The following is a 144,179-nucleotide window of genomic DNA, read 5'->3' on the forward strand; positions in this document are numbered from 1 at the left end:
TTCCTTTACAAATTGAATCAGCTGGGCAAGGGTCAGTATATTTCATGTTCCGTTTCATGTCCGTCTTTTCATGCTAAAGGTCGTTGTCAATAATCCAGATCGATTACCTCTTTCATTTTCTGAAACTTTCGGGTTTCGGTTATAGGAGGAAGTCCCTATCCCGCTGTAACTTTGCGTTCGCTTTGATGTAAATCTGGTCATCCATCACGACTCATCTTGGTTTCGTCAGCCGCTTTCGATACAGCTTCCTGCCGCGGGTTTTGGCCACCGTGTTTTGTTTGTCGTTCCGGTTCTTTCGGACTTTACAGAAGCGGAGGTTGGCACGTTATATCGTGTCTCAGACACGCCAGATGACATCATCTGTAGTATTGCGAATTGAAAGTTTCGATCCACGCTTGAACAGACTCAAGTTCTTTCTGGCCTTCACAAGATTAGCCGTCTTTGACATTCTGCCGTTGCTTTACCGCCGCTGGATCATCTGGGTTTCTTTGAGTGACTTCACCACACGGGACTTCGTACAGGTAAAAGCAAAGCCAATGTACTATATATCGTTTTCAAAACTTTACCTTCTGGTTTTGTTTAACAGGCTAAAAATGCGAGCGTCGCCAAAAACGGCTAGATTTCGAACAGGTAAGTAACTCCATGACCAATTGACCCATTTTCAATATTTTTGTATCAATCGATCGACTGTAATACGAAAAAAAAATACTGATGCTTAGGTACGCGATACTGATGGCGCGCGACATGTGTAGGGCCTGAAAGGAGAAGTTGAGTTCGAATCTGACTATAATTGGCTCCAATTATAGTTTGGGTAGATCAGCAGATCAAAACAGAGAGAGATACAGAGAGACTAGAGCTGCGGAAAAAAGAATCCATCGTCTAAAGAAACGCGAGTACGAGAAGCACGTGCTCGCCGGCGCAGAGGAGCGATACGCCAGCAACGACACATGGAGTTTCTATAAAACGGTGAGATGTAGGAATTTTGCCATGCCTGAAATGTGCAATGATTGTGCTGGCAACCTGCTTACCGACAAAACGGCTGTAGCAGCCAGGTGGAAGGAGCACTTTCAGACACTATTGAATGGAGAGGTAAATGCGGAGATCAGCAAGGACAGGATAGAAATTGTAAGCGATGGTCAAGCTGTGGAGCCACCAACACAGGAGGAGGTTAAGAAGGCAATCAGTGAGCTGAAAAACGGTAAGGCTGCTGGGAAGGATGGTATCCCGGCTGAACTTCTAAAAGCGGGGAGCGAGCGGCTGTACGAAGCAATCCACCGGATCATTGTCAGGATCTGGGAGGAAGAACAAATGCCGGAGGAGTGGTTGGATGGCCTCATTTGCCAAATTTTCAAAAAGGGACATCGAATGGAGTGTAAAAACTATCGAGGAATTACATTGCTCAACTCTGCCTACAAGGTGCTTTCCCGTATCCAGTTCTGCAGACTGAGACTGTTAGCGGAGTCCTTCGTCGGCGAGTACCAAGCTGGTTTTCGTGAGGGTCGCTCCACGACGGATCAGATGTTTACCCTGCGTCAGTTGCTAGACAAGTTCCGGGAATACAACTTACAGACACCATCTGTTTGTGGACTTTAAAGTGGCGTACGATTCAGTTAAACGAAATGAGCTGTGGCCGATAAAGCTAGAACATGGTTTTCCGACGAAACTAGTTACGCTGATTCGTGCGACGCTGGACGGATCCAAATCATGCGTTAGAATAGCGGGTGAGACCGCAGCTGCTTTCGTGACGTTGGATGGACTGAAGCAAGGGGATGCACTCTCTAACCTGCTATTCAACGTTGCCTTAGAAGGTGCATTACGAAGGGCAAACGTGGAAAGGAATGGAGCTATCATCACGGAATCTCACATGCTTCTTGGTTTTGCGGATGACGTCGATATCATCGGAATCAACCGTAGAGCAGTGGAAGAGGCCTTCAGGCCCTTTAAAAGGGAAGCGGCGAGATTGGGAGCCCAAGTGGTGTTGGTGCCGAGGTGGAGTTAGAGGGGAACGATATGAAGTAGTGGAGGAATTAATATACCTTGGTACACTCGTGACATGTGACAACGATGTAAGCCGCGAAGTGAAACGACGAGTTGCAGCCGCGAATCGGGCTTTCTACGGATTACGTAGCCAGCTGAAGTCCCGTAGTTTGTAAATTCGCACAAAACTGGCACTCTACAGAACACTAATTCGCCCGGTGGCCCTTTACGGACTCGAATCATGGACGCTAAAGGAAGCTGATCGGCGAGTGCTTGGGGTTTTTGGGCGTTAAATTCTGCGATCTATACTTGGTGGCAAATGGAAAATGGATTGTGGCGCAGACGCTTGAATCACGAGCTATACCAAGTATACAAATATGCTGATATAGTAAAGGTAGTGCAATGTGGCAGGCTGCGGTGGGCTGGACACGTGGCCAGAATGCCCGATGAAAGAGTAGCCAAAACTATTTTCAGCAGAGAACCAGGAAGAGGCCGTAGACTCCGAGGCAGACCCCGCACCCGCTGGGTGTGTACTGTCGAAGACGATGCACGTTCAGCTGGTGTTCGTGGGGATTGGAGAACGGCAGCCCAGGACCGACGGTACTGGAGGACCATAATGCGTTCGGCGCAGGATCGGTAACGGACCGTTGCCACTAAAGTAAAGTAAGTAAGATCAGCAGATCCCCCAGTAATTTTTTCCATGATTTCTCAGCTTTCCAAGCACGGACGATACAACTGTATACAGTCTCCCAAAATTATTATTGCCATTAATATTTTGTTTGGAAAATTTCAATTTTCTAATACTTTTTGGCAAAGTTCATTTATGCAAGGGAAGGAATCAAATGGAGTGAGAATAAAATTTCAAATTTGGCATTCTCCGATTTTGTCTCTAACAAAAGTATTTGTGTTTACTGTTTAGCAATAACTTGCCTACCAGAGATATGGTAAAATGCCAACCACTTTCAATATAAGCACAGACAAACAGACGAGACACTCGCGATAATTCTATCGTCCAATCAAAAACCACTCATTTTTCAAAAAAGCATGTTTCGCAACATGGCCACACCGCGGCGCGCGAGTGTTGCTTTGAGTTTTCAGTATAAAACCATTCAAATGTACAAAACCCTACAGCATAAAACCCTGCTAATGCAAGCTACTCCGCAATATGCATAACAGAGGGTGCTAGTGTGCAAGCAAAATGTGCAGGACGATAGTTTTTAAAGGATTTTCTTCTAAGTGTCATGTCAGTTCGTCAGTGATATAAGTGTTCTAAAACACCTCATGATTTTTGGATTAGCATGAACAATAAATAAAAGTCTTAACTCTTTAGGAAGAATGCAATGTTATTTTTATGTTTTTTGTTTTTACGTTATATTGACTACATGAATCATGCTGTCGTATTAAAAACCAACCCTTCTGAATTTTTCAAATTCTACCAGCGATCATATAAAGAGGTTCAAATTGGTTCAATTTTTCGTAAGTTTTTAAATACAACGTTGAGTGGTAAAGACTCAATGCGAAATGCGAATCTCAATGCGAAATACGCTAAAAAACCCTAAAAACACACACAAACTGTAATGTTATAAACCCGTTTAAATTCTACAAGCGTGAAGTCGTCGCTTCTTATCAATCTAGGAAAAACTATATACTTCTAAATTTCACATTGACGAAAGCTAAAGAGAACACCATATTCCTCAATCACACAAGCTGAAGAACAAGTAATTAGACAATAATCACGTAACGCTCGTGTGACTAGCCGATGGGAAAAGCACATTCCAAGCGGGCTGCATTTTCCACTATTTTGTTTTACTATGTCTTCTTTGGAAGTGACCCCGTTCCCTGTGCTTCCTCCCTCGGTGCGCAGCCGGGTCGATCGGTTTCTTCAAATCCTTATACCTACCACGCTACCACGGGACACACCAACCGATTAGGAGAATTGCATGTCTCCGTCCCCTTCCAGCAGGACCCATATCAGGCTGCAGGCTGTTGAAGGCTGCCGTGCGGCCTCAACGCGAGCATATCATATTTCTCGTTGGCTTTCTTTTATTTTATTTTCGGAATGGGATTTGAAGAATAACTGTAGGTAGTTGATGTTCCCCTCGGCGCGGCAAACATCCTCAGGGGAACAGGTGATTTTCTAATGATATGGAAACGACTGTCAATCGATATTCTTTGGTTCGAAGGAATAGGTAAAAGCGGATGGAGAGGGGGTCTACTCACGAAAATATATTGTTGGTCATTGGCCTTTGAAATGAACTGAATATGTCCCACAAAAGATTGTTTGATATCACGTGCTTCGCTGGATCTGGACTGTCGAATTAGGTTACAAACAAAACAACTGTTTATGGAAAACGTTTCAAATGTCAAACATAAGAGTTGAAATCAATACTAGGGCCTGCTGCGTTAAGGATCAGTAAAAAGGGGATCTTTATTAATCTTTTGATGCCAAAATCGGTGTCATTATAGAGTGGCTACGTCCTTTGTGATTTATTTGCTCGGTAAACCACAAACGCTAAACGTCAAACAAAACAAGACAGGACATTTAACTGTCAGCATAGCTAATATCGATATTAAATTAAGGGTTTGAACACACAGTACTTAAACCCCACCACGTGTAAGTTTTTCCCGACAGAGAAGTCTCATTTTCACCAAGTTCCCCTTTCCACTGAACATCTTCGGCCCCGGCAGGCAAGCAAGTCTCGTGCATCATACCCATAGACAAGTCGCTGCTTGCTTGCTTGGATCGTATTATCAGGCCTAGGCGGGCATCAACGGAACCTTCAGTGTAGGTTTTCGTTACGCGCATTTCATCCCCGTCGTCGTCGTCGTCGTCGTCATTGTAGGCGGCTTTTGGGAGGCTTCCTTTACCTGAATCTACTTCGATAAAGGTGCGCGTCCCGGGTGTAGGAGGAAGAAAAAAGGGGCACACATGGTCATTAGTTGCAGAGGACACTTTGGTTGGTGGTGCGTTCCTAGCTGGGTATTCCAGCACATGCTTTTCTATGTTTTCCCTGCATGCAATTATAAAAAGAAGGAACCACGGTTTTTCAATACCCAGTGGACGTTTGAACGTTTTCGCGTGATAACCGGACTCTCTGGACTGTTTGGAGTACTAGCAGTAGGAAGGATACTGTTCTGTGAAGTTATTCACTTGAAAGCCGGTGAAGTGAAAGGATCGTTTTAAGGCAAGCGCCCATCATCGAAACGGTGTGACTTCGTGCCGCCATCATTAAACTTTCAACAAGAACCGATTGTGAGTGTGTGAACAAAGTGTTGCATCGGGCATTTTGCATATTTAAATAATACCACCCGGAAGGTGGTTATCGAGAAAAAGTTTGTGTTTCCCGCGTGTGGATCGATTTTAATACGCTACAATAGCCGAGATCCAGATGTCGTTTCTTACAGCATTAATTATTCAATTATGACGAAGCTGAAGCTCGGCTGTTTGAGGTTAGAAAATGATACGTGTAGTCACTATCGAAGTACTTTCTTTGCAGCCGTGCTCTTCTACCCAGTGTTTCTTTTCTAAACAATCATCAATAGATATCAGCGAATACAACGATGAATTTGATCTAAGTATGAACAGCTCATTCCGTGTAGTGAAGAAGTGCAGCAAAGGTGCAGGGTGCCGTGACTCTGAACGATGAAAAAAAAACGTTTTTCAACTAAAACTAAATACAGTGCTTGTTCTTATTTACGCAACGTGGTTGAACCTGAATCTCATTGCAGCTGCTGACCACTGCACAAGATTAGATTATGACTCTTGTGCGTGTGACAACGGCTATTGTGGGCATTCCTTGTCATCCGTCTGTTTGAACAATAGATAACGTTCAACCCTTTGTATTGAGATAATAGAATAGACAAAAAGAAAATTTAACTATGACCACTGTAACATCGATCTATTATTGTGATATTATCCGGATATGTTTCCGTATTCCACACTTCGTTTTTTTTCTCTGCAGTATCGCCTTTCTGTGATCCATTCTTGCTTACTTTAGTGGCAACGGTCCGTTACCTATCCTGCGCCGAACGAATTATGGTCCTCCAGTACCGTCGGTCCTGGGCTGCCGTTCTCCAATCCCCACGAACACCAGCTGAACGTGCATCGTCTTCGACAGCACACACCCACCGGGTGCGGGGTCTGCCTCGAAGTCTACGGCCTCTTCCTGGTTCTCTGCTGAAAATAGTTTTGGCTACACTTTCGTCGGGCATTCTGACCACGTGTCCAGCCCACCGCAACCTGCCACATTGCACTACCTTCACTATATCAGCATATTTGTATACTTGGTACAGCTCGTGATTCATGCGTCTGAGTCACACTCCATTTTCCATTTTGCCACCAAGTATAGATCGCAGAATTTAACGCTCAAAAACTCCAAGCACTCGCCGATCAGCTTCCTTTAGCGTCCATGATTCGAGTCCGTAAAGGGCCACCGGGAAGATGAGTGTTCTGTAGAGCGCCAGTTTTGTGCGAATTTGCTAACCACGGGACTTCAACTGGCCACGTACTCCGTAGAAAAACCGATTCGCGGCTGCAACTCGTCGTTTCACTTCGCGGCTTACATCGTTGTCACATGTCACGAGTGTACCAAGGTATATAAATTCGTCCACTCCCATCTAACTCCACCTCGGCACCAACATCACTTGGACTCCCACGTTCCCTACCAGCAACCATGTACTTCGTTTTGGCGGTATTAATGGTAAGTCCCAATCTCGCCGCTTCCCTTTTAAAAGGCCTGAAGGCCAGATGTCTCCCCTGCTATTCTAACGCATGATTTGGATCCGTCCAGCGTCGCACGAATCAGCGTAACTAGTTTCGTCGGAAAACTATGTTCTGGCATTATCTGCCACAGCTCATTTCGTTTAACTGAATCGTACGCCGCTTTAAAGTCCACAAACAGATGGTGTGTCTGCATGTTGTACTCCCGGAACTTGTCTAGCAACTGACGCAGGGTAAACATCTAATCCGTCGTGGAGCGACCCTCACGAAAACCAGCTTGGTACTCGCCGACGAAGGACTCCGTTAACGGTCTCAGTCTGCAGAACAGGATACGGGAAAGTACCTTGTAGGCAGAATGTAGGCTTGTACAAGGAAATGGAAACTAGAATTAATACTCTGGTATCTAAAATTTGCTTCAGATTGAAAACCATGGTACACTAATCTATTTTCATGCGTAATATTTTCAACTGGTACAAATTTGGTATGATGCTTGATTTCAAGCAGAACAATTTGTGCTATCATTTTTTTATTTTATTTTATTTTATAAGTCGACCAAAAGCAATCGCACCATGCAATCAAAATGTGCAATCTCGAAATGTCAATTTTTGTTTTCAATTTGCTCTTGTGAATTTCACTCGGGGACCTTATGAAGCCCGCCTAAAGGATGCGCTGAGCGCTCGAGCAGCTGTTCTCAACCTTTATATTTTGTCTGCGAGCCTCCTGATGAAAATGTACCCCCTTGCAAAAAAATCAATTCGTATGACTTTATGTGTACCATTTTGTTGACGAACATTGACCAAAGTAGATTAGTAGAAATTCCGTCTTTAAAAATCCTAAACAAATGTTGTTGTCGACTTCGTCAGCATAGAGCCGGGGTGACTAGAGCTGTGTCAAATAATCGTGTACACTCAACTCGATTTTGGGCCTCTCCACACCAATTTCCCAAGCGTCCTAGAAGTCGCAAGTCGCTTTCTGGTCAAACAATGTGATAGACTGGGTCCCTCTGTTCCTGATGCCGTTTTCGTAGCATTGTCGTCCGACATCCCAACGACGTGTCCGGCCCACCGTAGTCCATCGAGAGTAACTCGCCACTCTCCGCTTCCAGTTTGTACTCCGTCAAATATCGTCCGCTACACCTTTCACTCGAACACGGCAAGGGCGCGTAGGTCCTCCATGAGTAGCGTCACAGTAAGTCCGTAAGTTCTTGATCGTAGCGTTTTGCGAACAGCAAAGTAGGCCCAACTTCTTGCTTTAATGCGAAGCTGGATTTTTTTCTTGTTGTCTCGCTGGCCCCAGTCATCAGCGATCCCAAATACACGAACGCATCTACCACTTCTAGTTCGCCGCCGTCAACGGTTATCGTCCATGGGAGATGCACATTTGTCTCTTACGAGTCTGCTCCTTTCATGTATTTGGTCTTCGATGCATTTATTTTGTGGCCAATGCTCTTAGCCTCCTCTCAAAGTTTAGCATAGATTGCCTCCGCCGGGACAAAGTACCTGGCTATGATATCAAAATCATCTGCAAAGCCTAGAAGTTACCCAGCTAGCACCAAATCGTACATCAATGTCCGTAAATTATCGTTAATAACACGTAACAAATTCGGAATAGGGGTCAAGCCCGGTGTAGTGGTTAGCATTCACGGCTCTCAGTCCATGGGCTTGGGTTCAATTCCAAACCCCGCAGAAGTCACGAATGACCCAAGTTATTAAAGTGATTATAATCAAACAAAAAAAATAAAATTCGGAATCGTAACTATAGCTTAATAAAGTAGGCTCAAGTTGATTTTCAGTCGTATATAATGATAATAGCTGACATACATACGATACTCAGCACAGAATCGTATAGCAGTATCACAGACTAACAGACGTAACACGCGAACAAATTTTCTAATAAAACGTCGTTCAATTGAATATTCTAAATCTCGCAAAAAACAATCTTCGCACTATGCAAAATGGCTTGCTGTAAATTTAGCTATAAATTTACTCGAATTTTATCTGATAGCAGCGCCAGTGCAGGCGAACGACGTTCTCGCGCAGCGACTGTTTTTTGAGTCTTGGCGAGAGTGGAAATTGGAAATGATCGGTTTTGTTAGCGATGGAACTACGCTCCAGTGTTACGTCTGTTAGTCTGTGGCAGTACAGAGTGAGTCGGGCTTAATCGGATATTATTGTATATAATTACTTACACCTGTGTGCAAAATAATAGCAGTGAAAATCTCATATTTTTTAAAAATCATTTATATTTTTCTACTTTATCATGTACACTACCTATATGACGTTGTATGCTAGTAGCATACGATCTCTAACTAAATGTACTCGACTGTCGTACTGCCTTCATTGAGCATATGGATCATTTTGTTTGTCTACCTGTTTTTCCTGAGTTGTGCTAAAATAATAGCAGTGCTCACAATTTCATTAGAATTTTCAAAAGAAATATAAAATAACCGTTGAAACAAACCATTTAAGGTATAAATATTATCTATTCACATTTAACAAAAGTATGTTCATTTTTAGTATTCACGTATAATCAGCCAAAATGGATCGTCTAAACGTTGCTGAGAGGAATTGTGGACTAAAACATATTCATAATTAAATAACAAATAATTATCAAATACATAAATTCCCACATTGCAATTTTTTTATAAACTCTAATGCTAAACTCACCACTGCTGTTATTTTGCACACAGGTATACATAGATGTAACGCGTATAGGGTGTTGTCGTTATCGTAGGGCCACTGTTATGGTCGGGCCATCACTATTTTACAGTTTTAGTAACTCATGATATCTATGATACAACCATTGTAAAACTTCTTACTGTGATAGCTAACTTTTCACAATATTGAGAGTTTCAATCGTGTATTCAAAAGACCCGTACTGAATTCAGTAACTAAATCTTACAAAAAAAGTTTTCCAGGCACAATGAACTTTTCTTCAAAAAATGATTCATGAAATGCAATTATCGAGATAAATTTTGAAAATGTATGAAGTGTGTTGTGCTGCACACGAAGACTATAGAAAAATCCCCTCCAGTAAGGTGTTTGGGAAGGCTAAGATGAAATACTAGAAAAGCACTATTTGTAAAGGTCGGGCCACTTGAATAGTCATGGCTGGGCCACCATAATTTTAGGCGCAGAAGCGCAATAATCGCTAGAGAATGTCAGTTACGTAAAATGTGATGAAATAAAGCAAAATAAATACGATAACAACGTTGATGAAATACTAGAAAAGCGCTATTTGTAAAGGTCGGGCCACTTGAATAGTCATGGCTGGGCCACCATAATTTTAGGCGCAGAAGCGCAATAATCGCTAGAGAATGTCAGTTACGTAAAATGTGATGAAATAAAGCAAAATAAATACGATAACAACGTACGTTATTTTTTTCATTGTAGTTGTACACTTCGGAAAAGGCGATTGTAGTAATATTGATTTTACAAGATCGTCAAAATTTCGTAAAAATGCAATTAAAAATAGGGCATTTGTACCTATATGAGCCGTTGGTCACGGAATTCATTGTTTTCATGTCTCTATATAGAATTCAATACGTATGTTTTAGATTTTCTGCGGTGGCCCAACCTGTACAACATGGCCCGACTATGACAACATTTTTTGTCTTCGCGAAAATGCCTATAACTTTTTTATTTTTCAAGCAATCAGCTTTCCGGAAATATACCTTATTCTTAGACCTTTGCAACGATGCATTTAGATTTCCAAAAATCCTTTTGAAACTAAAGTTATGGGTTAATTTCAAAACGTGGCCCAACCACGACGACACTCCCCTATTTATTCATCATCACGTATATCGCCTCCAAAATAGTACGGATAAGCTGATTTTGTGCATTAAATACGATTTATTAGCCTGTATATATGTATATAGTGCTAATTTTTAACTTTTATATACGTATAAAAATGCCAGCAGGGTAACTGCCTCTTGGGATCAAACACTCAACAGCGATGTTAAAAAGCATACAAGAAAAGTCGTCATCTTGTGGCAACCCTCGCTGTGTCTCGAAGGGACTCACGAGTGTCCCCGAGATGTGCGTGTTTGGTGCACTCTGCACTGGTGCATCACTCAATTCAATGATCAGTCGCATCCGGAAAACCTCGTCCGTGCATGATCTTCCCTAACCGGTCTCGATCGACTATATCGTATGCTGCTTTGAAGTTGATAAATATTTGATACCTGGGCACGCTGTACTCCCGACATTTCTACAAGTACTGTCGGATGGTAAGCATGTGGTCCGTTCCTATAGCAATATATGGCCGATTTTTATAACCAACTTTGTAAATATTACGGATATTACAGATTTCATGTTGAATTGAGAATTCGTGTTTTGTTCAGTGAAATGATCTGATTTGAGCGTGTAAAAAACTGTCGAAATCTTCGTTATGTAAAATATGATTATTCCTAAGTAATGTTGCAAGTTACCCCATTTACCGGTATTTAAATGTAGGATATCACAACATATAATTGTAGCCACATAAAATTCACTAGGAAAGAGATGGTGTTTTATTTCATCACTAGCTGAGTGTTCGATCTTACCCGAGGCCCCTTTGCCTTTCGGCCGCTTGTAATCCTGTCTTCATTTCGGGAATGCCTATAAAGAGACGAAACCTTTTTTGATTATTCAATCCTCTTCCTCGTCAAAGGCAACCCCACCACTGTCCTGTCATTTTTAGACTTGACCTCCTCAACCTCTTTTTGTATTCCAGCCGCTTGTGTATCTCGGAAATATCCATAATACAACAAACGAAGCTTTTATCTCTCATTTGCACGTTATCTTTGACGACGAAACAGTTCAAATCATCACCAGAAGTAACCAGAGCCGACATTATGACGTGCGAGACCCTGTGTAGATTACGCAGCGAGTCTTTTTTTGTATGCCAGAAGGGCATTGGGTTAAAAGGCCACTGTAACACTCTTAATGGTAATCTTTTGGGACAGGCTTTGATTTTGGGCTTCAAATGGTGAGTTGACAACCTGGAAGAAGCGTCAAACACAGCTCTGGTCCTCACAAGCTCCCGCCTCACGCCTCCACGAGTCATATGATACCAAATGCGGCGTAGCCTGGGCAATGTTGTCAATCTGACAATAGCGAAGTGAGGAGGTGCGACGCGAATACTGGCGCGGTAACCATAGCATGGCGGTAGAGGAAATGCTTCGTCAAACACGAGCGTCTGTCCACCAAGGAGGTGCGGCTCAAACAGCGTCTGTTCTCCATGTTAGGGGCGGCTGATTATTATACTCGTCCTTATGCCAGCAGGGACTCTAAACAGTGCTGTGCACGATGGTCCTCCGGCGAGACAGGGGGTTAGGGGCAGGCCCAACAAGCCGCCCTGGAAAACTAAAAGTTACCAACAACGAAGAAGAAAATAGGGATCGGAACAATCGGCGTCGACCCACGCGACGAAATAAGGACTACGATTGGAAACTCGGGACATGGAATTGCAAATCGCTCGGCTTCCCGGGTTGCGATAGGATAATATATGATGAATTACATCCCCGAAACTTCGAAGTCGTAGCACTGCAGGAACTTTGCTGGACAGGACAGAAGGTATGGAAAAGCGGGCATCGAGCGGCTACTTTCTACCAGAGCTGTGGCACCACCAACGAGCTGGGAACCGGCTTTATAGTACTGGGAAAGATGCGCCAGCGTGTGATCGGTTGGCAACCGATCAACGCAAGGATGTGCAAGTTGAGGATTAAGGGCCGTTTCTTCAATTACAGTATCATCAATGTGCATTGCCCACACGAAGGGAGACCCGATGATGAGAAGGAGGCGTTCTATGCGCAGCTGGAGCAGGTGTATGATGGCTGTCCGCGACGGGACGTGAAAATCGTCATCGGTGACATGAACGCGCAGGTAGGACGGGAAGCTATATATAGACCGGTAATCGGGCCAAACAGCCTGCATGCCGCAACGAACGACAACGGCCAACGATGCGTAAATTTTGCAGTCTCCCGCGGAATGGTAGTCCGAAGTACCTTCTTCCCCCGCAAAGATATCCACAAGGCCACCTGGAGATCACCAGACCAACGAATAGAAAACCAAATTGACCATATTCTAATCGACGGTAAATTCTTCTCTGATGTTATAAACGTTCGCACCTACCGCAGTGCGAATATAGATTCGGATCATTTCCTAGTTGCAGTTTGCATGCGCTCAAAACTCTCGACGGTGCATAACACGCGTCGAAGTCGTACGCCACGACCCAACATCGAGCAGCTACGAGTCACCGGAGTTGCCCAGGAATACGCGCGGCAGCTGGAAGCAGCGCTACCAACGGAAGAGCAACTTGGCGCAGCAACTCTTGAAGATGGTTGGAAAGGCATTAAGACCGCCATCGGTAGCACTGCACTAGCCGCACTAGGTACAATGAATCCGAACCGAAGAAACGATTGGTTCGACGGCGAATGCGAGCAATTAGTGCAGGAGAAGAATGCAGCACGTGCGAGGATGCTGCAACACCGTACGAGGGCGAATGTGGATCGATATAAACAAGCACGGAACAGGCAAAACTCGGTCTTCCGGAGGAAAAAGCGCCAACAGGAAGATCGGGATCGCGAGGCGATGGAAGAACTGTACCGTGCTAACGATAAACGGAGGTTCTACGAGAAGTTAAACGCACCGCTCGCGCAAAAGCCATGTGCCGCAGGCCGATATGTGTCGAGACTCAGACGGTAATCTTCTCACGAACGAACGTGAGGTGATCGAGAGGTGGAAGCAGTATTATGACGAGCACCTTAACAGCGATGTAGCTGAACATGGAGGTGACGATATGGCAATAGATCTTGGTGCACGTGCAGAAGACGACAGAATACCAGCCCCTGACCTCCAGGAGGTAGCAGAAGAGATCGGTCGGCTGAAGAACAATAAAGCTGCTGGGGCTGATCAGCTACCCGGCGAGCTGCTGAAATACGGTGGTGACGCACTGGCTAGAGCGCTGCACTGGGTCATTGTCAAGATTTTGGAGGATGAGCTACTACCGGAGGAGTGGACGGAAGGCATCGTGTGTCCGATCTACAAAAAGGGCGACAAGTTGGATTGTTGCAATTACTGCGCAATCACACTGTTGAACGCCGCCTACAAGGTACTCTCCCAACTTTTATGTCGTCGACTATCACCATTTGCAAAGGAGTTCGTGGGGCAATATCAAGCGGGATTCATGGGTGCCCGTGCCCCCACGGACCAGATTTTCGCGCTTCGGCAAGTGTTGCAGAAATGTCGCGAATACAACGTGCTCACGCATCATTTATTCATCGACTTCAAATCGGCGTACGACACGATCGATCGAGATCAGCTATGGCAGATTATGCACTACTACGGATTTCCGGATAAACTAACGTGATTGGTCAAGGCGACGATGGATCGAGTAATGTGTGTTGTTCGAGTATCAGGGGCAGTCTCGAGTCCCTTTGGATCTCGAAGAGGGTTACGGCAAGGTGATGGGCTTTCATGTTTGCTGTTTAACATCGCTTTGGAGGGTGTGATAAGAAGAGCGGGTATAGACACGAGTGGCACGATATTCACGAAGTCCGTCCAGCTTCTTGGTTTCGCTGACGACGTTGACATCATTACACGTACCTTTGAGAGGATGGCGGAAACGTACATCGGACTGAAAGCTGAAGCCAAACGGATAGGACTTGTCATTAATGTATCGAAAACAAAATACATGAAAGGAAGAGGTTCTAAAGAAGTGAATGCTGACCTCCCTCCCCGGATTCATTTAGACGGTGATGAAATCGAGGTGGTAGAAGAGTTCGTGTATCTGGGCTCACTGGTTACCGCAGACAACGACACCAGCAGAGAAATACAAAGACGCATTATGGCAGGAAATCGTGCCTACTTTGGACTCCGTAGGACGCTGCGATCGAACAAAATTCGCCACCGCACGAAGTTAACAATCTACAAGACGCTGATTAGACCGGTAGTCCTTTACGGCCATGCGACATGGACTATGCTCGTGGAGGACCAACGCGCCCTTAGTGTTTTCGAACGGAAGGTGTTGCGCACCATCTACGGCGGAGTGCAGATGGAAGACGGAACGTGGAGGAGGCGAATGAACCATGAATTGCATCAGCTGCTTAGGGAACCACCCATCGCTGCCACCGCAAAAATCGGTCGCCTGCGATGGGCTGGACATGTCGTGAGGATGTCGGACGACTGCCCGGTTAAAAAAGTTCTCAATAACGATCCGACTGGAACGAGACGGCGGGGCGCGCAGCGAGCAAGATGGATCGATCAAGTGGAAGGCGACCTGCGGACCCTACGTAGACTACGTGGCTGGCGAATTGCGGCCATGGACCGAGTAGAATGGAGACGACTTCTTCGTACAGCAGAGGAAACCACGGCCTGGAGCTGATTAAGTAAGTAAGTTGGGACAGGCTCCGATTGCTCCACATAGTTTATGGACTGCTCAAACCCACTGATGAAGTTTAGCTAGATAATAAAGCTAGTTAATAAAATCAATGACCTATGGGATTTGCGCTCTCTACTTGATATGGAGTAGGAAGGAAACATACGGCGAATTACGTCTAGGTAAAGTAAGATCGCGACGTTGTTGCAGAGTAGATGCGCTGAAATTCCAAGTTTAGAGTTACAAAAGCGGCAGATTTTGGATATTCTTAAAATGATAGTGAGCAGGACAGTGTCCAGTTAGGAGTCCCGTGTTAAGTTGAGTAGTTTTAGGTAATGTAGGGTATGGGTAGATACACTGTTTAACTGTTTAGTCTACAACCCTGTATTTGATTCTAACGCCCTGTTTTTAAACAGCATAATCTAGGCGGGCAGCCCAAGGTCCGGTTTTTTTCCAGAATTATTCCGAAGAGTTTGACTCCATTGTTGAAGCTTAGCTTGACCCCAATCAGTATAGGGTAGTAATAGTATGTTTTCTTCACCTAGTGGATAGTATAACAACTGTTTTTGTGGGGTGTATATTAAGCCCCTCTTGCAAGCATGGTGGTGTTTAGAGCTCCTAACATACGACTTGACACTACTGCGTCAAATTTTCGTCTGACTATAAGTTCTATGTCGACCTAGACAATAGTTTCATAACCAAGCTGCGGTAGCTTGCCATAATAATTGAAACGAAGCACGTGTAACCGAATGCTCTTTCAATATCAAGAAAAGCACAAAAACCCTCTCCTGATATTTGAGTGATTTACTAATTAACGTGGGTACACAGTGCAGTGCGATTTCCTTATATGTACCGTGTTGGTTTGCATGCTGATTTCCATGCAAAGGAGAGTTCTTTAAAAACTCGTTGTGGATATAGTTTTCTGTGAGTTTCCCCATCAACTTGAGAAGCATAAGTCAGAAATCCTTATGCATTTTGTCGCCCTTAGGTATGAACACCACCTCTACTTTCCGCCAATACTCCGGGATATGTCCCAAAGTGGAACGGGTTCGTAAAAAGTTGATGAGCTCGGACAGTATAACGCCATCCATTTTCAGTAAGATAATCACCTCTATTCTACATACCGATCGGAGCCGGATCCGATAAGAAATTGCGCTTCGATCGGAATACATCGTATGCTATGACACCCGTCGATCGGGACGTTTCTGATCGGAACAAGCCCGATCGGAATAGGGTAGAATACCATCCGGATCCGGACCTGGAGATTTCATTGGTTCAAAACAGTGATCGAAGCCTCCGTAAGCATCATCAGTTTACAAGCAGAGCCGAGTCGTTCGCCACATTATGAATGACCCATTCCGGACCAGCGAGGTCTAATTTAATCGGTTTTGAAATTCGAAACAATGGAAATCATGCAAATATTTCTGAACAGCCAATTGTGTTGTGCACAGCCAAGGATTATCCACTAGAATTTTTAATATTTTTCTCTAGTCATCACCAAGCGCGAGACACTGTGCGACACTGTGCACGGGTTTGCCGGCCTAGACGCAGGCTCTGAATATAACCCTCCAGTTCTTTTTTCTGAAGCCTTCAAGCAACTGTAGATGACTGAATACGAATTTCGAAACGTGATTATACGGTTTACAAAACATCTGAATGCGATTGATGGCGAAGCGAAACGAAGAAGGCTATTGGTTCTAGGTTAAGCAGAAGTCATCTAAGCAGGTCGACAAACCAAAGTCCAAGAACACCGTCAAAGCCAAAGCTATTTCTATGGATAAGCGAGATGACCTCTTAACGATACGAAAATTCATAAAACTGGATCTCAACACTTTTCCAGTTCAGTTACAACTGGACTGTGCGGGGGGTATTATGATCATCCCCGTCACAGGGTCCTATTCCGTAAGCCACGTCGAGCAAGTCGACTCGACTCAGGCGCTGTCGAGTATTGAGTACGGGGAGAACGAACACCATAGCGGCTCGACAAATAGCCAAAACAAAGCAAACTGAGGCATCACTTGCTGACAGTTGAGTCACTAGCTTTTTAGCGGTCGACTCAGTCGAGCTACTCAATAAAATCGTGTCGCATGTGACTTACTTAATACCAAAACTGTGCTAATCGAGCAAAGTGAGAATCAACGTGACTTACAAAATAGGGCCCATAATCTTAACAAAACAATTGGTAAACTCAGGAGACAGAAGCCGTACCTGTCAGTGTTTCAGTAGACGAGATTGATAAAAAGCTTTGAGCTTAAATGTCTTTCTAAGACTTACTTACTTACTTAGGAGGCTTGCCGTCCTAAGACAAAGCCTGTTGAACAAAGTTTCTCCATGTAACTCGGTTGAGGGCTACCGCTCTCCAATTCCTCGGACACCGAGTACTCTCCGCCAGATCTCGCTCCACCTGATCTAACCATCTTGCTCGCTGCGCTCCTGGTCGTCTTATTCCTACCGGATTTGAGGCGAACACCATCTTTGCAGGGTAATTAACCGGTATTCTTGCAACATGCCCTGCCCATCGTATCCGTCCAGCTTTAGCTACCTTCTGGATACTGGGCTCGCCATAGAGCTGTGCAAGTTCATGGTTCATCCTCCGCCTCCATACTCCGTTCTCCTGTACGGCGCCGAAGATCGTTCTTAGCGCTCGTCATTCGAAAACTCCGAGCACTCACAGGTCCTCCTCGAGCATTGTCCATGTTTCATGCCCGTAGAGAACAACCGGTCTGATAAGCGTTTTGTACAGGGTGCACTTTGTACGGGGACTTAGTCTGCTCGACCGCAATTACTTGCGAAGCCCATAGTAAGCAGAACTTCCGCTGATAATACGCCTCCGAATCTCGCGGCTGGTATCATTGCTCGCTGTTACCAGTGAGCCAAGGTAGACAAATTCATCGACTACCTCAAACTCATCGCCGTCGATCAATATACTACTGCCCAAGCGGTGTCGTTCGGCCTCGGTTCCATTGGTCAGCATGTGCTTTGTTTTAGACGTATTTACCTTTAACCCAATCTTTTCTGCTTTGCGCTTTAGTCTGGTGTACTGTAATATCCATGTCATCGGCAAAGCAGACGAATTGACTAGATTTGTTGAATATCGTGCCCCGCGTGTTGATATCCGCTCGGTTCATAACACCTTGTAGCGCTATGTTGAACAGCAGGCATGAAAGACCATCACTTTGACGAAGCCCTCTGTGTGATTCGAATGGACTTGACAATCCACCCGAAATCCGAACACAGCAATGTGTACCATCCATCGTAGATTTAATCAGTTTGATGAGCTTCCAGGGGAAGCTGTTCTCGTCCATGATTTTCCATAGCTCTTTCCGGTCGATGGTATCATATGCGGCTTTGAAGTCAACGAATAAATGATGCGTGGGAACTCTGTATTCATGGCCCTTTTGGAGGATTTGCCGGAGTGTAAATATTTGATCCACCTCTTCCTCGTTTGTAGCACCTCTTCCTCGTTTGTAGCACCGTCAAAATCGCTTTCCCTGCCGCCATGGTTCTCCGCCTGGGCGCCATTCAGGTGTTCGTCGAAGTGCTGCTTCTACCTATCGGTCACCTCACGATCGTCCGTCAGAATACTGTCAGTCTTATTCCGACACATTTCGGCTCGCGGCACAAAGCCTTTGCGGGATCCGTTCAGTTTCTGGTAGAACTTTCGCGTTTCCTGAGAACGATGCAGCCGCTCCAACTCTGCATATTCCTGCTCTTCCAAGTAGCGCTTTTTCTCCCGAAAGATTTGGTTTCGCTGCACCTTCTTCTGTTTGTGTCTTTCCACGTTCTGACGTGAGGCGCTGCGCATGTTGGCCGCCCGCGCACCATTCTTCTCACCCATCACCCTCCTACATTCATCGTCAAACCAATCGTTCCGTTGATTCCGGCCCACATGCCCGATGGAGCTCTCCGCTACACTGCTGATGGCTGTTTTGATAGTGTTCCAACAGTCCTCGATAGGGGCTTTGTCCAGCTCGTCCTCTTCCGGCAGCGCAGCTTCGGGTGAATGCGCGTAGTTTGTGGCGACGTCTGGCTGCTTCAGCCACGCGAGATCTAACCGAGGCTGGCGTCGGTACCGAATGTTATTCACAACGGAGAGTCTTGGGCGCATCTTAACCATCACTAGGTAGTGGTCCAAGTCAACGTTAGCGCTTCGATAGGATCTGACGTCGATAATGTCTAAGAAGTGCCGACTGTCGATCAAAACGCGGTCGATCTGTGATTCTGTCTGATCTTTCTAAGACTTGATCCTTCTTTATCGACAGATTCCGCGGAAGGACAATTACGCTTCTAGCGCAATGGTCCTACTGATTCTATCTAGCAAGTCTATATGGGTCATTCCACGTCAAGTGACCGAGAAAAAGTACAAACTTGTAATCGACCTTCTCGGATTTTCACCAAACTCAGCCAGATTGTTCGTTTTGAGTCAAGAAGCAAAAATCACAAGTGCCACAGGTGCCGATTGGACTTTCCTTCGATTTTTGGGAACCCCCGCTTTTATTAGAAAAAGCATCATTTTCGACAAATTCGCTTATTTTCTTTTGCTTATATCTTCGTAAATATTCAATGTAGAAAAAAACTTTGTTCTACATTTTCATGAGAAATCATCTGAGGAATCCGACAAAAATATTAGTTTCTGCGGCAGTGCTGCCAAATATTTAATTTATTTTTAAATTTAAATTATTTTCGATCTGAAAACAAAATTTGTATTTTTCTCTCAATGAGTACAATTTGATCTCAAAAATTTCACCACCATCGTGTTTCTCAGACTTTTTTACACTAGAATCACTCAATACCACGAGGTGTCCCGTCCCGTTCTCGAGATAAGAGTCGCAGGGATGGCTTTCACTAGGGCTAGGATGGAAAACGCAGTGAGATCCTTTCAACCTTATAAATCGGCAGGTGCAGATGGGATTTTCCCAGCGCAAATTCAAAATGGAGAATCAGCGCTAATTCCATCTCTAATCGAGATTTTTAAGGCAAGTCTGATACTAAATCATATTCCGTCTACATGGAGATTGGTATTGTTAAAAATTATGGAAAAGGTATTATATGAATACATTAAGTCTGAATACATGATTAGATATCCATTATCGAAACACCAGTTTGCTTACCAAGTTGGGAAATCTACAATCACCCGCTCGTGACAAAAATTGAAAAGTCTCTTTCATCAAAAGAAACAGCATTAGGCGCGTTTCTCGACATCGAAGGGGCCTTTGATAATGCTTCTTATTTATCAATGGCAAATGCGATGAAGAAAAGACAGTTTGATAACTGTATAGTCGAGTGGATCCACAGTATGCTCACACATAGGCAAATCACCTCGGAGCTAGGAGGGCTGTCAACAACGGTGACTGCAACCAAAGGTTGCCCACAAGGAGGGGTTCTTTCACCCCTGCTTTGAGTTCTTTCCCCTTCTTCTTCTGAGAAGCTTAGAGGTAAAAGGTTTCGAAGGTGTGGGTTTTGCTGATGATTTAGTCATCATGGTTCGTGGAAAATTCGACGACGTGATATCGTATAGAATGCAAAGGGCCTTAAACCTCACACTATCTTGGTGTAGTAAAAAAGGCCTGGGCATTAATCCTTCAAAACCAACAATTATTCCTTTCACTAGGAAGAGGAATCTGAAGTGACAGTCTCTGCACCTTGGGGAAGAAGAAATTAAATGGAGCGTCTCAGTTAAATATCAGGGAGGAATTCTAGATGCTAAATTATCCTGGAACGCACACTTAGATTCAATAATCAGCAAGGCAAACACTGCCCTATGGGTATGTTTGAACAAACTTCGATTTGCATGCATGGCCATAACCGGAGCAATGAAAAGCGCACCTTCAAAGGCTCTAGAAGCTATGCTCCACCTGCTACCTCTGAATCAACGCGTTCAGTTAGAGGCTAAGAAAAGCGCCCTAACACTTAAACGATGGAAAACAATACTCGACGGGGATAAAATCGGACACTTGAATATCCTGAAACTTCTACCTGTTGGCCCAGTTGCGGAAATGATTGGAAGGAAGCTAGAACCAACTACGACATCCCATACACGGTAAACGAACCATCACGTTCGGTCTGGGATGAGGGGGGACCTAGCGTCCGCAGTGGTTCAATCAAGTTCTATACCGACGGGTCAAAGGTGGGAGCCAAAACGGGTGCTGGAGTGTACGGCCCCAGAACTAGAATATCTATAGCAATTGGAGATTGGCCAACAGTTTTCCAGGCTGAGATAGCTGCTATAATAGAATGTGCAAATGTCTGTCTCAAAAGGAAATACAGACATGCTAATATCTGCATTTTCTCTGACAGCCAAGCGCTTTTTTACTAAAAGCGCTTAAAGCTTTTAAGTGTTTCTAAAAACTTGTCTGGGATTGCATTTGTCTCTTACGGCAACTGAGCCAGGTAAACTCAGTAAACCTGTACTGAGTCCCTGGTCATTGCGGAATAGATGGAAATGCACTCGCAAACGAACTAGCCAGATGTGGTTCTAACTCTCCATTCACAGGTCCAGATCCATTCTGCTGTATCTCGGACTGTGTGATGAAGAGTGGGCTGAAACAATGGGAGAGTCCAATGGTTATGGCCAATTGGATGACCGCACAGTCGGTCAAACAATCAAAGAAATTTATAATGCCTAGTACTAAGGTTACTCAGAAGCTACTGAGTCTCAACAAGAGAGATCTTAGCACGTTTACCGGTCTGGTGACAGGACATTGCCCGAGTAAATATCATCTTCGGAATCTCGGTTTCGTGCAAGATGATATTTGTCGCCTGTGTAATACCGAGAGCGAAGCCTCGGAACACTTACTCTGCAATTGTGGAGCACTAATAGGACGCAGTATCTCTAAAAGGCCCTACTAGAGCCTAGGGAGATCTGGGGTAACATTGCGATTCTCGTTTCGAGTGATTTTGGTTCGTTTCGCCCAGTTGTTTAACATGGTCGAAACGAACCAAAATCACTCGAAACGAGAATCGCAATGTTACATTAACATTAAAATGACACAGTCTAGTATAATGTTGTGTAATTGTAAACAGAGCAAAAGTAGTGTCTTTCTGGCTCTTGAACCGTCATGTTGCTTATGTTGTTCAACTGAAAAAAAATCGGTAAATAGAAAAAAATCATAAAATAAGCGCTAAATGAAATGAAAATAGTCACCATTTCTCTTTTCTACTTTATGATATAGGGGGAAGTCCCCCACTTCTGGACACCTAAGGATTTTGACATATATAAAATCAACACTTAGCATTACTTCAATTTATATTAACTGGAAGAATAATTTAGAAGACTATTTTCCAATAAAAATAGGTTACACGTACTTGCATCACTAATAAACCATTTTAGAAGCCAAATGAGAAATCGATAAAAATGATTACTTAGAAATTGTGTCTCCCAGTACCGGACACTTAATAGAAATCAGAAAATAAACCAATTCAGGGCTTATAGTTCTGAAAAATACATGTCAAAATGTTTAAAAACTCTTATTGTTTCCATACTTGTGGACTAAAGATGTTTGAAAAATTGCTTTGCGTAAAAGTCAATGGTTTTTACGCACTACAGTGAAGCCCTTCTGTTTTCTTCGAAAAATTGATCATCAACTGGGTTTCATTCACATATGTTAATTTTTTGTCCTTTTTATTGATTTTATCATATTAGCCACTAAGGTGCACCATATGATCTATGAAAGTCAGAAGTGTACGGTATTGGGCGCCGTCCGGCGCTGAGGGACTTCCTCCTACTCTTTTATGTTATTTTCTAGTAAAAACTGGCTAAAATAGTAACTTTAACTAAAATGCCCATATTGCCCCAATGCCCCGTATGGTTTTCGATCGTAGCAAAACGTAGCACCTTTTAAACATTTAAATTTGATGGCTGTTCATAGTCAAGTAATATTCTAATATTGTTAATTTATCAAAGACATGTCAAATCGCAAGTTTATGGCAACTATTACTATTTCGATTACGCGCTACATGTTTTCCCAATAAACATTTTCGTTGAATAACAGCTTATCAAGCGCTTGTTTCCCGGTAATAGGCTATACAACGGTCGAAAAAGCTACTATTCAACAATAATTTTTGTTGGATTATGACGCGTTTTGCTAAGGCGGCCCATATTGCCCCTACCCCTATGCATTGCCAGCTCAAAATTGGAGGAAGAGCCGATAAAATTGGAGCGAAACAAAGTTAATACTACAATGATATGCAATGTTTCCTAGAATAGAGAAGATTCGGAAAACCTAAATCCCCAAAAGCCAAAACTGAATTTAAATAACATAGTTACATAATCCAATGCTAAACATCCCAGCATGTACCAATAGGCCAATAAAGGGAATCCCGCCAAGCACTTTCCATTCGCTGTTCCTAGCGCCGGCTGGCTTCCAACCTCAACCCATACCCATAAAGCGGTTACGCGAAGAATTCCAAATCAGTCCCACAAACGGAGTCACGAGACACTAAGCAGCAGCTCGTTGAGTAACTTCGATGCATTTAAGCGGCGTAGGGTTTCCGAAAGCAACAAGAGAAGAATCACCACAAGTTGCCGTGCACGAAACCCCTCAAGGACAGCGCAGGTGCCAGCAGGGACTAATCTCATTAGGAACGACTCGCAATCGATTGATTGTGCTTTACACCGTCAGATTCTGTTATATTTTCATGTTTTGTACGAACCATTGCAGTTAGATTCATTTTTAAAAGAATAACGAAACAATAGTTTAACTATCCTATAAACAAAGTAATGTTTAATAAAGACTGACTCGCTTAATCAATTAAAAGTGTTCGACGAAAATCTTCTTGTAAATACCAAGCGAGTTGATTTTGTACGTATTGATGAGTTCCTTCTTTAGGTCTACGTAGTTGTTCAGTATTTCAACGGCGAAATCCTCCATCAACATTTGCACATCGGAAATAAAGTCACAACTGAGAATCGGTTCACTCTTCTCCTTCGTCATCCGTGTTGTGCAAATCTGGCTTCGCTGGATCAGAAAATCGACCTGCTTGCTGTACGCCTCGTCAAATACGCGCGTCTTGAGGGGGGCCTGTGAGAAATCGAACGTCCGGTTTAGTATCGGTTTTTATTTTAACTAAAGGGAAAACGATTACCTGCTCTCGGTCTAGCTTTTCGTGGTACTCGTCAAACTCCTTCTGGAGAGAGCCGTATCGCTCTAGACCTGGGATTATATCCTGCAACAATCTGTAAACGGTATGAATTGTTAGATTTCAAACAGATTTGTTTTCTCTGTAGGGGCTTTTTGCTTGGTATTTTCGAGTATTGGTATTTATTATACATATTTTCATATTTGTGAGGCCGTTTCTTAAACATATTTTTTTCTTGATGCCCAATCCAATTATAATTCATTTTTTTCGATTTTTCGCTGGGCTGACTTTCCTCAGCACTAGTTATAAGCTTCTTCATAGTGCTTTGCTTTACAATTTTTACCACTTTGGCAAATCTTTTTTGACCGTTTTTATCACTGTCCGTGGTTTTTTATATAATTCCTAAGCTTTTTTGTATTCAAAGACCATAAATAGATTTATTCTTGACGTATTCGCTTTATACAAGCTTAGATCATAAAATTATTCCGATCTTAGGATTGCGCGACTCTCAAACTATCATGTTTGTACATGATGCCTCACATAACCGAACTTTCCGTAGTAATATTATATTTACGACAAGGCGAAACTATCCCTATACTAGACATTCGAATGAGTTATTAAGAAGCAGAGTATCTACCAACTTGGGTCTACAACGTATTACTAATTATGGTCCATCAAAGTACAATTTGCTTCCAAATGAAATGAAATCAATAAGAAATAATCCTTATTAAAAACAAGCTAAAACAGTATATAATAAGGAAGGTAAATGAGTATATTATTTAACGTGTCATCCATTTATACATGTAGATTTTTTTCCGGCTTCTGCTAGTTTTTTCCCCTGCATCTCGATTATATAGTAGTTGAAGTAACTTATCTATGCCACAAACGACTTCACTATAAAGCTATATGTTTTTTTCTCGTTTTACTGTTTTACGTGAATCCCTTCGAAGGAACTAAGTTCCATTGGGATCTCATTTTGTTTTTTGTTTAGGTATTGGGTGCTTTGCCCAAAGTTAAACGCGGTCTAAAGGAAACACCGCGCTTGAAGCAAACACCGCGCTAGAACTGTTGCCAGAATGCTGTAAACAGGCATGTTGTTCACCTAACTGGGTCGTCAAAAGTAACTTAAACTTTATGATTTCTGTGTGATTTCTTCCAATAATATCAAAATCGACCCAGCAACTATGAAAGAGCATTTCATTTTTGAGTTTCGCGGTGGATAATTTTCAATGAAACTCACAATAAATACTCCCCGTTGTTGTTTTCTTATATTTTATTTTTTTGCATGTGTCCACTACCAGGGGGTTCTCATTATGAGCTCTTTGGCGTGGGGGTCAGAGGAGGGTATTAAAAAAATAGAGTAACTCGATTAAGAGAATGGCCAATGAGTACTTGTCATCGCTAAACCACACTTTGATTACAATTTTGCACTCAATCTTCTATAGCGGTCAAACAGGTGATAGCGAAATCTAACAAATTCGTAGGGACAGATTTGCTGGAAATGAAACCACGCTGGTCAGATGAAATATAAGACTTCATGGCTTGTAGAATGCGCTCGCTGACGATGGTCTCGAACAACTTCAACGCGGTTAAGAGGGTGGTTATCCCACGGTAGTTATTCACGTCATAACGATCACCAATTTGTTTACGAGAAACCTGTATGACAGGTCGTAGGAAATTTTCCTCTTTCGAATGACCGGTTGCAAATTAAGGGGAATAGTTCAGCAACTGCATTAGCACAGCGACGGAAGACACCAGCAGGAATGTCATCCGATTCAGGAGCATAAGATCTAGTTATTTTCTTTGACGCTACAACTAGAATTGCGAGCAAGATTTTGAAGGTATCCATGTCTACCAAATCCAACGGAACATTTGACGTACTGAGCTCAGTAACTTCATTACACGATTGTTCGGATTGAAAAACAGAAGCAAAATGCATAGCAAAGAAATCGCACACTTATGCTTCACTTCTTCATTCTTTCTTCTCTGTTATATTTATTTATTTGCTGATTTCAATTTTTCATCTGACCTAAAAAAGGTCTCAATGAAATTTGGGGATTATAAATCACATCTGTCGGGATTCACTGAGTTTTTAGTTTAGCTTAGTTTATTTTTATTATCTGGTAGTGTAAGGTAATCCTTTTAAAATACTACCTCTGTAAGTTATGAGCGTTATATACACAATTCACATATGTCGAATTTGTTTATTCAATCCGGGTTGAAACTGGATGAATTTTATCTGTCAGATAGGAGCAAATGAGCACAAAAAGTTCATCTAGTTCCAATCCGGATTGAATAAACAAATTCGACAATAAATATTAAAACTATCACTTGGGGTCAGTCCCGGTGTATTGGTTAGCATTCACGCCTCTCACGCTGAGGACCCGGGTTCAAATCCCAACCCCGCAGAAGTCACGAATGACCTAAAGGTGTTAAAGTGACTATAATCTAGAACAAAAAAAAACTATCACTCATTTAACTACAATTATTATCAATTTTATCTAGAGTTCCAAAATTCGAGGCAGCCCCTCTAGAAATTTGCTTCCGAAGTCAAACGCTTATGCTTGTTGTTGACATCATATTCCAATTTACCCTGCCGTGGTGGAATGATAAAGTTCTGCAAACGACAATTTTGAAACGGAGTCAATCTTTGGAAAAGCGCTGGAGGCGTCTGCGTTTTGGCAAGTTTCTATAAGAAGACACAGGCCCTGTATGCGTATAAGTTATTCAACGGACATCCTATTAGGTTATTTTCTTTTAGCATTTACCAAATTTACCATTTTACCAGGATTTCGGATCCCGGCGCAAGACGAACTGTACTTTAAGAACGTATGAATGCTATAGCATTTATCCTTCTTTAGCGGTCGAGAGAGGATGATTAAGACCTATAGGCAGCAGGAAATTCTCGGTAGTATGGACGACAGCACGGCTACTCTCAGAAACAAAAATTAAATCTAGAAAACAACGAAGGAAGTCCATACCATCGATGCATGCAGTACTAGCAAGAGATAAATGTGACGAATCATCAATACGAATCCCTTTTTCGTCATTCCACCGTACAAGGCGGGCCTGATTGTAACAAGGGTGTGAAACGAACGTCAAATGCATATGATTGCAGTGTAACCGTTTTTTCTGACGTTTCGGTCCGAGTGACGGCTAACGCTTTATTCAATGGAAATTCTAATTGCCAGCGAACTAGTTGAAGGATGCTCTCTTTACTCCTACATGAGAAAGAGATAGCATGGTTACATACCCTTGGATTGTAATCGCCACACACAAGGACAATGTCACCTCGAGAAGCGCTGTCGCAAAGTTCATGGTCGTTGCTTATGGGCTGCTTTATAAAATCAACTGACCGACTTTTGTCGGGTAGAATGTAGATATTACCTTCAATTCGAGCATAATTGCGACGTAGTTACAGTCGAAAGATGCTAGAAAGATGTCATCAAGTTTAGTCCTCAGTCTTCTCACATTCCAGACGGCGATGATTCTCGCCGTCAAGATTAACCCATTATGACCTGGGTATATCTAAATTTGGACCAAATAAAGTGGAACTGTGTAATCCATCATATTATGGCTCGAATTTGGGAAACTCGAAATCGCCATTTGTATTGGTTTCAAGGTAAAAATATCGCAGGTTTCATAGGCTCAGTTTCAAACAAACAAACTACAAAGTTGTTTACATATTTACATACACCTTCCAGCATTGGACAAAAGGTAGGAATCAACACGACTACTTGTTAAGCGTAGCTACCAATACCCACCCTCCTCCTCACCTTTCCGCTCCTTCACCAAACAATTTTTATTTCTTTCCCCTACCGTTCCTTCATCAATTGTAGAACCACCGTTTCAAAAAAATATTAATGTACTAACAGCTTGTTTTTTTGTTTTTACTTACTATTATATTATTAATTTGTACATTAATTTAATCATTTGTATCTATTTCCTTCATTATGTTTTCCTTGACCTGATAAAAAGTTGTAAACTAAAAGGTTACCGTGATAAATAAACAGACAAATTACAAATTATGCAGCAGGCAATATAGACGCATCCCAAGGAGGTCAAATCTGAGGAAGACATGAAGAAAAAGTGGGTTTCCGAACAGAAGAAGCTGCAGCCAGATGTTGGAAAAATTTTTTTGGAGTTGAGTTAAGCGTAAAGTGCGAGCATACGGTTATGGTATTGAATTTAAAAGAAATAAATATGCCCAAAGCTTACTAATGGATTATATTTTCTTGTCTGAAAGTTTGAAAAGGATCGGTCAATTAGGTAATTTTCTACAGCGTTTCTTTTGTGATGCAATTTGATGTGGAGGGTGTCTTACAAGCTGGAGGGACTACTTGGAGAGATCATACCCACCATACCTACCGAAAATTAGGAGACTATGGTGGGCCGGCCACGTCGCAAGGATGCCGGACTCTGCAGTGAAATCCGTTCTTTTCAAGAATCCCATTTGCACCATGAATAGAAGGGCCTTATGTGCTAGATGGCTCGACCATGGTAAAGCCGGCTTGCGTGTGTCGAGACGTTCAGCAAATTAGCGACGAGTAGACGAGTACAGTGGGGAGAAATTCTTGATACGGCAAGAGTTAGCCGGTTCTTTGTTACTAAAGAATACTAAAAATAACTTTTGATTAGTTATGTTTATGAGTGGCGTCGAAGACGAGGTGCGGGCAGTCGGTTATGAAGAGAAGAATAAAGCAATGAAGTAGAAGCCCAACCGCTTGATGAAAATCTGACTTAAAATGAATTTTTGGTGACCATTTTTGTATGTCTTACTTTTTTTATATTCATCTTTACATATTCGCAGTAATATGAACCACTGCCTGAGTTCACTTCTTTAAGACTTAACAATGTCCAGAAATTTAAAACGGAAAAACGACAAATTACCATGAAAAGAATTTTGCAAATTTACTTTAGATATAATTTAATGTCGATAAATGAGACACAGCTCAAACAAAACAAAATGTTACTAATTTACGAGAGTTGTAGGAGTAAGCGCATTAATTTTCTGGAACTTGGCACTTAACTTTGGAATATTATGAGATTACAACATTGAATTGTACAATCAATTAATTATCGAAATTTCTGTTTCTGTTTCTGTTTGCAGCACAAGGTGGGGCAGTTAGAGCCAAGTCTGTCCAGGGCTGAGATAAGGTGGTTGTGATAATGTTAAAAGAATCCGTGCGGATTACGCTAGCTCCATAATGTATTGGTGATTATGGATTAATGGGCGGAAGAAGAGTGACAGAACTTGGCTTGATATAATTGTGTGCTTGGTCAATATAGCATAAGATGGCTTGTACTTATCTTGTTTTCTCCTTCCTTTATTTGTTTCCTCATCTTGTTCGTAGTCAATCTTGATTAAACCTGAAGCAGGCTCCACGCCGGCCGTCCTCTCCATCGTTGTCACCAGTGTGGTCATCTGTGGCTGGTCTCTTGCCTCCCCTCACAGCAACATTATTGTTGCCGTGAGAAGAAGCGATAGAGATCAGGCAGAAAAGAAAAGAAAAGAAAAGAAAAGAGGAATTTTTTAGTCAACATGTTGATTGCAATTTTCAAGTTAGTAATATCACGAGAATTCTATGTCTGTCCATCACCTATGCTACTACCGACTAACTACTCGCTAGGCTGGACGCTACTCATCTCCCAAATACCCATGTCATCACGATTGACCCAGCGCTGTTCCACAACCTATGCTCATTAAAAACCACAGCCGCCTCTTTATCTCCCATCTTTGCAGTATTGTAGCTGATGGCGTAAATTTTCGAATATTTTGTGCGGAATATTATTCAAGAGCAATATTATCGCTCAGAACTATCGAAAAACTACTTGAACTTCCGAAAAATAGAGCAGATGCGATGTAATGGGGACTGGTACTCGCTCGTATTATTCCCGGTGGCATTAATTGCATATTTGTAGCGGTAGTCAACCGATTTGTCGGTATGCTCTTCAGACCGTGGTCAATTGAAATGATTCTGTAACTAAGAAGGGATGAGGTGGATCAAAAAGAACTTCGCTTGGAGATATGTATATATGCCGTGTTAGGTCTTAAGTGCAAGCTGTCACTAAAGCAAGACTTAATAAGATGTTAACGACGTTGATAATTCTGTGAGGATGGTATTGAATCGAAAAATAAATCCTCATACCACGGCCATATATTATGTACTATGACCCCATTTTAGGAAGTGGAAATGATTGAGGACAGCCCTTCGCTATCACTTGAATCAACCAGAGAATCGAATACCTGTTTTTACTTGAAGAAGTTTTAACTCTAAAAAGATTTAGTTAGAAATGGAATTTCAGTTGAAGTCTGCCAGCATTGGGCAATGGACAGAACAAGATATATATCGAGGCTATAAATCTTTTCGAGTGATCCACTAAGTCCGACCGCGACGACAGCCGCAAGAATGGAGAGGAGCAGGCCGCCGGTGAGTTGCCACCGTTCGACTTGATGGACTCTCCGACAGAGGCTCATCAGCATTAGGAAGGCCCTTGGGAGACAAACAGCGTCATACATGATCATTTTATGTTGTTAGTTGAATACCGTTAACGCGGTTAGTCACAAGACATGCAAATCATTCTAATAAAGGAGGGAAATAAGAAAAAAAAAAAAAAAAAAAAAAATTATAATTACATCCAAAACAATACAATAGAGGTGACAGTAACAGCAACGATAGCAATATTAGTAATAATAGTAATAGCATAGGAAACTGATACAGGAAACACAGCTACTGACTATAACTTCCTGCCCATTAATAATTGTAATTTGGCAGCATAGGTATAAGAATTTCCGACTCATCATAGAACACTCAAACATATATTCATTCGTACCTATACACCCATGCACACTCATACATGCATACACATGTATACATGTACGTGTGTGTATATTTTTCAGTGCTGTGCTGTCCATAATCGCATAACAGCCACAAATTCTATGGCAATCTCATAGAAAATGTCTCGATTACGCAAATAAAGACATCACATCATTTTTGAACACTCGTTCGTTCTAACTAGCGATACATTTTAATTTTCATGAGTAAGTCAAAATCTCATGAATGGTGGGTAGGATTTGGTTTCAGTTTTCTAGAGAAATTTCTGTGCATACCAGCAATTCATCTAGGGAACCGAGTAAGCCCTCCCGGTGCTTCGGCCCAAACGGATTGAATTTAAAATCAAATCCGTTCGATTTCGCTCCATTCCGCTTTACGAGACACATGCTACACATAAAGCTAAATTATGCAATACTACATACTACACATATATCCAACTTAAACTATAAACATTCTACATGCGGAACTAAGAATTTTTAGGTCGTTTGGCCGAAGTACGCGTCAAACCACCTACCCATGGGAGGGACAATCAATTAATTATCGAAATTGAACAATTTTAACATGCAGACAGAATGTCTATATTATTTCGCTTGTAAGCCTACATAATTTCAAGAAAATAAGCTTTTTGTTTGTAGTACGAAATAGATTACCATAGAATCGCAGAACAGAAGTGGAAGTCTGAAAGATTCGGCGATCAAAACTGGTAACAGATTCTTTTTTGTTTTTATTTTTCTTTGGGAAGGTTTTCGCATAGAAGCGAATAACAGCAATATAAGCAGAATGCTCGCTGCCAATCGTATAGCTGCTTTCACATGCTTTCGTGTGTATTCGTATGCGTTCGTGTGTTTTCGCGGAAAAAAGTGACTCGCTACCGCCAGGTTCGCTAGTATCTGTAGAAAGCAGCATGCACGTGTTTGGATTTCTACTTCCACTTCTGTTCTGTGATAGAATGCTTGCGCTTATGCTTGCCACAAATATTTTACATACATGTTATATTGACCACTCCGCTTATGCTTCTTCCGCTGTAATTAGATTATATTTAAGTGTGCAGAACGAAAGCTCGGCAATAAGATTTTTTAAAGCTGTTGTATGTCCTCATTGAGGACTATCTGCTTCACTACTAGGGAGCACTATTTTCTAACATGTTTCAAGGAATCTGCTAATGATCACTGTTCTCTGTCTACCGTGTCTATTGGACATTTCGATACTCATCGTCGAATTATCGGTCACCTAGTTTCAGCATTCCCATTTTTTCAACGCTCTGTAAAACTGAGTCTACGACTGAGACCCGTACTGAAGCTATCATAACGCCTGCTGTCATGCTATAAATGCTGAAAACATCATAACAAGATTTGGGACAGTAAATACTTTGTAAGCTGAGTTGACCGACCATCGTTAAGTCATCATAATTTAAGCAGTGGGGCCAATCGCCCTTTTCACAAATGGGACAAATTATTCCTTGTATTCATTCTTCCATTTAGTACCGTTAATATTTCATCTTAATACAACCGCAAAAATTTGACTGTCAAAAATTTTATTTGGATAAAAATAAGAGATACCCTGTTTGCGCTTAAACACATGTTCAGTTTAAACATTATGAAAAAGGTGAGTAATAATTTTTTATATTTGTTTGCAATTCCCGATTATGATATCTTGAACAAACCCCCACGATGGAAATAAAGTAATTGTTCTGGCTTGATGCCCTTCAATTAAAAGAGCACCATCTTGTCGATACGCTTCTCGATCAATGCAATTATTCTTAACCCTCTCTGTCCCAAGTGTTTAAGTGGTTTACAGTTTCTGGTCATGTTAAAAAACTATCAATAAGCAATTCGTCAAGTACAACTACACAACTTGTTAAACAATGTTCTGAATATCCATTTTTAAGGCATTTATGCCTTATAAATTTATTCAATTGATTTTAGTATCGAAAGTCATGGATCGCCTGTGCTATCATGGGACGGAGAGAGCTAACGATTATCTAGCTTATGAAGGCCAACTATTTTAAACGAAGAAGTTCCGTTCAAGCGCATTTGCATTATCGTGATAAGCGCAAGAGGTGAAACACGAAGAAAGTCTCCCATTTGCAGATTCAAATCTATCGCTAGTGCAAGACCTCTACATAATATCAGACAATGAATCTTTTAAACACTTACCTCTCCATTGTAAGCAGGTTAATTTTGAGATCTTTGAAACAATTGATCGACTTCTTGATGTAGTCGTTGTGCTCGGCATACACCGAGTCTAAGCTTTCCGCCGCCCGGTACGCCTCGAAGGAGCGGTTAAACTCGGACAACAACATGTAGGTATTGCCGAGGGCCATTTGATTTTCCGGCTCGTTCGGTTCGTGATCGACGGCTGCTCGCAAAACTACTAGCGAATCGTTAACATGCTGTGAACGCTGCAAAACCGTTCCCATACTGAGCAGCGGGATGTCCTTGTACTTACGCGGTGCCAGTGCAATCGCTCGCCGGGCACATTCGATAGCTTCTCTTGCGTTACCTTTTTTGCGCCAATAGTAGGAAGCAATCGTGTGGTACTTCCAGGAGTGCGGATTTTTTCGCAAATCGTCAGCTAAGACCTGCGGTGATTTCACGGAGGGAATGTAATATTCCAGGGATTTAAACATGTCCTCCGGAGCCATTTTGAGCTGCGTTCGATTGAAGACTCCGTCTAGATGATCGAAACTACCCAGACTAAAATCTAACTTCATATAATCGCCGCATTTCGGTGAGGGCGATTTTCCTTTAACTGCAACCGCACGGGAACTAATAGCAGCACCGGCCGCAGCCGATCCTCGGTCTGGAATCGTAATCCTGTTGATGTAGTTCATATTGATGATCGTACTGAGAATGTCCGACTCGTCTAGATAGAAGTTTGGTATACATCCGATCTTATTCGTCAAATCATTCGTGTACGCATCCAGATTATTCATCTTGGCGGTAAGATTGGACTTAATCGTCAGAAGTTCGTTTATAATCAGATCTATTTTCTGCTTGTACACATTCTGGTTGAGAAAGGCAATCAAATCGTAAGACCGGCGTAAGTAGAAAGGCGAGGTGAGCTGAAAAACGTTCGAAGCAAAACGTGTTCTAATTATAGCCAGCCGTAGCAATTGGTATTTGGCTTTCGGTTTAGGATATCTACCTGTGGTATAATTTGTCCATCGTTATTCAGCAACCAATGCGTACTAGCTTCAGTGTTATGAAAGCAAATGCTGTGAGCAACCAGAAGCATCAGCAAGTTTAGGAGTAGCCTTGATATCATGATTTCCAGCCAGCCGTCGAAAATGTCCTACAAAGTTTTGATCATTTAGGTAGGGTGTGACAAATTGTCTTCTAAGACGAACACGATAAAAGTATTACACTTTTTAACAAACGTTCGAATCTGATACACTATACTCTCAGTCCTAATTAAATTGCGTTCACTGTGCAATAGTTCTATTTTGAATAAGTCTCAGGCAAGTCTCACTTTCCTTTTTTTTTTTTTTTTTTTTGAACGTAGTTTCCCTCGGCTAAGACCAGAATCGATCCATCTCGCCGTCAGTTTTGATGTTGTCTTCTGTGTACCTTTCTCGGTCTTGTATTTTTGTTTTCCGCCTATTTGTATTTAACCATTGGTGTTATATATTGTGTCGTCTTTATATTGATATTTCTGCTTCCCTTAGAAAGCCCGTGATTTGCTTTAGTTCTTCTGTTTTGTTTTTCTTAAGGATATCAGCCAAAGGTATTTTTTTACTTAATACTTTGTAGTATGATCTCGTTACTATCCATTTAGCGCAGTCGTACAAGATGTGTTCTAAATCCTCGGTTACGTTGCAGACATCACAAGAGTCGTTCGGCTCCCAGCCCCATTTGAATTTTCGATCTTTTGTTGCACAGTGATTAGAACGAATTCTATTCAGTATTATTTTTTCTTCCGTTGTTAATTGGTTTATTGATAATTCCTTGTACCACACTTTTTTATACGGCTCCTTGGCAAAAATGAAATGATTTTTACCTTTGATTTGTGATATTTCCTGATATTCTTTAAGCCAACTATTCCATACGTCCTCTTTGGCCAATCTGATGGTATCTCCTAGTGTTAAGGTTTCAAAATTATTCTGAGGGCCTACTGTTGCCTGTACCGCCAATGCATCCGCAGCTTCATTTCCTTTAATGCCTACGTGACTGGGCACCCACTGAATAATGATGTCCTTGCCTTGTTTGTGTGCCACATTTAATATTTTAAATATTTGTAGTACTAAGTGATTCGTCTTAGCTTTGGAGCTATTCTTGAGCGTCTCACACGCGCTTTTGGAATCCGTGATGATGACTGCTTTTTTGTAGTTATTCTCGTTGCACAACGATATTGCTTCTCGAATCGCCATTAATTCTGCATTTGTGATGCTCGTGTTGGAATTTATTTTGCTTGTTTTGATATGTTTGTTTTGCATTACTATCGCTGCCGTAGCGACGCCGTCTTTGTTTTTTGAAGCATCCGTATATATTTTTTCATAACATGCAAATTTCTTACCTATCGTTTCAATTGCGCTTGCTCTCAATTGTACTGTAGAAATTTTTGTTTTCTTTTCATTGATATTTGGAAGATTTGAATTCACTTTGTCTTTTAGCCTTGTTTTTTCTGCTTCTTGGCATATTTTACTCCAGTCCTCGTCTTGTATTTTCAGCTGATAGAAGATATCAATGTGTTTGACCGCTATTTCCGTCATGTACGTACCATTTCCTTTTTCTTTATCCAACGCGTCATTTATGAATTTTCGATTTGGGTTTTTTTCGTGTTTGCATTTGATCGATTCCTTTAACGCTCTCCATTCTACTCGTTTCTCAATTGGTATCTGCCCACTTTCCGCTAGCATTACGTTTATTGGAGTCGATCTAAGGTATCTCATCGATAATCTTACATATGCGTTATGTATAGTTTCTAATTTCCGTTTGTTTGTCTTGCTCGCTGTTCCGTAGATGATGGCTCCGTATTCGAGCTTCGAGCGAATCATAGCGTTGCCGATTTTAAGTAAGGTTTCCGGATTGGCCTTGCTTTTTTTGTTTGCTATCATTTTTAGTAGGTTTAGGCTATTTTTGCTTTTGTTTGATATATCCTCAATGTGTTTCCTATGTGTCAATCCACGATCAACAGTGTATCCCAAGTATTTATGTGTATTTTGCAGCTGTATAATATCGGTCCTTATCCGTAATGTAATATTCGCGTCTGCTAACTTACTGAAGTTGATTGCTACACACTTAGCCGGATTTACCGCTAGATTCAGGTCTCCTAGCCCTTTCCTTATCCTTTCCATAACTCGATTGGCTATGCCTATCACTTCAGGCCCTTCCGATGAAACTACGATAGCGAAGTCGTCAGCGAATTGCGTTAGAGTGACACCTGTTTCAACTAAATTGTGCAAGTCTGCGGTGTAAAGGTTAAATAATATGGGCGATAGAGGACAACCCTGCGGCAGACCAACATTAACCTGCGTTGTAAATGTTTTTTCTGAGGATTGCAGCGTAATTACTCTTTTCTTGAGGTATTCATATAACCACTCGATCACTTGTGGTGGAATTCCTTTATTTTGGAGTTTATCTAAGAGTGTTTGGCAGTTAACAGAATCGAACGCGCGTTCTATGTCCAGGAAGATTACGACAGTATACTTTTTTGCATTTTTTGAATCTTTTATAGTGTTTATCACGTGGTTTACACAGCTGATCGCTGAATGGCCCTTCCTGAAACCAAATGAAAGTGTTGGAAGGAGCCTGTTGTCTTCTGCTAGGTTGTATAGACGATCTTTTAGTATCGAGTTTATGATTTTTAAAAACACATTCATTAGTGATATTCCTCTTCTCCCTGAGGGCTCTGTTGGGTCTTTGTTAGGTTTTGGAATTAAGATTAGTTTAGTTTGCCTCCATTTTTCTGGTATTTTTTTTACCATCCACACTTCATTCAGCTGACATGAGATTTCGCTTAGGATATTCAGTTTTAGGCTTTTGAGAATTTTAAACGAGATGCCATCGATTCCAGGGGCCGAGTGGTCCTTTTTGCGCTTGAGAATTCTAGCGAATTCATCAAAATTTAGGGCTCCTTCGATTCTGTTATTTTCTTGAGTTATATACGTTCCACTGGGGTAAGCAATTGCAGTGTGTATTTCAGCGTAATTTATTTCCATGAATTTCTGCGCCAGCTCCTGAGGAGGGAAATATTCAGAATATTTCTTCTTTCCCGAGATTGCTGTATCCAGTCCTCTTATAATATTCCATATTTGTCTCGGGGGAGTGGATTCATCGATTTTCTCTTTTAGGTCCTGGTCGTGTTGCCTTTTAGCTTTTCTCACCATCCTTTTAAATATTGCTCTGGCTTTTTGTAGTTCCAATTGATTGGTTAGATTTTTTCCTTTGTTAAATTTTTTCAGTTTTTGGCGTTTGTTTTCGTAGGCTTTCTGTATTTCTGTATTCCACCATCGTTTAAGGTAATTTGGTTTTTTATTTTTTATAACGTAAGATGCCTCTTTTATTTTCTCTTCAAACAGCTCTTGCAATTCGATAGGGTTATAAATAAACTGGGGTTGTATACTGTTAATTTTTTCAATTGCCTTTTTGATATTTATTTTTGAAATTGACCCCTCTACTACTGGCTCCTCTGCCAAGAGTTCTATTACTACACACATATGGTTACTCCCGAATTCCTGTTGTAGAACATCCCAACTTGCCACGGATGCCAACCCGTTCGTAGCAAAAGATAAGTCTATCGCAGTTGCGGTGCAGTTTAGTCGAGGGATAGTGGTTTTTTTGCCATTGTTCATTAGAACCAGTTTAGAGTTATCTAATTGTTGCACTATTGACTTTGCTTTTACACATGGCCTAGCTCCTTCTTCCCACATTGGGTGTCTTGCGTTGAAGTCTCCTGTCAATAAAATTTCTCCGTCTAAACCTTCAATGTGATTGAATAACTCCTTAATCCTTTCTGCGCATGTTTTCGTCAAATTTGAGTCAGGTGGAACGTACAATGAGATAATTGTAAAGTTTACTGTTAGATTTTTGGTTTTAACGGCGACTAGCTCCAGAGGTTGAAAGTTTTGTAAGCTGATTTCTTCGAAGTGGATGTCGTTTCTAACAAGTAGTCCTACTCCGCCGAAGCCTTGCTCTCGGCATTTCGTTACTATATTGAATCCCTTAATGATTAGCATATCTTTTGGTTTTAACCAAGTCTCTTGCAAACTGGCAATTGCGATTGACTCACTGTTCAGAAAGACCAAGAGTTCTTCTCTCGTTTCTACCGGCTTAATCGACTGAATATTATTTTGTAATATTTTAATGTTTTTATGCATTTTTGTTGGTGTGTACTTCTTCTGATTCCTCATTTCTGTTTTCATATGTGAGTTCCTGGTCAGTGAGATCGTTTATCATTTCTAATAATGTAGTGCTTGTCCTTATCAGCAATTCCTCGTGCGAGATGCTTGATGACTCTTTCAGCAATTCTTCGTTAATAGCCGCTTGGAGTCTCACAATTTTGCCGACCATTTTAAGGTTTTTCCAGTACCGCTCGAATTTATAAATCGTTTTCTCTAGTTCATCCGCTTTATACGGGTTATCCCATACTCTATCCTGTTCTTCTTTTCTGCTTTCAAGACGCTCTTCTGGTTCATACCTGGGACGAGTGATTGAATGCTTCCAAATCGACCGGCGCTGAGGGTTCTGTCTGTTATATGTACTTCTATCCTGTGGGTCCAGTGCAGGGAATTCTTCCTCTTGCAGAATGTCATATCGGTTTGAAGTTTGGCATTGGAGTCTAGCTTCAGCGTATGTGACTTTATTTTTTTGCATGGTGTCAGATATGAGCTTTTGTTTCTGTTTCATCGGGCAGTTTCGGTCTGTTGCTCTGTGGTCTCCGCTGCAGTTTATGCATGTTACTCCTTCGCAGTCCCCTTCGTGGTGTTTTCCACAGTTCACGCATTTCTTTTGTCTCTTACAATTCACACTTTTGTGGCCGAATCCCCAGCAATTGTTGCATTGACGAACCGGAAACAGATACAGTTCAATTCGGAAATTGCATCCGTACAGCTCGACTTTATCTGGTAGTTTGCTCCCACGGAATGTTATTTTGATGTTCCAGGTATCTATCAGCTCGTTGTCCTTTCGTCTCTTCATTCGTTCTACTTTCAAGATTTCTGTATCTGCTCTCAGATGTGTTTTTAATTCACCTTCGCTATAATCCAGAGGTATGCCTTTTGCCAGGCCGATCGATTCTTTCCACATACCGGGAACAAAAACTTTTAGGTTATATTTCCTTAGATCTGCTGTGCTTGCTTTCTTAGCCTCTCCTGTTGATGGGAAAGTGACCTTGAATCTGAATTTTCCAATCGCTTGGATATCCTGAAATCCTTTTATTCCTGCTTCTGTCAGCGCTTTTCCAGCGTCGACTGGATGTTTCATCGTGGGTTGGTCGTAGTTTTGTGGTTCCAAAAACAGATATTCTCCTGTGTTCCAATCTGTGGACATTGTTGGGTTCTTGATGGTTTTAGATGACTCTTTGTTAGTACAAGTACCACTTGCAGCAGGTTTTTCTGCTGCCTTGTACTGTTTCCTTGTTTGTATTTGAGACCTGGAACTCATTTTCCTTCATGTAGGCAGTTCACACTTTGACTGGTTTAAGCACAATATTTACTTTTGACCCGGCGAATTGAACGGTTCACGATCACCCGGCGAGTCAACTACTTCCGATCTATTAGGCAGGCTGGAGTCGCCACGCGTGCTCCGCCAAACCTAACCTCAAATTTCTCTCAATTCTCACCGAATCACTGATTAGACACACGCGTTAACAATTTAGGCGTTGCGAAACTTAAGGATTTTCTTTTCCTTAATACCGCTCTAATTGACCCAAATTAAACTTTGAAAATTTCTCCCAAAGCCCAATTTATTCCTGTATTACGCAAAAAAAAATGACCCGACTCCGACGACGTCTTTTCGCGAATGTCGGCTTCTCTTTCGAGGGCTTTCTGAATCGGAACGGAGGACAAAGTTCATTCACTATTGGAAAACATAATCTTGGACAAAAATCAATATCCTGCCACACAAAGAGACCAAAATGACGTTCACTGAGATTATAATAAATCTACGATTGCTCTTTAGGCTTTCTATTTGTCTCACTTTCCTTTATCAAGTTTATCAATTATTTTGACAGCAACAGGAGGCAGGCTGACACTGACAGCACAACGGTGCTCACAGCATTTTGGTTTGTTTTGTTCGTGTTGTTTAATAACCCACAGTTACACTCTATCAGAAAATTACCCAATAAAAACATGAATATCACACTAAACTGATATTTCTAGATAGAATTAACCAAAGGGCGAATGTCGCAAATGTAAACAAAACAGGTGAGAGTTATTTTTTGCAGGACTACTGTTTTACCTGGCTCATTGCGAATATGCGTATTATTGAAATAAAACGCAACCATACGTTTTATTCGTTTATAACGCATATGCAGTTAATATCGATAACAAACGATTTTTTATAAGTTGTGCTTTTGTTATTGCATTTAATTTGTAAAAAGTTGCATAAATAACAATTCAGTTTCACAATACAGCCTGAATTCGTTAATTGGGCCACGACTGCACTCCAGCTGATTCGCTAATTGGGCCGACTGACAGTTGTTAGAAAATTCTAAACTCGAAAATTCCATACAATTTTGACATTCAATCTGTCACATAGCCCAATTAGCGGACGCCCAATTAACGAACCGCCCAATTAACGAACCACCAATTAACGAAACTTTGCTGTACAATTATTGCGTACTACTGGCACATGAAATATAACGTTTAAGTACGTTATTTTTAGTGATCAATATTAACGATATTTTCGATACAAGGGCGATATTTTTCGAAACCTTTCGAACCAACGATCCCGCGGACACAACGCATATTCGCAGTGAGTCAGGTAACACAGTAGCATAGGAAAATCAACCCTCACTCGGTTTGTTTACGCTTGCGACATTCGCCCTTTTGTTAATTCTCTCTTCATTTGTTGGAGCTGCGAGAGTGCACATTTGGTTTTTTGTATCCAGCTTTTTACGAGCCATAATGGCGGACGTGTTCGTAATATTTAAACAGCATTTTTGACATTTCCCTAATACATCGCACGTTTTCTTTCCGCGCGTTCACGGTAAAACTAATGGAATGTACGGTCAAAAACGTGCGATGTATTACCCAAGCAACCAAAAGTTCGAATATTACTTAACACGCAAACTCGAAAGTTCATAATTAGTTCAGATTCAGTTCCGTGGAACTTTCTTGCTGATTAGTAGTGTATATCAAGTATACGTGGAACTTAATTCTTTAAGAAGTGCTGCGAGTACTTCATAGATACTTCAAAACTATTAGGATGCTACATGAAGTTCTGAAGTAACATTAGTTGCTAACAAGTTCTGCGTGCTGCTTTTTTGTTTATATTTCTGGTGATCAAACTAGCAGAACCTGAAACTATTGGAGATTAATTATTTTTATGTCACTTGAATAAATTTAATCCTCGCACATTTCTAATTACAAATATAAATTAGAATGTAATGCTCTTCATTATTGTGTTGTGTTGTGTAGCATATGCTGTCGGTATCTCACTACTATAGTTAATTGGGTCCTAAAGCCCTATGTCGTTTTTAGCTTGAATCGATGAGGTTAGGGTTAGGAACAAATATTTTGATATTCAATTTTATATTTTTAGGCTATTGCCGTTAAAAACCTTTTTTTTTAATTTTGTGAAATTTTGAACAAAAAATAAACATTTGGACAACCTTATATAGACAAACTATAGTTGTGCATGGTTGTGTCAAGCGGTGTTTAGACAACACGAATTATAAAAAGAAACCATAGTATGTCTTGAAATGTCACGGAAAACTTTTTGTTTACCTTCACGCTCATGTGATAGTGTGTCAAAAAGTCAAAAGTTGCAAAGTCAGGAAATGGCTTGGCAATCGCGACCTAAAACATTTTCTGAGTTTACAGCTCATTTTCCGGTTCCGGTCATCTCAGTTTAATTAAGGCCTTTGTCAAAATCAGCAATAAGCGTAGTGACTGCACTTGGTCACAGCGTGGATGGCTTCAGTTTTCGGATGCAACACTCGCCATCGAGATGCGACCGTGTTTGGTTAGAAACGCACAGAAATTTTTGGTCTGCCGTTCGCCCTACTGCTGATTCACATCGGAGTAGCAGAACATACCAATCTGATTGATAATACGGTGCCAGTTTCGGTTGGCGTTTTTTTTTTCATACTGTTCTGCGGGGTCGATTGTACCGAGATTATACTGTTGACCATCAGTTTGACATCGTTTAGTCATTAGCGCAAACTAGATTTGGGCAAAGTCTAGCACCGTGAATCGATGGATTGAAATACATTGCCCGAATCAAAACTTTTATCAGATAACTAGTACAAATTTGATGTTCCACTTCCTCACGACCAGCAAAACGCAGACAAGAACAAGAGACAACTGCGAAGCTGTAACTGTCAAAACGATCAGCTGCTCTAATGTCAAACCAGAGTTGCCAGTGAGAAAAAGTTATCATTGTTGCCAGAAACGTGTTATTTTCGTTATGTCAAGGAAGATCTATAATGTCAAGGGAGAATAAATTACAATATTTTTGTTTTTTAATTTTTTAGTGCTCTGCATCTTTTTAAAAAAGAAAAAACTATACTCTGGTAGTCATAATGGGAAGCTTTATCGTTCCTTCTAAAAAAATCATCTTTTTATCACAAATTTTAGGACCCAATTGCCTGGTTCCAAACTTTATGTTCTATAATTATAGTGATGAATTTTAATTGCGCAGAAATCTCAGTATTTAGTGTAAGTTATGCCCCAAAAAGTAATAGAACCTATAGAATGCAATGTTTAGTGCTTCGGGTTGCAAGATATGATTACGGCTAGCAGGTTAGTTGAACTAATTTCATTTTTTTGTGATGGTTTCCCGAGTCTATGGGAGCATGTTGATATACTGAAGAAAGGAAGGGAAGGGTGATATTCGGTGCCATACTGACTACCATAAATGGACTCTGACGACCTTGTCCTTAATATGTTTCGCATTCCGTTTTCCTAACGATTTTGATAGAAATTCGATCGGAGCATGAAATATTCGCTGCATGCAGAACTTGCAAGCTGCTGCAAATATTAACGGTACTTTATTACCCAAGTAACCAGTAAGCACTAAACACTACTCCTTTGACAACATTGTATAAGCATACAGAACTATGATTAAAAGCTTTTCCTTAAGGAAAAGCTTTTAATCATAGTTCTGTATGCTTATACAGTTATTAAAATGCTACGCCACAAGCATTCAATAAACATTATTAGTGTTTGTTTGAGGCCTAATCAAAACGTCACTTTGTCTACATTGTCGACGTATCGAAAAAGTATCGACGGCATATCGTTTGCTTGTTATGGAAAATAAAAATAGATTCGATCGGGATTTAAAAAACTAAAAAAGCAATCGATTTTTTTGCAGCATCTCAAGGGGAGCAGGATAAACATAACCATTTTTTAAAATGCTGAATAATGTTACCACCTAGACAGGGGCTCGAACCGGGAGTTAGTCATGCAACCTGATTCGTTTCCTTGCAGCTTTGCTATCTAAACCATAGCGGACGTGATTGAGTGAGTTGAAATTAGTCGTATTTAAATCTTGGTGATATTCCCTCTCATAACAAAGCTACTTGTCCTGCATTACCAATAGGGTAGAAAAAGACGGCATCCGTTAAGTAGAAGAGGGCATGAATAGTGGCCGAAGAATAGCAAAATAGGAAGTCAAGTACAAGCCGTTAAGCCGTATTAAGTAGAAATACTCAGAGGTGAGAGATACGCGGAAGCAGCCATCTTGGGAGCCAATCGAGCAGCGAGAATTGTCAAAAGGGAGCCAATCGAACACGCATACTGTTTGCTTAAATGTTTGATTAACAAGTATTGAAATAGTTATGAAATCTACTTAAGCTATTGTCACGCACCTTGAATATTATACTCGGCCACAGTGTGTATAAAGCTTTGCGATGCATTTCACATTGATTAAGTTGAAAGATATATCGCTCTATTGTACAAAATTGATGTAAATAAAACTGAAACTGAATGATGTTGAAAACAATCAAGTCACACTTCTACAGCATATTGCTCCGTAGCAAGTGCTGGCAGTTTTTGTACACTGATGCCAAATCGTTTTAACAGCTTGGGTCGTTCGTGAATTTTGCGGGGTTGGGATTTGAACCCGGGTCTTCGGCGTGAGAGGCGTGAATGCCAACCATTACAATCATACTTGTTGTTAACTGCTATTATCTTCAATCTTTGTCCATTCTTATTATGATGTTATGTTAAACTAAAACTAAGTAATGTTCAGCAATGTTATAGATTTTGACAAAATCTGAAAGTTGGCTTGCATGAATTTGCGAATCGTCCTTACAAGTTGATCCTGGAACACTTTGCGGAAGAAAAGAAAAGGGGCCAATCGGTGATTTTAACAAAAAAAAAACAGTCATGCGGCATTTCAAAATTTATAGTAGCTATTGAACTATAAATAAAACATAGTTCTCATTAAAACAAAATAGGGTTTAAAAACTAATAGAGCAGAGCAGAAATATATATTGGAATCATTGTTATCTAAATTTCCGTCGAGGTTTCCCATGACGAAATGTAACAACTTGTTGTACCTACCTAAAAAACAATCTAAATCCAAAAGTAAATATTTACCACGTCAGAAAGTACATTTAATAGGCATAATTTAACACCTAGGGTACGGGAGGGTATTTTCAGCAGGTTTCCAAATTCAGCCTATTTGCCTCTTCTTTCGCCAATAAAAATACTTTGCCGACATACAATTTTAATATATTATAACTATTTTCTCAGGACTAAGTAATCTACTATTTTTTATTCAAAGAACGTCAAAACTACCTGTTCTTCCACTAGAACTAGGTCATAGGCCGTGCCCTATTTAATAACTTTTAATTAGTTTATCTACAGATAAAGCTCTACCGCCTTCCCAAAAATTTGATCCCTTCTATTTCACCAAAATCTGCTGAATTCAACCGGTTTGCCGGTAAACCCTTGCTAACAGGTACGATCAGCGCAGTTCACATTGCTTTGTAACGCCCCGTAACTGACTGAGGAATACCTTACTTTCTTGGTGTGGGTGTGAACGATTCGTACAGCTCGGCCTACTGCCCACAAAGGGGAGTGGTATGCGTGGAAAATTCACCCATCGCGTGTGTGAATGATTTTTTTTCTTTTGTTTGACATTTTCCATTTTTCCTTATTTTGGCAGTCGTCTCCCGTGTTCTGTTCCGTTCGCTACTGCCTTCTGTGCAAAATTACCTATACCGTCGGTGCTACGGTCGAATTCTCAAGGCATTGGGGTTACGCTTCGTGCTCCTCTCACGCGATCACGGTTTTGGCATTGAGAACGATCAATTCTCGCATGAAGTTTCAGCTTCGCGAAACGTGAAATAAAAGAAAGCTGCGTTTTTTTACCAGCACGCTGGGCTGAAGAAAAAATATCACGAACAATTGCAAATTTTCGCGTGAGTGAGCGTATGTCGTCTTCGTTTTCGTCGTCGTTGTCGTCGTCGTCGTCGCCGCCGCCGCCGCTGTCGAGTGGCCTGTGTTTGGTAACCATTCAGTCGCCTTCCCCAACGAAGCGGGTGCAGGTTGTGTGAATCACGAGAGTGAAAAATAGTAGTCGACTTTTTTTCAAGTTCAAATTTTCATTTGCTAGTCGCGATAGCAGCAGTCAGTGAGTGAATTGCGTCAGAAAGGGATCAATTGTACACGGGAACAAAGTTAGGGCGCTTGGACCAACATTGGTCCGTCAAGGCCTACGACCAAATAAGTGGAGCAACGCCCCACCCACCCATTTCTATCACCTCACACTACCGCCAGGCGAGAAGCAGCAGCTGTGTGTACTATGATCGTTCTAAATTCAGACAGGTTGGTCGTGTGTGAACTACCTACCACGATGTATTGTCCGAAAATTTTCTACGCTTTTCGGTACAGGTGCAAAAAACTGAACAATTTATCGGAGGAACTGTGAACTACCTCGATTTATGTGTAGTGAATAAGCTTTTTCGTGAATTTCATATTGGTTTTGTCTTTCTCACGATTAACGCCGTGTCACCAACATTATGTTGTACAAAGAAAAACAAGCACCAGCACTGCAGCACAGCAGGCGAAATAGTTTCGTCTCTCTAATTTTATATCGATTTTCGCGTAACCGTGTGTAAGAAGACGTCGAAACTGTCACGTGCAGGGGCGTGAACAAGGGGCGGGTAAACGTGTTCAAAGCAAGTGGTTATGAAACACTCAACCGAAATACTGCATTTGGTTGGCTCACATCAGCAGAGACAAAGGAGTACTTCCTCTTGAATAATTGGAAAATACCTGTTCACGTGCTAACTTTAAACATAAAGAATTTCGTGTGTAATAATCCTATTAGACGTCTTGTTGAAGTGGGTGCATGTACAGCGGTTGCCAACTGGGGTTTCAGTAGCACGAGGCTCCAGACTCAAGGGAAATCGCACAGTCAATACAGGTCACAATCAATGGAAGAGACCTTGCGATTCCTAAAGCCGTAATGAAATAAAATAGGGCTTCAGCTTCAAAGTTAAAGATTGCTTGTTTGCAACATGATGTACCAGGACTTAATAATAGGTATCAAGTTGAACAATTCCGTACATGAACGCTAATGTCGAATGAAAGTTTAAAAAACTTTTAAGTTGGGGATGGCCGTGTTCGACAACTACAGATCGGCGTTCTTCTGTGAAAAGTTTGATACACACATATCACTGACAAACCGACGCAGCTTTTGTCTTAATTCTATCATCCATCCATTCATGCAAAAAGCAATCAATTTGAAGAAAACCATGTTTTGAAATATGGCCACATGGCGGCGCGCTCGCTTGTTGCAGCTTTGACGTTTTATCTCATCCGTTCGACATTCATGTTGTTTGTTTTGTTTTGGTTGTTGACTATAAAATAATAAACAAATGCAAAGTTGTCTCTACGCAATCAGAAAAACACCCGGAACTTGAAAATCGATATTGAAAATGACACGGTCAAGCGTTGGCGGCACAGAACGTACCGGCTGTTTGTTTTGACTTTAACAGGCAACAGACGCGCAGGCGCGAATGGAGGAAAAGTAGTCAGTGGAAAGTTTTTCTGCATGAGAGATCCTCCAGTTGAAAAAGATTGCTTTAAGGTGAAATTAGTCGTCATCGATTCTGCCAATTTCAAAAGCAGTTTTTTTGTTTGAAACAAAAGTTCTGTTCATGAAAATGTATTCGCTGTGTTCAGATTGGCAAGAAGAATGCAGTATTTACATTTTTATAAACAGAACCCCGCTTATGGGCCCAAAAACTGCTTCCGAAATTGGGCTGTACGACGAAAAGTTGATGACTGCTAGTTTCCCGTGAAAATAGGCAAAACACGGGGTGTTTGGGTCTAAAAAATATTTCTGACCATATTTTTTTTAAGGTTTTTCTTCTATGATATATATCCGTTTGTCTCTGCACCTATATTATTTGAAGAATATTTAAATGACGAGCTAAAACATTCTGCATTAGAAAAAAATATGCTCGATTTATAGGAATAGCGGATGTGAAAACAATAAAATATACCACACTATTTTTATTCAGCAGTGTGGTGTGATTTTTTGGATTCGTAAATTTAGGTCCAAATCAGCAAGTAAACATTTCGTTAACGCGCTAATAAACAACTTTCAATTTTGCAATTAAAATATTTATTTATGTATTTATCTGCTTATTTATTTATTCATATCTCGTTCAACATTGTTATATGTAACACTTGAACGGGACACTAACCAGATTAATACGGAACAATGTTACGCTATAATGATGTAGTTACGTAACTTGAGAGTTAGTAGAAGGTTATTGTAATTTCCCACAACATATAGAAACAGGCAATGTTTCTATAACACTGCTATTGCTTACTTACTTTTTCGGCGATAATCCGCTTATCGAATCCATGCTGAATTCAGGAGCCTTCCGAAGGTCTTCACATTTCTCGGTCTTTGGCCGCCGCTCTCCAGTCGCCTCTAACTTCTGCTGTTCTAGGGTCTGCCTCGAAGTCGTCAGTCTCTATCTGGTTCTCTGCTAAATATTATTTTGGTGATCTCTCAACCGGCATCCTTACTACATGGCAAGCCAATTGTAGTCTGCCGTAGTCTAGTCGCTTCACAATATCCGCTTCTTTGTTACTTGGTATATTTCATGACCAATGCGCCTGCACCACACTCCTTCGTCTAATATGCCGCCAAGAATTGATCTTAGGATTTTACGCTCAAAAACGCCAAAGGCTCGTCAGTCGCTCTCTTTCAAGGTCCTCGCTTCGTGGCCATAGAGTACTACCACCGGGAGAATTAGCTTCTTATAGAGCGCGAGTTTTGTACAAAGTTGCAGGCTACGGGACCTCAGTTGGCTGCGTAATCCGTAGAAGGCCCTGTTGGCAGCCGGCTCACATCGTTGTTACATGTCACTAACGTACCAAGGTAAACAAATTCGTCAACCACTTCAAAAGTATCCCATCTATCACCACCGCAGTTCCAATACTCGAAGGGCTACCACGCTCTCTATCAGCCACCATATACTTTGTTTTGGTAGAATTTATGATAAGCCCTATCCTCGCAGTTAAGATGCGTGTACGCTTTTCCGATGATATCGGTGTCGTCCGCGAACCCTACACTGAGAAAACTTTTCGTATAGTTTCTATGTGTTCCATATATGGATTTTTACAATGTGCCCAGTAAATGATTTTTATGTGCCAAACAGTTATCATTTATGTGCACGCGAAAAATTTGCACATACTATTCATACGCGTATAGTTTTTATGTGTATTTCTGGGAGGATTGTGTTTATATGCGACTTATGATAATCATATCGAATTTCATATGGAAATTTACTATTAGTTATGTGCAGAATATTTTGAGTGTAGGAACATATGAGATTTCGTGATGATGGTACCGCTTCTCTGCACGCCTTCTCTTCGAATAGCACCTTCCAATGCACTGTTGAACAGCAAGTTCGATAGTCCATCACCTTGCTTCAAACCATTTAACGTCACAAACGAGTCCGATGTCTAACGCTTGCTATTGGAACATCGATGGTAGCACGTATCAGCCTAATCAGTTTAGTTGGAAAACGTTGTTCAAGCATAATATGCTACAGCACAGCTCATTTCGTTTAACTGAATCGTACGCCGTCTAACAAATGGTGAGTCTGCAAGTTAAATTCCCGAATTTTATCGAGAATTTGTCGCAAGGTGCACATGTGGTCCGTCGTGGAGCATTCACCAACAAAGGTTTCCTGCAACGGCCTCAGTCTAAGAAACAGAATGTGGAAGAGAATTCTATAAGCAAAATTGAGAAGAGTAATGCTTCGATAATTGCTGCATTCGGGTCGATGGCCCTTTTTGTAAATAGCGCATATGAGATCTTCCAACCAATCAGTCCATAGGTAGCTCCTCCTCAATCCATACCTTTAGTATAACCTGATGGTTTTACAGCCGTTCGCTCCCGACTTTCAAAAGCTCGGCGGGAATGTTGTCCTTTCCAGCTGCTTTGCCGTTTTTCGGATCTTTCGCTGCTTTTCTAACCTCGACCAAAGATGGTGGATCCACAACTTATCCATCGTCTTCAATCGTTATCCTATTTCTGTTGACCGCTCCATCTTGTTCACCATTCAAAAATGCATCGAAATGTGGTTTCCAACTAATCGCGTTGTGGGTGTGGCTCCACTGTTCATTCAGGTTCTCTCCAAGTTGCTCACCGATCCGTTCATCAGTCCTTCGAGACTCTGCTTCGAGCAACTCCTTCCGCTGATAACTGCCGAATGCTCAGTCGTATCTACCACGTAGATTTCGATTTGAATACGTTGAACGACCGGGCGCGGATCTTGCTTACAACGAGATAGTGGTCCGGGCCAACGTTTGGAAGGATTGCACGTCTGCGACATTAGAAAAGTGAAGGCCATCATTCAGAACGTGGTCGATCTGAGAGCAGGGCTCTCCATTAGGGTGTTTGCAGGTGTGCTTCCGAACGTTCCATCGTGCAAAATAGGTACTACAGATTGCCATTTTTCTGGCGGTAGCGAAGTTGATTAGCCTCAGGCCATTGTCGTTTGTGGTAGGATGGAAGCTTACTCTACCAATAACAAGACGAAAGAACTCTTCGCGTCCGACCTGTGTATTTGTATCCTCGATGACTATCTTTATGTCATGTCCTGGGTACTCTCCATATGTCCTTTCGATAAGATCATAGAGCTACTCTTTGTGTCATCCGGTTTGTCATTCGTTTGTGCATACACAATTATCAGGCTGTAGTCAATGAATTAGCCCTTAATCCTCAACACGCATGGACGGTTATTGATGAGTCTCCAGTCTCCACCTAATAACATGCTTCATTTGTTTTCCATGTAATACGAACACTGTAATACACTGTAGTAGATGTGATACTTGAATTTCGTGCCCGCAATAGGATCTACTGAGCGGAATTCGCGTTCTCGTCTTCGTCCATCGCACTTCCTGGATGGCTGCAACCTCGATCTTCATCTTCTGCAGCTCTCTTGCTAGGATTCCCGCGCATGCCGGTTCAAGTATTGTACCAAGTTTCCAATAACCGTTGCCCTTTTTCTTTTGCCTGCAATTAGGGTTTATTTCTAATTCCCGCCGTAGCAAGTAAAGCCATTTTAATTTTCATCATTTGTTGGATGGATTCAATGAATACTCCAAAAGTTCTTGTGCTGATTTGACTAAAACACACTTACCTTCCGATCCGTAAACTTTGAAACTACTGAAAAGCGATTATTAAAGTATATTATTGAAATTACGCAACTGGCTTTATTTCTTAAATTCATCGTACCGTTTTAAAATCCGTCCATCAAAATTTTTCATCGTCCGAACTAAAAATCAGAACAATGTTTACGAAGCTAACGCGCATGTATTTGTGTAGGATGGCATGACAAATGTTATTCTGCAAAATTTCTACAGGTCAGGCAAGTTTTCCTGGCTGTAGAATGACGACAATGCCTTGCGTGAGTTATTTTCATTTATGAATGACGGAAATTAAAACGATTAGTCGACATTTTTTCTTCGTCGCACGAAAAAACGTAGGAAATTGGGCTGGTAGGACTTCTTTAATGGTAAAAGGTATTTAAATAGATCTCAACTCACTTTGATTGATCGCGTATGATAGACAATAAACTAAAATATTAGGCAATAACTAGTTTTGCATTGTGTCATAAAAATGCTGATATTTTTAATAATTTGTGTTGGATAGGACGGGAATAGGCAATTACGTCGAAGCAGCAACATACCCTACATTGAAATAATCCGCTGGACTCAACGTTACAGATTACGTCTAACTTTTTAGCTAGAGGTAATGTGGTATATTTGCGCTTTGTCGCTATTTTTCCCGCCGATATAGCCATTGCCTGTTTCAAAACAAACTAGTCATATCAACCGTCGATTATTAAGCATTAAACTTGAATGCAAAGACAGCATACTTACTCCAAGTTTACTTACTCCAATTTTAAACTTAACCGGCTTTTCAATATGTATTCCGAGTCACGAAAGTTTTCAAAATCAGAGATAAAAATAATTTGCGTACTCCTCAGGAAATTTCAATCAATTGTCAGTCAGCCCAATTTACGAACACGGCTCAATAGTCGTGGCCCAATTAACGAATTCCGGCTGTATATTTGCCTAATATATTAATTAATCTATATATATAAAAGTGAGCGTGAGTAAGTTTGTACGTTCCACCATAACACCAGAACGCCTTGACCGATCTCCGATCTCCACACACAAAAAAAATCGACACGTCAAGTTTACGTTACAGCATAGGTAATTCTCATCCATCACACTTTTTATGTAACATTCACATGAATTATTGGTAACTCGCACTCATACTAACCAGTTTACGTGCGATCCCGGTAAATTTGATCAACTTTCCCATTAACTAGTACATGAAGTTCATGTAAGTTGCTGTACAGAAGTTTACATAATTTTTCACGTGGATGCGACGTGTCGATTTTTTGAACACGCCAAACTTAGCACACATGTTCCATGATATAAGAGAGTCAGCACTGACAAATGGGGGGGGGGGGGGGGTGTTACTAACAGGGGGAGGCCATAACTTCGAAATGCCTGGACGGTTCTTGATCAAACTTGGCACACATGTTCCTTGATATAAGGGAATCAGAATTGAAGGGGTTGACAAAAGGAAGGGGGGAAGTTTCTTAATAGAGGGAGGGCGGGGTTCATAGCAGGGGGAGGCCCTAACTAGGAAACGCCTGGACGGTTCTTCATCAAACTTGGCACACATGTTTCTTGACATAAGGGAATCAGCACTAGGAGGTTGCCAAAAGGGGGAGCGCTAACAAGGGGCTCAGTAAAACGGGATGCGTTTCTCTTGCATTTAAACCTATTGCGGTTGTGCAAGTGACTTTGAGAAAAGAGGGGCGTTTCACCGAAGAGGAATATATGGTAAAAGAGACCTATGTTTCGTTTCCATTATAGGAATTTCCATAGAGCAATTAATGCATAATTAGCTACGTGACAGAAGAGGGAGCTGACTGGGAAAGAACCGACGACGTAGGAGGACGAGGAACGTGAGTATGAATGTATGTTTCGCCATAGTTCCGGAACCTCTAGACTGTTCTTCATTAAACGTCGTTTGTCAAACACATGCATTTTGGCATCATGCATGCATGAGAGGAACTGACGAAGAGAGTAGACACATTAAAATAAAAATCAGAGGGGTTGTGTACAAGACACGACCGCATATATAGGTGACGCAGGAATACGTAAGTCCCTTTGTAGTGATAGTGGCATGTATTCATGCTTGTAATCATTCGATTTTTCATGTATACATGCTATATGCAACATATATACATGCTACATGCGTTGTATGTAACATTTATCAAAGTAGTAACCGGTGTTAAGAAATCTTGTTGAAATGAGGAAGCTTTGTCACTTGTTTTGGCTTACTTCCCAAGCACAGATATCAAATTGATATAGGTTTAGATCATCGTCAAGAAACTTCCAACAAATCACGAACCGAGAATTCTGGTAAAACATAGGTTCATTATTTTCAATTTTTCAATAGTTCAACATCAAGAATCCATACTTTTCTTCATTTGGGTCAATTCTTAGAAAATTTTCCGATCGATTGGTGTAATAATATTGAAAATCGATCGGAAAACCGCTGAGCTATTAGCGCTCAAAACCTTTCATTTTTCGTGACGCTCGCATTTTTTGATATTTTGGAATGACACCCTATCTCAAAACTTGCCGTAAGACGTAGTCCTACGTCAAAAAAAGGATTTTGTTTCTTGCATTATGAGAATTTTCGTTACAATAACATGTACAAGTGACTGAGAGCCAAACCCAGCCAAAGCCAAACGACCGCTGCCCAAAACATGACATCAAGATCGTCATCGGGGATTTCAATGCTCAGGTCGGCCAGGAGGAGGAATACAAACCGGTGATTGGAAGGTTCAGTGCACACCAGCGGGTCAATGAAATGGGCCTAAGACTTATCGATTTTGCCGCCTCCAAGAATATGGCCGTACATAGCACAGAATCCATCACAAATACACCTGGAGGTCACCAAATCAGACAGAATCACAGATCGACCACGTTTTGATCGACAGTCGGCACTTCTCAGACATTATCGACGTCAGATCCTATCGCAGCGCTAACGTTGACTCGGACCACTACCTATGCGCCCAAGGCTCTCCGTTGTGAACAACATTCGGTACCGACGCCAGCCTCGGTTAGATCTCGCGCGGCTGAAGCAGCCAGACGTCGCCGCAAGCAACGCGCATTCACTCGAAGCGGCGCTGCCGGAAAAGGACGAGTTGGACGAAGCCCCTCTCGAGGACTGCTGGAACACTATCAAAACAGCCATCAGCAGTGTAGCGGAGAGCTCCATCGGGCATGTGGCCCGGAATCAGCGGAACGTCAAACGGATTGGTTTGACGATGATTGTAGGAGGGTGATGGATGAAGAGAACGCTGCGTGGGCGGCCAAGATGCGCAGTGCCACACGTCAGAACGTGGAAAGACACAAACAGAAGAAGATGCAGCGAAACCAAATCTTTCGAGAGAAAAAGCGCTACCTGGAAGAGTAGGAAAATGCAGAGTTGGAGCGGCTGCATCGTTCTCAGGAAACGCGAAAGTTCTACCAGAAACTGAACGGATCCCGCAAGGGCTTTGTGCCGCGAGCCGAAATGTGTCGGGATAAGACTGGCAGTATTCTGACGGACGATCGTGAGGTGACCGATAGGTGGAAGCAGCACTTCGACGAACACCTGAATGGCGCCCAGGTGGAGAACCATGGCGGCGGGGAAAGCGATTTCGACGGTGCAAAAAACGGAGAAGAGGTGCCAACCCCAACGATAGGCGAAGGTAAGGAGACCATCATGCAGCTAAAGAACAACAAGTCAGCTGGAAAAGATGGCATCGGAGCGGAGCTTTTTAAAATGGGACCAGAAGAGCTGGCCTGTCTACACCGACTAATTGTTAGAATTTGGGATACGGAACAGCTACCGGAGGAGTGGAAAGATGGGGTTAACTGCCCGATCTATAAAAAGGCCGACAAGTTGGACTGTGAGAACTATCGAGCGATCACCGTTCTCAATGCCGCCTATAAAGTGCTGTTCCAAATCATTTTCCGCTGTCTATCACCAATTGCGAATAGATTTGTGGGAACTGATCAAGCCGGCTTCGTCGAAGGTTGGTCTACAACGGATCAAATATTTACACTGCGGCAAATCCTCCAAAAGGGCCGTGAATACAGAGTTCCCACGCATCATTTATTCGTTGACTTCCAAGCCGCATATGATACCATCGACCGGAAAGAGCTATGGAAAATCATGGACGAGAACAGCTTCCCCAGGAAGCTCATCAAACTGATTAAATCTACGATGGATGGTACACAGTGCTGTGTTCGGATTTCGGGTGGATTGTCAAGTTCATTCGAATCACACAGAGGGCTTCGCCAAGGTGATGGTCTTTCATGCCTGCTGTTCAACATAGCGCTACAAGGTGTTATGAACCGAGCGGATATCAACACGCGGGGCGCGATATTCAACAAATCTAGTCAATTCGTCTGCTTTGCCGATGACATGGATATAATCGGCGGAACATCTGTAACGGTGAATGAACATTACACCAGACTAAAGCGCGAAGCAGAAAAGATTGGGTTAAAGGTAAATACGTTGTAAACAAAGTACATGCTGGCAAGCGGAACCGAGGCCGACCGACGCCGCCTTGGGCAGTAGTATGTTGATCGACGGCGATGAATTTGAGGTAGTCGACGAATTTGTTTACTTTGGCTCGCTGGTACCGGCGGACAATGACACCAGCCGTGAGATTCGGAGGCGTATTTTCAGCGGAAGTCTTACTATGGGCTTTACAAGCAATTGCGGTCAAGCAGACTAAGCCCCCGTATAAAGTGCACCCTGTACAAGATGCTTATTAGACCGGTTGTTCTCTACGGGCATCAAACTTGGACTCGAGGAGAACCTCCATGTGTTCCGAGTTTTCGAACAATGAGTGCTAAGAACGACCTTTGCGACGTACAGAAGAACGGAGTATGGAGCCGAAGGATGAACCATGAACTCGCACAGCTCTATGGCGAACCCAGTATCCAAAAGGTGGTCAAAGCTGGACGGATCCGATCGGCAGGGCATGTTGCAAGAATGCCATACAACTACCCTGCAAAGATGGTGTTTGCCTCAAATCCGGTAGGAACACCAGGACGACCAGAAGAATAGCGATTAAGTTTTTTAGCCCAGGTGGAGCGATATCTGGCGGAGAGCACTCGGTGTCCGAGGAATTGGTGAGCGGTAGCCCTCAACCGAGTTACATGGAGAAACTTTGATTAACAGGCTTTGTCTCAGGATGGCAAGCCACCTGAGCAAGCAAGTGACTGAGAGACAAAGAGGCCCCGAGTATGATCGGGCAATCAGCTAGTATATGATAATATTATGAAGTGTCTTACGTCTCAGTCCCAACATGTTTTGTAGAATTGGCGGTTCACCTCTGGGCACGCCAGTGATTGATTGCTCAGTTTCTGGCTGCAATGTTTCTGGCTATAATATCTAAGTCATCTGCGAAACCTAAGAGTTGGCTACATTTGCTCGTTTCAATGACCGCTTGTCGGATCACCTCCTCCAGAGCGACGATGGATAATATGCATGATAAGCCATCACCTTGTCTCATCCCTCACCGTGTCTCAGTTTTCTCAGTTTCAGGTCTAGTTTTTTCGAGTCGGACATGAAAAACATCACTTAATGCAATATTGTTCTATTAAGTTTGTTCTGATAAGTCCTTAGAGACCAGAGCATGAGATCGCCCTGACGAAGCCCTCTGTGTGATTCAAATGAACTTAACAATTCACCCGAAATCCGAACACACCACTGCGTACTATCCATCGCAGATCGAATCAGTTTGATGAACTTCCTGGGAAAGCTGTTCTCGTGCATGATTTTCCATAGCTCTTTCCGGTCGTTAGTATCATATGCGGCTTTGAAGTCAACGAGCAAATGGTGCATGAGAACTCTACATTCACGATCCTTTTGGAGGGTCTGGCACAGTGTAAATAGCCATCTAGAAAGGTTGAAACAGCAGGTTGAAACTCTTCGGAAGAAGGCAATGCCTCAGCCAGCATTCGCGCATAATTATCGGCAGAGTTCGGGTTGTCTAACTGTACAATGTACGGCCAAGGAGGACGGCTTTGACATGTATGGTATACGGTTGATAGTTTTGAGTGCACATGTACCCGAACCGCGCACGGAACATATGTTTGTGAGGTTGGAAAGAACCGGCCATGATTGTACGTTGGTACGTTGGTTGGAGATTTCCAGGTGACTTTAGCGAATGTAGGATGTCCGAACAGAAAATAGTTTAAAATAATGTTAGTTGTTTTTGAAGTAGCACAGAACGTTTTATTTCGCACTTTTGCGATTTTTAACGATATTCTTATATTCAGTGATGCTATGAAGCATTCGTGTGTCTCACTTATCGCTTGGCGATGTTCGGTGCATATACCGTGGACCCCCGTTCGTTTGACCATTTTTAATCTGAACACTTTTTAATTTGAACCCCGTTGGTTTGCACGACGTGCAAATTAAAAATGGTTCAAACGTCATTCTCAACATGACATCATTTGTTTATGCAGACAATGCACATAAACACGAATTGTTTGTACTAACCTAGCGTGTTTAATCGGTTTCACATGTCGTTTTCCTAACGATTAAGATAGAAATCCGATCAGAAAATGCAATATTCGCACTTGCAACTGCCAACTAAAACAAACCACCAAAACAATAACAAAGAGCAGGGCGGCCAATTCACACAGGTTTCAGCATATTTCGGTTTATCAGTTGTTCAAATTAAAAAATAACCCCGTTAGTTTGCATGAGGAGTCCTTCAAACGAACGGGGGTCCACTGTATTCAATTTGCGAATTCTTCAACCTCTGATCGTCCCTGACATGGCATCAGACGCTCAAGGTTGGCAAGGCTATTCCTCATGTTGGAACTCGAAATTCGCATAAGTGCCCCCTTTCCTGACACCATACCTTGATTACCTAATCTCCACTATGATTGTTTGTTCGCTTACGTGTACACGAGGCACCGACGGTACGCATCTTATCCCACTAACATCACCACGCATAAAATTAATGATAAGCATATCGCTTGTCGCTAGTATAACATAGAAAAGCAATGCGAATTCAATAAACATCCGGTCAATATCGCAATAGACCAAAAGTAACTCCGCAGCGATAATGAGACCATATAAGAAAACAAATGGTATAAAATCATTTTCTCTTTTGTCTCAAAATGTTCATTTCACAGAGAACGACAGTTTTTAATGTATATCCAGCAAACTCAGCACAACTTTCGGTTGGTCAATACATATCTTACTTCTTCTGGCTACGCCCCTGTTACCGCGCCTAATAAGGTGCGGACGGACTACCACGAAAAGGTGGGCAACTTTTTCGCACTGCGAATTTCCTCGTGTTCCCTCACAACACGTTAATTAAGTATAGTATCTACAATGTTGGTATCAAAGCCAGCGCAGCGGAGCGAACAGGGCATGGGGCAGAATTTGCAATTTTAAAGTGCGCTGTTTTCACTTTCCACCACGTGCACTCACCCACTCCAGTAGGTGGTAGTGGATCATTTCATAACATGGACATGGACATACTTTACCACCCACTCACTTTTGCTCTGGCTCTGGCTATGACTACTCTCGCAATGTTGCACTCATCTTGTGTGCGACTGGAGAGAATGAGCAAATTGGCACTAAGCGAGAGCTACGTCGACCAAAGTGAGTGACAGTGGCCGAAACCGCAGGTGAAATGCAGCGCTACGGCGAGCGGAACAACGCTGCTGGGAAGTTAGACCCTCGGATCATCATCTTAACACCTCGAGTCTTGCATTCCGCACGTACGCATTTGCAACGTGCAGCGAAAGAAAGGAATTCCCTTCGCAGCGAATGCCTTTTTATACTGCCGTGTGTGCGCTCTCGTTTGTTCGTATTATAATTCAAATCGGTTCGATAAAAAGTGACGTCTAAAAATAGACACGTCCGAAAGATCGGCGAAATACGTCAATGAAAAAATCTATGTTACTGCTGCTGGTGTGGTGCTGATGGCACTCACTGCTGTGCTACGGTTGGTTGGTAGTGACTTTATTTGTGCCGTTCATGGCCGTGAGTGGTGATGATAAAAATTGCCAGAATTCTCACGCGGCCATCGTCTGCTTACTCGTTCGTTGGCAAATCCATATAGTGTCAGCCAAAACGGCGGAGAGAGAAGAAAACATCACAGCAGCCGCAGCCGAGAAAAGCATGTGCGATTTTTGTTCCGCGTTAATTTTGCAGTACAGTTCCTAATTGTTGACACCTGAGTGACGCAATTGTGCGATTTAGTGAGGTTTGTTGTCTTCCGCTAGTGTGACTGGACTTGCTCATTGCGATTACGAGTACACACGTACTCTAGTGGCAGCCAAGGCTAACTCGATATGAATTGTTAAACGTGATCGGCTGCCAGCTCACGGTGGTGACGTCAGCATAAAGTGTATTGTTTGCCTATCACGGCCCGCTGAGCCAGAGTGACATCGATTAATTCAGTGATGGTGAACTTTTGAACGGTCCAGCAGGCGTATTGAAGTTAATGAAATTAAAACAAGTTCTGTGAAAAAATCAATTTTCTGAAAAACAAGCTGACAATTGGATGAGCGATAGGTTGAAAAACAACTCCCTTCACCACCACCACCATCGCCGCGCCGTGTCGCGGTCATCCGTTTTCCTTGTGCGGTGTCTATATAACTGGCATGTTTATGTTAAATCGATAATTTTTAGCTTTTGTGGCTGCTACTGCACATGTCTTCGTCGTAAACAAAGAAGCTAAATTGCGCTTTTGTTCGTACTGATAAAAAGTGAAGAAACAAACTTTCTTTCTGTTATGCTGGCAGACCGAAACAGAATCGTCGTTTCTGGGAAGCAGAAGCCGTGTAATATTACCACAATCGACCAGTAGTGGCAACAGTTCAGGTATCAGCCATTTGTGGCTCGAGCGACACGTTCCTCACAATTGTTGTTTGGAAGATTTGTACCTTGCCACCTTATCCGTGTCGGCAGTACTTCCTGGAAGGTATAGATGTGACACAGAAGGTCTTATGACGCAATTATGCTACGGCAGGATAAATACAGATTACGTGATATGGTTGGACAATAGTTGGATTCTCACACATCACAATGACCAGATTCAGCAATGCACGCTAAATCGTAGCCGTGTGATAATTGAGCTTGAGATAATCTGATAACAGAAACTGCAATAGAACTAATAGTGCTACAAAACTTACCAGCACAACGTTTTCAACGTAGAACTACGTTTTTGTTTTCTATGTTAGGGTGCAACCAAGCGCACTTAAATCCGAACTTCGTGCATGGGAACACAAAACAATAAAGGAAAATTGGAAATCCTCTACAGAACTAAGACAGGCAAAGGGCTTTATACAGCCAGATCGTAAAAAGCCTATCATTGCTTGATTTGAATAAAACCGAACTAAGTATAATAATAGGATTATTTACCGGTCACTGTCCGGGCAAACGCCATCTCAAAACGATTGGTAGGCTGGACAATGATACTTGCCAACTCTGTGAATTCGAAAGCGAAACCGCAGAACATCTGCTCTGCCAGTGCAGTGCACTAACTTTTCGCAGACTAAGAATCTTCGGTAAAGGAACCTTTCGAAGTCTGGTCTGCAAATCCCAATCAGGCAATAAACTCTATAAGAAGTGCAATGCCGGACTGGGCTATTTTTTGAAACAGTGGTTCTACAATTGACGAAAGGACGGTAGGGGAAAGAAATGAAAAGTTTTTTGACGTAGAACTACGTCTTTGTTTACTATACTGGGACTGGGTAGCACTTTGTAAAAACGAAAAATAGAAGTGTAACGTTTGAATGAAATATTTCAAACGCTAATAGCTACTATACTACTGAACGAAACATAACAGTTAATATGTCGTTGGATAGATAAAATATCCAGCAATTTTATAGTAACATAATACAAATTTTTTATACGCTAAATAGTGAAAATGTGTGTAAAGTTTTAAGGTCGAATTTTCCCATACATTTCCCTTGTGATCGCCTAGCTTCACAGGCACGGACGACAATTAGATACACCAAAGGATTTGGATCCAAATGATAACCTTTGAGACCACTTTGTAAGCCATACCCTTTTTCCAATCCAATTGGCAACATCGATGGCTGTTGACGGCAACACCGACCCCGAAGACAAGCGGAATCAGCGGGCAATGGCCAACGTGAATCCCACACGATGCACTTTACGTTACATTTTACATTATCCCCATCGCAGACATGCGAAATTGTTTGATAGCTTGCTCAATCAGTGTCGGACAATCATTTAAGCAGCAGCAGCCGATATGGTTTCCTCCACCACCTATACTATCTTACAAGTAGCAGCGGCAGTGCCAGTGACTATAAAATGGTACACTTGGTTCGCCGCCTGCTCATTTATCGCACGATCGCACTGACGGACGGTCAGTATTTATCATCGACGGCTATTGGTGGCGAAACCAACGGCATTTGGCGGCAACACCGACAGCAATTGGAGGTAAAAACGATGGCATTTTGGCGGCAACACCGGCAATGGATGCAAATCCAAGGACTTTTGCGGCAATTAATGGCAATTCGAGGCATACCCGATGACATTTTGGCGGCAGTTTCAATGGCAATTATCGCAAACCAACACTGAAGGCAAATGGAAACGGATCGACTGACGGGCAGCAAATTCATCAGCAGGCCATTGTGGTCTTGAACAGTTCTTATAAGAACTCTAGTAATTGAAGAATGGAAAGATTTTTCTACACTTTCTAAATGGTTAACGTTCCATTTTGCGTTATACCATGGTAAACATGGAAAATGCTTGCTCATTCAGCGTCGGATAATCATTTGAGCAGCAGCAGCAGTCGATCTGGTTTCCCCCAACACCTACACTAGCTTACAAGTAGCAGCGGCAGTGCCAGTGACTATAAAATAGCACACTTGGTTCGCCGTCTGCTCATTTATCGCACGATTGCACTGACGGACGGTCAGTATTTTGATAAAACTAATCCTTTTCTACTTTACAGTGATTTGGTATTTCCTATCACTCCTGTATTAGCGGGCAACCATCATACTAGAGTCTAAAGGACCGAATAGCGACATCCATCTATATATTGGCAACAGTAATTATAGTACTGATTTTTAAGAAGTGCTATCAGCTCAAACATAGTTCTTTTCAGGGCCACCAAACAATTTCAAACGGTTTTTTTTTCAAAACCACCATTGATTCAATGAAGAATTAATCAGAATCTAAATCAGAATATTTCGCTCTTCTTTTACAAATAAACATTCAAACAAGGATACTCACAGATACTCAAATATGCATATGCTATAAATGCTAGTCATATGCTAGTCTTTGATCTAATGATCAGACATAAAGTTATACTTCATCGATTAAAACATGTTATCAATGTAATGAGTATTATATGACACAGTCCTACGTCACCCTTTCGTACAACCCTTAGAGAAAAGAGTGTAAAGGTGAGGGGGGGGGTGTTATTGGTAGCTACGCTTAACATGTTGTCGTGACTCCTACCTTTTGTACGTTGCTGGAAGGTGCAAGGATCGAACCAAGCTATAATCTGGGATTATAACCGAATTCGACCCCACAGCACCCGTCAGGGCTTGTGGCCCGCTGGTACTTGTACCTTTGAACCATAGAGGCGCTGGACAAAAGGAGACTGCGCAACCCCCCTTATTAACGTAGCGACATGGGTTGGGCTAGTTTTAGACATAGATCGTGCCGCTTCCTCCATCTACTGTAGAACCACCAACCGAGAAGTTTAATTTAACTTTGTGTTTACTGGCGGGACGACGATACTATGCAGGCCCTTGCGACATACAAGGTACTGCGTGTGACACTGTTCGTCTGTCAGCGTGTTAGCCGTTAGTTAGTTATTCTCAGCGCGGGTTTTCGGGAGAAGGCTCCGTTTCTATGAAATAGAGTAAACCTCATGCTTTAGTCTTGACTTGCCCTTGAAATGCGGTCAAACATATATTAATATTTTTTGAAATGGTGGTTCTACAATTGATGAAGGGACGGTATGGGAAAGTATTGAAAAGTTTTTTTGAAATGGAGGGGAAAGAGTGGAAAGGTGAGGGGGGGGGGGGGTTATTGGAAGCTACGCTTAACAAGTTGTCGTTGTGACTCCTACCTTTTGTCCAATGCTGGAAGGTGTATAGATCGAACCAAGCTATGATCTGAGATTATAACCGGATTCGAACCCACAACACCCGCCAGGGCATGTGACTTGCAGCGTTATCGAATTGGATCTACATTTGAAGTTCTACGTTAGCGCAGCTTTCGTGCCCTTAGGCACAGACCTTCTTACTTTTGCAACGGAACTTTACGTTTGACGCAATGTTTCAAGTTTATTCCAGTAATTTGTGAGTTCAAATAAAAATCAAATTGATCTTGGTTGATTGTGTTAGCGATAGATAAAAATATCTTACAGTAAACATTGCTTATGACCTAAAAACATATGGCTTTACGTCGGTTCGTACTCCGTAGAACTACGTTGACAACTGACGTTTTGATTTCCCTTTTAGTTTCTGTCTCATTATGCAAACGTATTTCTTTTGTATTGTACTTTTTCATCAGTGGACATTTATTCTTGTAGTGCCTAATTGTAGGTGTAATGTTGTGACCTTTCTCTTCTTTGGGTTCATCAACTTCTGCGTCCTGGAATACCTGCTTCAATTCGGCGATTATTTTCTTATAGATCTTTTCACTAGGTTGGATCATTAGCGACCCCTTGATAAATTTGTACTTCATCGGTATAGCGATTATCAGAGCAAGCACTTTCTCTGTATGCGAGATTATGACATCCATACGATCCAGCTCCCTCGGCACAAAATCGTATTTATCGAATATCTTTGTCCAGTGTTGCTTTATACCAAAAAGGCGTTCTCGCATATTAACCATTGCGGCTATACCGGCTTTCTGGTAGGTACATCTTCATTAGAACGGCCATAACTTCTTTGGCACATTCCAGACCTTCGTTGTTCATCAGCATAACAATTCGTTTAATCGCTTCCGCAGGTTTCCTTTCCTTACTGCCTTTTGCTCAGAAATAGCTCCTTCTACTGCTTTGTAGAACGTCTCCTCCTTCGGAGTCCGCAACAGAGTGTGTATCGGCTGCATTTTTGCCAGACGATGCTCCACACGTCACTTCCAGGCTGCGAAGATGACTCGGTTGTCGTCGAAGATGCTTTCCCGTTCGAAACCGCGTACTATAGTCAACGGCAATGTAAGCTCGAGATTGTCCCTCTAACCTCTAGATAGCCACCGTTCCGTCGACCGTTGCTGTCGTTGTTACTATTCGTCATATTGGCAGAAACGGAGCGTGTCTATAACTGCCAAAAATATCACGTTCAGCTGTTTTACTGCAATTAGATCAATGTATGTGACGTCCCGTAAGTAAATCAAACTCGGGAACTATCCGGTTACCTACCAAAAATATCACCTTCAGGAGCAATGCTGCTACGGGGTCGAAGATCCTGAAGTCCCGCAAGTCAATTGAACTTGGGAACTACCCAGCTAACTATCAAAAATATTACTGTCAGCAGCAGTACTAATTGTCCGGGATAATTCCTTTCATCAGTCGGCTATTCTTCCGTCAGATGTTGCTGCGTGCACTGGTATCGCCAGTTCACGACTGGGTGCTTGGGCTTCCAGTTGACAAACTACTGGGGGCGCACTTGCGCGTCTCCATCTACCTGGAATAGTTGTTCTACCTCTTCACAATTTCTGTCTTTCTGGTGTTTTTTTCCTCCTCAGAATCGTAGTCAACCCACCTTGCGTTCATCGCTATTTGGTCATGCAGGATATGGGACGCGATCACCGGTCTATACATCGCTTCTCTGCCGTTCTGCGCGTTCAGATCTGGAGGAGGCATGCCGAACAGCAGTCGTACGTTGCCTCCAGTTGCGCATATAACCCTTTCTTCTCATCGTCGGGTCTACCATCGTGTGAACAGTTTACGTTTATGATGGTGTTTTTTTATGAGTAGCGAAATCTGCTAAGCACCTGAGAAGATACGGTACTATCAGACACCTGGGAGGACAACTCAGGTAGTGTGGAGTTGGCTATCCCGTCCCCCCTAGTGGGACGTGAGGATCCTGACCCTTACTCGGTATTACTTCAGGGAGGGGCTATTGTGCTTAACGCACCCTCTTAGATAATTACTCGACCATGGTAGTTAGACTGTTTACTCGCCATTGATTCGACTGTCCAGCGGTTTTGTAGCTCAAGTACAATCTGGATAGCAGCCGCATTGGCCACTCCCCAGACGTCCAATCTAGAACACATCTTTTGGACTAAGCTATCCGGACTAGTGTCCTGTCCGCCCACTGCCATCATGATGCTTCTCGCACCCACGAAACGGGGGCGTATGAAGAAAGCATGTTCTGCAGTTTCCTCTGCATCCACGCATTCGAGACACGCGGGGGACCCGCATAGCATTGGGCGATACTGCGAAAAGCATCGATATTCGAATATCGATACAATTTTTGTAAAGGTATCGATCCCGTTGAAATATCGGGCGGCAAGTATCGATACCAGTGGTATCGATATCGGTATCGATACACTGACAGGGTGCAACGGAAACCACACTTTTGTTTATTATTTAGCTTAATTTTTTAGAAAATTATATGCGTGTGCTTTTACTACTGTTGATTCTCTTTCGTTCTCATACGAAATCTCGTTAGGAACGAAATAATAGCTGATGTCGGACTGGTCAGGCCTGCGGTTTTAAACTCTTTTGACCGGAAACTGCAACGAATTGCTCAGGATTGCTACAAAATTTATTAGAAAATCTAGTGGAATGATGGAAATGAAAAATAAATTTAAAAAATCGGGCAAAAAGTACAAATCCGTTTTCTTAAGTTGGTAAACCGACTTTTTGCCAGATTGATCGGTCACCGGCTTTGCAAGTGAAAAACCGGCCGGGCTGACCAGAAATCGACCACTCAGCCAAGCGCTAGCAAATGCTTTTATATTTTGCGTACGGTTTATGCTCCTTGATCGAAATGACTTACGAAGGGAAAAGTAGACCTGACTTAGCTAGAATGCGTCGTTGAATCTGCTTACTCATATGATTGACGGCGGTTGACAGAGATCCCTAATTTATGAATTCATCAACCCCTTCCAGTTCATCTCCGTCAAAAGTCATTTCATGCACTCAGGGTTTCTTCACTTAACAACGCAGTTGCGGCTTCATTGACGGTCTAGCGTATCCAACCACATCCATCTTCGAGTGCCAAGATAGCTACATCCATTGAGGAAAGCAGAGCTTCACTCAGTAACTTGCGAGTTGTCTAATTGATCGCATTTGAAATTAATTTTAAAATCGGAGCTGGAATTGCACTTGAAATTTTACTTAAGCCTAGTATCCAGCTGAAAAGAAAACAGCTCAAGAAAAAATCCTGGTATTTACCGAAGAAATTTTTACAACTGCAAGGCAAGCAATTATCTATCATTTTTTCTTGTGATAATAATTGCGCCGGATATTATTCCGTACGGAAAAGTGACGTTTCAATTCACTAGCATGTAAATCTGCGCCATCTGAAAGTAAAACAATATTTCTTGTGAGGTGCATACTGGTAAAGAAATCGCAAACGGAAAATCTTTTCTTCAGCATTTCTTGGCCTATCTTTTTGCCCATTTCTTTTCAGGTCGATACTAGGCTTTAAAATTGAACCTGAAATTTAACATGATATTGAACTTGAAATGGGAACTGAAATTTAACTTAGAATTGAGCATGGCATTATGCTTAAAATTGAACTTCAAATTGATATTGATGATCAAATGATATTGGACTTCAGTTTGAATCAATTTCAACTTGAATCTTTACTTTAAATTGAGCTGGAAGTAAGACTTTAAATTTAACTTAAAATTAAACTTGAAGTGGAACTTGAATTTGGACTTCAAATCACACTTAAAATTGGACGCGAAGTTAAACTGAAGTTAGAATATGTAAATTGGACTTCAAATTACACATGAAACAGGACTTATAATGAGACATGAAATTGAACTTGAAATAGGACATAATAAAGAACTTAAAATTTTACTAGTAACTAATAGTGAATTGGATGAAAAATTTGACTAGAAATTATACTTACAACTTTGCCAGAAATTGGAGTTAAATCGGACTTATAATTGGACTTGAAATAGGATTTGAAATTGAATTTGATTTTTTTACATCACCCAAGAAATCCGACTTTAAATTAGATTTCAAATTGAAATTGAAGTTTTACTTAAAATTTGATTTAAGACTGGAACTAGGAATGCATCTATTTTTGCAGAGTTTATTTATCGAAAAAAAAAAAATTAGCTGCCGCATTAATTAGGTACACCTCTTATTTTAATTTCTACGAGTTCGAGGTGGTCGGATAACATCTGCAGCAGAGAAATACGCAGAGGTATTCTTGCCAGAAGTCTGGCAAGCTTCATCTCTGTACCAAATGTACCATGTACAAAGCGCAAATAAGACCGATACTCTACGGGCACAAAACGTGGACAATGCTCGACGGAGACTGGTCACTTTTGGACGTCGTGTGCTTAGGATTATCTTTGGTGGTGTATGTGAGTACGGTCTATGGAGGAAAAACATGAACCACAAGCTGGCGCAGCTTTTCGGCCAACCCAGTATTCAGAAAGTTGCTGAGGCTGGAAGAGTACAATGGCCGGGACATGTTGTGTGAATGCCGGAAAACAATCCCATAAAAATGATGTTTGCCTCGAATTCGGTTGGTACCAGGCGCAGAGGTACGCAGCGTGCTTGACGGTTAGACCATATGGAGCAAGTCCTGGAAAGTGTGGGACATTCGAGAAATTGGAGGCGGACAGCCATGGATCGAGTTTGTTGGCGGAACATTGTTATGCAGGTGAAATCCTAATGGACATCGCATTAGAATAAGTAAAGTATTTTAGTTTCTCTAGCATTTACTATAAAGGTATCGATACAAATATCGTCGTTTTAGCATCGATACTGGGCGGTATCGGGACGCTCAGTATCGATCCAAAATATCGATGTATCGGCTCAAAAGTATCGATTTTTTCGATACAGATACAGTATCGCCCAATGCTAGACCCGCATGCCCGAGGTTGTTCAGATACTGTCTAAAACAACCATGCCCTGCCAGAATCTGTGTCAGCTGAAAGTTGACTTCGCCGTGGCGCTTGTCGACCCACCCGGATACTTCCGGGATAAGTCACATCGACATACTCCATAGGCCTTTTGTGGAATCAGACCATGCCCGCCATCATGTGGTCATCGAGGCCGATCTTGTGGTACTCCGTATGTCTCTAGTTCCATGTTGGTTGAAGCACTCTACATCCTTGCTGATGATGATGCCAATAGGCAGATTGTGTCATGTGAAACTGTGCGATACGCACTCGCCACCATATACCGCAGAGCTATTAGACATCATACGAGACAATGCCGAAATAGCTGTGGAAATATTCTTGCAGGCATAGTCGACGTGGCTTCCGATCTTGAGCTTGTCTTCGACCATAACTCTCAGGAGTTTTAAAGACCGCGTGAACGATAGTGCAGTTCCCGACGCTGATCATTGCTTGCAGCACTGACTTGCGGTTGTTCATCACGATAGCCTCCACTTTATGATGCGCTAGCTCCAGTTTCCTGTTTCCTGGGACAGTAAATCTGTCCCAACTAGCGCTATTAAACGCATTTCTCACGTTGAGCGTGACAATTGCGCAATAGCGGATACCCGTCCTCTTACGCTGGATTGCCACCTCGGCTGTCTTAGTGACAGACAAGATGGCATCCACCATAGATTTGCCTTTTTGGAAGCCGAATTGGTTCCTTGACAGACCGTTTAGCCTCAGTGTACTAGAGGGATAACCCTCTCCAGCACCTTGCCGGCAGTATCGAGCAGACAGATCGACCTACATGGCGAGGGGACACCCGGGGGTTTTCCCGGCTTCGGCAATACGATCAGATTCTATCGGTTCCGACTGTCCGGGAAGTGGCCATCTACCAGGCATATATTTATTACTGACCCGAATAATTCGGGAGCCTCTAAAATAGCCGCTTTAATGACCAAATTTGGGATTCTGTTTGGTCCCGGTGCCTCGCTCACCTTTAGTGATTTAGCGATCTCAATGAGTCCCTCGTTCGCAGCCGTCGTAACGTTTATGATGTGGTTAAAAGGTTTAGGTAGATTGCTTTTCTAGGGCCACACTTTCGAGTCTCGTGATGAGGCTGCCATCTGATGGGTTGCGCCGACACTACACATTTCTTAATTCAACCGCCCACTCCGAATCAGACGGTTTTCTCTCTCCCGAGCAGCCATTCGGCGGGCCCCTAGAAGGAATGGGCTACTCGAGCTCAAACACTGATATCTGGGATGGCTTGAGCTCTGCTGGGTGCCCGTTCAGCGTTTTCCCATTTTATAATCTACTATATACGACTGAATAATTTTTGCGAAGGCTGTTGCGCATACGACGAGCTAAATTTCCCTTTTGTTTGTTCTGGTGAAAAGTAATAAAAAAAACTTTCTTTTCGTTGTGCTTGCAGATCGAAACTGAATCGTCACAGGGAAGCAGAATTTGTCTAATATGCCTGTGATATCAGCATATTCGACTAGTGGCAGCAGTTACATCTCTCCGTCATATCGCTATAGATCGAGTCTTAGCGATCGAAAGAGTTACACTACTAGTAGCAGCACTAGCAGCAGCATCTATCGGAGAAGTTCTTACCGCTATGAACTGCCGTCTACTTCGTCCGCCTATTCATCCTATCGGTCAGACCGTACAACAGACGCTGAACTCTCAGCCACACTTTCAACGCTCGCCACCAAAGACACGGCAGTAGAATCGAGCACCGCACCTATCACTGCGGCAACAACGACAGTTAATAGCACCAACAGACCCAGCCGTTACTCTTCTGCCTACAGTTATAACTCACTCAGTTCGGCTCCCATCCGGGACTACAGTACACGCTTCAGTTCACGTTCGTCCGATACTCGCCTCAAAGATCGGGACAATAATTGCCTCTGTACCGGTGGCGCTGGATCATCCTCAAACTATATCTCGAACTTACGCAGCACTGCACTGAGCGGTGCCGAACTTTACCAAAAGTACAGTGTCTCAACTTACAAACCAAGCAGTCTAGAATCCCGAATCAGTTCAAGAACGACAGCAGCAGATTCGGTCACAAAATCACCGATCAGCACGACTCTAAAAGCATCCTCGCCAACAGCGTTGGATATTAGCAAGGTAAACAACATTCCCGCTAAAGATAAAAACAGTAACATCAACGTTGCCGTCGTTATCAGCAATAACAATAACCCTACTAACACTAGTAACGGCCACACCGGTGTTGCTAATAACCCAGTCACTAACTGCAAACTTACGACAGCTAGAAACACCGGCGCTAAACCGGAAAACTTAGCACGCTTTCCCCATAGCCATTCCAACGCGTCAACCGGTATTACTGGCACAACTGTTGTTACTACCACAACCACCACAATTACTACCACTACCTCTTCCACATCCGTGTTACTGTCATCATCGTCATCATCTTCGGTGCTGTACGAAACGGCTGCCGTGAGTCTTGAAGCGACACGATCGCGCAAGCCTGGTTCTGTACCTGCAGTGCTGAAAAACACACTGAACAAGTTACGGCCATCCGGTGGCAAGCCTCCAGTACCAAAAAGTGCATTCACTAGTAATAGCTCCAGTGATCTGGCCTCTGTTTCGATCAGCGAACGGAAGCAGCTGCTCGGTCTGTCCAGCTATCGAAACCAAAATTTTCTCAAGCACGAGTGCGATCTGGTCAAACGGGAACTGAGCAAAAGTGCCACAGAAATCGCTGTCAAAAAAGGATCCAACCAGACCCCGAACAAGCCAGTCAGCACCATTGGATCCGCAACAAGCTTGTTGAGCAGTGCAGACAATTCCAAAGATAGATCATCTTCCATCCTATCAAAATTGGAGGTTTCCAAAACGAGGCAACTCTTGCCACCCGTTTCCAGCTCCAGTATAGCCTCAAAACCCGGCCAGCCCAAAGATCATGAAGATGATGACATGAAAAATCACCAACACAACAGCCAGAACGCAACTACCACTACCACCATCACTACTACAAGCAACAGATCACAACCATCCAGTGCAAAGCAGCCATTCACCACTTCTACTAGTAACTCTGGTGTGGAATTAAAACCCATTGATCGGCCGGCAGTGCCGACCATTTTGCAGAGTACTCAAAGAAATGATACTTCTCTTTTCAAATCATCTCCATTATCGTCGAATACCTGCACCATCACCACTACAACTACAACACGGACTACGACTTTTACCAAAACCGCAAATACAGAGTCGCTAACAAGTGCTTGTATGCCATCATCATCGTCCGCAGTACGTACTACAGCTTGTACTTATCCTACCAATTCTCGTTCCGCCACCGACACCGCCATGAAATCGCTGCACATCACTACCGAACTGGAGGAATCCATTACACAGGCCACCATCAAGCTGCGTCCGACCGTAAACGGAGCGAGCAATGGAGCCGTCGGAGGGCATCGGCTCATAGCGACTGCGTCTTCCACCACGGATGACATGAGCGATAACGATTATCATCACGTAACTGCTACGATACGAATCAAACCAAAGTCTAGCATAAGTCATCACAGCACAAGTAGTAGTAGTAGCAGTAGCAGCACCAACGGTAGTACCGCCAGTATAAACAACATCAATAACAATAACAACAACAACAACAATGCAAACCATTGCGGCCATGGTAGTAGCAGCGACGATGAACACGAATTCCCCAATGGAAACGTGAGCATCCACAGCAATAATAATAATAACAAAAATAATAATGGTGTAGAAGGTGACGGGAACGATGACGCTAGTGACGACGACGACATCAACGAGGCTACAACCGTGGTTACCAATTCCGTAGACAAAGAATCAAAAGTTAACGATGATGATAGAAAAGTTTCTTACGTAAGTAATCTCTCTCACACTATTTCTGGCCCTTTAGTCTCTCGTCCCTTGTCCGTCAAGCTGATCCCATATCTTTCTTTGCCTTTGCTTCGCACCTCAGCACATCTCGATGACGCTAAGCAAAATGAACAACACTAATTCTATTAACCGAAGCCTTTGCTTTCTTTGTCTATATCTATTTATATATAGTCAATGTTGTGCCACCTTGTGTAAGATTTCCACCCTAGCTCAACCGAAACTCGAAGGCTTCGAACGAAACTTTTTCCGACCTATTGCCCTATCACTGTTACCTGTGTTAAGCCTAGACGGTGTTCGTAACCTGCTTTTCACATTTAATTCCACATTTGGTGCTGAGCGCTGCATTTCAAAGCGTCACTTGAGCTTGTCATGTTCAAAACAAAGTAGGATTAAAGCACGAGCGACTTTTCTAAAAGCAACTAAACGATTGATCCGACTGCTTAATGTTCATTCAACTCTGCTTCTAGCTGCGTTCGGGCACGACCTCGAAGAGTATTCACTCGACAAGTCCAGTTGGTTATCGAAGTCGCGACTATGATTCCGGCCTTGGGAGTTACCGGTCCGGATTGAGCAACTCCAGTCCATCAGCCTCAGTACAAAAACCCAGCTACAATGATCGAGCTAACGGTGAAGATGGAGGCAGTCGAAAGGAGGGTATGTTAGGTCTACAGGGGATATCCTGGTTCTGGGACTTTCTAACTTTACCTAATTTCTTTTCTACAGGACTCTGTGGTCTATGGAATATAGGTAATACTTGCTTTATGAACTCTGTGATACAGTGCCTAAGTCATACCCGGGAGCTCACTAATTTCCTTCGGATGCAACCGACATCGGAGCGGGGTACGACAAAAGATCATAAGATTCTTGCCGGTAAGCTACGCAGGATTGGTTTCAGTCAATTTTGTTACTTACATAGTTCACTCACTCTAGAATACACAAAGCTGATTAAAGACATGTGGAATGGAGTAAACCGCAGTGTCAATCCATCGGAATTAAAATATGCCTTCTCCAGCAAACATCGAATGTATTCCGGGTCAGCTCAACAGGATGCACAGGAATTTTTGCGATTCTTCATCGATTCGCTGCACAGTGCCCTGAACGTCTCGGTCAAACGGGAGCCAATCTCCAGAGAGATCGAGGATGATGATCTAAAGTGAGTGACCTTTTTCATTTATTATTCATAACATTCATATTAAGCTTTGTTTATCTCTTAGCAATCGCATCAAGGCAACCATGATGTGGGAATGGTACTCCAAAGTGGAGAACTCCGTAATCAAGGATTTGTTTGTGGGGCTTCTTCGCAGCACCTTGAAGTGCACAGTGTGCAATAGTGCCAGCGTTACGTTCGATCCTTTCTGGGATCTCAGGTTGGTGTTCGCATCATTGCTATTAAAACTGATTATCTAAACATATAGCACCTGTCTCTTCAGCTTACCCCTTCCGTCGACCAACTCCCGATGCAAGCTGGAGAACTGTCTGGACATGTTCGTCAAAGAGGAAGTCATGGACGGTATAGATCAACCGACTTGTTCCAAGTGCAAAACTCGGCGAAAGTGCACGAAAAGCCTTACCATCGAACGATTTCCCAAATATCTCGTGATACGTAAGTGCACCCTTAATATTCTTACTTCTTCGAATGTACCATAAACACAACCTCACTGACATTGACAGATTTGAAACGCTTCTCGGAAACCCGATGGAGCAAGCTTACCAATGTGATTGAGTTTCCGACCGGCGAACGGGAGCTCAACCTGCAGCCTTACGCTTCCGAAGACAATACAGCTCCGGTCTACTATTCGCTGTACGGTATTTCCAACCATATGGGTAAGTTTTTTGTTCTGTTCGCCAAGTGAAATTGAGTGTATCGTTATCTGAATGCTTTACTCTTGCAGGATCCACTGCTGGTGGTCACTACATTGCCGTCTGTAAACATCCGGTCAGCAAGGAATGGCATGAGTTCAACGATAATTTGTAAGTTATCATAAAAAGTTGGTTGGTGTATTCGAATTCGACAACCGAGCATGGTTTCCGCTGGTGACTTACCGTCTAGAGCATAAAGATTAGGAGTTCTTCGGTAGTTGTTCAGAAAGATATTGAGTGCTTCGGGTATTGTGCCTCTTCCCTCCTGGATTTTTTTAACGGACTGCTTAAAGGCGTCCACAAATCTTTCGGCTTACCCGTTAGATTGTGGATGGCGCAATGGTTAGATGCTCGATGGATCTGCGCATACAAAAGTCTTCAAACTTCCCGGACGTAAACTGCGGCCCATTGTCGCTGACCAACGTTGGTGGGTTGCCAAACCGAGCGAATACGTTTTTCAGGATTCCGGACCACGCTGAGTACGAATTCACGATGACGAGGTGGTTTTCTCCGGAGATGCTCCAGCATAGTCTACGTGGACGCGGCTACGGTACCGGAGCACACTTCGGTGGAGATTTTGCACCGCTGGCGCAATGTTGACTAGACTTGACGTAGTAGACGATTTCGCTGTCCAAGCAGGGCCTGGTAGTAGCTTCCAGCTGTTGGATGCCAGGGCGGTCATGGTGAAGCTGCTGCAGGTAGCGCCGATGGTACATAGTAGGAATGACCGGACGCTCACCGAATAAGATGCAGCCTTGGACAGTGTTGAGGGATTCCTGACGGTCGCAGAAACGCTTCAGCTCAGGGTCGGAAATTTGCTTCGATGTCCAGTATTTTGAACTATTCTGGTATGCCCCGTTTATTTCTTTTACTGTACGCTTCAAGCTTACCTATCACTTATTGAGGAAGTGATAGGTTGGTAGCTGGAGCGAGACAGGTGCCAATCAGGGATAACTCGACTTAAACCTATCCTGATCGGCGACGAAAACCAGATCTCCCTATTTTGAGATACTGCAGTCTGCGTCCTATTAGTGCTCCACAATTGCAAAGCAAGTGTTCCGAGGTTTCGCTCTCGGCATTACACAGTCGACAAATATCATCTTGTACGACACCGAGATTCTGAAAATGATATTCACTCGGACAATTTCCTGTCACAAGACCCTTAAGCGTGCTGAGATCTCTCTTATTGAGACTCAGTAACTTTTGAGTAACCTTAATACTCGGCATTATAATTTTTTTATTGTTTGAGCGATTGTACGGCCATCCAATTGGCCATGACTGTTCGGGTCTCCCATTGTTTCAGCTCACCCTTCAGCACACAGTCAGAGATTCGGCAGAGTAAATCTGGACCTGTGAATGGAGAGTTAGAGCCACATCCCCGTCTGTCGACTCACAACGAGTCGACGTGTTGAGAATAGACGAGCCTCAGGACTGAACCACTGCTAGCGCATCGTAGCGCAATCCTGTTCCTCCCCTATACTCCTCTTCACCTCCTTCGTTCGTTTGTTTTTCGGCAGCGGGAGTAAGATATCCGTAAGATATGGTCGACTGCATCAGTGACCGGCTTGATGCAACAAGGATAAATTACTGTGGAGGGCGCCCTAGTACTCTACAGGCTCCGTTGCGGCAAGAGAACCCCCTCCACCATTCATCCCAAGGCACGGGTCGCGTCACACCTTGGATTAGGGGTTTATCCATTCAAGTTTTTACATACTAGCCATGGATAACAGCTATTAAAACCATCATCCTTTAGGGGCTTTGGACCCCCTGCTTTGGTTCTTAGTAGTCTTACCTCCTACAAGATTCGTCTTGCAGGCGGAGAGTTTACACTCAGCCTCCGCATGAGTGCTTCCTTCTCTGTCCGCATACGACCCTAGTTTCCACCGGTTGTCCGATTTCTGCTAAGGAACGTATCCCGGATGGTACCACGAGGAGGTAGAGATAGGAGTTGCTGAATAAGAGGCTGTGGAACTTCGTGGTAGTTCTGAAGCGCATTATTCAACCATTTACCATCCAAAAAGTTTCCCATAGACCAGCCAACATGGTGTCTATCAGCTGCTGGAATGCCCCCGGGTTGGTATTGACTCCTGGTGGTAGGCGGTTGTAACGGCATAATCCTCGATGGGTATTGATGGCGAGATGGTCACGGCTATCTGTCGCTTTCCACCTGAAGAAGGGCGTCAGACAGGTCGATCTGACCGAATACGGTGCAGTTGTCTAGCTTGGTGAAAATGTATTCTGGCAACGAGAGCGGGTAACGGTGTGGTTGCAGGGCATTGATGGGTACAGACCATAATCCAAAGGCATCGATCATGGCTATCCCTAGTAGCTGAAGGGATTTTTCCATCATGTCTATCCCTAGTAGCTGAAGGGATTTTTCCATCACGTAGAACTGCACTTGACATTGCACGCCGTTGATGGAAGTGTCCAACTGAAGGCGTACGTCCGTTCCGCGTGGACCTGAGCGTGAACGAAATGGCACTTTTTGTTAACGACATTTACCAGAAGATTTCAGTGTTTGTTGAGACTCCCGGGCAGCCTTTTCGCTTCGATTTGGTGCTTTTCCGAGTGGTGGAGCCCTCACGATGTCCGATAACACAACAACAGTTACACCTGTGCTGCTTGAATGTACAGTCCCGGTTGTAGTGCATTGCACCACAGTACCAGCAAGGCAATACAAGTTCCTTCTTAACTGGTTTTGTTCTGGCGTAGGCAATGCCGAGCTTCGGCGGGTGCTTGGTGAAGTGTTTCCGCTTGACGAACTGCACTGCTGCCGAGGCAGCTACTGGGACTTCGATCATTGCCGTATCGTGTTTCAGACACAACAATCGTTAGCAATCGTCTGACAACTGCTCGTGTGTGCTTTCCGTTCGCTCCTCTATTTTGGACAGCAATCTCGTTCGGACCTTACCGTCTCTCTCAGACTTCAGACCGCAAACAAACATCAGGTTTTTGAATTGCTCTTTCGTCATCTTGCTTAGTTCGAGCTCGACATAGCACTTGGTTGAAGAAACGGCTTTTTATCCTCAACATACACAATACTAAGTATTCGGATGAGTGCCTTCTTCCATGTCTCTATACGACCCACTAATGTTCTTGGTATCGAAGAGGTAATGTTAGAAGCTGCTTAACTACTGCCACCATTCTGGTAAACTTTAAATTCCCTACATTCAACTAGTAGTAAGACTACATTACACATTACAATTACCAGTCGAGGCTACCAATTACTGTTAATTGATCTTCTTTTTCTCGGGTATCAGTCAACCCTGAAACATAAACTCTTCTACATTTAAACCGAACGATCATCTTAAGGGCTATCATACTAATAACAAGACTGTAAAGTTTTCTTCGCTGTCATAACCATAACCCTACGTCAAGCACACAATCATGTGTAAAACACAAGTGTCCTAATTGTTCTTTTTTTCTATTCATTTTCAGTGTGAGCGAAACATCTGAGCGGAGTTTAGTAACATCCAGTGCCTATGTATTATTCTACGAGCGAGCATGAATAGTTTAAGCGAGAATAGAAATAGTAAACAGTAATGGGACATCGTGTGCAAAAGAGAAAAAAAGCGCGCCGCAGAGAATCAGAGGTTTATAACATTCAGGGTTTGGGATTAACGTACATTCACTTCGGTAAGGTTAGATAGGTGATAACCGAATATTTGACGAATATTTAGGAAGAGGAGGTCTTCACGGCGATTTGAATGACACCGTAAAACGTACATCAATCAGAGTAGAAAAATTTAAACTAAAATTGCACAAAAAATTGTATGAAAATTATACCATTTCAGGCTTGAAAGACTTACACATATGAATTTCATCTAATAATGAACAAATTATTGGTCTAGAAATTGAACCAAGTGCTATACCCAGAAATGATTTTTCCTCAGAGCAAAAACTGAAAGATGAATATTTGCACTTTGCTCAGTTTTCAGTGCGATGCGCTCTTCTCCGTTTTGTTTTGTCTTTGCTCTCTTTTGGCACAGACGCCTGTAAAAGCAACCTTCACTTTGTGCAACGTTCTCATTGAGGAGCAACAAACTTTGAATAAATCAATGCATCATTTGCTAATATGATATACATTGACGTATTCGACATTCTGTTAACATTTTGATGCTCTTTAATGAACTGGTTGCACAGCGATCTGTATTATGGGAAGGAGAGAAAAGGCAAAACAAAACGGAGAACTCTTCGTAGTGAAAACCTGATCAAAGCGCAAAAATTCCTTTTCCAGTTGTTGCTCTGAGGAAAAATCATCCCTACCAGCAAGTGTTTTAATCTCTTTTCACAGAAACACAATGCCGAATACAGAAAAAAACGGAGTTAAAATCAGAACATCATTGAATCCAATGACTAAGTGGTGAGAAACACTTTTGAATTTTAGAAAAAATTGGTGGGACGTAATTTAAATTCGTTGAAAATTTTGGCTAACATTGTAAAGAAATTATCATGACACATTCTAGCGTTACGGGACACAATTAGCCCCCATTTTTACTGTGAGAAATGCTTCCTATTTCACCAGCTTTTTGACTAATACCTTGTAAAATAGTTGATTAACGAAGACATGATCTTCCACTTGAATTCCAGCGATTTGATGAAATAGCAACTGATTTACATAGTAGGGATAGTGTCCCGTAACACTGGAATGTGTCATATACTTTCTAGAATACCAACCAGAAACTCTTCTAAAATCGATTGATATCGCCCTAACCAACTGAATGTGAATATGTAAAAGAACAAGTGTGAACCAGAGAAAAATTCTGATTCCGAATTGTAGCAGTTTATTGTGACCTCTCGTGAAGCTAGTGATACGAAGTAACTCTTTTTAGTGACAAATAATTCCGTAAAAACAAATAGATTGGAAAATTTTCTAGTGACACAAAAGCTCAGTAGTCTCATTCTTCTAAATATGCACTTGGAGTGCTTCGTAAAGCTACCTTCACCGAGGACCTAACTACCATCACAGTTGAAAGACTAAGTCGAAGATGAAACCGATTCGTCGAAGCGAAATGAATGCTTAGCATGTAATTGTGAGTACACGCAAGAAAAGTGAATTATAACAAAATCAAACAAAAATACACCAACAAACAACACACATACAGCAAAAGTTAGTAGAAACAGGACGAAAAAACACATGATTACTGATTACACAAAATAAATACTAGTAGAGACAAAGTGGCAATTGCTGACGCAATTCCAACTCACTCTGCAAAGGGTCTCTACTCGTGTTTATTTTACGCACAGTAAAATCAGTAAAAGAGATTAGATTTATAATATTTATTTAACTATTTATTATAGAACATGAAGAAAGCAGACTAAAACAAACACACAGAAATAATATTTATACCTAGATGTAACGTGTTGAGATGATAACCAAAACAAAAAAATTAGTTGTTGATCATATTTCGTTTTTTAATACTACAGACTTCTGGAGAACTTCTTGGGAGCCGATTGTTATTAGTTTTATTTTCTAATGATAAATTAAACTAACTTTTCTAGCCACTGAATCTCACGAAAGATTAAGAGTCTAATAACCTGCTGAAAACTAAAACTATGAAACTATTTACTATCGGAGCGCTACACGATCCGCAGGAAGAAGGCAAACATTCGAAGAAGATGAAAACTTTTAGAAGACAAACTAAATTTTAGAACCTAAAAAGCTGATCCAAATCAACGAGACACGGTCGATGAGCTCCCCGCTTGCTCGACCGCCCAATTAATCATGGTTGCGTTGTGTTAAAATTAAACAATAAAGAGACAGAAACACCAATTAGTTTTTGTGTCAAACAATGATGACCACACCAGAAACATCCGTTATGTCTGAATCTCAGCTGAGAAGTTGTTTAGCATATTAACTGTAAATCACCTTCACAAACAACTATATCGCATTAATTTATGTATATCGCACCTGGAATGTCCTTCCGATAATATCCACGTCGTCAGCGAAACCGAAAATTGGCTAAATTCATTGAAGATCGTGCCCTACATGTTAAACCCGCAGGTTTCATAACCCCTTCTGGTGCGATGTTAAACAGGAGGCAGGCAATATCATTACCTTGTTGAGCTCCCTTATGTGTTTCAAAAGGGTTTCATAACGTGCCCGATAACCTCACTCAACACGATACTCCATCCATCGTGGCCTTAATCAGTATAGGTATCAGGGTATCAGTATAGTATCGTAGACGGCCTTGAAATCTATGAATTGGTTGTGCGTAGGGACTTAGTATTCGCGACACTTTTGGAGGATCTGTCGCAGCACAAATATTTGATCCGTTGTCGATCATCCGTCCAGAAAATCGGCTCAATCACTTCCCACCAATCTACCTGTTAGCGGCGATAGCCAACGAAAGATTATCTGAGAAAGCACTTTATAGGCGGCGTTAAGAATAATGATCGCTCAATAGTTCTCACATTTCAACATTCCACTATCAGCTCATGCAGACAAGTAGCTAACCTAGCCGGGCCCATCTTAATAAGCTCCGCTGCGATGCCATCTTTGCCAGCTGCCTTGTTGTTGATGAGCCGCTTGATGGCTTCGATCACTTATTGTTGGAGTTGGTACATCACCACCTCTCGTTCATTTGACAAGATCCCCTCATCTTTATGCCGACATATTTCGGCTCACGGCACAAAGCTTATCCGGCAAGCGATCAGTTTCTTGTAAAATTTGCGTGTTTCCTGAGAACGATACAGCTGTTTCATGTCCTCGCATTCCTTTTCTTCCAGACGGCGTTTCTTATTCCAGAAAAAACCTGGGGTTACTGTCTTCGTTTATGTCTATATCGTTCCACACAGGTCCCCGGCAGGTGCATCAATGCCCGCGCTGCATTCTTCTCGTCTAACATCCTCTGACACTCCTCGTCGAACCACTCGTTACGTCGACTCCTTTCAGCGAACTGAACGGCACCTTCCGCTGCGCTGTTGATGGCTGCTTCAAACGCTATCCTAGCAGTCCTCGAGAGGAGCCTCGTATAGCTCTCCCTCACCCGGAAGCGCAGCCTCAAGGCATTGCGCGTACTCAGTAGCGGCTCCATGTAACTTGAGTCGTTCCAGATTGTACCGTGACGGGCGACAATATACTGAATGTTGGTAACATGTCAGTTTTTTCTACCAACACAATGGAAATGAATGAAATTACTGTAGATAACTGTCGTAATGGTTCAGCAAGTAGGGAAATCATTGAGAAAGTTCAGTTCTCATCAATTTTGTCATAATCATAACGCAGTAAAATTACTGGACTTTCTCGCTGGTCTAACAAGCCAGTCATCGTATGTTCGAATCTCGGCTGAGCGGTGCTGCTATCCAGCTTTTCACGCGGCAAGGGTTGAGAAAAGGGGACGGCTTATCCTGCATGCTGTTCAACATCGCTCCTCCTCCAACTCGCCAACTCTTAAGCATTGGAGATGACTTGGATATTATAACCTTTGCGACGGCAAACGCAATCTACGCCAGACTGAAAACAGAGTCTTGGAGGCTTGGGATGAAAATAAAGGTATCGAATACCAAATACCTGAAAGAAAGAGGCTCAAACGGCACAAACGCGTGCCTCCCACGGACGGTAACCGTTGACGGCGACGAACTAGAAGTGGTAGTTAAGTTCGTGTACTTGGGATTGCGGAGTATTCATGCTGGAAATCGGGCCTACTTTGTCCGCTATCATCAAGCAGCATTCGTCGCCGTGCGAAGCTAACGGTGTACAAAAGGCCAGTAGTCCTTTATGGACTTGAAGATATGACGCTGCTCACGGAGGACATACGCGCCCTTGCCATATTCGAGCGGCAGGTACTGCGGACGATATTTGGAGGAGTACAAACCGAAAGCGGAGAGAGGCGGAGACGTACGAATCACGAGCTACAGGCACTACTTGGAGAGATTCCCCTACTAGCACGGTTGTACCAAAGTTGTTGTGGTACCCGAAATGTAACTAATTTCAGTCGTAATTCGGTTGCTTCAACTAAATGGACCTAAAGTGTGCTACTCGGGTCCCATCGTATATATATACGTTACACCACAACTACCCGACCAAAGCGCACCCGAAGTCAAGACGTCAGCGAAAACCCAGCCGGGACCCATAGCAACAAACCGAGGAACCAAACCATCAACGCAACCATCGATCAACAACCGATGACGACTGCAAGACCCGATCGAACCACGCGGACAAAGGTTGAATCAGAATCGAACCACCCGAGGAAACGACGCATCAGCAGATTCAGTAGATATAAGCCTTATAGAATTAATTTTCAATTCAGTCTTGTGTGTAGTTAGGAACGATCAAGTGTTAAAAGTATAGTGAATAAATTTTTTTATGCTAACGTGAAACTTTATAGCATAATTGGCGCAGTCTTAAGGCAAGTGGTTAAACGAAGTGAACAGTGTTAACAGAGCGAACATCTAGTAGCACAATCACCAAGTCTACAAAGGAGGATTAATCCCGCCACTTGGAACCCGACACTATCTACCCAGGCTCCAGGAGATGAAAATAATCTACCTGTAAGTAATCCACGACTTTTAATCAAAAACCATAATAATTCAGAGGTGCGAGCCCCCACCAGCGGTAAGCAGACACCTGAAATATCACAAAAGAAAAAATAAAACTAACTAACCACTAATCGCGAAAGCGCAGTGTAAGTGAATAAAGTGAATATCGTACTCGTACTCAAGCATGGCTGAATTTAAATCAGACCTTTCGGATACGGAACTGGACGATGTTCAACCAGTTCCGATTCCACAAATTACAGTTGAAAGTTTGCTCCAGCACATTAAGAGTCTAACCAACAACCAAAACGAACTAATCGGTCAAATTAGACACTTGAAAGCAAAAGCTGAGGATCCCTTCTTACAATTTAGGACCCCAGACCCCATTAAAAACTTAGCAACATTTGCGGGTAATAAAAAAGAGACCCACGCTTGGCTAGAGGACGCCGAAAATACTCTTGATCTTTTTAAAAGCTATCAAGACGAACCGGTGTATAGTCAACTGGTCAGGGCAGTGAAAAATAAAATTACGGGAGAAGCAAAAGAAATTTTGATTGCTGCTGGTAACCCGAACGGTTGGGCAGAAATCAAGGAAGTAATTTTAAACTCCTACGGAGACAGACGCGATCTAACGTCGCATATTCAATCCTTGTTCTACATTACCCAAGGAAAAAAGACGTTAACTGAATATTATAACAAAATAAAGACCATCGATACTGCTATCAAATCAACAGCAGCAATGATGGAGGACTACGTTAACTCAACAAAAGCAATAAATAGCCTAGTGAGCTTAATAACGCTCACCAGATTTATAGACGGACTGACGGATGATTTACCAATGCATGTCAGAAGCTACAGGCCAAAAAGCCTGGAGGAGGCTTATGCCATCACAACCCAATACGCGAATGCTGCATACAGACAAAAATTTAATAAAAGACCGCCATCCGACCATATCAACAAAAACGTTAGACAAACAAATTCTAACTTTAATAATCCAAATGTACCTCTCGTTAATATTTCAAAACCGCCTACAAATTTTAATAACAATAGTAACCAATTCATCGCAAAACCGTCCACCTCAAATTTCAATAACCCACATACAAAATCTTATGGGTCCGGAAAATTTAAAACAAGAGCCGCCCCACCGGACGACGACGTTTCGATGAGAACGGCAAGGTCTCATACAGAGGTTAACAACCATGAAACCGAATGCAAAAACTGCGAGGACGAATCTGACACCTCACAGCAACAAGACGAAAACGTGCTTAACTCGGACGACGACGATTACTTTGTCGACGAGGAATTAAATTTTCACGTGGAAGAAGCACCACAAAGAAAAAAATAACAAAAAATGACAACAATTTCGTTCCGTACATAACTATCCAAACTTCAAAAGGTGAAATGAAATTTTTGATCGACACAGGAGCGAACAAAAATTACATATCGCCAGCACACGTAAATATTGAAAACTGTAAGATAGAGCCAACATTAAAAGTGACCAATATAAAAGGCACACACATCATAGATAAATCGGCATCATTTGACCCATTTCAAATTAACAAAAAATTAAAATTTTTCATTTTCGAATTTCATAAATTTTTTGATGGACTCATTGGATACGAGTCACTACGAGATCTTAATGCGAAAATCGATGTTAGCAAAAACATTTTGAAAATTGGTAGAAAGACCTTCCATATGAAAAAGAGATTTCCCGAAAAAAATAAAATAAACTTAACAGAACAAAAATTTCAATTTGTAAAAATCAGAACAAAAAATGATGGAGATTTTCTCGTAAAAGAAGAAAAACCTTTCGACAATTTTTCAATATTACCAGGCCTCTACAGAAGCACAAACAACGTAGCTTTTATAGCAGTGCAAAATCACTCAGAAACATCGATCGAAATTAACGCAAACGAACTCAAACTTTCTAATGACTTAGATAAAGAAATTGAAAATGACCCGTTCGACCTGACGGATTTACCAAAAACGGTCGACCCTGCGAAATACACATTTAGAGACGATCACATGAATGATGAAGAGAAGCATGCCCTCAAGAAAGTGATCAACAACTATAGAGACGTTCTTTACGTGGAGACAGATAAACTGTCGTTCACCCACAAAATAAAGCACAACGTCAGAACGGTCGACAATGTGCCAGTACACTCCAAATCGTACAAATATCCTTACGTATACGAAAGTGAGGTACAAGACCAAATAAAGAAAATGCTTGCGGACGGAATAATCAAGGAATCTATATCACCATACACCTCTCCTGTATGGGTAGTCCCAAAGAAACCTGATGCGTCTGGCAAAAAGAAATTTCGTTTAGTCATTGATTATAGAAAACTTAATGAAAAAACAATCAATGATAAATATCCCATACCAGAAATCACGGATATTCTGGATAAATTAGGTAAAGCAAAATACTTCTCAACGATCGATTTGGTTTCTGGCTTCCACCAAATTCAGTTGGCAAAGGAAGATACAGAAAAAACCGCTTTTTCGGTAAACGGTGGCAAATACGAATTCACTCGTATGCCATTCGGATTAAAGAACGCCCCAGCGACGTTTCAAAGAGTCATGGACTGCATTCTAAGAGACTTAATCGGAGTATGCTGCTTCGTCTACATGGACGATATAATTGTCTTCTCCAGCTCCCTTCAAGAACACGCAAAAAATCTATCTCAAGTGCTTGAAAAATTAAAGGACGCGAGACTAAAAATTCAACTTGACAAATGCGAGTTTTTTAGAAAAGAAACTCAGTTTTTAGGTCATACAGTCTCTGAAGACGGAGTACGACCAAATAGCGACAAAATAGAAGCTATTAAACAATGGCCACTACCTTCAAGTGAAAAAGAAATAAGGCAATTTTTAGGAATGCTCGGTTATTACAGGCGATTTATCAAGGATTTCGCAAAAATCGTTAAACCACTAACAGCACTCCTCAGGAAAGAAACTGAATTTGAAATTACACCCGAAATAAAAAGGTGTTTTGAAAAATGTAAAGAACTTTTAATGCTTGACCCGGTATTAGCTTACCCAGATTTCAATAAAGAATTTTTACTGACAACAGACGCAAGCGACTATGCCATAGGCGCTGTGTTGTCACAAGGACCGATAGGGCGTGACAGACCTATCGCATATGCTTCAAGGACATTAAACCAAACAGAAGAGCGCTACTCAACGACAGAGAAAGAATTCCTGGCAATTGTATGGGCAGTGAAACACTTCAGACCTTATCTTTATGGAAGGAAGTTTAAAATGTTCACAGACCACCAACCACTAACTTTCTCACTTAGTAACGCAAACCATAGAATTATTAAAGGAAAATTGGCTTTAGAAGAATTTGATTATGAACTTATCTATAGAGTAGGGCGGGGCATAAGTGCGATGTTTGAAGTTGTCATCAATTTTCGCGAGATATAGAGAAGAACAACAACAAAATATATTTTACAGTGATGCAGCAACTCAATGTCTTTACATTCAACTATAAATCATCTGGAATAATAGTGTTATTGAAAATAAATTCTTCATTCTTCTGAACAAGTGCCGATTCGCACTTTTACCCCACTAGCGGGGTAAAAGTTCGATTACCGCGGGGCAAAAGTGCGAAGCTCGAATCCATGAAATTAGCACAGCAGTAGCTAACAAAACCATATTATCGTCAATCTGCGGTATGTTTCGGTAAGGAATATTCTCAATTTACACCTTTCCTATTTTTCGCTGGTGTATTGCAGCCTCCGACAGATCGAAACTTTCCCAAACGTTTGTTTTATGTTTCATCAGCGGAAAAACATTGTTTTCCTTCGACCAACATCTGTAAAACACAGTTTTCTGCAGATCTTCCATTTCTAGTATCTGTAATATAGTGCCAAAAGCTGTATATAAGCTATACATTTTTGCCCCGTCCGTGAATCGCACCTTTACTCCGCTAGGCGCTTGACGGGGTTTGATTAAATTATGGAAAAGCGAAACTGTTATTTTCTTGATTCAAAGAGAATTTCGTTTCGAAACAAAAATATTTTTAGGTTGTTATAAAAATTTCGTTTGCAACAAACGAATTTTTTCGCTCCGTGATAGCATAGAACTAGAACTCCTTTCCCCGAACAACCCCGTTGAGAATCGCGGCTATAACGCTGACGGACGAACAGCGTCGCCCGCAGTACCTTACAAGTCGCAAGGATTTGCATAGTGTCGTCGTCCCGTCAGTAAAATGAGTTAGATTCTCGATCCATGAATCGAACTTTTACCCCGTCAATAAATCGAACTTTTGCCCCGCTAGGCGCTTGACGGGGTTTGATTAAATTATGGAAAAGCAACATATATTTTGTAAATTCTTTTCACCGCAATTTCAAGAGAGATATCTGAGTGATGTAAAACGCTGCTACAATTTGTGAATAAGTAATATCCTCCTGTTGATATCGTATTTGCCGTACAACGAAATATTACATCAAAACCGTTCTAAAATAACTTTTACCCATAACTCAGCAACTATGATTCGTAAACAACAAATGTTTATGATGGATTTAAGCTGTCAAAGTACTCACCCATCCATGCCAATGTAGTCAATTTACTCGGAATCCGCACTGATAAATAATTGAATCGCACTTTTACCCGCATCGTACTTTTACCCCTCCTTACTCTAAACCAGGCAAACAAAACGTAGTCGCCGACGCATTGTCACGCGTAAATTTGAAAAACCATTTAAACATGCATTCGCAATCATCGCTATCTTTAAACGTTGAACCGTCTGAGCGAGCAGCAGAAGATTCGGATGATGAAAGCGACATAATGACGGTACACTCGGCAGACACAAGCGACGATTATTTTATCAGATATACCGAAAAGCCAATCAATGTTTTCAGAACGCAAGTTTTATTTAAAATTGGTAATATAGAGTTATCAGCGTACGAGCAAGTCTTTCCAAAATTCCATAGACACACAATTGTCAGAAAAGAATACACCGAAGAAAACGTGGTAGAAATATTAAAACGAACCCTCAACCCGAAGGGTGTAAATTGCTTAAAAGTCCCCGTGTCACTAGCACAATTGGTCCAAGAAACTTACAAAAAACACTTCTCAAGTAATAATATATACAAAGTTTTCATTTCAGAAACCCTACTGGATGACATAAGAATGGAAGAAGAGCAGGATGAAACCATAAGAAACATACACCACTATGGGCATCGTGGCATAAAGGAAAATAAGAACCAAATAATGCAAACCCATTTTTTCCCACAACTCGACCGAAAACTCAAAATTTTTATCAATTCATGTGATATTTGCAAAAAAGCTAAATATGACAGAAAACCACCGAAACTAATAAGAAAGAGTATATTTGGAGAAAAACCTTTCGATCGAGTTCATATAGACATTTTCTTTTTAAAAGGGCAAAAATGGCTCACTATAGTCGACTCCTTTTCCAAATTCGCAAACATCATCCCATTAACCACTAGAACTATCATTGACATAAAAACCGCGATTACCGAGCACATTCGACAGTTCGGAAGACCGAAGACTATAGTATGTGACCAAGAGCCATCTTTTAGGTCTATAGACTTCGTAGGATTCCTTAACGATCTCGGAATCGAAATACACTTCGCGAGTGGATCGAACTCGAACGGTATAGTGGAACGGTTCCACTCGACACTAATAGAAATTTTCCGCACGAATAAGGCGAAGTTTAGCAATCTGACGATAAACGAACAAATAAACATCGTAATAGACATCTACAACAATAGCTTCCATTCAGCCATCAAAAACCAACCGCGAAACTTAATATTCAATAACTCAGGAACAACAAATATGGAAGAGATATCGGAAACAGCAAAAAAATTACAGTCAGCAGTAAAAATCGAACTAAATAGGCGAAAAAACGAATATGAACAACAGCACGAAACTAACAAAAAACCCACAAATCTTTACCCTGGCGACATTAAGTATATTAAAAACTCACAACGCCTAACAAAAGATAAAGACCCATTTAAAACTACAACCGTTAAAACCAACAATGAACTAACATTTGAAGATGTCAACGACATCAAAATACATAAAAACAGAATAAAAAACTAACCAATAAACCAATCATTTAATTCTCGTTACAGTTTACCATTCATCGCCTTAATAAACAGTACCAAATTTAAAGATGTATCCCATAACAATGGCATAATAGCCATAAAGCTAAAACAAGTCAGGATAAGGTTAGGATTTGAGAGGATTATACATAAAATTAACATCCAATCTATCGAGAATAACATAGACTATATCGGAAGAACAGCTGAAAACCTGAAAATCATTGACCATTTACGTAACACACTAGATTTCAAAATCCAATATGCTAGAGGAAAATTGATGAGTTTGTATTCCCACAGAACCAGAAGAGCACTAGTCAATGCATTAGGATCAGTGATAAAATTGTTAGCAGGCAATCCAGACAATGACGATCTAGAAATCATAAATCAGAGTTTAGGCACCCTAGCAAAACAGGAAAATTCAATCTCGAAATCTCTATCAAGACAAATAATCATCAACGAAAAAATACAAAACAAAATCAATAATATTACGGATATTCTCAAAAAGATTAACAAACACATCGTAGAGCAAAGGAACAGTTCGTTAACTGTTAGGGCCGATTTGGAATACATCAACCTGATCATAAACCTTGACTTAATAATCCAAATTCTTAGTAATATAGAAGAACAAATAGAATTTGCCAAATTTAGCGTTTTAAACAGGAATTTATTCTCATTTGAAGAGAAAAAATATATTTTTAACAGACTAAATGCACAGAAACTAAAATTAGATTACTTAGACCAAATATTTCAGTATAGCTCAGGAAGCGTAATTGTAGGCCGAGGCGAAATTCTAATACTGGTGAAAATACCCATTCTGGACGACAACGAGTTCGATTTGATCAACATTCAACCGCTCAACATAAATAACACACGAATCCACACAAACATATAGCTGGTGGCAAAGCATGGAGACTCCATTTACAAACAGACTGAACATTGCGACATATGTGAAAAGACAACTCTTCTCGAGGACGAATGCATCTATAACCTCTTAAATCACCGCACACCAAAATGCGACATAAAACCCGTAAGACAAACTACCCGTGTAGAAGAAATCAAGAAAGGAATCATACTTATTGACACAAACGAAAAAGTACTGATTTCCGATTCATGCAACAGTTCTAGATTGATCAACACTCCGACAATCATAGAAGCAAACAATTGCACAATAAAAGTGATGAACATTACATACAATAGCAGAGTCTCTCTGGAAAATAACGAAGAATACCTCCTTCCAGTGTTTGGAAGCAAGATGATACAACTAAACTACACGGAAGAACAAATCGAGTTCTCTCACCTCAAATTGGAAAATTTGAACAGTCTCCAGGACGCAAAACTGGATTTGCATCGTTCTAAAAGAAGAACAACCATCGGAGGAGGAATCCTCCTCATACTAATCATTATCTGCTCTCTTACTATTTATATTATCAACAGAAAAATCAAATCAAAGGAAGAATCCTTTCTAGAAATCCATAACCATGCTGGAACCACCACGGAACCTAAAGACCCTATCAAGCAAATTAAACCGACACCATTACCAAGTCTCATCCTTTTCGGTAAATCGCCCGAGGACGGACGACAATCTAAGAGGGGAGGCGTTACACTACAACTACCCGACCAAAGCGCACCCGAAGTCAAGACGTCAGCGAAAACCCAGCCGGGACCCATAGCAACAAACCGAGGAACCAAACCATCAACGCAACCATCGATCAACAACCGATGACGACTGCAAGACCCGATCGAACCACGCGGACAAAGGTTGAATCAGAATCGAACCACCCGAGGAAACGACGCATCAGCAGATTCAGTAGATATAAGCCTTATAGAATTAATTTTCAATTCAGTCTTGTGTGTAGTTAGGAACGATCAAGTGTTAAAAGTATAGTGAATAAATTTTTTATGCTAACGTGAAACTTTATAGCATAATTTATATATATATATATATATATATATATATATATATATATATATATATATATATATATATATATGACGAAAGTTAGTAGACTACGGTGGGCCGGACACGTCATTATGATGCCGGACGACAGTACGACTAAAACAGTTCTTTTCAACAACCCAAGCAGCCAATGGCTAAACCAGGTCAAAAGTGATTTGCGACTGAGAAATTGGCAACCAGTGACCTAAGATCGAATTGAATAGAGAAGACTGCTTGAAACAGCATGAGCCACTCCGGCTCTAGGCTACTGTCGAGACGACGACGACCCGCAAGGACCCTTTTTACGCGCAGCTTGATCGTGAATATTACAACTGCCCGAGACATGACGTCAGAATCGTCATCGAAGATCTTAACGCTCAGTTTGGCCAGGAGAAGATATTCAGATGGGTTACTGGAAAACTCAGCCCACATGCGCTCACGTACGTCGCCTAGGTCTTTGCCGATTGCTCCGATTAGAGTTATTATTACTACTTGCGGAGTTCATTGCTTTGATTTTTTAGTGGTTCAGGCTTGCAAAGCCCGCAACCAACCCCACAGTACCGCCGGGGGGCCAACGTAGTTCGAAGGAGCCCTCCTTCCCTGTCAGCAAACGACCTTGGTTTCGCTGGTACCACGAGGAGGTAGCGTATCTGTGGTGACTTTGAGAATAGGCGGACATTTTGTCAACTGCGAACTGCGAACTAATAACACACGTCTTTACGCGGCACAATCAATCACAAGACTGAGTACTTTTATTTCTACCTTCCCTCTTTCCCCATCAGTATTGCTCTCTCGGTGCGGAGAGCACGTGGTCCTATCTCTGCTGCTTCTCATTCCTCAACTAAACAATATTTCTCTCTGATCACCCCGCTCGACCCCTACAGTACCCCGTAAAGGCTTTGTCGGAAAAAATACGGAGAAATCTTGCTAGATGAACGTTAGGTGATCAAAAGGTGGATGCTGCAATACAATGAGTACCTGGATGGCGCGGAGAAGGAATACTAAGACAGCAGGGGGAAAGACTACATCAGTACAGTGCATAGTGGTGATTCTCAACGACGCCTATAAAATTCTTTCTTAGATTATCTTTCACTGTCTATCGCCGCTACCAAGTAGATTCGTGGAAAGTTATCAAGCTAGTTTTGTGGACGGGTGATCGATAACGGACCAAATCTTTGTGTTGCGGCAGATCCTCCAAAAGAGTCGCGAATACCTAGTCCCTAGGCACCATCTATTCATAGATTTCAAGGCCGTCTATAATACTATCTACCGTCAAGAGCAATGGGAAATGATGGACAAAAATATGCCTGAAACCAAGGAGGAACCGAACGCGAACGGGCTCGCATATAGACACACCACATTATTATGTGATAATCGATGGGGACGAGTTCGAGGTAGTGGATGAATTTGTATAGCTCGGGTCATTGACAGCGGGGGGCTGTTGAGGTAACAATTGCAACAGAGAAATACGCAGACGTATTCTTGCCGGAGGTCATGCTTACCAGGGACTCCACAAGACTCTAAGGTCTGGTATGGTAAGCTTCATCTCCGTACATGAACTTGAAAGCCGAATGATGTTTCCTAAGGAACATTTTGAGCATCATAACCTGAAAAACATTACAATAAGGCTGTACATTTGGTCCAATTCCACTGTCAACATTTTGGTAGGAATTTAAAATAGGAGATCTGATCAGAATTGATTAAAATCGTTTATTTGAGAAACCCCACATGAGAACCAGGTTTCATTTTCGGTTTTTTTGCTCATTTGACTACAGCGCCTCAACGAAACTGAATTGGAATTCGAAAAAGTAGTGTAAAGGGCAATTGTAGAGTTAAACATTATCTACAATATTATTGAAGACAGTACAGTTTTATCTTTTGTAGTTACGGGCGCTCATTTTGCTTTGCAAATGAGCGCTCATTTTGCTACCAACGGGGTAGCAGCCTCATAGCGCCGTACATACAAAAGATAAAACAGTACTTTCTTCAATAATATTGTAGATAATAATAACCACTACTGAGCATAAAACCATCTACTAAGCAAAAAACTGAAAATGAAGCATGATGTGAACTTGACACAATTGTAGAAAAACAACAAATACCTAATTTTCTTGAAACATTTCCTATCTCATTTTGCGGAACTAACTTTGTCTGGAATTTTGAGAGTAGAGGCGCTTGTTAGTTGTCAGTTTTTGGGGTTTGGCGAAGGATTCCCGTTATAAATACTGGGCACTAGCCGTTTGGTTCCGAGCGTTGCGAGGCGGGTACGTTTAAAGCTCTTGTCCAATACCGCGAACGCCCAAGTCTTGCAGCGCTTAATTCATTTTGTAGACCTGTCTAGGGACAGTGCATAAATGGGCAAAGATGTAGGATTCCTCGAGGATTCAGATTGTCGAAAAGTAATGAAAATTGGTTCATGTGTTTTTTTTTTAAACAAACCATTCATTTGATCAATATAGTCTTACGCATGGTAACCAGCAGTCAGTACAACTCCTTTGAAACTCACAACTGTTTTTGTATGATATATGAATTCATATGTTAACCAACCGCAACCAACCCCACAGTACCGCCGAGGGGCCAACGTAGTTCGAAGGAGCCCTCCTTCCCTGTCAGCAAACGACCTTGGTTTCGCTGGTACCACGAGGAGGTAGCGTATCTGTGGTGACTTTGAGAATAGGCGGACATTTTGTCAACTGCGAACTGCGAACTAATAACACACGTCTTTACGCGGCACAATCAATCACAAGACTGAGTACTTTTATTTCTACCTTCCCTCTTTCCCCATCAGTATTGCTCTCTCGGTGCGGAGAGCACGTGGTCCTATCTCTGCTGCTTCTCATTCCTCAACTAAACAATATTTCTCTCTGATCACCCCGCTCGACCCCTACAGTACCCCGTAAAGGCTTTGTCGGAAAAAATACGGAGAAATCTTGCTAGATGAACGTTAGGTGATCAAAAGGTGGATGCTGCAATACAATGAGTACCTGGATGGCGCGGAGAAGGAATACTAAGACAGCAGGGGGAAAGACTACATCAGTACAGTGCATAGTGGTGATTCTCAACGACGCCTATAAAATTCTTTCTTAGATTATCTTTCACTGTCTATCGCCGCTACCAAGTAGATTCGTGGAAAGTTATCAAGCTAGTTTTGTGGACGGGTGATCGATAACGGACCAAATCTTTGTGTTGCGGCAGATCCTCCAAAAGAGTCGCGAATACCTAGTCCCTAGGCACCATCTATTCATAGATTTCAAGGCCGTCTATAATACTATCTACCGTCAAGAGCAATGGGAAATGATGGACAAAAATATGCCTGAAACCAAGGAGGAACCGAACGCGAACGGGCTCGCATATAGACACACCACATTATTATGTGATAATCGATGGGGACGAGTTCGAGGTAGTGGATGAATTTGTATAGCTCGGGTCATTGACAGCAGGGGGCTGTTGAGGTAACAATTGCAACAGAGAAATACGCAGACGTATTCTTGCCGGAGGTCATGCTTACAAGGGACTCCACAAGACTCTAAGGTCTGGTATGGTAAGCTTCATCTCCGTACATGAACTTGAAAGCCGAATGATGTTTCCTAAGGAACATTTTGAGCATCATAACCTGAAAAACATTACAATAAGGCTGTACATTTGGTCCAATTCCACTGTCAACATTTTGGTAGGAATTTAAAATAGGAGATCTGATCAGAATTGATTAAAATCGTTTATTTGAGAAACCCCACATGAGAACCAGGTTTCATTTTCGGTTTTTTTGCTCATTTGACTACAGCGCCTCAACGAAACTGAATTGGAATTCGAAAAAGTAGTGTAAAGGGCAATTGTAGAGTTAAACATTATCTACAATATTATTGAAGACAGTACAGTTTTATCTTTTGTAGTTACGGGCGCTCATTTTGCTTTGCAAATGAGCGCTCATTTTGCTACCAACGGGGTAGCAGCCTCATAGCGCCGTACATACAAAAGATAAAACAGTACTTTCTTCAATAATATTGTAGATAATAATAACCACTACTAAGCATAAAACCATCTACTAAGCAAAAAACTGAAAATGAAGCATGATGTGAACTTGACACAATTGTAGAAAAACAACAAATACCTAATTTTCTTGAAACATTTCCTATCTCATTTTGCGGAACTAACTTTGTCTGGAATTTTGAGAGTAGAGGCGCTTGTTAGTTTTTGGGGTTTGGCGAAGGATTCCCGTTATAAATACTGGGCACTAGCCGTTTGGTTCCGAGCGTTGCGAGGCGGGTACGTTTAAAGCTCTTGTCCAATACCGCGAACGCCCAAGTCTTGCAGCGCTTAATTCATTTTGTAGACCTGTCTAGGGACAGTGCATAAATGGGCAAAGATGTAGGATTCCTCGAGGATTCAGATTGTCGAAAAGTAATGAAAATTGGTTCATGTGTTTTTTTTTAAACAAACCATTCATTTGATCAATATAGTCTTACGCATGGTAACCAGCAGTCAGTACAACTCCTTTGAAACTCACAACTGTTTTTGTATGATATATGAATTCATATGTTTTATTTTTTTTTTCCTTTTTCTTTTTTTTCGGGTTATCCAACTGGTCGCTTAATAGCGTATAAAACTCTGCGCTGGGCCCTTTTGTGTTGTCAACAAAGTGTCAGGGAGACCTCAAACATCAGTTCTACCTGACGAGACAGGCACTGGCGCCCACTAAAACACAGGTAGAGCCCCAAGCATAGCCGTCACGCCTATACCCGCAGGCGGAGGCGTTTCGGCCCTGCGCGGACTCCACGAACTGACTCTAAGATCTCTCTGCCAAAGGCCGGAATGTCATATTTTAAATATAATGATGATGATGACGATGATGATGATAATGATGATGATGACGATGATGATGATAATGATGATGATGAGAAGAAAAATAATAGATCGAATTTGTAAATGTGCTTTGGACTTTTTGTACCACTCGAGTTGCAATACGCGGTATAGTGAAGAAGTGGAGAATTCGTCAGCCCCGCCTGACACTGGTCTTCAACCGCGCGCCCGCTTTTAGTTTTCCAACACAAACAGCCACAAATGAACCAATAGATAAGACAAATTTCGGAGCAACTCGGATCAACTTATCAGGGCAAATTTAATCTTTCATCTCCTTAGCATTCACAATGCATTCCCACGATACAAAGTAAATTGAGCGCAGCACAAGCTGGACGTTCGCGGTAGTCGACAGAAGCTTCAAAATATAGAGACTCGCCCGCCGAGACCAAAGTGCTGTAAAGCTCTGGGCTTAAACGTCTCTTTAAGACTCGACCCCTTCCCATAGACAGAGCCCGCGGGCAGCCATCAGAGCTCAGGACAGCCACGGGGCCAGTGCAAAAATCCTACTCTATCTAGCAGCACCGCCTAGCCGAAACTTGAACACGCGACACGAATTGACCTAATTTTCCCATCTGCTACCTAAGAAGTGCTATTACCCGTAATCATTACAGAGTGGTCCCTCGGCATCCAATCGGATCTGGTATCCCGCTTACATCCCCTTACTAACCCTAAGCCCCCGACCAACTGAATCAATCCGACATTTTTCGGAGATATTTGTGACAGTTGCTATAAATAGGGATGAATCCCAGAAAACTTCATCTATTGTCAGAGATCCCCATACTGGCCTTATTCTTAAACGGAATAAAAGCACTTTCTGAACAACGCAACAATCACATTTGGTAAATTTTTACCCCGAGTCCCACTTGAAATCACAAAAGTATTTTGATATATACCCACATTCAGAAGTAAACGTGACCGCTGTTCATTTACTGATTAGTTAAAAAGCCCTACACCACGACAAGGTTGTTTTATCGTAGGGATATATGAATTCATATGTTTTATTATTCCAAAAAGCAGCCCAACTTGTTGGTCACAACTACAACCGTAAATGTATATGTACACATCAACGTTATCAATGCAATTACACTTATACGAGCATAAGAAATACGAAATACATGCACTTAATCCTTAGGATTTTTCTTATCTTTCTTCTTTCGTTTTCGTTGCTTTTCATCGCCGTGCGATTCCTGCTTTTTGCCGATGCACACTCGACAGTACCAGTCCTCGTTAGAATCCGGCGGAACCTGAATGCCAACGCAAACCCAGTGGTACCAGGCGTCGCAACCATCGCAACCGATCATCGGCGTTCCGTCGTCGACGCGGCCACATGCAGGACAAATCCATACGACATTTCCATCGGCGTCTTTCACATTGACGGGCGCACTGAGCGGGGCAGGAATGGAGACGCCCAAACTAACGGACAGGCTGCTGCTGCTGCTGCCTCCACCGCTGCTACCACTGCTATGCGATTTAGACGATTTCGGTTCCTTTGATGGTTTCTTCGAAGAATGCGGCGTCGAATCTCCACCAGCGGTGCCGATTCCCGCTGAAGCCGTGTGCTGTGTGGATTTGAATCCACTAACCGTAGAAGGGTTATGGGTCGGTGTAACCGAAAACAAATCGATTGAATCTGGCAATGGCTGAATACCTCGGGGTCGTGGTTTAACCGTAGCCACCTCAGCTGCGAAATCCAACTTTCCGGCTATCTTACTAGAATGGTCAAACGATTTGGACAGTTTAGTACCATCTTCCTCTTTGATCTTACTTTTACCGCCTGGTGTTTTAGATTTCGGAGGTCTCGTAACCAGAGCCGATATGCGTGCTAGCTCTGGAGAGGCTTCCCGTTTGATTTCGGATTTTTCCTCTTTCGCCAGACCGCCGAGCTCCACCGGCGGTACGTCCGGTGTGTTGGATCTCGGCGAAGGATTGGCACTGGATCCCAACTTTAGCATCAACTTCGGTACGGGGGTGTCCCCGCGGTCACGAGATTCCATGCTGCTTACCACGGTCGCCGTACCTATCGGAATGGAAGATCCAGCTCCTGACAGAGCACCGAACGCTGCTGCTGTCGCACGATAGTCGCCGGTTCCTTCCAACGCAGCAACCCGTTCCTTTTCCTTTCGTTTTTCCTTCTTGAGCTTTTCCTTTTTCTTCTCTTTTTTCTCCTTTCGACGAAGTTGCTCTTGCAGGCCGGACTCATCGGATGGGGCGCTGGTTGTATCGATCGGTGCAGGGTCCGGAACTGATGCTATATCCGGATATAATGAGTGGGATGATCTGAAACATTTCATATAGAGTTTAAAGTATCAAGTCACAGCGTTAAAATTCTACCAACTTACTTCGGTCTCTCGCGGTCGCGATCTTTGCTTTTGCTTTTATCTTTCTTGTCTTTCTTCTTCTTGATCTTGCCCTCCTTTAGTTTCTTGTCCTTTTTGTGTTCCTTGTTCTTGCGCTTTTCCGATTTATCCTTCTTGGAGCCGATTCCGCTTCCCGTGCCGGCACCCATCGCTGCCATCGTTACGGTCGACTGACTGTTGGTGTCCGAATCGGAACCGATGACAATCGTTTCGCCGGGAGCAATCGGTGTAACGGTAGTCGGTGCCACTGCAGTAGTGGGCAGCGGTTGGTTCAGATGGTGTGTGGCAGTTGCTGGTAGTACTGCCGCTGAAGGGAGGGTTTGCATCGGTTCTGCTGGTATCATGGTAGTTGGCGGTGGGATGATAGATGGAGAGGGATCTAGCAATTTTTGTGCCAGTAAATGAGGAGCTGCTGTTGAAGTGGTCGTTGAAAAGGTGGATGGAAGGATGGATTTGGACATTGGTATTTTGGGAATAATCGATTGAGCCGGCATTGGACTGCAGATGTTGGTGGTTTTGGTGGAGAGGTTCAAGGAGTGCTCCTGGGGTGGCGGAGGTTGGTGTTGCATCGGAGAAGGACGGTCCTTAGCGGATTGAACGGTTTGCTTCCGACTTTGTACGGGTTTGGAAACAGGTGAAGATATTGGTTCGATTTGAAGTGACGGTGGTACGAGTGGTGCAACATTGCAAGTGCTTTTCTGCAAGTCCAACGGAGTGTGAGCGAGTTTTGTCTCCGGATCCAGGTTCTCGTAGCTATCGGCATTTTTCTGTGGCTTTGGCGGGCGCGGGTACCGAAGCAGATTGCCAATGTCGAAGCGCGGAGGCATTGCAGGCATTCCGAAGGGCCCGGTCGGAAAGAACGAGGGCTGGCCGGAAAATGGATTGAAAAGAGGGTTTTCCGGTATCAAACCAGGCCCGGACGGGAGTGGAAACATACCGAACATAGGATTGCGAACCTGTGAAGATAGCATTGCCGGTGGCATTGCTTGGTTCAGTAGTTTGGTGTACGATGAAACTGCATCGTGAAGGGGTTTTTTGTCCATGCCACCAACCGGCACCGTAGATTGTTGATGTTGTTGTTGCTGTTGCTGCTGTTGTTGGAATTGCTGCAGAAGATTAAGCTCGTTCAACAGTTGAGCATTTTTAGCCTTTTTGGGAGTTACAGCACGAGGCTGCTTTTGTCGCTGACGTTTTTTCTTTTCTTCTTTCACAGGACCTGGCATGCCAAAATTTGGAAAGTCACCAAAAATAGGTCCAGGACCAACGGACAGTTTACCGGAATCACTCATCCACGATGCACTAGAGCTCGAACTGGACTGCAGCTTGATGTCTGGCGTTTTCGGCATGTTGGACGGGGTTTTGGGAGGTGAAAAATCGCGAGAAAAGGACGACAGTAGCCCCATATTTGAATGTTCCGCAGTGTTCATGTTGATGTTGAATGGCATATCCGGCGAGGAGAGAGTATCCTGAAAGGGAAAGTTTCCGGCAACGTTGGACGTCTTCGGGACACGTTTCTTAGCCATCGGCGTTGTCGGGAATTGTGGCTGATGGGGAGGGCTTTTATCATCGTCGATTATAATGATTGGGCCTTGGTTTGTCGTAGAGGAAACGGCAGGAGAGGTGTCCTTTTTGGCCACTTTCTTGAATATGTTCAGTTTATGTTTTTCCGGAGAAGTATTTTGAAGGCCGGGTCCGCTACCGGTCGACGAAGGACCTGGCGATGGAGTAATCTCTAAACTGGGATGCAACTTCTGTAGAATGTCCAGCTGAGTCTGGGTTGAACTGTCCGGAAAAGATTGTTTCTGTGGAGCCATCTGTTGCAGCTGCTGTTGTGACGCAAAAAGCGAGGGTTGAAACATGCCTGGAAGTGGTTTTTTGCCCGGAGTGAACATTTCTAGAATACTCTGCGCGTTGAGAGGTGCATGGAATTGTTGCATCTGTTCTAGGTACTGCTGCTGAATTTGTTTCTTAGTCAGTTTAGCGCGTTTAGGTTTTGGGAGTTTTGGAGGGGAAACTTGATGCAATAGGGGCGGTGGCTGTCCTTGCTGTGAATGTGGCACTGGAAACAAGCCACCAATATCCATAGCAGCAGGATTTAAGACAATTGAAGAAGGCTGCGCTGTCTTAAGCTTGGCCTGTGAAGGTTGTCTTTTCTTGCGCGGAACTTTCTCTTTCTTTACTTTCTCAAACGGTTTTACCGCTGCCACCGGTATTGAGACCTTTTCCGGTTCTGGAGAAGGCAAAATTATTTCTGGTTTCACATCCACCGAAGGTGCTAGATGTTTTGCAATAGGTTCCGGTGCCGTAATAACCGGTTTTACATCCTCTGTGTCTCCAACCGGTGGAGGCAATTCGGCAACATTTACCATTGGGGTCGCAGGTCTACTAAGCGCATCTCTCTCGCTTAGATCCTTCTTTTTTTCTACTTTTTTATCCTTCTTTTTTTCTTTTTCCGGTGGCTTTTTCTTTGTCTTTTTGGGAAACTTATCATCCATCTTGGCAATCGGCAAAGCTACCGGAGTCGGTGGTGGCGGTGGCGATAATTTCGGTTTTTCCTCCGGAATCTCGGGAACCTTTGAATCTGGCAGCTTTCCTTCACGCGCTGGAGAAATAAATCCTGAAGTCGTCATAATAACACTGCTTATTTCCCTTGTTGGTCGGCCCTCTTCCGTAAGTGGCCGCGTTTTTCGAACAACCTCATTACTTGCCACTTCTACTCCCAGCTCCGGTGGACGTTTGAATGTGGGTTCCTCCTGATTTTGACTCGTTTCCATGACTGCCACTTCTTCAGCGGCAACTTCCTCAAACTTCTCAACAAAATCCCCCATTTCAGGCTTAACATCGTCCATCACCCCTGCAGTTGTCCCCTTCTGTGCTTCTTCTTCTTCTTCCAGAAGCTGAGCCTGTCTCATCTGCCGTCGATTTGCCTCTTCGAGCTCCTCTTCCGAATCGACCAACATCGGTGGCATATGCTCCGGTATGTGTACCGGGCGTGACAGCACCTCCTTGCTGCCGGGTTTTAAAAAATTTAGATGACTGTCCTTCGGCAGCGGATATTTCGGCACCTCGAATGGTCGAGTAATCGGATCTACGAACTGCAAATACTCCTGCAAATCGCCGAGGTTGATTCCCATCTCACGATAAGCCAGTGCAACGTCATCCAGATTTGGATCGGTACGGTTGTACAGCTCAGCGTAGCGATGGGTCAACCGCGTAATGTCTCTCATATATTGGTCCAAAATATCCATCATCAATTCCAACGGCGTTGACTGAATCGAGTGCCACCCAATAGTCTGACATACTTGAGCCACTACCACTTTCAGCAACTGATGAGTGTATCTTTCCGCCATCTAAAACCAACATCAGAGATATTCACAAGCAATATTAATCATTAAATTCATTGATAGAATACCGTTAAAACCAAATTTCACCCAGGCTCTGTTAACAAAACTAAATCAGAGCAGATTGATGCACCACTCGGGAAAAAATATTAACACAGCACTAACTTCTTTCCTATTATGTCGAAGAAAGCCAGCTTGCGGAAGCGGAACGGCGAAAAAATTTTCAGTTCACTTTTTATTCCAACACTGAACCCGCTTATATCGTCAGCGAATGGTTTTCCTCACTCCGTGCAAGACCGTGAACATTTTGAAAGGGTTTTTTCAAACTTCCAAGTTTGATTAGAAGAATTATTTTACAATTTTGCAAACTCTACGGCACGTAGCTAAACTTTTTTGCTTGCTGATGATGATAAGTGATGAGCGTGATGAGTTTTGTTCATGGGTGTGTGCGTGTGTTTTGCGATCGCGCTTAGACGGTTTTTATCGTTTTGTGTTTGACAGATGCTTGTCACTTTGACATTGTTATGCACAGTTGCCAGATGTCAGATATTTTTAAAAACCTTAACGTTGCTATAAACTCAGAGGACTGATGATGCCTAGAGTGACTATATACAGAGTGGCGACAATGTCAAAATTGGAATGATAATTATCTGCCAGTGTCATTCCAATCGAGCAGACGACCTATCCAACGCGTATGCAGGAAAGAGAAAGAAAAACCTTGGAAAACCCGCATTGCATACATTTGGGATGACTTGTCGCCACTCTGTATATAGTCACTCTAATGATGCCATGACGTCATATCTAATTAAGGGCCAAACAGAATGCTGCGTCAACGCATCCGTCAGTGTTATTCTGACAGTTTTTCCAAGGGATTACTGGTAAATTAACGCTGACGGATGCATTAACGCAGCATTTTGTTTGATCCTTTAACGAGAAATTTTGCCCTCATCTTGTATTAATGACTGCTTTGAGTGTGTTAGTAAATGGCTGTTTAGTTGCAATTGTTTAGAGTACAGCAGATAAATGACAGTTTGTCTCACATTATCGGAAATCTTTCATCAAAAACCTTCCATCAAGAAGGCTGGCATCTCTTTCTCGCGCCCATATATCCTGAGAGAAAATCGTTAAGACGGTTTTCTTTTTCTCATTCTTTGACAGTTCTTATTCTTCTTATTTTGCTTGTGTTCATTTTCGGGCTGACCGTACAAGCGCGTGCGTGAACTCTACATTGGACGTGAAAAGTGCGTGTCTTGCAGTGACATTTTTTGGTGCTAGTTGGTATATCCAGCTTTCCACGAGCGATAATGGCGGATATTGAGCACAAGTGGGCACAATCTTTTGACATTCATTGGAGAAGCGTCGAGTTCGCCCTGACGGAGTTACTATGGATACATTCATGATTGTTTGTTGTTCGAGTGTAAAAATGTAAACCACTGACGAACTGACAAGACGCATAGAAGAAAATGCTTTAAAAACCATCGTCCTACACATTTTGCTTGCACACTAGCACCCTCTGTTATGCATGTTGCGGAGTAGCTTGCATTTGCAGGGTTTTATGCTGTAGGGTTTATACATTGAATGGTTTCATACTGAAAACTCGAAGCAACACACGCGCGCCGCGGTGTGGCCATGTTGCGAAACATGCTTTTTTGAAAAATGAGTGGTTTTTGATTGGACGATAGAATTAACTCGAGTGTCTCGTCTGTTTGTCTGTGTGTAAACATTGTTTAATTTTGCAGATCAGCTGAAGTGGAACATAACGAAACGGATTCAAACTTTTATAGTGGTTTGCGGCCATAATTTGCTGAAGGCACTGACTCAGAATACTTTTTCACAATCGTGCGAATTAAACATTCGAAACATTACACATTAACGCAAACATTAACTTCATGTTGGTCGAGCCGTTGTCATGCTCTCGAACAGCGTCTCGACTTGATAAGAAACTTTCCGTTGTGTATTTGGACATTCTCCCTGAAATTTGCGAAAACTGCAAAGCCACAATCCATAAAATTTGTAGTCCATTCAATTATGTTCCTCTTTAGCTGATCTGCAAAATTGAATAATGTTTACATTTTTACAATCGAACAACAAACAATCATGAATGTATCCATAGAGTATAATCAATATATATATATAGAATGCCAGTGTCGCTGGTGTTTCATGGATCTTTTGGTGGCAAACATGTTGCTGGTTCGTGTCTTGGATACGGGAACTACATTGTCAAATTGCCCAATAGAAAATTTTCCTGCCGACGAAATACCCCAAAACGACCAAATCGGGTGATTTATCCTACGTGATGTACGGAAAAGCAGAAGGATTTTTTATTGGGTTGCCTTTTTAGTTTGACAATCAGATTCCCGTTTCGAATCGATCACTCACACATATGCGCATACAGTGTAAATACGCAATTTTCAAATGTGTGATGTTTACCACGAGCACTGCAGCGACACTGGCATTCTATATATATTGAATCAACTATCCATAGTAACTCCATCAGGGCGAACTCAACGCTCCTCCAATGAATGTCAAAAGATTGTGCCCACTTCTGCTCAATATCCGCCATTATCGCTCGTGGAAAGCTGGATGGGACATCAGCTTTTGCAAAAATACTGTATGCAACATGCGATAAATCGGAAGCGCATAGCTTATTGCATGTAAAATGACACGTTATGAGTACTTTTGTGAGAAATTCGAAAGTATGCTTAGCGTAAAATATTATCAACCGTTTTTTTAGTTAGCAGCTAATTTACAACTAAAAAAATAAGACCAATTTAATTTCTTATCTGTGTTTTCCTAAAGAACTACCAGCCGAAAACTTGTATGAGTTACCAATTTCCAATTTCTGACCACTAATAACAACTGGCTGCATTTGACAGTTCGAACTGGTTGCATTTGACGTACGATTTTTTCCTATCCGCGAATCTCTCTCAGCATATATTGCAGATTGCAAGAAAAATCCTCACATTGCGGTTATCTTGAGTCGACAGCTGATCCAAACCAGCAAAAGATAACCACTTTTTTTGTGTGGGTTTACCACTTTGACCACAACATTATTGATCTATTGTAATGTTGCCCGGGTGTATGCTGTATTCTGCACTGCATTTCTGTGCTTTATCGTTATTGAGTAAACGATAAGCTTATATTTTTTTATGCGTGCTTATGTGTTGATGGTTTTACCCTTGCTTCGATGCATGTCCTACTATACCAAACCTGTTTCGCCTCGTTACAGTTGGCACTGGTGAGTCCTCATGAGGTTCAAAACCATTACCTCAATAGGTCCTCATACCAGCATACTAACCATAAGAAGCGTCTTCGGGATAATGTAGAACTCAGCATGAAGGAAGGGTGATGAGGGGCCAGAGAATAAACCCATGCTAAAGTCACTTCGACATCGAATGGCCTGATTCTACTAATAGTGAATTTGTTTATTCAATCCGGGTTGAAACTGTAGTAACGTAACTATAAGGTTTTGCAAGGTGACGTCACGAATGAACCAGAATGAACGCAATTCATCCATTTGACATCTACTCGTGGTTTGTTTACAATTTGTTAGGCGAACGCGATATGCATAAATTGGAATTAAACGTTTTAAAAGCGTATTATCCAGCAGTGTCGCCCTCCAAACTACTCGGAATGGCAGTTTTTGTGCTTTTCTGACTTGCCTTTAAGGCTTTAAGCAATATTCAGTTTCAACATGTTAACCCATGTTCCAAGCCCATGTAAACAAACCACTGATAGACGTCAAAGAAGTGAGGTTATGCTCGCCCGTGCAAAACCTTATCGTAAACGAAAGAAAGAGCAACACTGCCGTACAGGAGAAGAGTGCCCAGTTTTGATGTATGCAGAGTTGTCAAAAAGATTGTTCACATATTACGAACACAATTTATCCAGCTTTTTACGCGGGATAATGGTGGCCGCTATAAATTGTGTTCGTAATATGCGAACAATCTTTTTGACAACTCTCATACATCAAATCTGGCACTCTTCTCTTGCAACACTACCGTGCTCTTTCTTTCGTTTACGCCAAAGAAGGAGAGCAAAAATGTGCGAAATGAAAACAAAACTATTGCTCTCCTTCTTTTACGTTAACGAAAGAAAGAGCAACACTGCTGTACAGGAGAAGAGTGCCCAGTTTTGATGGATGCAGAGTTGTCAAAAAGATTGTTCGCATATTACGAACACAATTCATAGCATCCGCCATTATAGCGCGTAAAAAGCTGGATAGCGTCCGCCATTATAGCGCGTAAAAAGCTGGATAACGCGTAAAAAGCTTTGGTGAGAATTTGAACAGGATATTGACAATCAAAGCTTGTGTTTTTAGTGATGTGAGAGCCGCCTAACGGAGCATTACCACATTCTTTCAAAATGGCGGTTGAGCTTTTACACATCCTGCGTAATTAAGATGAATATCAAGCCTCGATAAACGATAAATTCCGCACCCATTCGTCTGCGCCAAGGATGATTATTTTTTGAGTTGGGTTGGGTTGGGTTATTTTTAGACACAAATTGTGCCTCTTCCTCCGTCTACTGTACAAACCACCGACCGAGTAGTTTTAATCTAACTTGTTTTTACTGGCAGGACGACGACACTATGCAGGTCCTTGCAACTTACAAGGCACTGCGGGTGACGCGCATAGTAATGGATCATTTCCCTGAAAACTCGCGCTGAGAATCGTGGCTAACACGCTGACAGACGAACATCAAAATTATCAATGCATATGCACATTGAAATTCATTTGTAAATTCATTTGGTAAAGCCTAGTATCCAGCTGAAAAGAAAACAGCTCAAGAAAAAATTTTGCTATTTATCGAAGAAAATTTGACAACTGCAAGGCAAGCAGTTATCTGTCATTTTTTCTTGTAGTAATAATTGCGCCGGATATTATTCCGTACGGAAAAGTGACGTTTCAATTCACTTGCATGTTAAACTGCGCCATCTGAAAGTGAAACAATATTTCTTGTCAGGTGCATACTGGTAAAGAAATCGCAAACGGAAAATCTTTTCTATAGCATTTCTTGGCCTATCTTTTTGCCCATTTCTTTTCAGGTCGATACTAGGCTTAACGCCGTGTCTATTTTTATTGGCGTCGCAGGACATTATGGCACGAAGCAAACAACCCCTTGGTTTAAACGATAAGATTCTAATGGTTAAAAATATGGCAACACTGCCGCCATCGCAAAATGTCGCGCACGAAACTCGCGATTTTTCTCATTCATTTCAAAGCAGTCGTGTGAGTCGGTTGTTAGTTTGCGAGTTGAATGTGCGGTCGGAATTCTCTTAGCGGTTTTCTTCTTGCTATGTGCGTTACGTAAGCCTACTCTCTCTTTCTAGCGAGTGAGGTACCGTGAGGTTTGAAAGGTATATTGTGTGTGCGCGAAAACGAGAAGTACTGTGCCGGAAAAAAATCGGTGGTGGAGCGCTAGTGTTCTTTTTATATCGTGCACGGAAGAATAAAAAATTGAAACTCGTTTTCTTCATCGACAAAAATAAATTGTAACAGTTACAATAAATCATCGACGGAGGAATCGTATCTGAAGTTGGTTCGCTCGAAAAGAATAGCACCTGGCGAAACGATCGTGTGGAACAAATCGGATTTCAAACTTCGCAATAACTACGATGCTGAAGGTATAAAAAGCCAGTGGATTGCAATTTTTAAACCCTGTCTTGTATTGAAAGCAGTTGTGAATCCTGAAGAAAGGTGGTGTGTGCGAGAAATTTCCGAGCATTTTCTTCCTTTTTGAGATTACGGGTCAGAGAGTGTGCTTCCTCCATCTTGATTTTCACTTCGGTCGGGAGCGGATCCCTTTCCACCTTCCTACCTAGTCTATAATTCGACAACTTCATACACTTTCTGTGTATTGGTCGGCTATCTCACACAGACACGGCCAGACAGAGGGCCAAGCGAGTAAACTAAACGCAAGCACTCAGACTAGCGAGGCCGAGGATATTCGAACTATCAAAGTTAGTGGAAGTTGCCTGGAATTACGTTTGTAAATATAAAAGCCACATCGCGATTGATCGGAGTACGAATTTTAGTGTTCAACGAGTGTTTCCTTCCTGAATCGTGCTGACACCGTGCGGTCGTGCTGTTTCACAGTTAAGCGATTCTGCAAAATACTGAAACCCTTGCTGAGGGAGGATCGAGTGAGCGAGAAAGAGAGAAAGAGCGCGCGTATACAGTTCGAGTGAGTTTTTATCTGTATTTTAATTATGTTTGTACTTTACGGATACGAAAGTTATCCTGAGGGAAGTTTAGATAATGAAGTAATAACATTGATCCTTTTTGACCTTCTCCAGCGTTTATTTTAGCCAAGTGCAAAAAATTATTGATTGAAGATGATGGTAAACATTGATTTTGTATTCGTATCGATGTAGGTACTGCCCTACCCCGTAACAAAGTGACAGTTATTAACAGTTTCCCATAACACCCGCCAGTGTCAAAAATGTCGCGACGATCGTTTTTACGTGCCGTTCAAAATTAACGCACCTTCGATTTCCAAAGGAAATGTTAATTTTTGTTACGTTAAATGTGAACGCAAAAAGCTGTCTGGACAACGATTTGAAAAGTGCGTGTTGATTATTTCAGCATCGTTTCATGTTTTCGGTAAAACTGTTTGAATTATTGGTGGGTTGTTTGATTGATTTGTTTACAAGATAAAAAGCGGTATTTATTACAAGATTGTCACTCTTGTGTACGAGTTGTCTGCTGTAAAGTATTTAAATATTGCGTGTTTCATTGAAAGTTATCCGCTGCGCAATTCAAAATGAAATGCTCTTTCATGATTGCTGGATCGATTTTGTCATTAACAGAACAAATTAAGCAAAATTCAAGAGTAAATCCAAGCAATTGAGATCGTTGCAGTTGTACAAAAACACTCTGTTACATGACAGAACCAAATAGAGCATGTTATTATGACAGAAGAACCAGTTATGCTGCTATTGTCATTACCACGGAAACGTTTTGATACTTGACATAATGTTGTCAGTTCGTAAAGTACTCTATTGAAATAATAAACCAATTCAGATCTTATATGCACAAGGGATTTTTTGCCAAAACAAATGATAATAAACTCTTTCTACGATATTTACGCCGCTTTCAAACATCTGTCGTGAACCATGAACCAGCAGTTTTAGGTACGTTTGATTAGTATGGGAGCTGTCACATTGTTACCGGGTTGGTACTGCCACTGCGTCAATTTGTATAAAAAGAATTGAGTTTGCATCTCTAGTTTCTTTACAAATGATATTACAATAGAGCAAATCGACATACATTTGTTTTTTTTTTTTTTGACGTAGGACTGCATCTTTGCTTACTCTACTGGGTAGCACTTATTGAAAACGAAAACAGAACTGTAGTAACGTTTGAATGAAAGATTTCAAGCATCAACTTTTTTATCACTGCATGGAATTTCATCGTCAATATGTCGGATAAAAAAATGACCAGCAATTTTGTTATGTAATAATTGTAACCATTGTGCAATTGCTAAATATTTGAAATAATCAAAATGCATGTTTTTCAGTTTTTGTTAGTTTTTCAACCAATCACATGCAAGCACATTTTTTGCTTCCCTTGCCCCAGATGACAATTTTATACCTGTATCTGCAATTTCGTTCGCTTCGATTTCAGAAAAAAAAACCATCCCGTCCCGATTATTTTTTTCTACCGAGCTTAGATGAAGTTGATATCTTGAAAGTAATTAATAGCGAGTAAGTGCACAACCTTCAACTAATTTGATCGATCGGTCAGCAAGATCTAACCAAAGCTGATGTCTCGTACGAAAAAGTAAATAACAGAATGTCATATTCCTGTGTATTATACGCAGTGATCCTTAAAATAAGCCTGCTAGTTTTGACGTAGGACTACGTCTTTCAGGAAGCTAGCTGGTATAGGGTGTCATTCCAAAAAATCTTTCTCGAAAAGTGGTCAGGCTTTGAAAGCTAATAGCTTATTGGTTTCCAGAACGATTTTCAATATTTTTACACCAATCGATTGGAAAATCTGAGAATTGGCCCAAATGAAGAAAAGTATAGTTTCTTGATGTTGAACTATTGAAAAATTAAAATAATGATCCTATGTTTTACCAGAATTCTTGCTTCGTGATTGGTTGGAAGATTCTTTACGATGATCTAAACCTATACCAATTTGAGATCTGTGCTTAAGAAGTAAGCCAAAACAAGTGACCAAGTTTCCTCATTTCAACAAGATTTCTAGACACCGCGATTAAACCTAGACCATTTTGATGTTCTTGCTTGGGAAGTACGTCAGAAAGAGTGACAAAGCCCCCTCGTGCCAACAGATTTCTTACGAACGCGATTAAATCTACTCCAATTTGATGTCTGTGTTAGGGAAGTGTGCTAGAAAAAATGACAAGTTCGTTGTCCGAACAGATCGCAAATTCTTTACTGCGAGACGATTAAACCTAGGCGAATTTGATATCTGTGTTGGAAAAATGTGCTACAGCTGTTAGTGTTCGGTTATAATATGACTATGAATACGTATGTTTTCCGTTTCATTAGAAGTGTAGTGAAAAGATGTGCTGTTGATAAAATAGGATTGAATTGGTAAAATCCCTTCAGCATGGGGAACCATGCGTAATAAAAACAATCTTTAATTTCTGTAAGGTAGCAGGAAAGCAATAGTTTGTGTTCTTGATTTTGTTAAATTGTTTTCAAATGCACATAGAAATAACTCTGAAATCTTTTGAAGATTGAACGTATGCAATGTTACCACTTTGATAAATGTTACATACAACGCATGTAGCATGTATATATGTTGCATATAGCATGTATAAATGAAGAATCGAATGATTACAAACATGGATACATGCTACTATCACTACAAAGAGACATACGTAGTCCTGCCTCACCTATATATGCGGTCGTGTCCTGTTTTTTTTCCCGTGTTGGGGACTTACCACCGCGACCATTATTTTGATCTATTGTGGTGTGTCCTCTTTTAATTTACGCCATGTCGTATCGGTGAGCTATCAAAGTTTGATGAGCCACCTCAACTACTGTCGGCATTTATCCCAATCAGGTGATGAAGTTTAGGTCGTGTCCTGTACACAACCCCTCTGATTTTTGTTCCTGAAATCCTGAGTTGTAGGTATTTATTCTGGCTCATTGTATCAATTAGATGATGGTAAATCTTTACCTAATTTTTTTCATGTTGCGTCTGATAATTGGCAGAGGTCACAGAATTAAGAAAACTTACGAGATCTAATGAACATTCGCTTTCTGGTATCAGTTCGCTAGCAGGATTGTGTATGTACTTCGAAACTTGTTTGTACTTAGAAAAAATCTTGATACTTGTTTAGTATCTTCGATTACGTCGTACAGATTGTTTACTTAATTCCTAATTTTAACGCGGGATTCTAAAAATAAATACATTTCTGGACAGAGTAAGATCGAACAAATTATAAACTTCATTGAAAAAACGACAGATAATGAGCAGAGAGTTTCTCAATGCTACATAGATTTTTTTGAAAAGTTACGCGAGAATTATTAATACCGCAGTTTGTCCGAATTACGACTAGTGATGTGCAAAACGGATCAGTAGACTGATCGGATCAGAGCCGGTTTATTTAGTCAAGGATCCGGATCTTCGGAACGGTTCCTCGGATCTTTAGTTACACTGAACATCTTTAGTTACACTGGGGTTTTCCCTACTCTTCAGGCAAAAGTTTAGAAAAAGAGTCAATAACTATAACAATAACTCTGAAAAAGATTCTACGGAGATTATGGCCGCGCATGCTTTACGTGCACGCGTTTCTCGTACAAGCTAGTACTTTCAAACGGGTTTTCCCCGTTTTTTCTCATTTTGTTGAAATGCGTTATGCCTACGGAGACATTTCCATTCAAACCCAAATTTGAATTTATTATTAAAGCGTGCGAAGAATAGAGCCATTAGGCCGTTTGAATAAAACAGTTTGCTTTGCTTTTCCCGTTTAAATCGGATGGGAGCATTTGTTCTAGCTCTTTTATTCATACGGCCTATTGTCTCTGATCTTGTTTTATCCTGCCTTGTCAGTAGTCTGCCTTCATGACAGTAACCTGAAATAGAGTGAAGAGAACGAACTACTAGATAAGCCATAAAATGAAATTCTAGGCAGAACTGTCAGCGAAATAAAACCTAATGAAGTTCGCTGCAAACTAAAGGTCGTATGAGAAGATCCGTGTCTTAAAAGAGAAGATTCACGGATCAGTCATTCTTTTTACGGATCCGGATCTTTTACATGGATCAGGAGCGGATTGCCCATCACAAATTACGACTCCTAGACTTGCGAATTAGAATTATGGATGGATCCCCTGTAGCAGGAAACATTTTGTATTGGTACTAGCGGTTAAAGGCAGTGGTGATTGGTAATGCAAGCGAAATGGCACTGTTCTTCAGAAAAATTGGTGGTAGGCCAATCTGTTCCGGGTCCTTTCGTTAAGATCTTTGCGCGCTTTGTGGAACGGTGTATGCGTGTGTGTTTTGTCGCTGAACGGGTGATGTGTCACTGAATATGCCCTCAAAATTGTAACAAACAGATTGACTGCTTCCGAGTTCAAGTGAGAAGTTGTTTTCTCGAAGCTGTCCGACGAAGAAAGATTGTTGCCGGTTTCCCGTTTCTTACACGCAGTTGACAAATCACTAAAAATTTAGTTACTCTTTATTGGAACTCCTGCTCAGCCGCGACCACGAGGGCATAACAGAAAAGTACTGCTTGTCTCATGTCATTCCAAAAAAGTTTTGGATGACGCGGCAACTGTTCCGTCAGTGGGTTTTATGACGAATTTCTTCCGACAACTAGGAAATTTTTATCTGAGCATGGTCTAGAGTCTAAAGCATTGCTTGTGCTTGATAGTTGCACTAGTCATTACAATCTGGATAATTCTTTATGAGATATGATTCAAGTAATTTACCTTCCTCCAAAGGCAACGTCGGAGTTGCAACCGATGGACCAAACGGTCATCAGTGCAGTAAAGCGGAAATACAAGAGGAAACTTACGTTAAGGCTAACTCTTGAAAACGAGTATTTGACAGTCGAAGAGCGTTTGAAAAAGGTTACTCTTCAGCAATTTCATGGTTGGTATCTTGGAACGAGATTTTTACGGAAATGATCCGAAACTCTTAGAGAAAGTTATTAGAAAATTTGGTGACCGACGGTGGCTACGAAGATGAGAATGTGTAACCATAAGGATTTCCAGACACTAGCTCTGGCTATCGATAATCTGGCTGGAAGAATAACAACTGAAATAGACCTTGATCTTTGGATGATCAGGTGTATGATGTCAATTATAATCCAGATTGGATTACCAGAGAAGTTATCACGGACGAAAAGATTGTGACATCTGTGCTAAATAAAGATCAACTGACTACGCAAAAGGAATGGCTGAAAGAGGCGGAGAATAGTAGCAACTATTTTGATATCTCCACTATCAACTCAGAAGAACCGGCTTTTGGCGACGCAATCTCGTCAATTCGTTTTATGAACTAAGATGCAGCTGAAACTTGCCGCCTAAATGCTCTACGTACAAAAATTATTGAAGCTGAATGGATAAAACGAATGCGTTGAGACATTTTTTGGGATAGGGTGTCATTCAAAAAAATCGAAAAAGGTGAGCGTCTCGAAAATATGAAAGATTTTGAACACTAATAGCTCTGCCAATTATGAATAGATTTTCATGGTTTAGATACCGATCGACTCGTAATACATGTACTGCCGTGAATCGCATAACAGTCCCATTTATATAGGAAACTCCATAGAAAATGGGACTGTTATGCGATTTGCGGCAGTGTAGCAATTATGTGATTCCTATTATAACTTTCTTTGTAAATTACGAATGAGCGAAAATTAACGAAAAGTTTCAAGGTTTAATATCCCCATACATTTTCTTCGCTATCGCCTTGCTTCACAGACAGGGACGACAGTTAAATACAGGTCGGACTCGATTATTCGGGTAAAAAAAATTTTTTTATAATTTTGAACTTGAACATAAACATATTTTAAAAAAATTCATCCGGATAATCGTGTCCGACCTGTACACCATCTGTTTCGATTACTTTATTTTTAGAACAAAAAAAAACAAAACCCTCTCGTCTCAACAGGTCGAAGAATCTTTACGATGTTTAAACCTACATCAATTTGATATCGGTGCTTGGGAAGCATGCCAGAACCAAACCACCTCTTTTCTTCAACCGTTCGTTTGAGCATTTATCCTAGTTCAATTTGATGTCCTGAAAGTAAACCATTTTGTTAGTGTGAAACTACCCTTCTCTTTCGACCGAGTTTATCTTTAAACATTGAATGTAGTCCAAACTGATGTCCTGAAAGAGAAACGTCATAGTGTGTGAGCGGTAATCCTTTCCTTTTGCCAGATTGTACCCATATGGGTACTGCAAGAATTGGTTCGGAATTTTTGTTTAACAAGAAAACGGCTGAAGCGATATTTGTGGATGTGACGTAACGCAGCAATTCTCAAAGCGAGGAAAATCAACGACTTTTATCCAAGAATAGTTTTGAACGTTTCATTTGCCACTTTGCGTCAGTTAGTTGCCTGCAATTCTTTACATAGATTCAATTGTCAAACATTGCATTTAGATTTCTTTCGAAAATGATGGACAAGGCAAGGCAGAAGGGATTCTTAGTGATGCTAATGTTTATTTGACTGTCAACTCAGCATAAGGCAGTAAGGTACAAAGCATTTTGTAAATTACTTTAACTTATTTTTAGCTTCAATCATGAAAATGAATAAAATGATGTAAAAAAAATATCGACTTGCAAGTATTTGGATTTCTCAACCTGCCGCAGAGTTAAGCCATTTCAACAGAACAATTTTTTGATATCAATATGTATATATATATATGGAAATAGTGTTTGATGTTGAAGATTTGAGACGCTTTTAACATCAATTTAAAAATCGAATTTTCTCAGCCAGCAGTTAGTCTCAACAAACCCCATGTATGCTGCATGTAGCATGTATTATATCCATGAAGAATCGTATTACATACATGGATACATGTTACTATCGCTACAAAGAGACTTACGTAGTCCTACGTTACCTATGCGGTCGTGTCTTGTACACAACCCCTCCGATTTAAAAAAAATTAATTTCTGCATTTTAAACTGCACTGTCAGAAATGACGTTTGACTTTGTTTTAGATGGGATATAATAGCCCAATTAACGAGAGCTAATAAATCTATTTTATCGTTAATAAAAAAACGAGAGCCCGATTAAAACCTTGCCCAGTTAAAAATAGCCCAATGAACAAAAGTTGGCTGTAGTCCGGAGGAAAAACAAATTGGGATTTCATACAGGTATGATTGGCAATCTATACTCCATCACCCCGTGAATGAATGCTGGTCAATCCATTTTGATTAAGAAGAGCATAGTCGAAAGATGATCCTTCAGTGTTGTCGATCGATGTCAGCTCTAAGTCACGTTTCGTTAACGCAAGTACGTCATATTCAACTAGACAGCACTAAAGGCATTCGAGCATTTTTAGTACGCAAACTCCTGACGCAAACGTTTTGACAGTGTACAAAAGAATTACGATCGCCAGCCGCACCAGAGTGTGACATCAGGCTACTAACTAGCATATCCGCTGGTGGTCCACTACTAGCATTGCTCGTATCGGGCTAAGCAACCGATACGATAAAAAGCAATATCAGGTTTCAAAAATTCGGAATGCCTAATGTACTTATCTGACGTGTAGGCTGAAGCGCTCCATCAGCACTCCCACATATCACCGGGGCGACTAACGAACGCTGGCTCCAATTGCTCGACTGTGGTGAGGGACTCTGTAGTTTCCATCATGCCAATATTTGGAATCGTGAATGCGGAAACACCCGAATTTGGCTTGTTGATCCAGTGATGGGCTGCTAAAGACTGGTGGAAGGGCTGGGTAAAACTGGAGAAGGATTCAGGCGGCAACGGATTCGATTGGAACATCTCTATGCTCGAGCATAGGGTCGGGGGTTCCAAGATTGCTTGCATTCCGATAAGGGCAGTTTGTAGGTTAATGGTTGGGTCCAGTGTTAAGCCCACCTTCGTATGGTCCAAATTTCTCATACAGCATCCCTTTCGTATTCGCTCTTATTTATTCATGCACTGCGACGAGTTTTTGCAAGTGTATTTACCCGCGGTCGTCGCTCACGTTCATCATTGCAGCCCGAGCAACTGATACTAATCCCTCGCGATGTCTCGCTCTCCAACCCACATAGAGAATCGAGGGCGTGAAATGAAGAAAAAAGTAATGCAAAATCTGTGTCTCAGCGCCAACGTGCTACTAGCTATCACGAGCAGCTGGCTGCTTACGAATTGTTTGCCTCGTGAGTGAGCGATGCAGAAAGACGCTACGAGGCTGTGCGTTCGCGAGTGTGTAGGTAGCAGAAAGTCTGCACACAGCAACGGCGGCTATTTGTCGTACGTTTGTGTTAGTGGCGTAAGCGTTGGGTGCTATGCTTCTTATACTTGCTGGCGAGAGAGTTGGCATCTTTTGCTTTTTGCACGATTTTCAACATTGGTTGGGTTTTCTCGATGATGGATGCCTAAACGGTGATCGATACACTGGACGGGCTACGGGGTCGGAACGACTGAAGTGTGCTGGCAGATGCATCTTTTCTGCATACCGATCGGACCCGTTCCGATTCGCATCCCGTAGTGCGGCTGAATAATGATGAAATGACAACGCTGCTCGCAGTAACTAGGGTTTGTAGCGGGTTCGGAGCAATGGAATCACTTTTATGGGTTGTTCACATTGCAAGCATTCTTCGACGAGATTGGTAACGGCTCCCGTCTTTACACTAGAAACAGTTGCTAGGTCTTTAGCAGTAGATGGCTTAGTGCCACCGAAAAACGGTTTAACGCCTTTGAGGGCCTCACCAGGACGACGTTTCTTTGGAAGGGCATCACCGATGGGCAGGGATGAAAAAAAAATCGCTTTTAGCGATCAAGATCATAGAAGCGATCAGATTCAGATTCATTGACATCACTACTTGTAAGCGACGAACACTGTCGGGATCTGTACAGATTATGACAAGCCTCATGTCAGAGCATGTTCATTGCATGATTGCGTTGAGAAATATAACAGATACAGACGATTGGTTGTGTGCATCATATGATATTGTCATTCAACATGTGTGACCTTTTTTTCTCGCAGCTAGGTAAGATGTAGCACTGTGTTCGACTACTGAGACTGTTTAGAGAACAATATTTTGTGATCAACGCTAAACATTCACTGTTAGTCATGATCTGTGCGAGTGGCGATAAGTCACAGATTTTATCGAAACCACTGATCTTCCATCCCTGCCGATGGGTAATCTTGAGCTTAACTATGATAGCAGAGCTTTCTTGAACTTTCTTGGTGGACTGCTCCATATGCTAAACTGTTATCTAAAATGATCTTCAATTCATTATTCATTGCTTTGTCATGAATACACTGAACGGTTCATTGGATGTACACAGATATGACCAACGATTTCGCTGTTCGGTGATTTAGGGAGGTTGATTGGAAGGGTCTATGTAACGTCAGGCGAACCGCAAGATAATTACTGCGGACCAATTTGGTTTGTTTTACTAATGAATGAACTGCTTATATGACAGTCGTTCAAATCGACTACCGGGGCTTACCGTTAGCTGCAAGGTCTATCGAATAATAACAGATGCTCGGAATCCAAAACGGAACGTAACAACACAGCTTTGCTTTGGTAGTATCGCATTTTTGCAAAGCTTTAATCGTTGCGGAATGGTTATAACATTTAGATTTCTCGCGCAGCTCTTTGAGAGCACCTAAGTAATAATAGGAGATTGTCTTCGTGTTAATGTTTTATTATCTTAGCCGTTAAGTCAATGAAATGTATTAGTTAATTTTCGAGCCAACGTTTCAATCCCGATTTGGATCATCTTTAGGGCTTCCGAGATCTGTATTTATGCGGTCATTCCCGGATTGACTTGAAAAGCGACTTTGTTTAAAAACCATCTTGCACAGATTTAAGTTAGCATTACAGCTTCGACAGTTCTTTTGAATAGTTTTGACTAGCACTAATAAAGATTACTCATATCGAATTGGTCGATGTTAAAAAAAATTAGTTCGTTTGAACTCTTTAAATTTTAAATTCTCAAAATCAAGTTTGCTGCCATGGCTGGAAACTGGGATCGATGTTATTCTTCTAATCTTTTTCCCACTTTTTCCTTTATATTATAAACTGTAATCAATCTAATGTATTTTTTGTCCTTCCTTTCTGGGCGTAACACTTCCGGACAACAGAGTAAGTAATACCCTACGGACGAAATCAATCTTTCTCTGTACGGAGGAGCAGTAACTAAACGTAGCGGAACCACAACAACGATGGATACCGATAATACAGGAGATTCTCTAGGCGTTGGAATGGCCGGAGCCGTTCTGGTCGTCGAAGAAGAAGGAGAGGAAGCGGTTGAGCTACCGCTGGAAGACGACGGCACTTTGTCGCTATCGACGTTACAGGCCCAGTTCTACGGAGCGTGCGGCCTTAAATATCGTAATCCGGAAAATAAAGCAATCCGTGGCGTTCGGTTGAACGATAACAAATTGCACCCATTTTCGCCAGAGCAGGGCTGGGGCAATCACGTTTACATATGTGTGTTCCCGAAGGAGAACAAACGCAAGAGCGACGATAAGCTGGAAAATTCTACGCCAAAGACGAAACGTATCGAGAACAAGTATCGTACAACGACGGATTTGATTGTGCTTGGATTGCCCTGGAAGACGACTGAGGAAGCACTGCGTGAATATTTCGATACATTCGGTGAATTGCTGGTTGTTCAAATCAAGAAGGATCCCAAAACTGGTCAATCCAAAGGCTATGGATTCATTCGCTTCGCCAATTTTGGGTCTCAGATGAAAGCCCTTTCCAAGCGTCATTTGATTGATGGACGTTGGTGTGACGTTAAGGTACCAAGTAGCAAAGATCAAATGCAACATCAGATGCCAAGCAAAATCTTTTTGGGCCGTGTAACGGAAGAAATGACAGCGGACGATATTCGCGAATACTTTAGTAAGTACGGCGAAGTTACGGATGTTTTCATCCCGAAGCCATTCCGTGCGTTTGCGTTTGTTACTTTTATTGATCCTCACGTCGCTCAAAGTCTGTGCGGGGAGGATCATTTGATTAAAGGCGCGTCGGTATACGTATCGACAGCTTCGCCTAGACCAGAGCATAATCGAAATCAGCAGAAAAATCAGATGGGCGGCAATATGTCCAATTACGATGACCGCGGACGTGGTTCGAGTGGATCGGATTACGGTGGTCCACAGTCGCATTCGAATATGAACAGTAACTATCACCACGGAAATGGCGGTGGAGGCGGTGGGTACAACAATCTACCGAATCAGCCTATCTGGAACTATAATGAATATTCCCAGCAGAATCGCCAGAACAACAGCAACATGGACAATATGCCCAATCTACAAGCGCTGGGTTTAAACTCAACAGGCCCTGGTCCGAACGGCGGAGGTCAGGGAAACGGCGCAGGCCTTCACGGGGGCCACCACGGCTCGAGCGGGGGGATGGGGGGCAACCATCTGAGTGGTGGAAGTGGGACGGGTGGAGCGGCCCCTGGTGGTAATAGTGGCGCTCCTGGAGTGATCGGAAATCACGGCGGTCCGGGTGGGGGCAACATGAATCTGAACCAGATGCCCATTAATCCGGCCATTATTGCGGCGGCCCTCAGCCAGTGGAGTTTGATCGGAAATCAGATGCATAACAATCCGCAGGGATCGGGAGGTCCTGGCGGTCCCGGTGGAGCGCAGAGTGGTAACGCTTCTGGCCCGGGCAACCAGTCGGGACCGGGCGCTGGAGCCCCCGGAGGTCAGGAGTATCTACCGTGGAACGGATCAGGTAATGGGAATGCGGCCGCCGGAGGTCCTAGTGGAAGAGGAGAACAAAATCGACAGTAGAACAGTTATGACTAGTTTTCCTCTTCAGCTTTTATGATGCGCACTTTCATTTAGGTACACACACACGCGCCCCCCTTTTCATACACAAACAAACACTTAAGAATTGACACATAGAATATTTAACAAATGACACTTTGATATTTTGTGGTAAAAGTTTATATTTCAACTGATTGGCGATTCGATTACGAAACCAAATTATAGAAAGGTTTAAAACAGAAAAAAAAACGTTTTAGCCAACTGAAATGCAATGCATGAGTTTTTTCTTCCCCTTATTTTAACCAATTTTTGATTTAAGTTTTAATCATGCGATTGATTGTGTTCGGTTGTGTTGAAATTGACTAAAGATTCAACCTATCTGTCTGTGTGTGATTGCGAATTGTTCTTTTCCGGTTCCAAGCAGACATGATAAGGAAAGAGTCGCGCGCGCGGTCGGTAAAGCAGTTGTTGATTGTTCAATTGGAAGCAAAAAAAATCATAGAAACTATTACATACGTATCTCTTCTTTGCCGTCACTGCAAGCGACAGGAAATGATCCTTTTTTTATACCTCTAGGCAGTCTGCTCGGGAAGAGGCAACGTGCGCGTGAGAGAGATTATGAATAAGTTCGTACCTCGCTAGGAAGATAACGGGTTGTTTCGCTACTGCGGAGACAGCGACACGGGGCGGCGGCGCAACAATCAGATCAAAAATGAGTCGAGTTGAGAGTGTTTCTTTTGCGCGCAAACGTGAGAGTGAGTGAGTGAGTGAGCTCTGCTGCCGAGAAATGTCTCTATCGGCTGCCATAGGACGGACGGTCGGACACATGCCGATAAAGCAGTTTTATTCTTGTTATTATCAACACATACTATGAACATTTACACCACACCACACAAACACAAGACAGAAAAGAGAAAAACAATAGAGTAAACAACAGCAAGTGTGAAGAACGATGACAGAACTTAGACATAATTATCAAGCAAGGCAGGCGAGAAAGTCAAGTCAAATGCTCTAGCTAATAACTTCGGATTGATTGATTGATTGATGTGAGTGTTTAAGATGTTCTTTTTTGACTTTATTTTTGTTGCATTACACTACTTCTAGAATATACGGAAAAAAGAGCATACAAGTAGAGACCCATGCGAGAGAAAATGAGCATTAGAAGAAAAACAACTTTACAGTAGATGTTAAGAGAAATCGAATTAAATTCATGAAAAACTTCACTTATTTTCTAATATAATACTATTGATAAAAGAAAATGAAACTACAAACTATAATAAATTATTATTATATGATAAAAAAGAGCAAAAAGGGTAGAGTTGGTGCGGTGAAAGAATGATTATTAAAAATATAGCTGAGGAGGAAGTGCTGCCAGATGGAAATAAATGAAACAGAAAAAAAACAAGAATTATGAATGTGTTGGTTGATGTAGCAGTAATTGAAAAGACCGCAGATATAAAAGTGAATAAATATTACTGTATTTGTTTGATGAGTGTGTATCTTCTCCCTAGCGCGTATATCCCCAGTAATTAGAACAAGAGCGATGAAATGATAAATAATATAACAAAAAATGAGAAAAAAATAAGTGTAAAAATTGTACAATTAATGTTTTATTTGCGATATGTTTTGATTCAGATGTGTTTGAGAAGTAAGAAAGAAAATCCAAGTTTTGGTTTGTAACCACCGGTTAACGTTGAGGACTTATTGGGGACTTCGGTGGCTGTTTTGAAAAATTTCGACGATGGTCTTTCTTAAAACAATAACCGTGAACTGAAATTTACATTGGAAGTTTGATTATATTTTTGTTAAATGATTTTTGTTTATTAGCAAACTAATTACTGATTCTTAAAAGTTTGTCAATAGCTCGATTATGAGCACCGGTACGAAGGATTGTCCGTTTCCCTTGCGGTGTTTGCGGTGGGTTCTTCTATAGCACCGAAAGGATAGCATGATAGTGAAAGCGTGAACAAAAACTGCAATATGTACGTTGATTTTTGATGGTTGATGCTAGTGATGATGATTATGATGATGTTGATGATGATGCACAGGGTTATAATCGTGAGTGAAACTATGATGATGATGATGATGATGATGATAATAGGATGCAAGAAGTGACGATATTTGCGGGACTGCGCGGGACGAGAGCGAACCGAACGATTGCGACGATTGACCTGAGAATGTGAAATGCGGTTGTGATGGAAGTGCGAGATGTAAGTAAATGATAGCGTTTAAGCACTAAGCAGCAGCAAATTAAACTTTCTATGTTTTAACCGTTTTTCATCCCTTTTTTACTGAATTTACTTTTCCACATTATTCGTTCTTCCTAGTGTGATTTCTTTTTTGATGTTTATTTTTTCTGCTTCCTCACTTTACAACACTCAGAATATATTCGAAACGTTTGAGTTTTCGTTACCCTGTTTTTCCATTTTACACAAAATCCATTCTTGGCTGTCCGAAACCAAAGACAACCCGACAAAAAGCTGTGATATGGAAAGTCAAGATGGAAGCAGACATACTTTTATTGCGAGCGTGATTCACCCTTTGTCCGTCGTGTTTGGTTGCGTTGTTGCTTGTGAACTTTATTTTTACGCTCGATATCACTTCACTAACCGAGTACTAATGAAAACATTCTATTTTCATTTTTTTTCCTCTAATTTCAACAGAACGCGGTAGCTCTGGTGACTGGTGGCGCATCCGGTCTGGGACGTGCAACAGTGGAACGCTTCGCCCGGACTGGAAGTAAGGTGCTGCTCTGTGATTTGCCTACCTCTAAAGGCAACGAAGTTGCTAAAGAACTAGGAGACAATGTAGTCTACGTGCCGGTTGATGTAATGTTACCTTAAAATGCCACAATTACCAACTTGTTAATGTCTAAAATTATTCCCTTAGGTTCTCTCGGAGCAGGATGTAACAAGCGCCGTGGAGTTGGTGAAGAGCAAATTCGGTCGGTTGGATGTGGCTGTAAACTGTGCCGGTGTGGCCGTTGCCATCAAGACGTACAACTTCAACAAAAAAGTGCCTCACAAGTTGGAAGATTTCCAGCGAGTGCTGCTGGTCAACACAGCCGGAACGTTCAACGTGATTCGTTTGTCAGCCGGCCTAATCGGTGAGAATGAACCGAACAAGGATGGACAACGTGGTGTGATTGTTAATACGGCCTCGGTGGCAGCGTTCGATGGCCAAATCGGTCAAGCGGCGTATGCTGCCTCGAAAGCTGCTGTCGTCGGAATGACGCTGCCGATTGCTCGAGACTTAAGTACGCAGGGAATTCGTATCTGTACGATTGCACCAGGATTGTTCAACACACCGATGCTGCAGGCTCTGCCGGAGAAAGTGCGTGCGTTCCTGGCGAAAACTGTTCCATTTCCGCAGCGTCTCGGTGATCCATCTGAGTACGCTCAGCTGGTGGAATCGATCGTCGAAAATCCGCTACTTAACGGTGAGGTTATCCGGCTGGATGGCGCTCTGCGTATGATGCCTTAGAGAGAGCTGCGAAATAGCATGTATTTTTATCTACGAAACGCAATAAGACCGAAAACCAGATGCATTTATTAGGAACTAGTTGACGAGAAATCGGTCGTATGACGATCATTGCCTGTTGGTGTGCCAAACAGTGCATTGTTATTAGTTTTTTTAACATCTTGTAGCAGGTGTGGTTTGGAATAAAGTTACATTTGAGAGGTGTGAGATTTCCTAACCCGGCAGATTTTATCCGGTGTGTCGAAAGTGAACAATTAATTTTTTGACGTTGGTTTACTATATACTGGGTAGCATTTTGTAGAAACGAAAACGGAACTGTAACTGTAACTGTTTGAATGAAAGATTTCAAACATCAATAACATGGAATTTAATCGTCAATATGTTGTTGGATAGAAAGAATGTCCAGCTAATTTGTTATGTGATGATTGTAACCATTTTGTAATTGTTACAACAGTCAAAATTGATTGAAAAAAAAGTTTTTCATCTTTCATTTGTTAACTAATCATATGCAAGTACATACCCCTATTCTACCTTTCGCGCAGATTGGTTTTTCGAACGAAAGTGGTTGGTATTCTTTATTCCGCCAGCAAGATCGAATAGGCGAGACAACTCGCTCGAAACAAGTCGAATGAAATAAAGATTCATTCGAAATACGGTATATTGGTGAAAATTTTTGTTAACGTTACCATGCAGAAAATCGCCAATAGAGCATACTTTTGCCACATTGCGTGTCTCTTCTAGTAGTCGCAGGTCGATCAGCATGCAACGGCTTTTATAGCTGGGTAAGTTTCTTGGCATTGGCGGAACTAGTGTTTATTTCTAGGGGAGCTACAGCCCCCTGCATTTTTTTGACCATTTTATTTCGTTAGCTTATTAAAATTAAATACACATTAATGCATTGGATCTTATAACAGTGGTTCAACCCTTCAATTAATCTTTAGTTTTTATTATCTAGAGTTATCTAACTACAATTGGTCGGTGTTAAGTCAGACCGAACCAAGTGACAAAACTCTGATTTCGAGAAAAACGCGTTCAAAGATTGCTGCTCTGTATGGTTTATAGTTATCAACCGTTCGGTATCGTTTCATAACTCTGGTTGTTTGCAACATTTATGTAGTCTGATTAGACTAAAATGTAGCTTAAAAAGTTTTTGATCTTTTGCTGTCATGCTGGTTCGGTCTGATTTAACACCGTCCAATAGGACATCGCGACTAGTTTCTGATAATAAATAACAGAAGTTGGCGCTAGTGTTTCATCATGCGCCTTGTGTGAGAGTGTTCTTGAAACTATAAATGTTTCCCTGTTGAATACAATAGATGGCGTTACTTTGTTCCGCATATTGTACATTTTGGTAACAGCTCAATTTTGCGCAACAATAAATTTACTGAATGCAGTGCTCTCTCATACATGTCAGTTTCTTTTGTGTTTATTGCTAATATAACTTTTGACACCTGAACCAAGTTGGTAAACATTGTTTTTATTTACTGCGTTCATGCCGCGAAATTTAATCTTTTCGAATTCAAATGTCGCAAACATATTTAGCTCTTGGCTCTCGAACGGTATCAAATCACTTTTTCAAACTCTCGGATGAATGGTAGTAAAATGCTATGGAGAGGTATAATAGGAAAAGTGTGTTTTTCTTTATCAAAATTAGGCAGAAGTAATGAAAATCGCGTATATCAGAGTGTACCACAAATAAAATATGATTAGTGATTGTTTTCCAAGTAGGTTAACATAGTTAAGTGAGAAATTTTGATTTTACTACCACTAGAAAAGCGCCATCTCTTGAAAAGCAACGGTTCGTATGGTGTTCTATTGTGCTACAATGTTAATTTTGTATCGATTAAAACTTCCAAATCCTTAACTGTGGATTCGCGCAGTAAACGTGTCCAGAGGGTAATCCAGATTCTTTACATTGCTCATTCACGTAGCGCCAAGCAATGCCGTCTCAACGCAAACCCAAAAATGCGTTGAGACGGCATTGCAGACAATTCTGGTGGGCCTTGTACAGACGATCATTGAGTTGCTTATAGGTAGTATTTTTTTCTACGTATCTTATTCTCGTGGCATCAGTGCGGTACTTGCTGTGTCGTCTAAGGGCTGTGGGTTTCATCGTTTAAAGGCGCTTGAGATCAGCGTTCATCCAGGCTGGTTTGAGCGGTACGCGCTTAGGCTTGAAGGGCACGAACTGGTCGATAAGCTGCCAAAGCTTCGAGTTCCAGGGTGTTGTGGTTATGGAGGAAATTTCGGATATGTGAATTGATCTGGCAAAACGCGCCTTTCACGAAATCTTATTCGCTCGAAACATGGCCGGCGGGGCTGGCACAGTCGGCTGTGGTCTAGCCAGTTATCCGTGTGGACTGCGAGGCTATAAAGTCTCGTATAGTGGTTTGTCTTCGAAGAGGCCGGACGGAACGTAGCTGCAGTCTGATCACCACCACAGGTTATCGACCGGATGGCTTACGATGACAACTCGCTGAGTCACGGGACAACGTCGTAAACTAGCAACTGGATGGCGTTTTCCGGGATCTCATCTCAACGAGATCAATGTATGCTCACCGGGCTGGATGGGGATTCGCGTTAGAAGATCCCACTTGGTGCCTGAATAAAGACAAGCTGGCGAATTACTGGTTAATGCCGGGGCAACGTCGAAAACTGGTGACGGAGTGATGTTTTCCGGGACAATAAAGTTACCGACGAATGGTAACAAAATGGTCGATGCAGCGAGACTAGCATCATAATCGCGGAGAAGCTCCTCACAGTCAACGTAACCCAGAAAATCGTTCATAGCGTTGAAATTGGTTTTACTAAAGTCATATGAGAGGCTTTCGAAAGTATCCCGGAAGCGTTGCTGTGGCCTGATCTTTAATTGCGTTAGTAAAGGGGATGATGCCTGCAGATTTTTATGAGTGGTACCGGAACTTCTGTAACCGTACAGTTTGCGCACAGCTCGTCACTAAAGGGATCACTGCAAAGGGATCGCACTTGAGTTGAAATCACCCAAAATAATTTTATCTCTAGGCCAAGGTTAGTCAAGAGAGGTTTTTTGGTGTTCAAATTGGTTTTTCACCCCCGCTGGGTTACCCTTGACGATCACCGAAATTTTCAAAGCGGAAACTGTTGAATGTATAAACAACGTCGATGGTTGCTAACCAATCCTTCCGCGCACTTCTGTTCTACAAACTGTGAAAACTAGATCACCTATTTTAACTCACCTTGCTATAGGCTTTAATTGCGACACAACCCAGTTGATAGCTTTAAGATGATTGTCCATCAGGTTTTCGTCGTTGACTCGATAATTGTTCAACTGCCGAACTGTTTGGAGGATTAACTGTTCGGGACTTGAATCCTGAGCGAACCGCTAATAAAACGCCATCTCCAGTACTTTTAAAACTATTCGAACGCGACCGATCCTGTCAGAAAACGGATTATGAGTGGTTAAACAACTGGCTCGTCGTCGTATTTTGATTCAACCAGGTTTCGGTGAGGACGTATACGTCATAACAGCAATCGCTGAAGGCTAACTGGTACACAACGCGAGAGCTGTTCATTCCTCCGACGTTTTGATAGTATACGGTTTGTTAGGATAGAAGAGAGACTACATGAATCCGGGCTGGAACCGGAAGAGCGATGAGGAAGTACAAAGTCGTGGAATTGTGAGTACTTGCCTGTGAGAGTAGGTTGGAGGACCGCGACGACTGAGATGAACGCTGGCAACAAACGGCCAGATTATGTAGATCTGAGAAGAGGCCTCCATTGAGCTTTCAAATATGCGTCGCGGTGTTCTTAGTCCAACAAGTTGACTATTTCCGTTATCGTTCTTCTAATTCGATGGCGATAAACTAAAAACTAGGAACGGATCAAATGTGGAACGTCAACAAAGTTTTGTTCAGTAAGGACCGGTAACGGATCATGCAAGTGCGTAATACTAGGAACTCGGTACGGGTCAGTGGACGAATGGGTATTAACCCATTATGTCCTAGCGTATGATACCGTATCATACCCCGTCTTCAAAACCTGTTTACTGCTGAATTTCAATAGTTATTGCAACAGTGCAAAGTTGTGATAAATGGCGGAAAAAAAGTTGAAAAAAATGGCGAAAAAAACTTTGTCTCCAAAACGCATGAAAAAGTCTGCATTTCGTGACGAAACATTACCTGAAATGTAAAATGGTTTTTATATGTAAAGTCTATCATAAAATTCGATAAGAAATATGTAAACTACGTTGTAATTTGTTTGTTTGAAACTAAGCGTATGAAATATAAAACCTGCGAAATGTTGGCTTTAAAACCATTCCAAATGACGATCCGACACATTCGAGCCATAATATAATGGATTACAAAGTTTCACTTCATTTGGTCCAAATTTGGGTATACCTGGGTCGTGATGGGTTAACAAATGTGTACTTGCCATGAAGAGAGTTTTGGAAGCCCCTTTTCCTGCACTCACACGTACGACCGGGACCGATTGATGAACGCTGGGGGCAATGGCATGGCTACGGTGGGGGTTCGGGGGCATCAATGATACCAACAACAGTGCGTCTCAGTGTCATGCTATTTAATGAAATAAGCGGTCGTCTGAAGATGGCAGTAGCGTCGAACTGATGGAAGTCGGCTGGTGGGAACTCGGTGCAATCTAATAATGGTTGAAGATACGGAAACAGTGTTCCGTTTACTGAAGGGGTCTGTGGTAGAACTGTAGTCGAAGGGAGTCCTAATGGGACTGGAGTTAGCGCCATTGGAGTGACAGATGATGAACCAGCATCGGAGTTATCATGGGGTCCAACTAATGGAGGAGCCGGGGCGTTAGGGGGCTGCCGTACCGCTAAAGTCGATCGAGCATCGTCGAATTCTCTGAATACAATTCCCTGCGGCCAAGTATAAGGGTTCAAAGCCGCATTTTTGTACGCCAGGGGAATGCCAACTTTGAAGGAAATGAAGTTGAGCGATTGAAGGTCGGCCACGCTTTTTCACCAGTGAAACAACACGAATGGCATCCTGGTTTTGTAGACCATTATTGCCGCAGCACTGGTGTTTTTTTAACGGGAAATCTGCTCAGCACCTTAGAAGATACGGTACTATCAGACACCTGAGAAGACAACTCAATGAGTGGGGTTACATATCCCGACCCCCCTAATGGGGCGTGAGGATCTAGACCCACTAAAAACCCTACTCGAGTCTCCAGCCACAATCCCTCCTGGCACCACCTTATCGATATTACTTCAGGGAGGAGCTGTTGTGCTTAACGCACCCTCTCAGATAACTACTGGACTATAGTAGTTAGTCTATTTATTCGCCGTTGATCGGCTCTCCAGCGGTTTTGTAGTCCAAGTACAATCTGGGTAGCAGCCGCATTGATCGCTCCACATACGTCCGAGCTAGAACACTCGCCGCACTGGTGTGACCATCATCGAACGTACGTACAATTGAGCCGTAGTGCAGCGCTACTACATCGAACTTAATTTTCAGTACGTCGGAGAGCAATTGAGTTCTCCCTTGGCAGTTGGGCAAGAGGGGGAGTCTGACGGTGAAGATTTTATAGACGTAAAAGATTAGAATGCCACAGAGCAAGAACCGCTGCAGGGGGAGATCGCAACTGATGAAAAGAAGTTATCGGATCGGCAACCTAGAGTAAAGACTCCTTTAAAGTTTTCAAATCACGGCCTTGCAATTTGCTTGTACTTTAAAGTTTATTAAAATCAATCAACAAAACGATGGGCATGCGTTAAAATTATTAAGGTAAATAACAGACTTTTTCCATTACAAATTAAACATTGAACCGAGCAGCGCCATCCAATCGAATCACTTCTCCATTAAGCATTGGGTTTTCTACGATCGCCTCCACAAGATGGGCAAATTCCTCTGGAAGGCCTTGTCGTTTCGGAAAGGGAATTGTGCTGACAAGAAACTGCGCCAGCTTATCTGGCAAATAGCCAGTCATCTGCGTTTGAAAGAACCCAGGTGCAACAGTAACAACTCTAATGCCTTGACCACTCAGTTCACGAGCGATCGGAAGCGTCATACCGATGATAGCTGCCTTAGATGCTGAGTAGGCCGTCAGTCCCGACTGCGCATCGTATCCCAGAACGGAAGCGGTATTAACGATTACTCCCCGTTGCCCATCAGAGTTCGGTTCGTTTTTACCCATCAGTCCGGCGGCGAGACGAATCACGTTGAACGTTCCCACTGCGTTTACGTTCAAAATTTGCTTGAACGAATCCAAGCTGTGCGGTTCATCCTTCTTCCAATCGTACAACTTTTCTGGAAATGCTATACCCGCACAGTTGACGGTGATGTCCAGTCTTTCGAAACACTTTTTTGTCTCTTTGAGAGCTTCGCGTACGTCGTCCTCCGATAGTACCTAAAAACAAAAGCATTAGAATTGCAGAACGAGCACATGGAGCGTGTAAACTACATCAAGCGGCACAAATTGCACATTACTCCCAAATTCTTTGGCAACTGCCTCTCCCTGGGATGTTGGGAGATCTGCCAGAATGACACGTGCCCCGGTCCGTGCAAATCGTTCAACGGTTGCTCGGCCCAGCCCCGATGCTCCGCCGGTAACCAACGAAACAGCGTTCTATAAAAGAAAATTTCAAATTGCAAATAAACAAAACAGGCTCAATCGAACGATGTGGAAAGAAAAGAAAACCTTCAACATGCTTTCAAAGCAGAATTCGCCAATATACTAACTTTCAGGTGAATTGTTTTTTGTTATCGCCAAAACCCAGAGATAACTGATCGGCTAAGCACGCCGTTATCAGCCGAATAGCTGTGGACTTTGCAGTTGTGCATTCTGTCCGGGGCCTAGCCGGCCTTATCGGGAAGTGAGACAGCATCGAAGGGGGGAAATTCGGAGGAATATTGCCAAAAAGAAAGATTTTTAAAATGCAAAAGTATAGGAATGTTAAAATTGTGTGTGGAGGTCTCTGATCAATTTAGGACAAATCAAGGTGTAAAGAAAGAGATTGAATTTCTTTGACCTGTGACACAAAAACAGTAGACGCTCAACAATCAAATAGTTTAGCTTTAGAACATAGAGTTAAAGTGTAAATTAACGATATTTGTGATATTTTTTACTTGGCTTGTTTTTGACTGTATGTCTCCAATTTCTCGGGTTTTCCACAGTCCCCATATAGGTTGTGGATTTATCAAAAAAACTGATATGTGTACAGTCAATGATTTGTTTAAAAAAATGCACATCGAAACATGTAAAACAGATTTCAAAAATATGACAAAATTCAAAAAGCCATATCGCGCACGCTCAAGGATCACCGGAATAATTCCGGGACTATGTGCCACATGGGGCTGGTAAACGACTGAATAATGCGTACCGTCGGTGTCTTGTGCACCTGTAGGTATAAAATAGACCCTACAGTGGTTCATAGCCTCTTATTCAGCAACTCCTATTGCTACCTCCTCGTGGTACCAGCCGGGATACGAGCAACTTTGGTGGAGATCGGATAACCAACCCCGGTGGAAGCCAAGGTCGTATGCTGACAGGAAAGGAGGGCTCTTTCGAGCTTCGTTGGCCCTTCGGCGAAACAGGGGGTTGGTGTAGCAGGCTTTGCAAGCCGTCACCACGAAAAATACTAAAGCATGGAACGAAGAACAAAGAAATTCTTACTGGAACAATCGGAATAGACCCACGCGATGGATTGGAAACTCGGGTCGTGAAACTGCCGATCTCTCAACTTTCAAGGGAGCACTCGAGTGCTCTCCGATGTATTGAAGAGTCGCAGGTTCGACGTCGTAGCGCTGCAGGAGGTGTGCTGGAAGAGCTCAACGGCACGTACGCTCAGAGATGGACATACCATCTACCAGAGCTGCGGCAACACATACGAGCTGGGTACAGCTTTCACAGTGATGGGCGAGATGCGGAAACGGGTGATTGGGTGGTGGCCAATTAATCCTCGAATGTGCAGGTTGAGAATCAAGGGCTGATTCTTCAATATAAGCATTATCAACGTGCACAGCCCTCTCCTCAGAAGTACCGATGACGACAAGGATGAATTCTACGCGCAGTTGGAGAGTGAATACGACCGCTGCCCAAAACGTGATATCAAGATCGTCATCGAGGATTTCAATGCTCAGGTCGGCCAGGAGGAGGAATACAAACCGGTGATTGGAAGGTTCAGTGCACACCAGCGGACCAATGAAATGGGCCTAAGACTTATCGACTTTGCCGCCTCCAAGAATATGGCCGTACGTTGCACCTTTTTCCAGCACAGAATCCATCACAAGTACACCTGGAGGTCACCAAATCAGACAGAATCACAGATCGACCACGTTTTGATCGGCAGTCGGCACTTCTCAGACATTATCGACGTCGACGACGACAGATTCTATCGAAGCGCTAACGTTGACTCGGACTACTACCTAGTGATGGTTAAGATGCGCCCAAGACTCTCCGTTGTGAACAACATTTGGTACCGACGCCAGCCTCGGCTAGATCTCGCGCGGCTGAAGCAGCCAGACGTCGCCGCAAACTACGCGCATTCACTCGAAGCTGTGCTGCTGAAAGAGGATGAGCTGGACGAAGTCCCTCTCGAAGACTGTTGTAACACTTACCCTTATTCTGCGAGGCGAGTGTCGTGACTATGTTGCAGTCACCGCGACTCAGGTGACAATTGTCACCTAGGTGACTCGCCTTGTCACTTAGGTGACAAGGGTTTCTTACCTAGGTGACACGATTGTCACTTAGGCGACTCGACTCGCCGTGGCGAGTCACGGCGAGTGACAATTGTCGTATTGAGTCATGTGACTCGCAGAATAAGGGTGACTATCAAAACAGCCATCAGCAGTGTAGCGGAGAGCTCCATCGGGCATGTGGCCCGGAATCAGCGGAACGATTGGTTTGACGATGAATGTAGGAGGGTGATGGATGAGGAGAACGCTGCGCGGGCGGCCAAGATGCACAGTGCCACACGTTCGAACGTGGAAAGACACAAACAGAAGAAGATGCAGCGAAACCAAATCTTTCGGGAGAAAAAGTGCTACCTGGAAGAGCAGGAATATGCAGAGTTGGAGCGGCTGCATCGTTCTCAGGAAACGCGAAAGTTCTACGCGAACACCTGAATGGCGCCCAGGCGGAGAACCTTGGCGGCGGGGAAAGCGATTTCGACGGTGCAACAAACGGGGAAGTGCCAGCTCCAACGATAGGCGAAGTTACCCAAGTAACCATAAGCATTAATCTAAAACCGTATATTGAAAATAATTCCGCATCCCAAGTGCCAAACTTTTGTATATTAGCAATCTTAATGCTTATAAAACCTATAATAACATTGTTGATGCATAGAAGCATTAACGTAAATCAGCATTAAAGAAAGCAATATATGCGCATATAACGTAACAATATAATGCATTTAGTCAATTGCATTAAAATGAGCCGTAAATGTTGATAAACGGCTTGTACTTGACTTCTTATTTTGCTATTCTACGGCCACTATTCGTGTCCTCTTCCACCCAACGAAAGCCGTCTTTTTCTACCCTATTGGTAATGCAGGACAAGTAACTATGATATGAGAGGGAATATCACCAAGATTTAAATACGACTAATTTCAACTCACTCAATCACATCCGCTATGGTTCAGATAGCAAAGGTGCAAGGAAACGAATGAGGTTGCATGACTAACTCCCGGTTAGTCATGTGGGGGGCTCCGTAGCCGCAAGGTTACCGAGTCTGCTTTGACAAGCGAGTGGTCGTGGGTTCGAATCTTAGTAGAATCAAGCCATTCGATGTCAAGTGACTTTAGCATGGGTTTATTCTCAGGCCCCTCCATTTACCCTTCCTTCGTGCTGAATTCTATATTTACCCTCTGAAGCCTCTTGACAGTGCAAATGTCCCTCCTATAGTTAAGTGTACTGGTCAGAGGTACGAATGAGTCCTCGCCAGGGACGGCTATAATATGGTGGGATAGTGCTGGCAGCGAGGAATAAGTGGGTAAAGTAGATTAAGCTTTGAAGGAATGGTAAACCCCAATACACGCAAGCACGCATAAAATTCAATAAGCATATCGCTCACTCAATAGCGATTATAGCAAAAAGAAATGCAGTGCAGGTCATACAGCAAACACCCGGGCGATATTACAATAGATCAACTATACTGGTCGCAGTAATGAGTCCACACATGGAAAAAAAAAACTCCCGGTTCGAGCCCTGTCTAGGTGGTAACATTATCCACCATTTCAAAAAATGGTTCTGTTTATCCTGCTCTTCTTGAGATGCAGCAAAAAAAAATCGCTTGCTTTTTTAGTTTTTTAAATCCCGACCGAATCTATTTTTATTTTCCATATCAAGCAAACGATATGCCGTCGTTACTTTTTCGATACGTCGATAATGTAGACAAAATGACATTTCGATTAAGCCTCAAACAAACACTGATAATGTTTATTTGATGCTTGTGGCGTAGCATTTTAATAACCCGCTATTTCGCCTTTTTAGCATTATGCGAGTTCTACAGAAGTATATAAAGAAAAATATGCTTTTAATCATAGTTCTGTATGCTTATATAATGTTGTCCAAGGACTAGTGTTAAGTGCTTACTGGTTACTTGGGTAAGGAGGTCATCATGCAGCTAAAGAACAACAAGTCAGCTGGAAAAGATGGCATCGGAGCGGAGCTTATTAAAATGGGCCCAGAAAAGCTGGCCGTTTGTCTGCACCGACTAATTGTTAGAATTTGGGATACGGAACAGCTACCGGAGGAGTGGAAAGATGGGGTTATCTGCCCGATCTATAAAAAGGGCGACAAGTTGGACTGTGAGAACTATCGAGCGATCACCGTTCTCAATGCCGCCTATAAAGTGCTGTCCCAAATCATTTTCCGCCGTCTATCACCAATTGCGAATAGATTTGTGGGAACTTATCAAGCCGGCTTCGTCGAAGGTCGGTCTACAACGGATCAAATATTTACACTGCGGCAAATCCTCCAAAAGGGCCGTGAATACAGAGTTCCCACGCATCATTTATTCGTTGACTTCAAAGCCGCATATGATACCATCGACCGCAAAGAGCTGTGGAAAATCATGGACGAACACAGCTTCCCCAGGAAGCTCATCAAACTGATTAAATCTACGATGGATGGTACATAGTGCTGTGTTCGAATTTCGGGTGGATTGTCAAGTTCATTCGAATCACCCAGAGGGCTTCGTCAAGGTGATGGTCTTTCATGCCTGCTGTTCAACATAGCGTTACAAGGTGTTTTGAACCGAGCAGATATCAACACGCGGGGCGCGATATTCAACAAATCTAGTCAATTCGTCTGCTTTGCCGATGACATGGATATTATCGGCAGAACATCTGTGGCGGTGGCTGAACAGTACACCAGACTAAAGCGCGAAGCAGAAAAGATTGGGTTAAAGGTAAATACGTCTAAGACAAAGTACATGCTGGCCAGCGGAACCGAGGCCGAACGACACCGCTTGGGCAGTAGTATATTGATCGACGGCGATGAGTTTGAGGTAGTCGATGAATTTGTCTACCTTGGCTCACTGGTAACGGCGGACAATGATACCAGTCGTGAGATTCGGAGGCGTATTATCAGCGGAAGTCGTGCTTACTATGGGTTCCACAAGCAATTGCGGTCGAGCAGACTAAGTCCCCGTACAAAGTGCACCCTGTACAAGACGCTTATTAGACCGGTTGTTCTCTACGTGCATGAAACATGAACAATGCTCGAGGAGGACCTGCGTGTGCTCGGAGTTTTCGAACGACGAGTGCTAAGAACGATCTTCGGCGGCGTACAGGAAAACGGAGTATAGAGGCGGAGGATGAACCATGAACTCGCACAGCTCTATGGCGAACCCAGTATCCAGAAGGTGGCTAAAGCTGGACGGATACGATCGATAGGGCATGTTGCAAGAATGCCGGACAACTACCCTGCAAAGATGGTGTTCGCCTCAAATCCGGTAAAAACAAAACGATCAGGAGCACAGCGAGCAAGATGGTTAGACCAGGTAGAGCGAGATCTGGCGGAGAGTACTCGGTGTCCGAGGAATTGGAGAGCGGTAGCCCTCAACCGAGTTACATGGAGAAACTTTGTTCAACAGGCTTTGTCTTAGGATCGCAAGCCACCTAAGTAAGTAAGTAGTATGTGCTACATGGCCACTGTAGGTAATATACGTTCAAAAATGAAAAAGGACATCAATCATTCTAAATTATATTCTAAAGAATACCAATTCACTCAGTCAAAAATAATAAAAATACGAATTTCTTTCGATACAGAATTTATCAAGCTATCGTGGATTTTAGGGCAGCATACGATACAGTTGTACGAGAACAGCTATGGCAGATAATGTACGAGTACGGTTTTCCGGACAAACTGATGCGGCTGATCAAAGCTACTCTGGAGCGAGTGATGTGCTACGTGCGCGTTTCGGGGACACTCGAGAGTCCTTTCGAATCGTGCAGAGGCTTGCGGCAAGGGGATGGACTGGTGCTGTATGTTATTCAATATGGCTATTGAAGGTGTGATCCGGCGAGCGGGCATCGAATCGAGAGGAACGATCTTCAACAAGAGAAGCCAACTTCTAGCCTTCGCAGACGACCTCGACATCATTACTAGAAACCTACGCCAGACTAAAAACGGAGGCTAGGAGGATAGGGTGGCAAATTAATGCGTCGAAAACCAAATATATGGTAGGAAGAGGCTCCAGAGAAAGCAACGTTTGCCTCCCACGGACAGTGACTATAGATAGTGATGAACTGGAAGTGGTTGATGCGTTCGTATATTTTGGATCTCTGGTCACCGCCGACAATAATACGAGTAAGGAGATCCAACGACGCATTCAAGCAGGAAATCGAGCTTACTTTTCCTTCTGCAAGAAGCTTCGATCTAGGAGCATACGCCGCCGCACAAAGCTGACGATGTATTAAACGCTAATCAGACCGGTAGTCCTCTATGAACCTGAGACAGTAACTTTACTTACAGAAGACATACGTGCACATGCCGTATTTGAACGAAAGGTATTGCGGACTATTTTTGGCGGAGTATAAATGGAAAGCGGAGAGTGGCTGAGCCGTATCTATCACGAGCTACAGGCACTGCTTGGAGAGATTTCCATCGTACACCTGATGAACGTTGGGAGGCTACGTCGCAAGAATGCCGGACGACTGTTCAGTGAAATCCGTTCTCTTCGAGAACCCCATTGGCACCAGAAATAGAAGGGCCTAACGTGCTAGATGGCTCGACCAGGTTGAAGCCGACTTGCGTGTGTCGAGAGGCGCAGCGAACTGGCGACGAGTATCCCAGGACCGTGTACAATGGAGAGGAATTCTTGTTACGGCAAGAGCCACCCCAGTAAAGACGGATGCCCGACAGGACAACTTTTTCAATCGTTGTATCACAAGGAACTGTAACATTCGCCGGTACTGAAGTAAAAATTCACCCAATTCTTCATTTTACCAATCATATATTTTGAAACTGTTTACAATCATACTCGATAAGAATTCATCGCAAAAGCCAGTTTGGATAGTTCATTATCTTATACAAAAAACAAAAACAATGAAACAGATATCCTAAGCCTAGTGAAAATGTAGCAATTTTATAAGACATGTCCTCGTGATGCTGGTCAGATTCGTCATAAACTGGTAAATCTATTTGATTAGCCTCGGCGTATTTCGATACGGCCAGTGCTGTGTTCTCTTTGATGCGCCCGGCTTCGCGCAGTGTATTGAGCAGAAATGACAGCGAGAAAAGAGAATGAATCCTAATATCCATTTTTTTCATGTTTTTAATACCGCCCTGTTCACGATCCACTACTACTATAGCATCCGTCACTACGAGTCCTGGAATAGAAAATTTAATATGTATATTATAACTGTAATATAAAGTGAAAGAGCATATAGAGAATAAGCCCAGAACAGAATGAGTATGAGATGAGCTGCTAACACGCGAACCGCCAAAGGCAGTTACAAAAGTTTACACAAGAAGGCTACATAGTGCCTTAAGTAACTTACCGTTCGCTCGCAAAACTTTGGCTGCATCCCGTACAGCTATACCGGAATAAACTTCGTTCGCGATGATAAGACACTTGTCGCCGGTGCTGAAATTTGCCTCGATCAGCGGTTTCGAACCGTAGGTTTTGCATTCCTTACGGATCAGAACAGTGTTTCCAGCCTTAGCTGATACAAGTGACGCTACAGGGGTGGCGGTGCATGGTGCATCATACAGATAAACTTCTGTGCCTACCTTTATTAGCTTCATATACTCAGAAATCAGATCTGAAACTGTGCTCTGAAATATATTTAAGAATGGGGTTTAGTATAAACTTTACTCACTAATGTACTAAATTAGACCATACCATGATATGCGGATTACTCATGATGACTTCTTGGTCAAAGTAGAACGGTTCCTTGGTTTTGCATTCATAAAACTTGAAAGCCTTTAAGTCAAACAATTGGATGGCTAGTTCCTTCAGTTTGGATTGGTCCATTGCTGATTTTGTGGCGCGTTTTGTCCTTTTGGTAATGACTCAACTCAATGCGAGAATTTTAAGCTGCAAACGATAAAAATAAACAACGGTTAGTATAAGTTGCAATTTTTACTCCAGTAGAACATACACGTAGTTCGTAGCAGAATAAACTAATGATACAACCTAATTGAGATTGCTGACAGCTACCGTACGCACACTATGCCGCGTATGCGTACACGCGATTTGTCGTTGCTGCTGTTGGTTTTTCCATGACGTTTTTCAAACTGGGGGAAAACCACCCCACTGTCACAAATGTCATTCCCATACATTTTTCGTGTGGCCAACATCTCATCTAGCCCATAACAAACTTTGCCTTGGACCAAATGTATTTGTGAGTAGCCCGCTCTAACTCTAAATGTGTATTGGTAAGAGCTCGAACAAAGTTACTTTTTTGCTTTTTTTCTTTTTGTGTCGGACGTGTAGGAAGCGTAAAAAGATGTTAGCAGCATCTTTACCCTTCAGTTTCATACGCCTGGGAAAACAAACCACTAACACAACCGCAAATTAGCAATCTCTATAAGGCCAAAATAACGAAGGATCGAAACTCCGCAGGTAATTGAGGTCTAGTCTACCTACCTGTGATATGCCACGGAGAACAATGTGGCTAGTTTAAAACAATCTTAAATTTGGTTGAAATCTAAAATTTTAATTGCGTTAACATCGAAATTTCGTTGCTTTAAATCCACTAATCTAGTTCAAAGAATCGATTTTTACATTTATTTCCACTTGATTAACTCAATTTGTTTTAAATTGAATATCAGTAGATCCAAACTAAAAATTTGTTTTTTTTTGACGTAGGACTACGTCTTACGGCAAGGTTTGGGACAGGGTGTCATTCCGAAATATTTAAAAAAATACGAGTGGCACGAAAAATGATAGATTTGAGCGCTAATAGCTTAGCGGTTTCCCGATCGATTTTAAATATTTTTGGCCCTATCGTTCGGAAAATCTTCTACGCATCAACCCTAATATAGAAACCTATTGATTTCAAAGTACGCACTATTGAAAAATTGAAAATAATGAAACATTGTCCAATTGGCAATCCTCGCTTCTTAATTGGTTGCAAAAGACGCCATCATAGTTTTAACGTATGTCGACCATGAAAGTGTTCGAAGTTTGAATGAACCGAACTGTAACTTTTTCGTGTTTTTTATTGTAAAACTATATATTATTTTCATTTTGAATATTTTTCCTCGAAAGGTAATAAATTGTCATGGTATAACAGCTTTAGGGGGCAGAAAAAAAATTGAACATTTTTTTGAGGAAACTTTCAGCATAGCTTAAGTGTTCGAAGTTTGAATCAGTATCCCGTTGAGTATGTGAATCATATAGAGGTGATGTAGCGTGTTTTTTAAACATTCAGATGTTTTGTCAAGGACGCATTCAAACTTTGATGGTAAAAAGCCTGAATTCATCAAAATGTGATTTATGTAGAACGTGCTGTTCCATAATTTTGTTGCTAAGCTGATTTATGAACGCTTCATAATATATCTCAATATAAAGTACACTCAAGTCTTTTCACACGGTTTATTTTTATGATTTATGATTTTTATTTACGCGTTTTTATGACGATTTTTGAATTAACACGGTTTTTTACATCATTTTTCGAATTAACGCGGTTTTTTAACGTAGGACTACGTCTTTGTTTACTATACTGGGACTGGGTAGCACTTTGTGAAAACGATAATAGAAGTGTAACGTTTGAATGAAAGATTTCAAATGCTAATAACTACTGAACGAAACTGAACAATTTATATGTCGTTGGATAGAGAAAATGACCAGCAATTTTAAGGAGGGCGTGAGAGGGGGGGCTCCTATACAAATGAAACACAAATCTCCTCAAAACTCGAGACCTAATCAAGCATATGGGACCAAATTTGGCATGTGGGGGTTTCCAAAGGCAGATTTTATTTCTACGGTGTACTAAGACCCCTTCCCCTTCTATGAGGGAGGGGGGGGGGCTCCCATACAAATGAAATACAAATTTGCTCATAACTCTAGAACTAATCAAGCAATAGAACCAAATTTGGCATGTGGGGGTTTTAGAAGGCAGGATTTTTCTATGGTATAATAAGACCTATTCGTCTTTTAACAGGAGGGGGGGGGGGAATTTTTTCTATGGTGTATTAGAACCTTTGCTTTCTTTAAGAAGGGGAGATCCCATACAAATGAAATTCAAATTTCCTCATAACTCGAGAGCTAATCAAGCAAATGGAATGGCATGTGGAGGTTTTTGGAGGCATGAATTTATTTATTTTATGATGGTTTGAGACCCCTCACCCCTGTGGTAGGAGGATAAGGACTCTCACACAAATAAAACAGAAATTAATCATTCATTACCATTTCAATCTTTACGATGCACACAAGTGATTTTTAAAAGAAACCTCTATGTTTCAAAGGTGGCAGGCGTTGCACTCATGAACCCTCGTCCACGTATTTTCAAAGCCACCATTGCATTAAATGAAGCAATGAATGTGAATATTTCGCTCTTCTCTTTTAAACATTCACGTAAACAATGGCACTCACAGATTCTTATAAACATACATATGCCAGAAATGCAGTTTACATTAGTATTTGATCTGATGATCTGATATAGTTCTACGTCACCCTTTCGTACAACCCTTAGGGCTGTATACCTTGCAGTTTTTTACATCATTTTTCGAATTAACACGGTTTTTCAGTGGTTTTTAAATTCAGTGGCTTTTTCGGTTATTTTTGAATTACCGCGATTTTTTTACGACGATTTTTGAATTAACGCGGGTTTTTACAACATTTTTCGAATTAACGCGGTGTTTTTAAACGGTTTTTTTTACACGGCACGTATCCCCCGTGTAAAAAAGGCTTGAGTGTAACTTAAATATTGAAGACTGCAAATTTAGGTTCTAGCTTTAAGAATTTAGTAGAAGTAGTTTCAGACATTTACTGTAAAGTATTTTCCCAGATAACACAACCCAGATAACACAAAATCGTAATAGAAAGTTCATAATAAATCGTTTTCATGTCAATTTCACATTGGAATTGTATAATAATTAGAGTATGTCAAATCGAAGTGAACAATAAGTTGTTTTGCAGTCGTGCGTATCCTCATATACAACTCATGACTGTGAATTAGAAAGCATTATAGATGTTTGCAATATTTAGTTATATCTTAATCATATATTCAGGAGTATTAAGTTGCGTGTTATAAAAACCGCTGTATAAAATGCAAGATAGAATTAAAAATAATCCTCAAAATTTTCGCACGTATATTGCCTCCACTTTAGTACATATATGCTCTTATCTGGCGTGAAATATAACTTTTTCGTTCAGATATGATGTCGTATTTCTCAGTTGCAATCGAGATATACAAACCAAATGGTTTACTGGGTTATTTAAAGTATTTTAAAACTATTCTAATTTTTTTAAGCGACTGGGTCGCAAAAAAGCTGTCGAAAACTCCAATATCCAAATACTTTGTGTAACATGGACTCGATTTCAAACAAATAACTAATCAAAGAGTTTGTCCGGTTTAGTAACACGAAGAATGTTTTTATAGTTGTAGTCCAACGAGTAGCAGTGGATTAGACAGTCAACGTTTGCCCAGTATAACGCAATCAATATTTTCTGCAATTATAGTTTTTGGTGAGACCAAATCTAAATTTTGTCTTCGTTCGAAAAATGAGTACTTTTTTCAAAATGTTCTCCCTCGAAAAGCACGTTCCTCACTACTGGTAGATTTTTGCCCATTTATTAAATCTTTTGCTATCGTGGCTAGCCACGTCCTGAGAGTAGGTTGTTTTTGTGCACCGAACTGTCGCCGCGAACCGGGTACGTCATAGTAAACCTATAGCCCGGTTTACGGTTTACGGTTGCGGGATTGAATAAAACAGAAGAAGGATTCATTTACGATAAAATTTCAAATCCTCATAAACCCGAGCATGCTGACTTAATTTAAATGGTACCATGCTACTGATTTGGTCACAGCTGATTTAACTCTGAATACAGGTGGTAGACGCTGAATAAATTGAAGTAAATGCCTCTGTATTCGTAGTGATTAAGCAGCCAACGAATGCGCTGTAAATCAGCTGCTTCACATAATAGTGTCACAAGCAGATTAGACGCATCTTCAACCTCTCCACAACCCGTCAATATTCTTAATAATTGTGCTACACTAGCTGAATAAACGATTTGTCATCTTAATAAACAGCCCTTCCACGAAAGATTTATGCGCTAATAAAATATTTTAGCAGCCATTATTATTCAGCCATAGGTGAATATGCATCGAATAAAATTTATGTATACTTATTCAGCCGAATTTGGAGCTTATACAACCTATTTCGTTTGAGGTAGAAAAAATACTTGTTAAGCAATTATATCGCCCTTTATAAATATAACCTCTGTGTGCCTTGTTTCCAGCTTCGCGCAAATTGGTTATTTAAAAACGCGCAAAAGCCTATATTAAGCTCCATTGCAGCTTCGAAAGCAGCTATTAGCAGCCACTAAATATACATGTTTAAGAGCTGAAAAAAGGTTTTTATTTCTAAAACTAAACCATAGTTCAGCCACAGGTAGAATAAATTCAGCTATAAAAGCGTTTGATCAACCTGAAATTGTTACTTGGGTAGCTGCTTTCAAAGCTGCAATGGAGCTTAAAAGAGGCTTTTGCGTGTTTTGAAATAACCAATTTGCGCAATGCTGTCAATTCTATTTTTAGAACCGGAAATAGTTTTGCAATGCTTTTTCAGTCGCTTAATCAACGTCTCATCGACTTTTATGCAGCCAAAAAATAATCTATTTTTAAATTTCAAAAATAGAACGCGTCAAATTTATTTGGCTTTGGCGTCATAAGCTATATTTTAAATTTCGAATAACTTGAATTCGTATATGCAAGCTAATTGAAAATGCATGTCGTCATCTTTCGGGAATTGAACCGCCATCTTTTGAAATTAAAAACTTTCCAACTAAATTCTGCTATTTATATTTATTCGTGACAGATACGTATTTCGCCTACGACATTCGAAAAATCTTGTACACTGGATCGCCTTAAACCAACCCGTTAACAGCAAGAGCAATTGTTGTTTACGGGTTGGTTTAAGACGATCTAAGCTGCATAAAGTAAGCACTCAAATGGTGTTTGACCAAGCGATGTTTAAGCTACTTCAAGTTTTTCCAAACCCGCTTTCCTCCAAAGCTCTGCTAAATAATCCGCTTCTAAACAGCCATAAACATAGAACCGTTTTACGGTTGCTTAAAGGTGCTAAAGTGGCTTTATAAACCAGTAGACGCTTTCATTAGGCTCACAGCTTTCAAACTTCTTTAAAGCAGCTTAAGGGTGTTAAAGTGGCTTTACAAACTAATACCAAGCTTTCATTCGGTTCACAGCACACATACTGTCAGATCATAGAGCTTCGCAATTCGACTGGCAGCAAAAATATGTCAGTTATCGACATTATCGACTGCTTCAAGTGTAAAGACATTTTCACTGTCTGTTCTGCAGATGCAGATGGGGCGAATCATACGATGAGTGCTTATGGATCAGAAGATGGCGGTTCAATTCCCGAAAGATGACGACGTGCAATTTTGATTAGCTTGCATATACGAATTCAAGTTATTCAAAATTTAAAACATAGCATACGACGCCATAGCAAAATAAATATGACGCGTTCTATTCTTTTTGAAATTTAAAAATAGATAATTTTTTGGCTGCATAAATATTGATAAGACGTTGATTAAGCGACTGAAAAAGCATTGCAAAACTATTTCTGGTTCTAAAAATAGAATTGACTGCATTGCGCAAATTGGTTATTTAAAAACACGCAAACGCCTCTATTAAGCTCCATTGCAGTTTTGAAAGCAGCTACCCAAGTAACAATTCTAGGCTGATCAAACGTTTTTTAGCTGAATTTATTCAACCTGTGGCTGAACTATGGTTTAGTATTAGAAATAAAAACCTTTTTTCAGCTCTTAAACATCTAAGTCAAGCTTCGGGCTTGCTAATAGCTGCTTTGAAGCTGTAATGTAGCTTAATACCCAGAACCATTTGGTTTGTATATCTCGATTGCAACTGAGATATACGAAATCATATCTGAACGAAAAAGTTATATTTCACGCCATATAAGAACATATATGTATCAAAGTGGAGGCGATATACGTGCGAAAATTTTGATAACTATTTGTAATTCTATTTTGCGTAGTTTTTATAACACGCAACTAAATACTCCTGAATCTATGATTAAGATATAATCAAATATTGCAATTGTCTATACTGCTTTATAATTCACAGTCATGAATTGTATATGAGGACACGCACGACTGCAAAACAACCTAATATTCACTTCTAATTGACATATTCTAATCATTATACAATTCCAATGTGAAATTGACATGAAAACGATTTAATGTGAACTTTCTATTACGATTTTGTGTTATCTGGGTAGAGGCTTTTGCGCGTTTTTGAATAACCAATTTGCGCAAAGCTGGAAACAAGGCGCACAGAGGCGATATAACTGCTTAACAAGTGCTTTTCAGCCTCGAATAAAATAGGTTGTATAAGTTCTCCAATTTCGGCTGAATAAGTATTGTACAGTTGTTTACATAAATTTTATTCGATGCATATTCAGCTATGGCTGAATAATTATAGCTGCTAAAGTGTTTATTCAGCGCATAAATGTTTCTTGGGAGAGCTGTCAAAAACTCGGTCAAAATGAAGAGCTCTATCGGAAACATAGACGAGAGAGAGAACTTCATGTCAACATCATGTCAATCAATCGGCTTGGTTGATATCTGTCAAACAGCAAATCGCTTTATTTTGGTTTTTTATTAATTTTTTTTTATCAAATATTGACTTAATTGAAATAAAAAACGAACGAGCTATAAAATATGGTGAAACAGCCACTTTTTTGGGAAAATTAAAATACCTAATGTTTGCTAATTAGGTAGGGGCCATCCATATACCACGCGGACGGCTTAGAGGGGGTGGGGGTATGAAAATGTCCACGCTTGTCCACGGAAGGGGCGGGGGGTATGAGAAATGTCCACGTGGACAAGTTTTTTCCATACAAAACAATAGAAATTAGAAAGAGAAATATTGTTTTTATTATACATATTAGTATAAACCATTGATCGTTTGTTTTTAAACTCAACGAAAGTGTTATCTTCTGAGGGATATGTGCACCGAGCATTACGAGAGCGCATATGTGGCATAACTTGCGCTTGCGTAAACTGTGGATTGCAAATATTTTTATTTTATTTATTTATTTATTTATTAATTTATAATACATATATCATTGTAACACAACTAAGCTTCTACTGGTTCTCAAAGCTTATGTACAATGTGATGAACAACTCCTGCAGATCAGTTTAATGTGACAAAGAATGATTTACAAGTTTTTTTTTTAAATTTGATAATTCCTGGCATTTTTACACACACTCGGTAGACGCTCACCACAGAAAGGATATCCATGGGCAACGTATTTTAAAAGGATTCGTCCTCAGAAAATTTTACGAACCACGTCGGAAACTGACTGAAGTTTTTGGAGCGTCTTAGTAGAATACGACTGCCATTGGCTGGTAAATGGCTAGGTAATGCGTACCATCGGTGCCTTGTGCACTGGGCATAAAATAGACCCCACAGTGGTTCACAGCCTCTTACCTAGCAACTCCTACCCCAACCTCCTCGTGGTACCAGCCGGGATACGAGCAACCTCGGGTGGAGATCGGGTAACCAACCCCGGTGGAAACCAAGGTCGTATGCTGACAGGGGGGGAGGGCTCCTTCGAGCTACGTTGGCCCTCCGGCGATACTGTGGGGTTGGTTGCGGGC

The 144,179-nt window shown here is 41.9% G+C and overlaps 5 protein-coding genes and 1 pseudogene across 11 annotated transcripts; 3 read left to right on the forward strand and 3 right to left on the reverse strand.

The window, feature by feature from the left end:
* Positions 1-23,668: 23,668 nt before the first annotated feature.
* On the reverse strand, positions 23,669-34,458 carry LOC128739947 (tetratricopeptide repeat protein 17). Of its 3 annotated transcripts, none has more exons than XM_053835466.1 (5): positions 34,319-34,458; positions 34,117-34,263; positions 33,126-34,033; positions 24,140-24,230; positions 23,669-24,075 (listed from the first exon to the last, which is right to left on the reverse strand). In XM_053835466.1, exons 2-5 carry the CDS (start codon positions 34,234-34,236, stop codon positions 23,806-23,808), a joined length of 1,389 nt encoding a protein of 462 aa, XP_053691441.1. In that variant the 5' UTR covers positions 34,237-34,263; positions 34,319-34,458; the 3' UTR covers positions 23,669-23,805. The 3 variants fall into 3 exon arrangements, with proteins under 3 accessions (XP_053691441.1, XP_053691435.1, XP_053691426.1); XM_053835460.1 differs by having other exon boundaries at positions 34,335-34,450; XM_053835451.1 differs by having other exon boundaries at positions 34,117-34,458.
* A 10,823-nt stretch (positions 34,459-45,281) lies between these two features.
* LOC128733069 (ubiquitin carboxyl-terminal hydrolase Usp2-like) lies at positions 45,282-79,247 on the forward strand. 5 transcript variants are annotated; one of them, XM_053826656.1, is made up of 10 exons: positions 45,282-45,907; positions 69,175-71,606; positions 72,092-72,278; positions 72,348-72,494; positions 72,555-72,777; positions 72,839-72,991; positions 73,055-73,227; positions 73,296-73,448; positions 73,517-73,595; positions 76,923-79,247. In XM_053826656.1, the coding sequence occupies exons 2-10, from the start codon at positions 69,216-69,218 to the stop codon at positions 76,990-76,992; spliced, it is 3,576 nt and encodes a 1,191-aa protein (XP_053682631.1). In that variant the 5' UTR covers positions 45,282-45,907; positions 69,175-69,215; the 3' UTR covers positions 76,993-79,247. The 5 variants fall into 5 exon arrangements, with proteins under 5 accessions (XP_053682631.1, XP_053682630.1, XP_053682632.1 ...); XM_053826655.1 differs by lacking the exon at positions 45,282-45,907 and adding an exon at positions 58,436-58,935; XM_053826657.1 differs by lacking the exon at positions 45,282-45,907 and adding an exon at positions 58,662-58,674.
* A 16,570-nt stretch (positions 79,248-95,817) lies between these two features.
* Positions 95,818-100,941, reverse strand: LOC128735196 (titin). The gene is made up of 3 exons (XM_053829723.1): positions 100,599-100,941; positions 97,169-100,536; positions 95,818-97,106 (listed from the first exon to the last, which is right to left on the reverse strand). The coding sequence occupies exons 2-3, from the start codon at positions 100,534-100,536 to the stop codon at positions 95,951-95,953; spliced, it is 4,524 nt and encodes a 1,507-aa protein (XP_053685698.1). The 5' UTR covers positions 100,599-100,941; the 3' UTR covers positions 95,818-95,950.
* Positions 100,942-105,758: 4,817 nt separating this feature from the next.
* LOC128735250 (3-hydroxyacyl-CoA dehydrogenase type-2-like) lies at positions 105,759-122,102 on the forward strand. The gene is made up of 3 exons (XM_053829748.1): positions 105,759-106,153; positions 121,091-121,255; positions 121,317-122,102. Exons 1-3 carry the CDS (start codon positions 106,145-106,147, stop codon positions 121,908-121,910), a joined length of 768 nt encoding a protein of 255 aa, XP_053685723.1. The 5' UTR covers positions 105,759-106,144; the 3' UTR covers positions 121,911-122,102.
* LOC128735239 (TAR DNA-binding protein 43-like) lies at positions 106,147-119,989 on the forward strand. Its single transcript, XM_053829738.1, has 2 exons — positions 106,147-106,713; positions 116,784-119,989. Exon 2 carries the CDS (start codon positions 116,865-116,867, stop codon positions 118,449-118,451), a length of 1,587 nt encoding a protein of 528 aa, XP_053685713.1. The 5' UTR covers positions 106,147-106,713; positions 116,784-116,864; the 3' UTR covers positions 118,452-119,989.
* A 5,571-nt stretch (positions 122,103-127,673) lies between the features above and the next one.
* LOC128746154 (3-hydroxyacyl-CoA dehydrogenase type-2-like) lies at positions 127,674-136,340 on the reverse strand (annotated as a pseudogene).
* Positions 136,341-144,179: the final 7,839 nt, after the last annotated feature.

Source organism: Sabethes cyaneus, chromosome 1, assembly GCF_943734655.1.
Source record: "Sabethes cyaneus chromosome 1, idSabCyanKW18_F2, whole genome shotgun sequence".
NCBI classification, from domain to species: Eukaryota; Metazoa; Arthropoda; class Insecta; order Diptera; family Culicidae; genus Sabethes; species Sabethes cyaneus.

Excerpts from the sequence above, each read along its gene's own strand:
- LOC128739947 (XM_053835466.1), bottom strand. The coding sequence starts at position 34,236 with ATGATATCAAGGCTACTCCTAAACTTGCTGATGCTTCTGGTTGCTCAC. Across the intron at positions 34,034-34,116 it reads ATGGACAAATTATACCACAG|CTCACCTCGCCTTTCTACTT; the intron begins GTAGATATCCTA and ends AACGTTTTTCAG. Across the intron at positions 24,076-24,139 it reads AAAAGCTAGACCGAGAGCAG|GCCCCCCTCAAGACGCGCGT; the intron begins GTAATCGTTTTC and ends GATTTCTCACAG.
- LOC128735250 (XM_053829748.1), top strand. Across the intron at positions 121,256-121,316 it reads TAGTCTACGTGCCGGTTGAT|GTTCTCTCGGAGCAGGATGT; the intron begins GTAATGTTACCT and ends TTATTCCCTTAG.
- LOC128733069 (XM_053826656.1), top strand. The coding sequence starts at position 69,216 with ATGCCTGTGATATCAGCATATTCGACTAGTGGCAGCAGTTACATCTCT. Across the intron at positions 72,495-72,554 it reads AGATCATAAGATTCTTGCCG|AATACACAAAGCTGATTAAA; the intron begins GTAAGCTACGCA and ends CACTCACTCTAG. Across the intron at positions 72,778-72,838 it reads ATCGAGGATGATGATCTAAA|CAATCGCATCAAGGCAACCA; the intron begins GTGAGTGACCTT and ends TTTATCTCTTAG.
- LOC128735239 (XM_053829738.1), top strand. The coding sequence starts at position 116,865 with ATGGATACCGATAATACAGGAGATTCTCTAGGCGTTGGAATGGCCGGA.
- LOC128735196 (XM_053829723.1), bottom strand. The coding sequence starts at position 100,536 with ATGGCGGAAAGATACACTCATCAGTTGCTGAAAGTGGTAGTGGCTCAA. Across the intron at positions 97,107-97,168 it reads CGCGACCGCGAGAGACCGAA|ATCATCCCACTCATTATATC; the intron begins GTAAGTTGGTAG and ends GAAATGTTTCAG.